The sequence below is a fragment of the Anomalospiza imberbis genome, unplaced genomic scaffold (assembly GCF_031753505.1).
Source record: "Anomalospiza imberbis isolate Cuckoo-Finch-1a 21T00152 unplaced genomic scaffold, ASM3175350v1 scaffold_65, whole genome shotgun sequence".
NCBI classification, from domain to species: Eukaryota; Metazoa; Chordata; class Aves; order Passeriformes; family Viduidae; genus Anomalospiza; species Anomalospiza imberbis.
This window is the reverse complement of record NW_027100262.1, coordinates 525,502-647,893: the sequence shown is the minus strand read 5'-3', so window position 1 is coordinate 647,893 and position 122,392 is coordinate 525,502. Positions and strand designations below refer to the sequence as shown.

At 51.2% G+C, this 122,392-nt stretch overlaps 1 protein-coding gene and 2 long non-coding RNA genes across 3 annotated transcripts; 1 reads left to right on the top strand and 2 right to left on the bottom strand.

The window, feature by feature from the left end:
• Positions 1–846: 846 nt before the first annotated feature.
• PFAS (phosphoribosylformylglycinamidine synthase) lies at positions 847–54,184 on the top strand. The gene is made up of 23 exons (XM_068178964.1): positions 847–1,010; positions 3,699–3,823; positions 6,530–6,658; positions 11,853–11,984; positions 14,942–15,070; positions 16,059–16,132; positions 17,228–17,382; positions 18,170–18,233; positions 19,855–20,016; positions 22,586–22,699; positions 25,207–25,338; positions 27,300–27,530; positions 28,935–29,115; positions 29,571–29,654; positions 32,314–32,469; positions 34,364–34,489; positions 35,298–35,443; positions 36,631–36,841; positions 38,913–39,004; positions 44,202–44,316; positions 46,780–46,920; positions 51,851–52,012; positions 53,824–54,184. Exons 1-23 carry the CDS (start codon positions 847–849, stop codon positions 54,156–54,158), a joined length of 3,360 nt encoding a protein of 1,119 aa, XP_068035065.1. The 3' UTR covers positions 54,159–54,184.
• On the bottom strand, positions 4,128–5,004 carry LOC137467474 (uncharacterized). The gene is made up of 3 exons (XR_010995517.1): positions 4,942–5,004; positions 4,742–4,847; positions 4,128–4,473 (listed from the first exon to the last, which is right to left on the bottom strand). It is a non-coding gene; the product is annotated as an uncharacterized lncRNA (long non-coding RNA).
• Positions 54,185–66,908: 12,724 nt separating the features above from the next.
• On the bottom strand, positions 66,909–69,369 carry LOC137467466 (uncharacterized). The gene is made up of 3 exons (XR_010995514.1): positions 68,124–69,369; positions 67,539–67,574; positions 66,909–67,414 (listed from the first exon to the last, which is right to left on the bottom strand). It is a non-coding gene; the product is annotated as an uncharacterized lncRNA (long non-coding RNA).
• Positions 69,370–122,392: the final 53,023 nt, after the last annotated feature.

Sequence of the window (122,392 nt, the reverse complement as noted above, 5' to 3'; positions counted from 1 at the left end):
CCCAAAATTTCCTAAATATTCCCAAAAATTCCCAGAAAATCCCAAATAAACCACAAAAATCCCAAACAAGCCCCAAAATTCCCAAAAAATTCCCCAAAATTCCACAAAATTCAATAAAAATTCCCAAAAATTCCCAAAAATTCCCCAAAAAAATCCCAAATAAAAGCAAAATTTTCCCAAAATTCCCAAAAAATCCCAAATAAAACCAAAAATTCCCAAAATTACCCAAAAAATCCCAAATAAAACCCAAAAATTTCCAAAAAATTCCCAAAATTCTCAAAAATTCTCAAAAAATTCCCAAAATTTCCCCAAAAATTCCCAAAAATTCCCCAAAATTCGCCGAAAATCTGAAAAAATTCCCCCAATTCCCCAACAGAATTCCCAAAAAACCCAAAAAAATCCAAAAAAAGCCGCAAAAATCTGGAAAAATTCTTCAAAATTCCCCAAAATTCCCCAAAACTCCAAGCCCGTCACTGCCGCGATGACGTCACGGCCGTGATGATGTCACGGACATGATGATGTCACCGTCGTGCTGACGTCGCGACCGCGATGACGTCACGGATGCGGTGACATCACGGCAGCAATGACGTCACGGCCACGATGACGTCATTGTCATGATGACGTCACAATCGTGGTGACGTCACGGCTACGGTAATGTCACCGTCGTGATGATGTCACCGCTGCGATGACGTCGCGGCCACAATGACGTCACGGCCACAATGACGTCACGGCCGCAATGACGTCACGGTCGTGATGATGTCACGACCACGATGACGTCACGGCTACGGTGACGTCACAGCCGCGATGACATCATGAGCGCGATGTTGTCACGGCCCCGGTGAGGTCATGGCCGTGATGATGTCACCCAGTGAGCACAGCCGCCATTGGTTCTTCCGGGGTCACGTGACCGTGGAGGGCCGGCCCGTGGCCCGGTCCCTGCTGAGCTCCCTCATGGACACCCAGAGCTGCTCCCACCCCAACAACGTCATCAAGTTCTGTGACAACAGCAGGTGGGGACCCCTGGGGACACCGGGGACATCGGGGACACCGGGGACACTGGGGACATTGGGGACAGCTGGGGACATTGGGGACAGCTGGGACAGCTGGGACAGCTGGGGACATTGGGGACATTGGGGACACTGGGGACATTGGGGACACCGGGGACACCGGGACACCGGGGACACTGGGGACACTGGGGACATTGGGGACACTGGGGACATTGGGGACATCGGGGACAGCTGGGACAGCTGAGGACATTGGGGACACTGGGGACATCGGGGACATCGGGGACATTGGGGACACCGGGGACAGCTGGGACATTGGGGACACTGGGGACGGGACACCGGGGACACCGGGGACATTGGGGACATTGGGGACACCAGGGACACCGAGGACACCGGGGACAGCTGGGACATTGGGGACATTGGGGACATCGGGGACACCGGGGGCACAGGGGATACCTGAGGACACTGGGGGCACCAGGGACATCGGGGACAGCAGGGACAGCTGAGGACATTGGGGACACTGGGGACAGCTGGGACACCTGGGGACATTGGGGACACCTGGGACACTGGGGACATTGGGGACATTGGGGACAGCTGGGACACTGGGGACACTGGGGACATTGGGGACATTGGGGACAGTGGGGACACCAGGGACAGCTGGGACAGCTGGAGACATTGGGGACACCGGGGACATTGGGGACACTGGGGACAGCAGGGACAGCTGGGACAGCTGGGGACATTGGGGACACTGGGGACATCCGGGACAGCTGGGACAGCTGGGACAGCTAGGGAAACTGGGAACATTGGGGACACCGGGGACGCTGGGGACGTTGGGGACATTGGGGACGTTGGGGACTTTGGCGACGTTGGGGACATTGGGGACACTGGGGACGTTGGGGACGTTGGGGACATTGGGGATGTTGGGGACATTGGGACACTGGGGACGTTGGGGACGTTGGCGACATTGGGGATGTTGGGGACATTGGGGACGTTGGCGACATTGGGGATGTTGGGGACATTGGGGACGTTGGGGACATTGGGGACGTTTGGGACGTTGGGGACGTTGGGGACATTGGGGACGTTGGGGATGTTGGGGACGTTGGGGACGTTGGGGACATTGAGGACGTTGAGGATGTTGGGGACATTGAGGACATCGGGGACGTTGAGGACGTTGGGGACGTTGGGGACATCGGGGACATCGGGGACATCGGGGACGTTGGGGACAGCTGGACTCTCCCTCCCCAGCACCATCCAGGGGCTCCCGGGCCGGGGTTTTGGGGGAATTCTGGGGGGAATTCTGGGGTTTTTGGGGTTTTTGGGGTGATTTTTGGGGTGGATTTTTGGATTTTGGGGTGGATTTGGGGGTGAATTTTTGCATTTTGAGGTTTTTGGGGTGGATTTGGGGTTTTTTTGGGGTTTTTTGGGGATTTTGGGATGAATTTTTGAATTTTGGGCTGAATTTTTGCATTTTGGGGTGAATTTTTGGATTTTGGGGTGGATTTTGGGGTGAAAGTTGGGGTGGATTATTGGATTTTGGGGTGAATTTTTGGATTTTGGGGTGAATTTTTGGATTTTGGGGTGGATTTTGGATATTTTGGATTTGGGGTGAGTTTTGGGGTGGATGTTGGGCTGGATTTTGGGGAGAATTTTGGGGTTTTTTGGGTGAATTTTGGGTGAATTTTTGCATTTTGAGGTTTTTGGGGTGGATTTTGGGTTTTTTGGTTTTTTTTTTAGGATTTTGGGATGAATTTTTGGATTTTTGGGTGGATTTTTGCATTTTGAGGTTTTTGGTCTGGATTTTGGGGTGAATTTTGGATGAATTTTTGGATTTTTGGGTGGATTTTTGCATTTTGAGGTTTTTGGTCTGGATTTTGGGGTGAATTTTGGGGTGAATTTTTGGATTTTGGGGTGGATTTTTGCATTTTGAGGTTTTTGGTCTGGATTTTGGGGTGAATTCTGGGGTTTTTGGGGTGAATTTTAGGGTGAGTTTTTGGATTTTGGGGTGGATTTTGGGGTGGATTTTGGGGTTTTTAGGTTTTTTTTGGGATTTTCAGATGAATTTTTGAATTTTTGGGGTGGATTTTTGGATTTTGGGGTGGATTTTGGGGTGGATTTTTGGATTTTGGGGTGGATTTTGGGGTGGATTTTGGGGTGGATTTTTGGATTTTGAGGTTTTTGGGGTGAATTTTAGGGTGAGTTTTTGGATTTTGGGGTGGATTTTGGGGTTTTTAGGTTTTTTTTGGGATTTTCAGATGAATTTTTGAATTTTTGGGGTGGATTTTTGGATTTTGGGGTGGATTTTGGGGTGGAGTTTGGGCTGGATTTTGGGGTGGATTTTTGGATATTGGGGTGGATTTGGGGTGGATTTTGGGGTTTTTAGGTTTTTTTGGGGATTTTCAGATGAATTTTTGAATTTTTGGGGTGGATTTTTGGATTTTGGGGTGGATTTTTGGATTTTGGGTGAATTTTGGGGTGGATTTTTGGATTTTGGGCTGAATTTTCGGGATTTCGGGGTGAATTTTGGGGTGGATTTTTGGATTTTGGGCTGAATTTTGGGATTTTGGGGTGAATTTTGGGGTGGATTTTTGGATTTTGGGCTGAATTTTCAGGATTTCGGGGTGAATTTTGGGGTGGATTTTGGATTTTGGGCTGAATTTTCGGGATTTCGGTGCCGCTGACCGCTCGGTCGCCCAGCGCCATCCGGGGGCTCCCGGTGGCCGCGCTGTGGCCGCAGGACCCGGCCGGACCCAGCCCCTACGAGAAGAGGACGAGCGTCCGGCACGTGACCTTCACCGCCGAGACCCACAACTTCCCCACCGGTCAGTGGTCACTCGGGGTCACTCAGGGGTCACTCGGGGTCACTCAGGGGTCAGGGGTCACTCAGGGGTCAGTGGTCACTCAGGGTCACTCAGGGGTCACTCGGGGTCACTCAGGTCAGTCAGGTCAGTCAGGGGTCCCTCAGGGGTCAGTGGTCACTCAGGTGGTCAGTGGTCACTCAGGGTCACTCAGGGGACACTCAGGGGTCAGTGGTCACTCAGGAGTCACTCAGGGGTCACTCGGGGTCACTCAGGCCAATCAGGTCAGTCAGGGGTCACTCAGCGGTCAGTGGTCACTCAGGTGGTCAGTGGTCACTCAGGGGTCACTCAGGGGTCAGTGGTCACTCAGGGTCACTCAGGGGTCAGGGGTCACTCAGTGGTCACTCAAGGGTCACTCAGGGGTCAGTGGTCACTCAGTGGTCACTCAGGGGTCACTCAGGGGTCAGTGGTCACTCAGTGGTCACTCAGTGGTCACTCAGTGGTCACTCAGGGGTCACTCAGGGGTCAGTGGTCACTCAGGGTCACTCAGGGGTCACTCAGGGGTCACTCAGGGGTCAGTGGTCACTCAGGGTCACTCAGGGGTCACTCAGGGGTCACTCAGGGGTCAGTGGTCACTCAGGGTCACTCAGGGGTCACTCAGGGGTCCGTGGTCACTCAGGGTCACTCAAGGGTCACTCATGTGGTCAGTGGTCACTCAGGGTCGCTCAGGGGTCACTCAGGCGGTCAGTGGTCACTCATTGGCCACTCAAGGGTCACTCATGTGGTCAGTGGTCACTCAGGGGTCAGTGGTCATTCGGGGTCACTCAGTGGTCACTCAGGGGTCACTCAGGGGTCACTCAGACCCACAACTTCCCCACTGGTCAGTGGTTACTCAGGGGTCACTCAGGGGTCACTCAGGGGTCAGTGGTCACTCGGGGTCACTCAGGGGTCACTCAGGGGTCAGTGGTCACTCAGGGTCACTCAGGGGTCACTCAGGGGTCAGTGGTCACTCGGGGTCACTCAGGGGTCAGGGGTCACTCAGGGGTCACTCAGGGGTCAGTGGTCACTCAGGGTCACTCAGTGGTCACTCGGGTCACTCAGACCCACAACTTCCCCACTGGTCAGTGGTCACTCGGGGTCACTCAGAGGTCACTCAGGGGTCAGGGGTCACTCGGGGTCACTCAGGGGTCAGGGGTCACTCAGGGGTCACTCAGGGGTCATTCAGGTGGTCAGGGGTCACGCAGTGGTCACTCAGGGGTCACTCAGACCCACAATTTCCCCACTGGTCAGTGGTCACTCGGGGTCACTCAGTGGTCACTCGGGGTCACTCAGGGTCACTCAGGGGTCAGGGGTCACTCAGGGGTCAGTGGTCACTCAGGGTCACTCAGGGGTCACTCGGGGTCACTCAGGGGTCAGGGGTCACTCAGGGGTCACTCAGGGGTCACTCAGAGGTCAGTGGTCACTCAGGGGTCACTCAGAGGTCAGTGGTCACTCAGGGTCACTCAGGGGTCACTCAGGTGGTCAGTGGTCACTCAGTGGTCACTCTGGGGTCACTCAGACCCACAATTTCCCACCAGTCAGTGGTCACTTGGGGTCACTCAGGGGTCACTCAGGGTCACTCAGGGGTCAGTGGTCACTCGGGGTCACTCAGTGGTCGCTCAGGGGTCACTCAGGGGTCACTCAGGTGGTCAGGGGTCACTCAGGGTCACTCAAGGTCAGTGGGAGGGGTCAGTGCCCAGCTGGGAGTGTCCATGTGGGCGTGTCCATGTGGGTGTGTCCAGAGGGGGTGGGCGTGGCCAGTGGAATGGGTGTGGCCACACAGGGTGGGTGTGGCCATGGAGGTGGGTACAGCCAGGTTAAACGGGCATGGCAATACGGGGTGGGCGTGGCCGGCGAACTGGGCGTGTCCACATGAGGTGGGCGAGTCCAGGGAGGTGGGCGTGGCCAGGTAGGGTATGCATGCTCAGGGAGGTGGGCGTGGCTATGGTGATGGGCGTGTCCAGGTGGGTGGGCGTGGTCATGGCCATGGGCGTGGTCATGTGGGACATGCAAGACCAGGGTAGTGGGCGTGGCCATGCAGGATGGGCGTGGCCGGCTAGAGTGGGTGTGGCAGTTTGGTGCGGGCGTGGTCAGGACAATGGGCGTGTCCAGGCGTGGTGTGCATAGCTATGGAGGTGGGCGTGGCCAAGCAGTGTGGGCGTGGTCATGCAGGATGGGCCAATGAGCTGGGTGTGGCCGTGCGGGGTGGGCGTGGCCTATAAGGCAGGATTGACAGGAGAGTCCACAGCAGTGGGCGTGGCCAGGCAGACGGGCGGGTCCATGGCGATGGGCGTGGCCACACTGATGGGGGTGCTATAGCGGTGGGCGTGGCCAGGCGATGGGTGTGTCCATGTTCGTGGGCGTGGCTGGGCCAATGGGCGTGTCTATAGTGATGGGTGTTGCCCGGCCAGTGGGCGTGGCCAAGCAGGTGGGCACGTCCATGGAGGTGGGCGTGGCCAGCTTGGTGGGCGTGTCTAAGGCGGTGGGCGTGGCCAGGGCGATGGGCATGTCTATGGTGTTGGGCGTGTCTATAAAGGTGGGCGTGTCTACGGCAGTGGGCGTGGCCAGGGCGATGGGCATGTCTATGGCGGTGGGCGTGTCTATGGCGGTGGGCGTGTCTATAGAGGTGGGCGTGTCTATGGCGGTGGGCGTGGCCTGGCAGGTGGGCGTGTCTGACCCCGCCCACCGCAGCCGTGGCCCCGTTCAGCGGCGCCACCACCGGCACCGGGGGCCGGATCCGGGACGTGCAGTGCACGGGCAGAGGGGCCCACGTCATCGCGGGCACGGCCGGCTACTGCTTCGGCAACCTGCTCATCCCCGGTGAGATTTCCTGAAATCCCAAAAATTCCCCAAAAAAACCCCCAAAATTCGGATCGGCACCCCCAAAAACACCAAAATCCCACCCAGAATCGCCTAAATTGCCCCAAATCCCCTCAAAATACCGGCACTGCTTCGGCAACCTGCTCATCCCCGGTGAGAATTCCCGAAATCCCAAAAATTCCCCAAAATTTGGGATCGGCATCCCCAAAACCCCAAAATCCCACCCTGAAACTCCAAAAACCCCAAAAAATCAGCCCAGAAAACACCAGAAACCCAGCCAGAATCCCCAAAAACCACCAAAAAACCCCCAAATTTTGGGATCAGCACCCCAAAAACCCCAAAATCCCACCCTGAAGCCCCAAAACCCCCACTGAGAACGCCCAAAAAAACCCCAAAATCCCACCCTGAAACCCCAAAATCCCAGCCTAAAACCCCTAAAAACCCGAAAAATCAGCCCAGAAAAGCCCAAAACCCAGCCAGAATCCCCCAAAACCCCCAAAAAACCCCAAAATTTGGGATCAGCACCCCTAAAACCCCAAAATCCCACCCTGAAACCCCAAAATCCCACCCTGAAATCCCAAAAAACTTAAAAAATCAGCCCAGAAAACCCCAAAAACCCAGCCTGGATCCCCAAAACCCCGGCACTGCTCCGGGAACCTGCTCATCCCTGGTGAGAATGAGCTGAAATATCCAAAATCCCAAAAATTCCCCCAAAATTCCCTGAAAAACCCCAAAATCCGGGATCAGCACCCCCAAAAACCCCAAAATCCGCGCTAAGAAAGCCCACAAAACCCCAAAAATCCACCCCAAAACACGAAAATTCCGCACAGAAACCACTAAAAATGCCCCAAATCCCCTCAAAAACCCCGGCAGTGCTTTGGCAACCTGCTCATCCCTGTGAGAATGAGCTGAAATATCCCAAAATCCCAAAAATTCCCAAAATTTGGGATCAGCACCCCCCAAAATCCCCACTAAGAAGGCCCAAAAAACCCCAAAAATCCACCCCAAAACCCCAAAATCCCACCCTGAAACCCCAAAATCCCAGCCTAAAACCCCTAAAAACCCGAAAAATCAGCCCAGAAAAGCCCCAAAACCCAGCCAGAATCCTCAAAACCCCCAAAAAACCCAAAATTTGCGATCAGCACCCCAAAAATCCCAAAATCCCACCCTGAAACCCCAAAAACCCCAAAAAATCAGCCCAGAAAACCCCAAAAACCCAGCCTGGAACCCCACTCATCCCTGTGAGAATGAGCTGAACTATCCCCAAATCCCAAAAATTCCACAAAAATTCCCTGAAAAACCCCAAAATTCGGGATCAGCACCTCCAAAAAACCCCAAAATCCCTGCTAAGAAAGCCCAAAAAACCACAAAAATCCACCCCAAAACCCCAAAATCCTACCCAGAAACCCCTAAAAATGCCCCAAATCCCTTCAAAAACCCCGGCAGTGCTTTGGCAACCTGCTCATCCCTGGTGAGAGGCACAAAAATACCCCAAAATTCCAAAAATTCCCCAAAATTCGGGATCAGCACCTCCAAAAAACCCCAAAATCCCTGCTAAGAAAGCCCAAAAAACCCCAAAATCCACCCCAAAACCCCAAAACCCCACCCTGAAACCCCAAAATCCCAGCCTAAAACCCCAAAAAATTCGAAAAATCAGCCCAGAAAACCCCAAAAACCCAGCCAGAATCCCCCAAAACCCCAAAAAAACCCCAAAATTTGGGATCAGCACCCCAAAAATCCCAAAATCCCACCCTGAAACCCCAAAATCCCACCCTGAACCCCAAAAAACCCAAAAAATCAGCCCAGAAAACCCCAAAAACCCAGCCCGGAACCCCAAAACCCCGGCACTGCTCCGGGGAACCTGCTCATCCCCGGTGAGAATGAGCTGAAATATCCCAAAATCCCAAAAATTCCCCAAAAATTCCCTGAAAAATCCCAAAGTCCGGGATCAGCACCCCTAAAACCCCAAAATCCCTGCTAAGAAAGCCCAAAAAACCCCAAAAATCCACCCCAAAACCCCAAAATTCCACCCAGAAACCCCTAAAAATGCCCCAAATCCCCTCAAAAACCCTGGCAGTGCTTTGGCAACCTGCTCATCCCTGGTGAGAGGAACAAAAACACCCCAAAATTCCAAAAATTCCCGAAAATTTGGGATCAGCACCCCCAAAAATGCCAAAAACCCCACTGAGAACGCCCAAAAAACCCCAAAATTCCACCCTGAAACCCCAAAAATCCACAAAATCCAAAAAAAATCTCCCAAAAATTCCCCAAAATCCTCCAAAAATTCCCCAAATCCCAAAACAAAAAAAAACAAATTTGGGATTTCTGCCAAAAAAGCCCCCTAAATCCCCCCAAAAAATCCCCCAAAATCCCCAAAAATCTCCAGGAATCTCAAAAAAAATTCCCCCAAAAATCCCAAAAAATCCCACAAAAATCCCCAAAAAATTTCTGAAAAACCCCAAAAATCCTCCAAAAATCCCCAAATTTGGGTTTATTTCCCCCATTTTTTGGTGTTTTTTCCTCATTTTTTCCGTTTTTTCCCCTTTTATTTTTGATTTTTCCCCATTTTTTGGTTTTTTCCCCCCATATTTGCTCGTTCCAGGCTTCGAGCAGCCCTGGGAGGATCCGCTGGCCCCAAAAATCCCCAAAAAATCCCAAAAAAATCCCCAAAAAATCCCAAAAATCCCCCAAAAATCCCCCAAAAATCGGAAAAAAACCCTCAAAAAATCCTCCAAAAATCCCCAAAAAATCCCCAAAAAATCCTCCAAAAATCCCCAAAAATCCCAAAAAATCCCAAAAAATCAAAAAAAATCCCCCAAAAAATCCCCAAAATCCCTAAAATCTCCCAAAAATTCCCCAAAAATCCCAAAAAAATCCCCAAAAATCCCCAAAGATCCCCAAAAATCCCACAGAATTCTACAAAAATCCCCAAAAATCCCCAAAAATCCACATTTTTTTCCTTTTTTCCCCCTTTTTTGGGTTTTTTTTATCATTTTTTTTTTTTTTTCCCTTTTTTTTTTCTGTTTTTTCCCATTTTTTGGTTTTTTCCCCCTTTTTTTCTCGTTCCAGGCTTCGAGCAGCCCTGGGAGGATCCGCTGGCCCCAAAAATCCCCAAAAAATCCCCAAAAAACCCCAAAAAAACCCAAAAATCCCACAGAATTCTACAAAAATCCTCAAAAATCCCCCAAAATCCCATAAAAATCCCCCAAAAATCCTCAAGAATCCCCCCAAAAAATCCCCAAAAGTCCCAAAAAATCCCCCAAAAATCCCAAAAAAATCTCCAAAAATCCCCCAAAAATCCTCAAAAATTCCCAAAAATTCCCAAAAATCCCCAAAAATCCCCCCAAAAATCCCCCATAAATCCCAAAAACCCCCAAAAAATCCCCAAAAAATCCTCCAAAAATCCCAACAATCCTCAAAAGTCCCCAAAAAATCCTCCAAAAATCCCCAAAAATTCCCCAAAATCCCCCCAAAATTCCCCATTTTTTCCTGTTTTTCCCCATTTTTTCCTGTTTTTTCCCCATTTTTTTTCTGTTTTTTTTCCCATTTTTTGATTTTTCCCCCATTTTTTGCCCGTTCCAGGCTTCGAGCAGCCCTGGGAGGATCTGCTGGCCCCAAAAATCCCCAAAAAATCCCCAAAAACCCCCAAAAATTCCCAAAAATCCCCAAAAAATTCCCAAAAATCCCCCCAAAATTCCACATTTTTTTCCTTTTTTCCCCGATTTTTTTCTGTTCATTTCCCCTTTTTTTTCCCATTCTTTTCCTTTTTTCCCCATTTTTTGGGTATTTTTTTTCCCATTTTTTGGTTTTTTTCCCCCATTTCTGCTCGTTCCAGGCTTCGAGCAGCCCTGGGAGGATCCGCTGGCCCCAAAAATCCCAAAAAAATCCCCCAAAAATCCCAAAAATACCCAAAGATCCCCAAAAATCCCACAGAATTCTACAAAAATCCTCAAAAATCCCCAAAAATACAAAAAAAAAAATCCCCCAAAAATCCCCAAATATCCCCAAAAATCCCCCAAAAATCCCAAAAGTCCCAAATATCCCCAAAAAAATCCCCAAAAAATCCCAAAAAAACCCAAAAATCCCCCCAAAATTCCACTTTTTTTTTCCTTTTTTTCCCCATTTTTTTTTGTTTTTGGTTTTTTTTTTTCCCATTTTTTGTTTTTTTTTCCCATTTTTTTTCTGTTTTTTTCCCATTTTTGATTTTTCCCCAATTTTTGCTCGTTCCAGGCTTCGAGCAGCCCTGGGAGGATCCGCTGGCCCCAAAAATCCCCAAAAATCCCCAAAAAATCCCCCCAAAATCCCCCATAAATCCCAAAAACCCCAAAAATCCCCAAAAATCCCTCAAAAAATCCTCCAAAAATCCCAAAAAATCCCCAAAAAATCCCCAAAAAATCCCCAAAAATCCTCAAAAATCCCCAAAAAATCCCAAAAAAATCCCCAAAAATCCCCAAAGATCCCCAAAAATCCCACAGAATTCTACAAAAATCCCCAAAAATCCCCCCAAAATTCCACATTTTTTCCTTTTTTCCCCCTTTTTTTGGTTTTTTTTATCATTTTTGGTTTTTTTCCCCATTTTTTTCTGTTTTTTTCCCATTTTTTTTTGGTTTTTTTCCCCCATTTTTTCTCGTTCCAGGCTTCGAGCAGCCCTGGGAGGATCCGCTGGCCCCAAAAATCCCCAAAAAAACCAAAAAACCCCAAAAATCCCACAGAATTCTACAAAAATCCCCAAAAATCCCCAAAAAAAACCCAAAAAATCCCCAAAATCCCAAAATTCCCCCAAAAATCCCCAAAAATTCCCAAAAAATCCCCCAAAACCCCCCCAAAAATCCCCCGAAAATCCCAAAAATCCCCCCAAAATTCCACATTTTTTCCCTTTTTTTTTACCTTTTTTTTGGTTTTTTTTTTGTTTTTTTTTTTTTTTCACATTTTTTTGTTTTTTTCCCCTTTTTTTTGGTTTTTTTTTCCCATTTTTTGGTTTTTTCCCCCATTTTTGCTCGTTCCAGGCTTCGAGCAGCCCTGGGAGGATCCGCTGGCCCCAAAAATCCCCAAAAATCCCCCCAAAATTCCACTTTTTTTTTCCTTTTTTTCCCATTTTTTTTCCTTTTTTCCCCATTTTTTTGGTTTTTTCCCCATTTTTATTGTTTTTTTTTTCCCATTTTTTGTTTTTTTCCCCCATTTTTGCTCGTTCCAGGCTTCGAGCAGCCCTGGGAGGATCCGCTGGCCCCGTACCCCACGGCGTTTGCCCGGCCCCTCGAGGTGGCCGTCGGCGCCAGCGACGGCGCCAGCGACTACGGCAACAAATTCGGGGAGCCCCTGGTGGCAGGTGGGGAAACGGGGGCAAACCGGGGACACCTGGGGACAAATTCGGGACATTTGGGGACAAATTCGGGAGATTTGGGAACTATTTTGGGACATCTGGGGACAAATTTGGGACATTTGGGGACATCTGGGGACAAATTCGGGACATTTGGGGACATCTGGGGACAAATTTGGGACATTTGGGGACAATTTTGGGGACATTTGGGGACATTTGGGGACAAATTTGGGAGATTTGGGGACATTTGGGGACATTCTGGGACATTTGGGGACAATTTTGGGGACAAATTTGGGACATTTGGGGACATCTGGGGACAAATTTGGGACATTTGGGGACATTTTGGGGACATTTGGGGACATTTGGGGACAAATTTGGGACATTTGGGGACATCTGGGGACAAATTCAGGACATTTGGGGACAATTTTGGGACATCTGGGGACAAATTTGGGGTCAAATTCGGGAGATTTGGGGACATTTTGGGGACATTCGGGGACATTTTGGGGACATTCAGGGACATTTGCGGACAATTTCGGGACATCTGGGGACAAATTTGGGACATTTGGGGACATTTGGGACATTTGGGGACATTTGGGGACAAATTTGGGACATTTGGGGACAATTTTGGGACATTGGGGGACAATTTCAGGAGATTTGGGGACAATTTGGGGACAATTTGGGGACATTTGGGGACAATTTTGGGACATTTGGGGACATTTGGGGACAAATTTGGGACATTTGGGGACATTTGGGGACAATTTTGGGACTTTTTGGGGACAAATTCGGGAGATTTGGGGACATTTTGGGGACTTTTGGGGACAAGTTTGGGACAATGGGGAGATTTGGGGACAATTTTGGGCCATCTGGGGACAATTTTGGGGATAAATTTGGGACAAATTTGGGACATTTGGGGACATTTCTGGGAGAATTTTGGGAGGTTTGGGGACAATTTTGGGACATTTGGAGACAATTTTGTGACAAATTTTGGACACTTTGGGGACAATTTTGGGGACAAATTCGGGAGATTTGGGGACATTTGGGGACATTTGGGGACGTTTTGGGACAATTTTGGGACAATTTTGGGACAAATTTGGGCCATCTGGGGACATTTGGGGATAAATTTGGGACAAATTTGGGAGATTTTGGGACATTTCTGGGACATTTGGGGACAATTCTGGGAGAATTTTGGGAGGTTTGGGGACAATTTTGGGACATTTGGGGACAGTTTTGGGACATTTGGGGACAAATTCTGGAGATTCGGGGACATTTTGGGGACATTTTGGGGAAATTTTGGGGACAAGTTTGGGACATTTGAGGACAAGTTTGGGACATTTGGGGACAATACAATTTTGGGACATTTGGAGACAATTTTGGGACATTTGGGGAGATTTGGGGATAAATGTGGGACAAATTTGGGGGGTTTGGGGACAATTTGGGGACATTTGGGGTCATTTGGGGACAAATTTGGGACATTTTGGGACAATTTTGGGGACAAATTTGGGAGATTTGGGGACATTTGAGGACAATTTTGGGACATTTTGGGGACATTTTTGGGGTGTTCTGGGGAGGTTTTGGGGACATTTGGGGACAATTCTGGGAGGTTTGGGGACAATTTTGGGATTTTTTAAGACGTGGGGACATGTGGGGACATTTTGGGGACAGTTTTGGACGATTTGGGGACAAATTTGGGAGAAATCTGGGGACATTTTGGGAGGATCTGGGGACATTTGGGGACAATTTCGGGAGGTTTGGGGACAATTTGGGGACAATTTTGGGGACATTTGTGGCATTTTGGGACCTTTTGGGGACAATTTGGGGACACTTTGGGGACACTTTGAGGACGTTTGGGGACAATTTTTGGAATTTTGGGGACATTTGGGGACTTCTGGGGACGATTTGGGGACATTTTGGGGACATTTGGGCTGAATTTGGGGGATTTTGGGGTGATTTTGGGGCTGATTTTGGGGCAATTTTGGGGCTGATTCTGGGGTGATTTTGGGGCGAATTTGGGGGATTTTGGGGCGTATTTGGGGATTTTGGGTTTCTCTGATTTGAGTTATTTGGGGGGATTTTGGGAGATTTTGGGCTGATTTTGGCGTGATTTTGGGGTGATTTTGGGAGGATTTTGGGGGATTTTGGGGCAAATTTGGGGGATTTTGTGTTTCTGTGATTTGGGTTATTTGAGGGGATTTAGGGCTGATTTTGGGGCTGATTTTGGGGCTGATTTTGGGGGAGATTTTAGGGCAAATTTGGGGGATTTTGGGTTTCTCAGATTTGGGTATTTCTGGGTGATTTTGCCTGGGATTTTGGGGTGAGTTTGGGTTACTTTGGGCTGATTTTGGGACGATTTTCAGGAATTTTGGGTTTCTCCAATTTGGGTAATTTTGGGGCAGATTTTGGAGGATTTTGGGGCTGATTTTGGGGTGTTTTGGGGTGCGTTTGGGGAATTTTGGGTTTCTGTGATTTGGGTGTTTCTGGGTGATTTTGGGGCTGATTTTGGGGTGATTTTGGGGGATTTGGGGGGATTTTGGGGTAAATTTGGGGGATTTTGGGTTTCTGTGATTTGGGTTATTTGAGGGGATTTAGGGCTGATTTTGGGGCTGATTTTGGGCTGATTTTGGCTGATTCTGGGGCTGATTTTGGGCTGATTTTGGGCTGATTCTGGGCTGATTTTGGGCTGATTTTGGGCTGATTTTGGGCTGCTTTTGGGGGATTTTGGGTTTCTCCAATTTGGGTAATTTTGGGGCAGATTTTGGAGGATTTTGGGGCTGATTTTGGGGTGTTTTGGGGTGCGTTTGGGGAATTTTGGGTTTCTGTGATTTGGGTATTTCTGGGTGATTTTGGGGCTGATTTTGGGGTGATTTTGGGGGATTTTGGCTTTTTCCATATATGGGTATTTCTGGGTGATTTTGGCCGGGATTTTTGGGTGATTTTGGGTAAATCAGAGCGGATTTTGGGGTTGCCAGGCTTCGCCCGCTCCTTCGGGCAGGTGCTGCCTGGGGGGCAGCGCCGGGAGTGGATCAAGCCCGTGATGTTCAGCGGCGGAATCGGAGCCCTGGAGGACGAGCACGTCCGCAAAGAGAGCCCGGAGCCAGGTGAGTGCCCAGGAACGACCCGAAAAACGGCCTCAAATTGAGCCCAAAAATGGCAAAAAAAGCGTCCTGGAGATGCCTCCAAAATAACCGAAAATGGACCCAAAAATACTCCGAAAATCGCCGAAAAAATGAGCCAAAAGTGACACAAAAATGTCCAAAAAATACCCAAAAATGTCAAAAAAATACCCCCAAAATAAGCGGAAGCGTAAACCGAAATTGCCCCAAAAATACCCCAAAATGACCGAAAAATGTCCGAAAAGTGCCCCAAAAATACCCCAAATTCTCCAGAAATCCCCAAAATTTCCCCCAAAATCCCCCAAATTCTACCCCAAATCCCCCAAAATCCCCAAATTCCACCCCAAGTCCTCCCCAAAATCCTCCAAAATTTCACCAAAAATGCCCCAAGTTTAACCCCAAAATCCACCCAAATCCCCACAATTCCCCCCAAAATCCAATATTTCCCCCAAAATCCAAAATTTCCCCCCAAATCCCCTAAATCCTGCCCCAAAATCCCCCAAATTTCCCCAAAGTCTCTCAAAAATCCACCAAATTTCCCCCAGAAATCCCCCCCAAATCCCCCAAATCCTCTTTAAAATTCCGCAAATTTCCCCAAAATCCCCCAAATTTCTCCCAAAACCCCCTAAATTTCCCCCAAATTTCCCCAAATCCTCTCAAAAATCCCCCATATTTCCCCAAAATCGCCCCAAAATCCCCTAAATTTTCCGGAAAATCCCTGAAATCCCCCCAAAATTGCCCAAATTCCACCCAAAATTCCCCCCAAATCCCAATTTTTCCCCAAAAATATCCCCAAATCCCCCAAGAATCCCCACAATTCCCTCCCAAAATCCCCTAAATTTTCCCCAAAATCTCCCAAATTTCCCCCCAAATCCCCCAAATTCCACCCAAAATCTCCCAAATTTCCCCCAAAATCCCCCAAATTCCCCCCAAATCTCCCAAATTTCCCCAAAATCCCGAATTTCGTCTCCAGGGATGCTGGTGGTGAAGCTGGGGGGTCCCGTGTACAGGATCGGCGTGGGGGGAGGGGCCGCCTCCTCCATCCAGGTCTGGATTTGGGGAAATTTTGGGATTTTGGGTGGAATTTGGGGGATTTTGGGAGGAATTTCGGGGATTTTGGGTGGAATTTCAGGGATTTTGGGGGAATTTGGGTGATTTTAGAGGATTTATGGGGAGATTTGGGGGATTTTGGGTGGAATTTGGGGGATTTGGGGGAAATTTGGGGGATTTTGGGTGGAAATTGGGGGATTTTTAGGGGATTTATGGGGGAATTTTGGGGGACTTTTGATGGAATTTGGGGGATTTTGGGCGGAATTTGGGGGATTTTGGGTGGATTTTGGGGGACTTTTAGAGGATTTATGCGGGGATTTGGGGGCATTTTGGGGGAAATTTGGGGGATTTGGAGAAATTTTTGGGTTTTGGGGGGAAATTTGAGGGATTTTGGGTGGAATTTGGGGGATTTTTATAGGGTTTTTTGGAGAATTTTGGGGGACTTCGGGTGGAATTTGGGGAATTTTGGGGGGAAATTTTGGGGATTTTGGGAGGAATTTGGGGGATTTTGGGGAGGATTTGGGGGATTTTTGGTTGAAATTGGGGTTTTGGGGGGAAATTTGGGGGATTTTAGGGGAAATTTGGGGGATTTTAGAGGATTTATGGGGAGATTTGGGGGGATTTTGGGTGGAATTCGGGGGATTTTGGGTGGAATTTGGAGGATTTTGGGGGAAATTTTGGGGTTTTTGGGGAAATTTGGGGGATTTTGGGTGGAATTTGGGGGATTTTGGGGGGGGAATTTGTGGGGATTTTGGGGTGGAATTTGGGTGGAATCCGGGGGGAATTTGGGGGGATTTTGGGGAGGAATTTGGGTGGAATTTGGGGGGATTTTGGGGAGGAATTTGGGTGGAATTTGGGGGGAATTTGGGGGGATTTTGGGGTGGAATTTGGGTGGAATCTGGGGGTAATTTGGGAGGAATTTGGGGGGATTTTGGGTGGCATTTGGGGGAAATCTGGGGGGTTTTGGGGGGGATTTTTGGCGATTTCGGGTGGAATTCGGAGGATTCGGGGTGGAATCTCGGGTTTCTTGGATCCCCTTGGGATCTGGTGGATCTGGGGTGCCACCCCTCCGTGTCCCCCGCGTGTCCCCAGGTGCAGGGGGACAACGAGGCCGAGCGGGATTTGGGGGCCGTGCAGCGCGGGGACCCCGAGATGGAGCAGAAGCTGAACCGCGTCCTGCGGGGCTGCGTGGAGAGCGGCGCCCGGAACCCCGTGAGCTCCATCCACGACCAGGGGGCCGGGGGGGGAACGGTGAGACAGAGCACATTTGGGGACATTTGGGGACATCGGGGACACTGGGGACATTTGGGGACATTGGGGACATTTGGGGGATCGGGGACATTGGGGACGTTGGGGACATCAGGAACCCCCTGAGCTCCATCCACGACCAGGGTGCCAGGGGGAACGGTGAGAGAGGGGACATTTGGGGACATTTGGGGACATCGGGGACATTGGGGACATTTGGGGACATTTGGGGACATTGGGGGACATTTGGGGGATTGGGGACATTGGGGGCGTTGGGGACATCAGGAACCCCCTGAGCTCCATCTACGACCAGGGTGCCAGGAGGAACGGTGAGATGGGGGACACTGGGGACACTGGGGACATCTGGGACATTGGAGACATTTGGGGACCATTTGAGGACATTTGGGGACAGTGGGGACATTGGGGACATCGGGGACATTGGTTACATTGGGGTTACATTGGGGACGTTGGGGACATCGGGGACATCAGGAACTCCCTGAGCTCCATCCACGACCAGGGTGCCAGGGGGAATGGTGAGATGGGGGACACTGGGGACATTTGGGGACACTGGGGACATTTGGGGACATTGGGGACACTGCGGGGATTGGGGACACTGGGGACTTTGGGACATTGGGGGGATTGGGGATATTGGGGGGACACAAAGGGACAAGTATGAAGTGCCAGGTTGTCCCCTCTGCTGTCCCCAATGTCTCCTTTGCTGTCCCCAATGTCCCCACTGCTGTCCCCGATGTCCCTGCTGATGTCCCCGCTGCTGTCCCCGATGTCCCCAGGCAATGTCCTGAAGGAGATCTCAGAGCCGGCCGGGGCCGTCATCTACGCCAGCCGCTTCCAGGTCAGTGTCCCCGACGTCCCCAATGTCCCCGATGCCCCGAATGTCCCCAGTGTCCCCGATGTCCCCAATGTCCCCGACGCCCCGAACGTCCCCAGGGTCCCCAACGTCCCCAATGTCCCCAACGTCCCCAACATCCCCAACATCCCCAATGTCCCCAACGTCCCCAATGTCCCCAACGCCCCCAACGTCCCCAGTGTCCCCGACGTCCCCAATGTCCCCAACGTCCCCAACATCCCCAATGTCCCCAACGTCCCCAATGTCCCCAACATCCCCAACATCCCCAACATCCCCAACATCCCCAACGTCCCCAATGACCCCAATGCCCCCAACGTCCCCAGTGTCCCCGATGTCCCCAATGTCCCCAGTGTCCCCAATCCCCCAAATGTCCCCCAACGTCCACAACATCCCCAACATTCCCAACGTCCCCAATGTCCCCAATGTCCCCAACATCCCCAATGTCCCCAATGTCCCCAGTGTCCCCAATCCCCCAAATGTCCCCAACGTCCCCAACGTCCCCAATGTCCCCAAACGTCCCAACATCCCCAATGTCCCCAATGTCCCCAGTGTCCCCAATCCCCCAAACGTCCCCAACGTCCCCAATGTCTCCAACGTCCCCAATGTCCCCAGTGTCCCCAACGTCCCCAATATACCCAATGTCCCCAATGTCCCCTACGTCCCCAACATCCCCAGTGTCCCCTACGTCCCCAACATCCCCAATGTCCCCAACGTCCCCAACGTCCCCAATGTCCCCAATGTCCCCAACGTTCCCAATGTCCCCAATGTCCCCAATATACCCAATGTCCCCAACGTCCCCGACGTCCCCAATGTCCCCAATGTCCCCAACATTCCCAATGTCCCCAATGTCCCCAATGTCCCCGATGTCCCCAATGTCCCTGATGTCCCCAGTGTCTCCTCTGTGTCCCTTTGGTGTCCCCTCAGTGTCCCTTGTCCCCAAATCACCCCGGTCCCTTCCATCCCCTGATATCCACAATGGCCTTGGTGGCCCCAGTGACACCTTGGTGGCCTCAATGACACTTTGGTGGCCTCGGTGGTAGCTGAGTGACCCCACCCTGAGCATCCTGGAGCTGTGGAGGGCTCTGAGTGTCCCTTGTCCCCAGTGTCCCCAGTGTCCCCAAATCCCCAAACCCTTTAACCCCTTCAATCACATGCTGCCCCCAATGGCCTTGGTGGCACCTTGGTGGCCCTGGTGACACTTTGGTGGCCTCGGTGGCAGCTGGGGGACCCCACGCTGAGCATCCTGGAGATCTGGGGGTCCAAGTACCAGGAGTGTCCCCAATGTCCCCAGTGTCCCCAAATCCCCAAACCCTTTAACCCTTTCAATCCCGTGATGTCCCCAATGGCCTTGGTGGCACCATGGTGGCCTTGGTGTCACCTTGGTGGCACTGGTGACACTTTGGTGGCCTCAGTGGCAGCTGGGGGACCCCACCCTGAGCATCCTGGAGCTGTGGAGGGCTCTGAGTGTCCCTTGTCCCCAACGTCCCCAGTGTCCCCAAATGTCCAAACCCTTTAACCCCTTCAATCCCATGCTGCCCCCAATGGCCTTGGTGGCCTTGGTGGCAACTTGGTGGCCCTGGTGACACCTTGGTGGCCTCGGTGGCAGCTGGGGGACCCCACGCTGAGCATCCTGGAGATCTGGGGGGCCGAGTACCAGGAGTCCAACGCGCTGCTGGTGCGGCCAGAGGCACTGGCGCTGCTGCGGCGCCTGGCGGAGCGTGAGCGGTGTCCCCTGAGCGTGGTGGGGACAATCACCGGGGACGGGCGGGTGAGCACAGGGGACACTGGGGACGCTGGGGGCGTTGGTGACAGTGGGGACATTGGGGGCATTGGGGACAGTGGGGACAGCGGTGACATTGGGGGCATTGGAGACATTGGGGACAATGGGGACATCGAGGGAGTTTGGGACATTGGGGACATCGGGGACATTGGAGACGTTCAGGGATTGGGGACACTGGGGACATTGGGGGTTTGGGACATTGGGGACATTGGGGGATTGGGGACATTGGGGGATTGGGGACATTGGGGACATAGGGGACATTGGGGGCGTTGGGGAAATTGGGGGATTGGGGACACTGGGGAAATTGGGGACATTGGGGATGTTGGGACAATGGGGGACAGTGGGGACAATGGGGGACAGTGGGGACATTGGGGGATTGGGGACATTGGGGACACTGGGGACACTGGGGACATTGGGGACGTTGGGGGATTGGGGGATTGGGCACACTGGGGACATTGGGGATGTTGGGGACATTGGGGACATTGGAGACATTGGGGACAGTGGGGGCATTGGGGACAATGGGGACATCGAGGGAGTTTGGGACATCGGGGACATTGGGGACATTCAGGGATTGGGGACATTGGGGACATTGGGGCGTTGGGGACATTTGGGGATTGGGGACATTGGGGACATTGGGGACATTGGGGGATTGGGGACATAGGGGACATTGGGGCATTGGGGACATTGGGGACATTGGGGACATTGGGGGATTTGGGACATTGGGGATGTTGGGGGCGTTGGGGACATTGGGTACATTGGGGACATTGGGGACACTGGGGACATTGGGGACGTTGGGGGATTGGGGGATTGGGCACACTGGGGACATTGGGGATGTTGGGGACATTGGGGACATTGGAGACATTGGGGACATTGGGGGCATTGGGGACAGTGGGGACAGCGGTGACATTGGGGACAGTGGGGGCATGGGGGACAATGGGGACATCGAGGGAGTTTGGGACATCGGGGACATTGGGGACATTCAGGGATTAGGGACATTGGGGACATTGGGGCGTTGGGGACATTGGGGCGTTGGGGACATTGGGGGATTGGGGACATTGGGGACATTGGGGACATTGGGGGATTGGGGACATAGGGGACATTGGGGACATTGAGGGATTGGGGACATTGGGGACATTGGGGACATTGGGGGATTGGGGACATAGGGGGCATTGGGGACATTGGGGACATTGGGGACATTGGGGGATTTGGGACATTGGGGACATTGGGGACATTGGGGGATTGGGGACATTGGGGACATTGGGGACATTGGGGGATTGGGGACATAGGGGACATTGGGCATTGGGGACATTGGGGACATTGGGGGATTTGGGACATTGGGGATGTTGGGGGCGTTGGGGACATTGGGGGATTGGGGACATTGGGGACACTGGGGACATTGGGGACGTTGGGGGATTGGGGGATTGGGCACACTGGGGACATTCAGGGATTAGGGACATTGGGGACATTGGGGCGTTGGGGACATTGGGGGATTGGGGACATTGGGGACATTGGGGACATTGGGGGATTGGGGACATTGGGGACATTGGGGACATTGGGGGATTGGGGGCGTTGGGGATGTTGGGGGCGTTGGGGACATTGGGGGATTGGGGACATTGGGGGGACATTGGGGACATTGGGGTTTTCGAGGAAATTCTGGCATGGATTTTTGGGGTAATTCTTGGGGTGATTTTGGGGTGTTTGCGGCAGCTTTTGGCGTGGTTTTTAGGGTAATTTTTTGGGGTGTTGGGGATTTCTGGGGCTGCTTTTAGGGTGGTTTTTGGGTGATTTTTGGGGTGGTTTTGGGGATTTCTGGGGGTTTTTTTGGGGTGGTTAGGTGCTGGTTTTGGGGTGGTTTTTGGGGTGATTTTAGGGTGTTTTTGGGAGTTTCTAGTGGCTCCTCTGCATGTTTTTGTGGTGTTTTGGGGTCGATTTTTGGGGTGATTTTTGGGGTGTTTGGGGTTGATTTTCAGAGTATTTTTTGGGGTGATTTTGGGGTGTTTGGGATTGATTTTCAGGGTAATTTTTGGGTAATTTTCTGGGGTTTTTTTGGGATTTCTGGGTGCGCCTGGGGCTGGTTTTGGGGTGATTTTGTGGTGTTTTTGGGGTGATTTTTGGGGTTTTCGAGGAAATTCTGGATGGATTTTTGGGGTAATTTTTGGGGTGTTCTTGGGGATTTCTGGGGGTGTTTTTGGGGTGGTTTTTGGAGTGATTTAGGGCAGTTTTAGGGTTGATTTTTGGGGTAATTTTTGTGGCTGTTTATGGATTCTGAGGCTCGTTTTGGGGTGTTTGGGGCCGATTTTGGGGCTCTTTTTTGTGGGTGGCTCTGGGTTTTTTTTGGGGGGGGTGCTGAGGGTGTTTTTGGTGTGGATTTTGTGGTGTTTTTGGGGTGATTTTTGACGTTTTTGGGATAATTTTTGGGGTGTTGTTGGGGGTTTCTGGGGGTGTATTTGAGGCGATTTGGGGCTGCTTTTGGGGTAGTTTTTGGGGTGATTTTTGGGGTGGTTTTGGGGATTTATGGGGGTGTTTTGGGGGATGATTTTTGGGGTGTCCCTCCCAGATCGTGCTGGTCGATGACCTGGCTTCGCCAGTGCCTGAGGGGGGGTCCCACGAGGGGCTCCCCACCCCCGTCAACCTCGAGCTGGAGTGGGTGCTGGGAAAGATGCCCCAAAAGGTGAGCAGGGACCCCAAGACCTGACCTGAAATTTGGGGGTGATGCCCCAAAATGGGACCCCAAAAATGGCCCCAAAACTGGGGGGGGAAGACCCCAAACAGGGACCCCAAAAGGTCAGTGGGGACCCCAAGAACTGGTCCGAAATTTTGGGGGGATGCCCTGAAATGGGACCCCAAAAATGTGATCAGGGACCCCAAGATCTGCCCCAAAATTTGGGGGGACACTCCGAAATGGGACCCCAAAAATGGCTCCAAAATATGGTGGGAAGAGCCCAAAAAGGGACCCCAAAAGGTGAGCGGTGACCCCAAGAAACGGCACGAAATTTGGGGGGATGCCCCGAAATGGGACCCCAAAAATGGCCCTGAAATTGGGGGGGACACCCTGAAATGGGACCCCAAAAATGGCCCATAGATTGGGGGAGACACCCTGAAATGGGACCCCAAAATTTGGGGGGGATGCTCCAAAATGGGACCCCAAAAATGGCCCCAAAATTGGGGGGGATGCCCCGAAATGGGACCCCAAAAATGGCCGTGAAATTGGGGGGGACACCCTGAAATGGGACCCCAAAATTTGGGGGGGACGCCCCGAAATGGGACTCCAAAAAGGGCCCCAAAATTTGGGGTGGAAGACCCTAAAAAAGGGACTACAAAAGTTGAGCGGGGACCCCAAAATCTGCCCCAAAATTTGGGGAGACACCCCGAAATGGGACCCCAAAAATGGCCCTGAAGTTGGGGGGGATGCCCTGAAAAGGGACCCCAAAAATGGCCCCAAAATATGGGGGGAAGACCCCAAAAGGTGAACAGTGACCCCAAGAAACGGCCCGAAATTTGGGGGGATGCCCCGAAATGGGACCCCAAAAATGGCCCCAAAATTTGGGGGGAAGACCCCAAAAAAGGATCTCAAAACTGGGGAGGACACCCAAAAAAGGACCTCAAAAAGTGACCTCAAAAGGAGAGTGGGGACCCCAAAAATGGGCTGAGATTTGGGGGATATACCCTGAAATGAGACCCAAAAAACCGACCCGAAATTTGGGGGGACGCCCCAAAAATGGGGAGCCCAAAATTTGAGCTTCTCCTCCCCAGTTTTTGGGGTTCCCCCAGTTTTTGGGGTTCCCCTAGTTTTTGGGGGTCTCAAAACTTGGAATCCCTAGAATTTTTGATCCCAAATTTGAACTTTTTCCCCCAAAATTGATATTTTCGCCCCAGTTTTAGCATCCCCCCGATAACAATTTTGGGGTCCCCATAAAAAATTTTGGGGCGCCCCAATTTTGAGGTTTCCCAACCCCAAAAATTCAAATCCCCCAAATTTTTGAGCCCAAATTTGAGCTTTTTCCCCTAAATTTGATATTTCCCCCCAATTAGTTGGGATCCCCTCGATAATTTTGGGGTCCCCCGTGACAATTTTGGGGTCTCCCCTGTGACAATTTTGGGGTCCCCCGATAATTTTTGTGGTCCCCCAATTTTTGAGGTTCTCCAAACCCCAAAATTTGGACTCTCCCAAATTTTTGACCCCAAATTTAAGCTTTTCCCCCCAATTTTTTTGGGATTCCCCTGATAATTTCGGGGTCCCCCGTGACAATTTTGGGGTCCCCCCGGTGACAATTTTGGGGTCCCCTAATTTTGAGGTTCTCCAAACCCCAAAATTTGGACTCTCCCAAATTTTTGACCCCAAATTTAAGCTTTTCCCCCCAATTTTTTTGGGATTCCCCTGATAATTTCGGGATCCCCCGATAATTTTGGGGTCCCTCCATGACAATTTTGGGGTCCCCTCTGTGACAATTTTGGCGTCCCCCCATTTTTTTGTGGTCTTCCAATTTTGGGGTTCCCCAAACCCAAAAATTGGAATCCCTCAAAATTTTTACCCCAAATTTGACCTTTCCCCCCCAGTTTTTTGGGATCCCCCGATAATTTTGGGGTCCGCCGTGATTTTTTTGGGGTCCCCCTGTGACAATTTTGGGGTCCCCCTGATAATTCTTGGGGTCCTCTAATTTTTGGGGTTCCCCAAAACGCCAAAATTTGGACTCTCCCAAATTTTTGACCCCAAATTTGAGCTTTTCCCCCCAAATTTGATCTTTCCCCCCCAATTTTTTGGGATCCCTCCAATAATTTTGGGGTCCCCCTTTGACAATTTTGGGGTCCTCCTGATAATTCTTGGAGTCCTCCAATTTTTGGGGTTCACCAAACACCAAAATTTGGACTCTCCCAAATATTTGATCCCAAATTTAAGCTTTCCCCCCCCCAATTTTTTGGGATCCTCCCCGATAATTTTAGGGTTCCCTGTGACAATTTTGGGGTTCCCCTGGTGACAATTTCGGGGTGCCTGCATTTTTGGGGGGTTCCCCCAACTTTGGGGTTTCCCAACCCCAAAACTTGGACTGTCCCAAATTTTTGACCCCAAATTTGAGCATTTCCGCCCCAATTTTCTGGGATCCCCCGGATAATTTCGGGGTCCCCCGGTGACAATTTTGGGGTTCCCCTGGTGACAATTTCGGGATCCCCCATCCTCAGGAGTTCGCGCTGTCGCTGACGCCCCTGCCCCGGCGCCCCCTGAGCTTCCCCCCGGGGCTCTCGGTGCGGGCGGCGCTCGAGCGGGTGCTGAGGCTGCCGGCCGTGGGCAGCAAGAGGTACCTGACCAACAAGGTGAGCTGGCACCTGTGTCACCTGTGTCACCTGTGTCACCCATCTGTGTCACCTCTCTGTGTCACCTGTGTCACCTGTGTCACCTGTGTCACCCATCTGTGTCACCTGTGTCACCTGTCTGTGTCACCTGTGTCACCTGTGTCACCCGTCTGTGTCACCTCTCTGTGTCACCTGTGTCACCTGTGCCACCCCAATGTCACCCCTGTGTCACCTGTGTTACCCCAACCCCACCCCAAACCCTGGCCGTGGGCAGCAAGAGGTACCTGACCAACAAGGTGAGCTGGCACCTGTGTCACCTGTGTCACCTGTGTCACCTGTCTGTGTCACCTGTCTGTGTCACCTGGGTCACCTGTGTCACCCCAATGTCACCCCATTGTCACCTGTGTTACCCCAACCCCGCCCCAAACCCTGGCTGTGGGCAGCAAGAGGTACCTGACCAACAAGGTGAGCTGGCACCTGTGTCACCTGTGTCACCTGTGTCACCTGTCTGTGTCACCTGTCTGTGTCACCTGTCTGTGTCACCTGTGTTACCCCAACCCCACCCCAAACCACGGCCGTGGGCAGCAAGAGGTACCTGACCAACAAGGTGAGCTGGCACCTGTGTCACCTGTGTCACCTGTGTCACCCATCTGTGTCACCTGTGTCACCTGTCTGTGTCACCTGTGTCACCTGTGTCAGCCGTCTGTGTCACCTCTCTGTGTCACCTGTGTCACTTGTCTGTGTCACCCCAATGTCACCCCTGTGTCACCTGTGTTACCCCAACCCCACCCCAAACCACGGCCGTGGGCAGCAAGAGGTACCTGACCAACAAGGTGAGCTGGCACCTGTGTCACCTGTGTCACCTGTGTCACCCGTCTGTGTCATCTGTGTCACCTGTCTGTGTCACCCGTCTGTGTCACCTGTGTCACCTGTGCCACCCCAATGTCACCCCTGTGTCACCTGTGTTACCCCAACCCCACCCCAAACCCTGGCCGTGGGCAGCAAGAGGTACCTGACCAACAAGGTGAGCTGGCACCTGTGTCACCTGTGTCACCTGTGTCACCTGTCTGTGTCACCTGTCTGTGTCACCTGTCTGTGTCACCTGTGTTACCCCAACCCCACCCCAAACCACGGCCGTGGGCAGCAAGAGGTACCTGACCAACAAGGTGAGCTGGCACCTGTGTCACCTGTGTCACCTGTGTCACCCATCTGTGTCACCTGTGTCACCTGTCTGTGTCACCTGTGTCACCTGTGTCAGCCGTCTGTGTCACCTCTCTGTGTCACCTGTGTCACTTGTCTGTGTCACCCCAATGTCACCCCTGTGTCACCTGTGTTACCCCAACCCCACCCCAAACCACGGCCGTGGGCAGCAAGAGGTACCTGACCAACAAGGTGAGCTGGCACCTGTGTCACCTGTGTCACCTGTGTCACCTGTGTCACCTGTCTGTGTCACCTGTGTCACCTGTCTGTGTCACCTGTGTCACCTTTGCCACCCCAATGTCACCCCTGTGTCACCTGTGTTACCCCAACCCCACCCCAAACCACGGCCGTGGGCAGCAAGAGGTACCTGACCAACAAGGTGAGCTGGCACCTGTGTCACCTGTGTCACCTGTGTCACCTGTCTGTGTCATCTGTGTCACCTGTGCTGTCTGTGTCACCTGTGTCACCTGTGTGTTTCACCTGTGTCATCCTCACCCATGGCCCCTTTTATGTTCCCCCAGTATCCCCAATGTCCCCAATGTCCCCCAATGTCCCCAATCCTCCCAATGTCCCCAAATCCACTCCCTGTCCCCAATGTCCCCAATCCCCCAACTTCCCCAATGTCCCCAGTCCCCCCGATGTCCCCAACCCCCCAATGTCCCCAATACCCCCAGTGTCCCCAATGTCCCCAACCCCCCCCAATGTCCCCAGTGTCTCCAGTCCCCCAAATGTCCCCAATGTCCCCAACCCCCTGAACGTCCCCGCTGTCCCCTGTGTCCCAGGTGGATCGCTCGGTGACGGGGCTGGTGGCCCAGCAGCAGTGCGTGGGTCCCCTGCACACGCCGCTGGCCGACGTGGCCGTGGTGGCCCTGTCCCCGTTTGGGGACACCGGCGCCGCCACCGCCATCGGCGAGCAGCCGCTCAAGGGGCTGCTGGACCCCGCGGCCGGCGCGCGGCTGGCGCTGGCCGAGGCCATCACCAACCTGGTGTTCGCCAGGGTGACGCACCTCAAGGTGGCACTTGGGGACATCGGGGACATATGGGGACATTGGGGGGTTGGGGACATTTGGGGATTTTTGGCATGTTTGGGATGTTGGGTACACTGGGGACATTGGGGACATGGGGCGCTGGCCGAGGCCATCACCAACCTGGTGTTCCTCAGGGTCATGCACATTAAGGTGGCACTTGGGGACATCTGGGGAGATCAGGGACATCGGGGACATCTGGGGGCTTGGGGACATCGGGGGGTTGGGGACATTTGGGGATTTTTGGCATGTTTGGGATGTTGGGGACACTGGGGACATTGGGGACATGGGGCGCTGGCCGAGGCCATCACCAACTTGGTGTTCCTCAGGGTCATGCACATTAAGGTGGCACTTGGGGACATCTGGGGAGATCAGGGACATCGGGGACATCTGGGGGCTTGGGGACATTTGGGGGTTTTGGGGATTTTCGGGATGTTTGGGATGTTGGGGACATTTGGGACATTGGGGACATGGGGCGCTGGCCGAGGCCATCGCCAACCTGTTGTTCCTCAGGGTCACACACATCAGGGTGGCACTTGGGGACATCTGGGGACATCAGGGACATCGGGGACATCTGGGGGCTTGGGGACATTTGGGGGTTTTGGGGATTTTCGGGATGTTTGGGATGTTGGGGACACTGGGGACATTGGGGACATGGGGCGCTGGCCGAGGCCATCGCCAACCTGGTGTTCGCCAGGGTGATGCACCTCAGGGTGGCACTTGGGGACATCGGGGACATTGGGGACATCGGGGGTTGGGGACACTGGGGACACTGGGGGGTTGGGGACATTGGCGGGTCAGGAACATTGGGGACATTGGGGACTTTGGGGTGTTGGGGACACTGTGGGGGGTGGTGGCAGCAGGGGGAGGTGACAGGCAGTGGCACTGACCTGTCCCCTCCCCCGTCTCTCTCTCTCTGTGTCCCCTTTGGCTGTGGCACCTGCGCCTCCCTCTGTGTGTCCCCAATGTCCCCAACGTCCCCAATGTCCCCAATCCCCCAAAACCCCAATGTCCCCAACGTCCCTGATGTCCCTGCTGTCCCCAATGTCCCTCAATGTCCCCACTGTCTCCAATGTCCCCAATCCCCCAATGGCCCTGATGTCCCCACTGTCACCTCAATGTCCCCGCTGTCCCCAATGTCCCCAATGTCCTCAATGACACCAATCCCCCTGCTCTCCCCAATGTCCCCAACGCCCGCAATGTCCCCAAATGTCCTCAATGTCCCTGCTGTCCCAAATGTCCCCACTGTCCCCAATCCCCTCAATGTCCCCTCGATGTACGCTGTCCCCGCTGTCCTCTCGCTGTCCCCGCTGTCCCCAATCCCCTCGCTGTCCCCGCTGTCCCCAATCCCGTCGATGTCCCTGCTGTCCTCGCTGTCCCCGCTGTCCCCAGGACGTGAAGTGCTCGGGCAATTGGATGTGGGGCTCCAAGGCCGGCTCGGAGGGCGGGGCGCTGGTGGCCGCGTGTGACGCGCTGGTGGTGGCCCTGCGCCGCCTCGGCGTGGCCATTGACGGCGGCAAGGACTCACTCAGCATGGCCGCCCGCGTGGGCACGGACACCGTGATGGCACCTGGTGACAGCGGGGACATTGAGGGGACATTGAGGGGACAGCAGGGATTGGGGACATTTGGGGACATTGGGGACATTAGGGACCTTGGGGACAGTGAGGACATGGGGGACATTGAGGGGACATTGAGGACATTGTGGGGTTGGGGTCATCAGGGACATTGGGGGGATTGGGGGACTTGGTGACACTGAGGTGACACAGATGACACTGAGGTGGGCACAGGTGACACAGGGGACACCGAGGTGGCACAGGTGACATTGGTGACACTGAGGTGACACTGAGGTGACACCGAGGTGGCACAGGTGCCACAGGTGACACTGAGGTGGCACAGATGACACTGAGGTGGCACAGGTGGCACAGGTGACACCGAGGTGGCACAGGTGACAGAGGTGACATTGGTGACACCCAGGTGACACCCAGGTGGCACAGGTGACAGTGGTGACGCGGCGCTGTCCCCGCAGGTGCCCTGGTGATCTCGGCCTACGCTGTGTGCCCCGACGTCACGGCCACCGTCACCCCCGACCTCAAGTGTCCCAACGAGCGCGGTGAGGGGACACCTGGGGACACCTGGGGACAGCTGTGACACCTGGGGACAGCTGGGGACACACCTGGGGACACCTGGGGACATTGGGGACACACCTGGGGACACATGGGGACACATGGGGACACATCTGGGACACCTGGGGACACATGGGGACACACCTGGGGACACACCTGGGACACCTGGGGACAGCTGGGGACACCTGTGAAACCTGGGGACACATGGGGACACACGTGGGGACACAGCTGGGGACACCTGGGAAACCTGGGGACACACCTGGGGACACACCTGGGACATTGGGGACACCTGGGGACACACCTGGCGACACCCGGGGACAGCTGGGGACACCTGGGGAGACCTGGGGACACACCTGGGGACACACCTGGGACATTGGGGACACCTGGGGACACACCTGGGGACACACCTGGGACAGCTGGGGACACCTGGGAAACCTTGGGACACACCTGGGGACACACCTGGGACATTGGGGACACCTGGGGACACATGGGGACACACCTGAGGACACACCTGGGACATTGGGGACACCTGGGGACACACCTGGGACAGCTGGGGACACACCTGGGACACCTGGGGACGACACTGGGGACACTTTTGGGGCCATTTTGGGCCATTTTTGTCCCTTTTGGTACCAGTGTTTCCCGGCTCTTTTGGGGCCATTTTTGGGTCAATTCCCCCCATTTTGGGTCCATTTCGGGGTGGATTTTCCCCATTTTTGGGTCAATTCCCCCCATTTTGGGTCCATTTCAGGGTGGATTTTAGGTCAATTCCCCCCATTTTTGGGTCAATTCCTCCCATTTTGGGTCCATTTTGGGGTGGATTTTAGGTCAATTCCCCCAATTTTGGGTCCATTTTTGGGTCAATTCCCCCCATTTTGGGTCCATTTTGGGGTCCATTTTTGGGTCAATTTTCCCCAATTTTGGGTCCATTTTTGGGTGGATTTCCCCCATTTTCGGGTCCATTTTTGGGTCCATTTTTAGGTCAATTCCCACAAATTTGGGTCAATTTTTGGGTAGATTTTGCCCATTTTTGGGTCAATTTTTGGGTGAATTTACTCCATTTTTTGGTCAATTTCCCCCACTTTTGGGTTCATTTTTTGGTCCATTTTAAAGTCAATTTCTTCCATATTTGGGTCCATTTTTAGGCCAATTCCCCCCATTTTTGGTCCATTTTTGTGTGGATTTCCCCCATTTTTGGGTCAATTTTTTGGTCAATTTCCCCCCATTTTTGGGTCTATTTTTGGGTCCATTTTTGAGTCCATTTCCCTGATTTTTGGGTCCATTTTTAGGTCAATTTCCCCCATTTTGGGTCCATTTTTGGGTCAATTTCCCCCCATTTTTGTGTTCATTTCCCGATTTTTGAATCTATTTTTAGGTCAATTCCCCCATTTTTGGGTCCATTTTGGAGTGGATTTCGCCCATTTTTGGGTCGATTTTTTGGTCAATTCCCCCCATTTTTGGGTCAATTTTTGAGTGAATTCTCCCCATTTTCAGGTCCCTTTTTGGGTCCATTTCCCCCATTTTTGGGTCTATTTTTAGGTCAATTTCCCCCATTTTGGTTCCATTTTTGGGTAGATTATCTTAAATTTTTAGGTCAATTTTCCCCATTTTTGGGTCCATTTTTGGGTCCTTTTTTAGGTGGATTTTCCCCCATTTTTGGGTCCACTTTTGGGTTCATTTTTGGGTCCACTTTTGGGTCCATTTCCCCCATTTTTGGGTCAACTCCCCCCATTTTGGGTCCACTTTTGGGTGGATTCTCTCCAAATTTTTGGTGGATTTCCCCCATTTTTGGGTCCATTCTTGGGTCCATTTCCCCCATTTTTGGGTCTGTTTTTGGGTGGATTAACCCAATTTTCAGGACAGTTTTTGGGCCCATTTGTGGGTCAATTCCCCCTGTTTTGGGTCCATTTTTACATCAATTCCCCCCATTTTTGGGTCAATTTTTGGGTCAATTTCCCCCATTTTTAGGTCCATTTTTGGGTGGATTTTCCCAATTTTTGGGTCCATATTCTCAATTTTTGGGTCCTTTTTTGGTTCAATTTCCCCCATTTTTGGGTCAAATTCTTCCCATTTTTAAGGAAAAAATGGATTTGGATTTCCCCCATTTTTGGGCCCATTTCTGGGTGGATTTCCCCCATTTTTGGGTCCATTTTTGGGTCAACCCCCCCTGTTTTCGGGTTTATTTTTGGGTGGATTTCCCCCATTATTGGCTCCCTTTTTGGGTCAATTCCCACCATTTTTGGGTGGATTCTCTCCAGTTTTTGGGTCAATTCCCCCCATTTTAGGCTCCGGTTTTGGGTGGATTTCCCCCATTTTAAGGTCATTTTTTAGGTCCATTTTTAGGTCAATTCCACCCATTTTTGGGTGAATTTCCCCCATTTTTGGGTCCATTTTTGGGTGCCTTTCCCCCATTTTTAGGTCAATTCCCCCCATTTTTGGGTCCATTTTTGGGTGCCTTTCCCCCATTTTTAGGTCAATTCCCCCCATTTTCTGGCCCATTTTTGGGTGGATTTCTCCCATTTTTGGGCCCATTTCCCCCATTTTTTGGGTGAATTCCCCCCATTTTCGGGTCCCTTTTCTGGTGGACCCACCTGATTCGGGCTCAGGTTTCGGGGCTGATTTTTGGGGCGTTTCCGGGGTTTTTAGGGAGCCTCCTGTGGGTGCAGCTGAACCCCGGCCGGCACCGCCTGGGGGGCTCGGCCCTGGCCCAGGTGTTTGCCCAGGTGGGCGACGCCTGCCCCGACCTGGACGAGCCCGGGAGCCTCGAGAGCGCCTTCAATGTCACCCAGGAGCTGCTGCGAGGTTTGGGCCGAAAAACGGCGATTTTGGGGCTTCTTGGGTGAAAAAATGGAACTTCTGGGGCAAAAAATGGGGATTTTTGGGCAAAAAAATGGCGATTTTAGGGGAAAAAATGGAGATTTTTGGGTGAAAAAATGTGGATTTTGGGACGAAAACCAGAGATTTTTGTGTGACAAATGGGGATTTTGGGGCTTCTTGGGTGAAAAAATGGAACTTTTGGGGCAAAAACTGGCAAATTTTGGGCAAAAAAAAGACGATTTTAGGGGAAAAAAATGGAGATTTTTGGGTGGAAAATGGAGATTTAGGGGCAAAAAATGGCAAATTTTATGGTGACAAATGGGGATTTTGGAGCAAAAAATGGGGATTTTGGGTGAAATAATGGTAATTCTAGGGCAAAAAATGGAGATTTTTGTGTGGCAAATGGAGATTTTGGGGTGAAAAATGGAAATTTTAGGATGAAAAATGGGGATTTTGGGGTGAATAGTGGGGATTTTAGGATGAAAAATGGGGATTTTGGGGTGAATAATGGGGATTTTGAGTGAAAAAATTGTGATTTTAGGGCAAGAAATGGAGATGTTTGGGTGGAAAATGGAGATTTAGGGGCAAAAAATGGCAAATTTTGGGGTGACAAATGGGGATTTTGGGGTGAAAATGGTGATTTTGGGAGTTTTTGGGTGAAAAATATGGATTTTAGCATGAAAAAACGCGATTTTTGGGCAATAGAAGGCGATTTTGGGTCAAAAAGCGGAGATTTTGGGGTGAAAGATGGGGATTTCATGTGAAAAATGGGGATTTTGGGGATTTTGAGGTGAAAATGGAGATTTTGGGTCAAAAAGCAGAGATTTTGGGGTGAAAAATGGGGATTTGGGGTGACAAATGGGGATTTTGGGGTGAAAAATGGAGAGTTTCGGGTGAAAAATGTGGATTTTGGGACAAAAAGCGGAGATTTTGGGGTGACAAATGGGGATTTGGGGGTTTTTGGGTGAAAAAATGGAAATTTTAGGATGAAAAATGGGGATTGACCCTGAGGTGGCCCTGGGTGACTTTGGGTGACATTTGGTGACCCTACGTGATCCTGAGGTGACATTGGTGACCTGGAGATGACATTTGGTGACCCTGGGGTGACCCTGAGGTGGCCCTGGTGACACTTGGTGACCCTGAAGTGGCCCTGAGGCGACATTTGGTGACCCTGAGGTGACATTTGGAGCCCCTGGGTGACATTTGGTCACCCTGAGTGACCCCAAGGTGGCCCTGAGGTGGCCCTGAGGTGACATTTGGTGGCCCTGAGGTGACATTTGATGATCCAAGGTGACCCTTGGTGACATTAGGTGGCCTTGGGGTGACCCTTGGTGATTCCGTGTGACATTTGGTGGCCCTGAAGTGACATTTGATGACCTGGAGATGACACTTGGTGACCCAAGGTGACACTTGGTGACTCCAAGGTGACACTTGGTGACATTAGGTGGCCCTGGGGTCACACTTGGTCACCCTGAGGTGACCCCAAGGTGACATTTGCTGACCCTGAGGTGACACTTGGTGACCCTGAGGAGATACTTGATGACCTGGAGATGACATTTGGTGACCCTGATGTGACACTTGGTGACATTAGGTGGCCCTGAGGTGACATTTGATGACCTGGAGATGACATTTGTTGACACAAGGTGGCACTTGGTGACATTTGGTGGCCTTGGGGTGACACCTGGTGACATTTGGTGACCCCGAGGTGGCACTTGGTGACCCCTGAGGTGACACTTAGTGACATTTGATGACCTGGAGATGACATTTTGTGACCGAAGATGACACTCGGTGACTCTGGGTGACACTTGGTGACACTTGGTGACCTGAAGTGACCCCCGGTGGCCCCGGGTGACCCTCGGTGCCACCGGCGTGTCCCCAGAGCGTGTCCTGACGGCGGGCCACGACGTCAGCGACGGTGGCCTGCTGGGCTGTGTCCTGGAGATGGCCTTCGCCGGCAACTGCGGCGTCACCATCAGCGTCCCCGCGCCGCCGCCCGGCGTCACCCGTCAGTGCCACTGCTGTCCCCAAACCCCCGTGTCCCTCATATCCCCAATGTCCCCGATGTCCCCAACCCCCCAATGTCCCCAATGTCCCCGATGTCCCCAACCCCCCAATGTCCCCAATGTCCCCGATGTCCCCAACATCCCCAATGTCCCCAACGTCCCCAATGTCCCCAAATCCCCCAATGTCCCCGATGTCCCCAGCATCCCCAATGTCCCCAACGTTCCCAAATCCCCCAATGTCCCCAAATCCCCCAATGTCCCCAAATCCCCAATGTCCCCAATGTCCCCAAATCCCCAACGTCCCCAATGTCCCCAAATCCCCCAATGTCCCCAATCCCCCAATGTCCCCAGTCCCCCCAATCCCCCCAATGTCCCCAACCCCCCTGATGTCCCCAATGTCCCAAAGCCTCCCAATGTCCCAATGTCCCCAAAGTCCCCAAATCCCCCAATGTCCCCAACCCCCCAATGTCCCCAATATCCCCAATGTCCCCCAATGTCCCCACTGTCCCCACTGATGTCCCCATTCATGTCCCCACTGATGTCCCCTCTGTCCCCACAGATGTCCCCACTCATGTCCCCACTCATCCCCGCTGTCCCCCCAATGTCCTTGCTGGGCCTGCTGATGTCCCCCCGATGTCCCCAATGTCCCCGCTGTCCCCGTCAATGTCCCCACTCATGTCCCTGTTGATGTCCCCGCTGATGTCCCCATTCATGTCCCCACTCATGTCCCCACTCGTCCCCGCTGATGTCCCCGCTGATGTCCCCGCTGATGTCCCCGCTGATGTCCCCGCTCGTCCCCGCTGTCCCCAGCGCTGGCGCTGCTCTTTGCCGAGGAGCCGGCCTTGCTGCTCGAGGTGCCGGCGGCGGCCGCTGTCCCCGTGTGCCGCCGCTACCAGGACGCCGGTGTCACCTGTGTCCCCATCGGCCACAGCGGCCCCTACGGACCCCGCGCCATGGTGAGGGGACAGCGGGGACAGCGGGGGGACATTGTGGGGATTGGGGACGTTGGGGACGTTGGGGATGTTGGGGACACTGGGGACGTTGGGGATGTTGGGGGGATTGAGGGGATTGGGGACATTTGGGGACATTGGGGGTTTGGGGACATTGGGGGGATTGGGGACACTGGGCACATTGGGGACATGGCAGACACTGGGGACATTGGGGACATTGAGGGGGTTGGGGACAGGACGTGGCTCTGTCCCCCAGGGTGGGCAGTGGTGGCTTTGTGGCGTTGCTGTCCCCATGGTCCCTCGTTGTCCTCGTTGACCCCATGTCCTTGTGTCCCTCATGTCCCTCATTGTCCCCTCATGTCCCCGTGTCCCCATTCCTCAGTGTCCCCTCAATGTCCCCTCATTGTCCCCTCATGTCCCTGTGTCCCCAACCCTCAATGTCCCCAGTGTCCTCCATGTCCCCAATGTCCCCATTTCCCAGTGCCACCAAAACCCAGTGTCACCATTGCAATGTCCCATACCTCAATGTCCCCAATGTCCCCTCCATGTCCTCCATGTCCTCAATGTCCCTGATGTCTCCAATGTTCTCCATGTCCCTCAATGTCCCCAATGTCCCCAATGTCCCCAATGTCCCCATTTCCCAGTGCCACCATTCCAGTGTCTCACACCTCGATGTCCCCAATGTCCTCAATGTCCTTGATGTTCCCAATGTTCTCCATGTCCTCAATGTCCCCAGTGCCCCCAATGTCCCCAATGTTCTCCATGTCCCTCAATGTCCTCAATGTCCCCAATGTTCTCCATGTCCCTTAATGTCCCCAATGTTCTCCAAGTCCCTCAATGTCCCCAGTGTCCCCAATGTCCCCATTTTCCAGTGCCACCATTCTGATGTCCCACACCTCAATGTCCCCAGTGTTCCCAATATCTCTAATGTTCTCACTGTCCCCAGTGTCCTCCATGTCCTCAATGTCCCTGATGTTCTCCATGTCCTTCAATGTCCTCAGTGTTCTCCATGTCCTCAATGTCCCTGATGTTCTCCATGTCCTTCAATGTCCTCAATGTCCCCAGTGTTCTCCGTGTCCTCAATGTTGTCAATGTCCCCAATGTCTCCAATGTCCCCAGTGTTCTCTATGTCCTCCATGTCCCCAATGTCTGCAACATCCCCAGCGTCCCCGTTGTCCCCGCTGTCTCTGCAGGTGACGGTGGCCGTGGGTGGCCAGGAGGTGCTGTCCGAGCCCGTTGGGGACCTCAGGGCGCTCTGGGAGCAGACGAGTTTCCAGCTGGAGCGGCTGCAGGCGGCACCGGCCTGCGTGGAGCAGGAGGAGCTGGACCTGGCCACGCGCTGGGGACCTGAGTACCGTGTCACCTTCGACCCCGACTACGTGTCCCCAATGGCGCGCTCCATGGGTGGGGACACTGGGACGTCGGGGACGCTGGGGACGTCGGGGACATGATGGGGATTGGGGACACTGGGGGATTTGGGGACATTGAGGGTGTTGGGGACATTGGGGATGTTGGGGATATGGAGGGATTTGGGAACATTGGGGACATTGGGGGATTTGGGGACATTGGGGACATGGGGGACAGGGTGGGGACATTGGGGGATTTGGGGACATTGGGGATGTTGGGGACATTGGGGACATTGGGGGGATTTGGGACATTGGGGGATTTGGGGACATTGGGGGGATTTGGGACATTGGGGGATTTGGGGACATTGGGGACATGGGGGACAGGGTGGGGACATTGGGGGATTTGGGGACATTGGGGGGATTGGGGACATTGGGGACATTGGGGGATTTGGGGACATTGGGGGACTGGGGACATTGGGGACATTGGGGGGATTGGGGACATTGGGGACATTGGGGACATTGGGGGTGTTGAGGACATTAGGGGATTTGGGGACGTTGGGGATGTTGGGGACATTTGGGGACATTGGGGACATTGGGGGATTTGGGGACATTGGGGACATTGGGGGATTTGGGGACGTTGGGGACATTGAGGATGTTGGGGACATTAGGGGATTTGGGGACATTGGGGGATTTGGGGACATTGGGGACTTTAGGGGATTTGGGGATGTTGGGGACATTTGGGGACATTGGGGACATTGGGGATTTGGGGACATTGGGGACATTGGGGGATTTGGGGACGTTGGGGACATTGAGGGTGTTGGGGACATTAGGGGATTTGGGGACGTTGGGGGATTTAGGGACGTTGGGGACATTTGGGGACATTTGGGGACATTGGGGGATTTGGGGGATTTGGGGATGTTGGGGACGTTGAGGGAATTTGGGCACATTGGGGACATCGGGGGGTGCTGGTGTCGATTTTTGGGGTCCCTTGGAGCTGCCAGAGGCGTCTGTGGAGTTTTTTCCTGGGATTTTTCTGCGATTTTGGGGATTTTTTCTGGGATTTTTGGGATTTTTCTGGGATATTTTGGGATTTTTATGGGATTTTAAGGGTTTATTATGGGGTTTTTTGGTTTTTTCTGGGATTTTCTGGCATTTTAATGGGATTTTTTGGGATTTTTCTGGGATTTTGGGTTTTTCTTCTGGGATTTTCTGGGATTTTTATGGGATTTTTGGGGGGTTTATGGGATTTTGGGATTTTTCTGGGATTTTGGGGATTTGTATGGGATATTTTGGGGTTTTTATGGGATTTTTGGGGTTTTTATAGGATTTTCTGGCATTTTTTGATTTTTCTGGGATTATTGGGATTTTTCTGTGATTTTTGGGATTTTTATGGGATTTGGGGGGTTTTTCTGGGATTTTAGGGTTTTCATAGGATTTTCTGGCATTTTTTGGGATTTTTCTGGGATTTTTGGGGTTTTTATGGGATTTTCTGGGATTTTTATAGGATTTTCTGCCATTTTTTTGATTTTTCTGGGATTTTTGGGATTTTTCTGGGATTCTGGGGATTTTTCTGGGATTTTTGGGGTTTTTATGGGATTTTCTGGGATTTTTCTGCGATCTTGGGTGGTTTTTTTGGCATTAATTCCAAGGTTTTGGGGTTTTTTGGGGTCGATGGGTATTGGGGCGGTTTTTGGGGTTTCGGGGGGTGCAGTTGCCGATTTCTGGGTTCCCCCAGAGCTGCCAGTGGTGTCTGCGGGATTTTTCTGGGCTTTTATGGGTTTTTTATGGGATTTTCAGGGATTTTTATGAAATTTTGGGGGTTTTTATGGGATTTTTTTATTTTTGTGTGATTTTTATGGTCTTTTCTGGGATTTTTATGGGATTTTTAAATTTTTCTGGGATTTTGGGGATTTTTGGGATTTTTATGGCATTTTTTTATTTTTATGGGATTTTCTGACATTTTTAAGGGATTTTTTTGGATTTTAATGGGATTTTCTTGGATTTTTATGGGACTTTGGGTGTTTTTTTGGCATTAATTGCAGGGTTTTGGGGTTTTTTGGGATCGATGGGATTTGGGGCGGTTTTTGGGGTTTCGGGGGGTGCCGGTGCCGATTTTTGGGGTCCCCCAGAGCTGCCGGGGCCGCGCGTGGCTGTGCTCAGGGAGGAGGGCAGCAACGGAGACCGGGAGATGGCAGCCGCCTTCGCCATGGCCGGCTTCCAGGTGAGACCCCAAAACGGCCCCGGGACCCCAAAACCCCCCCAGAAACACCTGGGGACCCCAAAATGACCCCAAAACACCCCAAAACAGCCCAAAGCACCCCAAAACCACCCCAGAAACACCTGGGGACCCCAAAATGACCCCAAAACACCCCAAAACAGCCCCGGGACCCCAAAACCACCCCAGAAACACCTGGGAACCCCAAAATGACCCCAAAGCACCCCAAAACAGCCCAAAGCATCCCAAAACCACCCCAGAAACACCTGGGGACCCCAAAATGACCCTAAAGCACCCCAAAACACCCGGAGACCCCAAAATGACCCCAAAGCATTCCAAAACACCCCCAAAGCACCCCAAAACCACCCCCAAAACACCCGGGGACCCCAAAATGACCCTAAAACACCCCAAAAACGCCTGGGGACCCCCAAACCACCTAGGGGACTCCAAAATACCCCAAAACAACCCAAAAAAGACCCCAAAAACATCTGGGGGACCCCAAAATAACCTCAAAAACTATCCCAGGACACCAAAACCAACCCCAGGACCCCAAAACTGCCAGAAACGACCCCAAAAACACCCTGGGACCCCAAAATGACCCCCAAACCACCTTGGTGACCCCAAAATAACCCCAAAACCACCTGGGGGACCACAAAAACATTCCCAGGACCCCAAAATTACCCCAAAACCAGCCAAGGACCCCAAAACCAACCCCAGGACCCCAATCTACCCCAAAAAGTCCCCAAAAACGACCCCAAAACCGACCCTGGGACCCCAAAAAATCCTAAAAACATCTGGGGGACCTCAAAGTGACCCCAAAAATGACCCCAAAAACACATGGGGATCCCAAAATGATCCCCAAAACACCTGGGGACCCCAAAAAAACCCCATAACCACCCCAAAACCACCCGGGGACCCCAAAACCGACCCCAAAACCATGCAGGACCCCAAAATGACCCCAAAATGACCCCGGGACCTCAAAATGAACCCAAAACCAGACGGGAACCCCAAAACCATCCAGGACCCCAAAAACACCCAGGAACCCCAAAAGCAACCCTGGGACCCCAAACAATCCTAAAAACATCTGGGGGACCCCAAAACGACCCCAAAAATGATCCCAGGACCCCAAAACCACTCCCAGGACCTCAAAATGACCCCAAAACCGACCCCGGGATCCCAAAACCAATCCCAGGACCCCAAAAGCGCCAGAAGCGACCCCAAAACCACCTGGGGACCCCAAAAACATTCCCAGGACCCCAAAATTACCCCCAAACCAGCCAAGGACCCCAAAACCAACCCCAGGACCCCAATCTACCCCAAAAAGTCCCCAAAAACGACCCCAAAACCGACCCTGGGACCCCAAAAAATCCTAAAAACATCTGGGGGACCTCAAAATGACCCCAAAAATGACCCCAAAAACACATGGGGATCCCAAAATGATCCCCAAAACACCTGGGGACCCCAAAAAACCCCATAACCACCCCAAAACCACCCGGGGACCCCAAAACCGACCCCAAAACCATGCAGGACCCCAAAATGACCCCAAAATGACCCCAGGACCTCAAAATGAACCCAAAACCAGACGGGAACCCCAAAACCATCCAGGACCCCAAAAACACCCAGGAACCCCAAAAGCAACCCTGGGACCCCAAACAATCCTAAAAATATCTGGGGGACCCCAAAATGACCTCAAAAATGACCCCAGGACCCCAAAACCACTCCCAGGACCTCAAAATGACCCCAAAACCGACCCCGGGATCCCAAAACCAATCCCAGGACCCCAAAAGCGCCAGAAGCGACCCCAAAACCACCTGGGGACCCCAAAAACATTCCCAGGACCCCAAAATTACCCCAAAACCAGCCAAGGACCCCAAAACCAACCCCAGGACCCCAATCTACCCCAAAAAGTCCCCAAAAACGACCCCAAAACCGACCCTGGGACCCCAAAAAATCCTAAAAACATCTGGGGGACCTCAAAATGACCCCAAAAATGACCCCAAAAACACATGGGGATCCCAAAATGATCCCCAAAACACCTGGGGACCCCAAAAAACCCCATAACCACCCCAAAACCACCCGGGGACCCCAAAACCGACCCCAAAACCATGCAGGACCCCAAAATGACCCCAAAATGACCCCAGGACCTCAAAATGAACCCAAAACCAGACGGGAACCCCAAAACCATCCAGGACCCCAAAAACACCCAGGAACCCCAAAAGCAACCCTGGGACCCCAAACAATCCTAAAAATATCTGGGGGACCCCAAAATGACCTCAAAAATGACCCCAGGAGCCCAAAACCACTTCCAGGACCTCAAAATGACCCCAAAACCAACCCCGGGACCCCAAAACCAATCCCAGGACCCCAAAAGTGCCAGAAGCAACCCCAAAACCACCTGGGGACCCCAAAATGACCCCAAAACTGACCCCAAAACCAGGCGGGGACCCCAAAACCATCCGGGGCGCCAAAATGACCCCAACATGACCCCAGGACCACAAAACCACCCCCGGGGACCCCAAAACCCTCTGGGGACCCCAAAATGACCCCAGAAACGACCCCAGGACCCCAAAACCACCCTGGGACCCCAAAATGACCCCAAAAACGCCCCCAAAACCACCCTGGGACCCCAAAATGACCCCAAAAACAGCCTGGAGACCCCAAAAAATCCCAAAAACATCTGGGGGACCCCAAAAATGACCCCAAAAACGACCCCAAAATGACCCTGGGACCCCAAAATGACCCCAAAAACGACCCCAAAACGACCCTGGGACCCCAAAATAGCCCCAAACCATTCGAGACCCCAAAACGACCCCAAAACCGACCCCAAAATGACCCTGGCACCCCAAAATAACTCCAAACCATCCGAGACCCCAAAATGACCCCAAAATGACCCCAAAAATGACCCCGGGACCCCAAAAAACCCCAAACCATCCGAGACCCCAAAATGACCCCAAAAACGACCCCAAAAACAGCCGGGTATCCCAAAAAACCCAAAACCATCCGGGGACCCCAAAATGATCCCTAAAACGACCCCAAAAACGACCCCTGGACCCCAAAAAACCCCAAACCATCCGAGACCCCCAAAATGACCCCAAAAATGACCCCAAAACCACCCCTGGGACCCCAAAATGACCCCAAAAACGACCCCAGGACCCCAAAAAACCCAAAATCATCTGGGGACCCCCCAAAATAACCCCAGAAACGAACCCCAGAAACAGCCGGGGACCCCAAAAAACCCCAAACCATCCGAGACCCCAAAATGACGCCCAAAACGACCCTGGGACCCCAAAAAACCCAAAACGACCCTGGGACCCCAAAACAACCCCAAAAATGACCCCAAAAGCACCTGGGGACCCCAAAAACCCAAAACACCCCTGGGACCCCAAAATGAACCCAAAAACGACCCCAAAAACAGCCGGGAACCCCAAAAAACCCAAAACGACCCTGGGACCCCCAAAATAACCCCAAAAATGACCCCAAAAGCACCTGGGGACCCCAAAAACCCAAAACGACCCTGGGACCCCAAAACGACCCCAAAATGGCCCCGGGACCCCAAAACCATCCGGGACCCCAAAAGGGTTTGGGATTTTTTGGGGCTGGCTCCGGGGTTTGGGGTTTTTGTGGGGTCACCCCCGGTTGGGCTTTGAGGGTTTGGGGTTTTTTGGGTTTTTTGGGGGGGTTTTGGGTTTTTTTTTTTTGTTTTTTGGGAGGATTTTCTGGGGATTTTTGGGGTTTTTGGGGTTTTGGGGTTTTTTTTTGGGTTTTTTTGGGGGTTTTGGGGTTTTTTGGGGGGTTTTGGGGGGGGTTTTGGGGTTTTTCTTGGGGTTTTTCTTGGGGTTTTTGGGGTTTTTTGGTTTTTTTTGGGGGGTATTTTGCGGGTTTTTTTGGGTATTTTTGAGTTTTTTGGGGGGATTTTCTGGGGTTTTTTGGGTTTTTTTAGGGGGTATTTTGCGGGTTTTTTTGGGTATTTTTGAGTTTTTTGGGGGGGGTTTCTGGGGATTTTTGGGGTTTTTTGGGGTTTTGGGGTTTTTTGGGGTTTTGGGGGGGGATTTTCTGGGGTTTTTTTTGGGGGGTTTTGGGGTTTTTTTGGGAATTTTCTGGGGATGTTTTGGGGATTTTTAGGATTTTTTTTGGTTTGTTTTGGGTTTTTTAGGGATTTTTGGGATTTTTTGGGGTTTTTGGGGGTTTTGGGGTTTTTTAGGATATCTGAAGGATTTTTTGGGGTTTTTGGGGGGATTTTCTGGGGATTTTTTTTTGGGTTTTTGAGGTTATTTGGGGTTTTTGGGATTTTTGGGCGCTTCTTTCGATTTTTTGGGTTTTTTCTAGGATTTTTGAGGGATTTTTTTGGGTTTTTTTTTGGGTTTTGGGGGATTTTGGGGAGATTTTCAGGGGATTTTTTGGGAATTTTTGGGGTTTTTGGGGATTTTTTGGGGGTTTTTTTTGCGGTTTTTGGGGGTTTTTGGGGTTTTTTGTTGTTATTTGGGGGTTTTTGGGGTTATTTGGGTTATTTTCTGGGGATTTTTTTGCGGATTTTTGGGGTCTTTTGGGGTTTTTGGGTTTTTTGGGGGGATTTTCTGGGGATTTTTTGGGGTTTTTTGGGGATTTTTTTGAGATTTTTGGGATTATTTGGTGGTTTTGGGGGTTTTGGGGTTTTTTGGGGTTTGTTTGGGGGGGTTTGGGTTTTTTGGGGGGTTTTTGGGGGGGATTTTTTGGGGATTTTTGTGGGAGATTTTTTGTGGTTTTTTGGATTATTAGGGACTGAGGGATTTTTTTGGGAGATTTTTGTGGGTGTTTTGGGGGATCTTTTTGGGTTTTTTTGGGATTTTTTGGGGTTTTGGGGATTTTTTGGGGTTTTTTTTTTTGGGATCATTCCCATTTGGGGTTTTTTAATTGGGATTTTTTTGAGGTTTTTTTTTGTTTTTTTAGGATCTCTCCCGTTTTGGGGTTTTTTTGAGGGGATTTTTTGGGGTTTTTAGGGGGTTTTAGGCATTTTTTGTGTTTTTTTTGGGATATTTTGGGGTTTTTTGGGTGTTTTTGGGTTTATTTTGGGATTAATTTGAGATTTTTTTGGGGGTTTTTTGGGTATTTTTGGGATATTTTTGGAATTATTTTGGGTTTTTTTGAATCTCTCCCATGTGGGGGATTTTTGGGATTTTTTTGGCGTCGGTTTTGGGCGCTGATCCGGGGTTTTCGGGGTTCCCAGGTGTGGGACGTGACCACCCAGGACCTTTGCTCCGGCTCCGCCTCCCTGGACGGGTTCCGGGGTCTCGTCTTCGTGGGCGGCTTCAGCTACGCCGACGTCCTGGGCTCGGCTAAAGGTGAGTCTGGGACCCCAAAACTCCCCCCAGAAGCCCCCAAAACCCTCAAATCACAAATTCTGCAAAAATGGGGAGAAAATCCAAAAGAATTCCAGGAAAATCCCAAAAAACTCCACCAAAAAATCCCAAAAAATTCCACCAAAAAAATCCCAAAAAATTCCACCAAAAAAAACCCCAAAAATGAGCCCCCCAAAAAACCCCCGCAACCCTAAAATCCCAAATTCCAAAGAAATGTGGAAACAATCGCTAAAAATCCCACAAAAATACCCAAAAAAATCCCCCAAAATATCCCAAAAAAACTTAAAAAAAAAAATCCTCAAAAATTCCACAAAAAAAAACCCCTCAAAAATCACCCCCAAAAAATCCCAAAATCCTAAAATCCCAAATTCCACAAAAATGGGAGGGAAATCCCAAAGTATCCCACAAAAAAAAACCTAACAAATTACTCCCAAAACCCCAAAATCCTAAAATCCCATATTCTGCAAAAATGGGGGGAAAAATCCCTAAAAATTCCACAAAAATCCCCCCAAAATCCCACAAAAATTCCAAAACCCCCACAAAAATCCCCAAAATTCCACAAAACACCCCAAAAATGACCCCCCAAAACCCCCCGAAATCCTAAAATCCCAAATTCACCAAAATGGGGAAAAAATAGCTAAAAATCACACGAAAATTAAAAAAAAAAATTTCCCCATTTCCCCCCAAATTTCTCCATTATTCCCCAAATTCCCCCATTATTTCCCATTTTCTGCCCATTATTTCCCCATTTCCCCCCAAATTTCCCAATATTTCCCCCATTTTTATCCCAATGTCCCCCCTATTCTCCATTTTCCCCAAATCCCCCATTATTTCCCATTTTTACCCCATTATTTCCCATTTTACCCCATTATTTTCCCCATTTTCCTCCATGATTCCTCCATTATCCCCCCAAATTTCTGATTATTTCCCCATTTTTACCCCAATTTCCCTCCAAATTCCCCCATTATTCCCCCAATTTCCCCAAATTTCCCATTCCCCCATTATTCCCCATTTTCCCTCCTTTATTTTCCCAATTCTCCCATTATTCCCCCATTATTCCCCCATTATTCCCCCATTATTCCCCCATTATTTCCCCATTTTCCCCCAAATTTCCCAATATTTTTCCCAATTTCCCCCCAAATTCCCCCATTATTTTCCATTTTTACCCCATTATTCCTCATTATTTTCCCATTATTCCCCATTATTTCCCAATTTCTCCACATTATTTCCCATTTCCCCCCAATTCCCCCATTATTCCCCATTATTTCCCCATTTCCCCCCAAATCTCCCATTATTTTCCCCAATTTCCCCCCAAATTCCCCCATTATTTCCCCCATCTTTTACCCCAATTTCCCCATTTCCCCCCCAAAATTTCCCATTATTTTTCTCTTTTCCCCCATCTTTTACCCCAGTTTCCCCCAAATTTCCCCATTTCCCCCCAATTTCCCAACGTTTTACCCCCAAATTTCCCCATTCCCCCCCAAATTTCCCCATTTCCCCCCATATTCCCCAATTTCCTGATATTTTCTCCCCAATTTTCCCAATTTCCTGAAGTTTTCCCCCAAATTTCTCCATTTTCCCACAATTTCCCAATATTTCCCCCCCAAATTTCCCCCTTTTCCCCCGATTTCCCCAATATCCCGATGTTTTTCCCCAAATTTCCCCATTTTTCCACAATTTCCCCAATTTCCCCATTTCCCCCGATTTTCCCAATTTCCTGATGTTTTCCCCCAAATTTCCCCATTTTTCCCCATTTTCCCGATATTTTCCCCCCAAATTTCTCCACCTTCCCCCCATTTTTCCAATTTCCCGATGTTTCCCCCCTAAATTTCCCCATTTCCCCCATTTTCCCCCAAATTCCCTAAATTTCCCCATTTTCCCCCTGATTTCCCCAATTTCCCCATTTTCCCCCAAATTCCCCAATTTCCCGATGTTTTCCCCCCTGATTTTACCAATTTCCCAATGTTTTCCACCAAATTTCTCCATTTTCCCCCCGATTTCCCCAATTTCCTGATGTTTCCCCCCCAAATTTTCATATCTTCCCCCAAATTCCCTAATTTCCTGATGTTTCCCCCCATTTTTCCCAATTTCCCCATTTCCCCCAAATTTCCCCATTTTTTCCCCAATTTCCCAAAGTTTTCAGCCAAATTTCCCCATTTTTCCCCATTTTCTGGATATTTTCCCCCCAAATTTCCCCACCTTCCCCCCGTTTTTCCCAATTTCCCGATGTTTCCCCCCCAGATTTCCCCATTTCCCCCCAAATTTCCCCATTTTCCACCAAATCCCCCAATTTCCTGATGTTTCCCCCCGATTTTCCTAATTTCCCGATGTTTTCCCCCCAAATTTCCCCATTTTCCCCCCGATTTCCCCAATTTCCCCATGTTTTCCCCCCGATTTTCCCAATTTCCCGATGTTTTCCCCCAAATTTCCCGTGTTTCCCCCCAGGCTGGGCGGCCGCCGTGCGCTTCAACGCGACGGCGCGGGCGCAGCTGGAGCGCTTCCGGCACCGGCCCGACACCTTCAGCCTGGGCGTGTGCAACGGCTGCCAGCTGATGGCGCTGCTGGGCTGGGTGGGGACAGCGCCAGGTGAGTGGCACCTGGGTCACCTCAGTGTCACCTGGGTGTCACCTGTGTCACCTGGGGGACCTCAGTGTCACCTGTGTCACCTGGGTCACGTGTGTGACCTCAATGTCACTGGGGTGTCACCTGTGTCACACCTGTGTCACACCTGTGTGACCTCAGTGTCACCTGTGTCACACCTGTGTCACACCTGGCCCTTGGGGACACCTTCAGCCTGGGCGTGTGCAACGGCTGCCAGCTGATGGCGCTGCTGGGCTGGGTGGGGACAGCGCCAGGTGAGTGGCACCTGTGTGACCTCAGTGTCACCTGTGTCACCTGGGTGACCTCTGTGTCACATGGGTCACCTGTGCAACCTCAATGTCACTGGGGTGTCACCTGTGTCACACCTGGGTCACCTGTGTGACCTCAATGTCACTGGGGTGTCACCTGTGTCACACCTGGGTCACCTGTGTGACCTCAATGTCACTGGGGTGTCACCTGTGTCACACCTGGGTCACCTGTGTCACACCTGTGTCACACCTGGCCCTTGGGGACACCTTCAGCCTGGGCGTGTGCAATGGCTGCCAGCTGATGGCGCTGCTGGGCTGGGTGGGGACAACGCCAGGTGAGTGGCACCTGGGTCACCTGTGTGACCTCAGTGTCACCTGTGTCACCTGGGTGACCTCAGTGGCACCTGGGTCACCTGGGTCACCTGTGTGACCTCAATGTCACTGGGGTGTCACCTGTGTGACCTCAGTGTCACCTGTGTCACACCTGTGTCACACCTGGCCCTTGGGGACACCTTCAGCCGGGGCGTGTGCAACGGCTGCCAGCTGATGGCGCTGCTGGGCTGGGTGGGGACAGCGCCAGGTGAGTGGCACCTGTGTGACCTCAGTGTCACCTGTGTCACATGGGTCACCTGTGCAACCTCAATGTCACTGGGGTGTCACCTGTGTCACACCTGGGTCACCTGTGTGACCTCAATGTCACTGGGGTGTCACCTGTGTCACACCTGGGTCACCTGTGTGACCGGTGTCACTGGGGTGTCACCTGTGTCACACCTGTGTCACACCTGTGTCACACCTGGCCCTTGGGGACACCTTCAGCCTGGGCGTGTGCAACATCTGCCAGCTGATGGCGCTGCTGGGCTGGGTGGGGACAGCGCCAGGTGAGTGGCACCTGGGTCACCTCAGTGTCACCTGTGTGACCTGGGTGACCTCAGTGTCACCTGTGTCACACGGGTGACCTCAGTGTCACCTGTGTCACATGGGTCACCTGTGCGACCTCAATGTCACTGGGGTGTCACCTGTGTCACACCTGGGTCACCTGTGTGACCTCAATGTCACTGGGGTGTCACCTGTGTCACACCTGGGTCACCTGTGTCACACCTGTGTCACACCTGGCCCTTGGGGACACCTTCAGCCTGGGCGTGTGCAACAGCTGCCAGCTGATGGCGCTGCTGGGCTGGGTGGGGACAGCACCAGGTGAGTGGCACCTGTGTCACCTGGGTCACCTCAGTGTCACCTGGGTGTCACCTGTGTCACCTGGGTGACCTCAGTGTCACCAGGGTCACCTGTGTGACCTGTGCGACCTCAATGTCACTGGGGTGTCACCTGTGTCACACCTGGGTCACCTGTGTGACCTCAATGTCACTGGGGTGTCACCTGTGTCACACCTGGGTCATCTGTGTCACACCTGTGTCACACCTGGCCCATGGGGACACCTTCAGCCTGGGCATGTGCAACGGCTGCCAGCTGATGGCGCTGCTGGGCTGGGTGGGGACAACGCCAGGTGAGTGGCACCTGGGTCACCTGGGTCACCTCAGTGTCACCTGTGTCACCTGGGTCACCGGGGCGTCACCTGTGTCACACCTGGGTCACCTGTGTGACCTCAATGTCACTGGGGTGTCACCTGTGTCCCACCTGGGTCACCTGTGCGACCTCAATGTCACTGGGGTGTCACCTGTGTCACACCTGGGTCACCTGTGTGACCGGTGTCACCGGGGTGTCACCTGTGTCACACCTGGGTCACCTGTGTCACACCTGTGTCACACCTGGCCCTTGGGGACACCTTCAGCCTGGGCGTGTCCAATGGCTGCCAGCTGATGGCGCTGCTGGGCTGGGTGGGGACAACGCCAGGTGAGTGGCACCTGTGTGACCTCAGTGTCACCTGTGTGACCTGTGTCACCTGTGTCACCTGGGTCACCGGGGCGTCACCTGTGTCACACCTGGGTCACCTGTGTCACCTCAATGTTATCTGTGCCACCTGTGTCACCTTGGTGTCACCTGTGTGACCTAAGTGTCACCAGTGTCACCTGTGTCACACCTGTGTCACCAGTGCCACCTGTGTCACCTCAATGTCACCTGGGTCACCTGTGTGTCACCAGTGCCACCTGTGTCACCTGTGTCACCTGTGTCACCTGTGTCACCTCAATGTCACCTGTGTCACCTGTGTCACACCTCTGTCACCTGTGTCACCTGTGTCACCTCAATGTCACCTGTGTCACCTGGGTGTCACCTGTGTCACCCCTAGGTCACCTGAGGTGTCCCCAGGAGTGTCCCAAACTTTGTCCCTTTGGGGTTTCCTGTTGGGGGTTGTCCCGGGGCTGTCCCCAAGGTGTCCCCTCCATGTCCCCTGGCTGTCCCCAACCCCTGGTTTCACTGAGGTGACACTTGGTGGCACTCTGGTGACATTCCCGTGACAGGTGACAGCCCCACGGGCCCGGTGGGTGTGGTGGCATCTCCACAATGTCCCCAGGAGTGTCCCCAACTTTATCCCTGTGGGGTTTCTGTTTCGGGGTTGTCCCCTCGCTGTCCCCTCACTGTCCCCTCGATGTCCCCAAACCCTGGTGACACTCTGGTGACATTCCCTCTGGTCCTGGTGGGGGTGGCAGTGTCCCCAAAAGTGTCCCCAGAAGTGTCCCCAACTTTGTCCCTGTGGGGTTTCCCTTTGGCGGCTGTCCCAGGGCTGTCCCCTCCCTGTCCCCAAGCCCTGGTGACCCTGAGGTGACACTGAGGTGACCCTTGGTGACATTCCCATGACAAGTGACAGCCCCTCAGGCCTGGTGGGGGTGGTGGCATCTCCAGAAGTGTCCCCAGGAGTGTCCCCAACTTTGTGCCTGTGGGGTTTCCCTTCGGGGTTTCTGTCCTGGGGCTGTCCCCAAGGTGTCCCCTCAATGTCCCCAAGCCTTGGTGATACTTGGTGACACTCTGGTGACATTCCCTGGCAGATGACAGCCCCATGGGTCCAGTGGGGGTGGCAGTGTCCCCAAAAGTGTCCCCAGAAGTGTCCCCAACTTTGGGCGTTTCCCTTTTGGGGCTGTCCCCTCGATGTCCCCTGGCTGTCCCCAACCCCTGGTGACCCTGAGGTGACACTGAGGTGACCCTTGGTGACATTCCCTGGCAGGTGACAGCGCCACACGCCCGATGGGGGTGGCAGTGTCCCCAGAAGTGTCCCCAACTTTGTCCCTTTGGGGTTTCCCTTTGGGGGCTGTCCCGGGGCTGTCCCCAAGGTGTCCCCTCGATGTCCCCAAGCCCTGGTGACACTCTGGTGACATTCCCATGACAGGTGACAGCCCCACGGGCCCGGTGGGGGTAGCAGTGTCCCCAAAAGTGTCCCCAGGAGTGTCCCCAGAAGTGTCCCCAACTTTGTCCCTTTGGGGTTTCCCTTTCGGGGTTTCTGTCCCGGGGCTGTCCCCAGGGTGTCCCCAACCCCTGGTGACACTTGGTGACACCTGGTGACGCCCCAGTGACATTCCCCGGCAGGTGACAGCCCCATGGTCCTGGTGGGGGTGGCAGTGTCCCCAGGAGTGTTCCCAGATGTGTCCCCAACCCCTGGTGACACTTGGTGACACCTGGTGACACTCTGGTGACATTCCCATGACAGGTGACAGCCCCACGGGCCCGGTGGGGGTGGCAGTGTCCCCAAAAGTGTCCCCAGGAGTGTCCCCAGAAGTGTCCCCAACTTTGTCCCTTTGGGGTTTCCCTTTCGGGGTTTCTGTCCCGGGGCTGTCCCCAGGGTGTCCCCAACCCCTGGTGACACTTGGTGACACCTGGTGACGCCCCAGTGACATTCCCCGGCAGGTGACAGCCCCATGGTCCTGGTGGGGGTGGCAGTGTCCCCAGGAGTGTTCCCAGATGTGTCCCCAACCCCTGGTGACACTTGGTGACACCTGGTGACACTCTGGTGACATTCCCATGACAGGTGACAGCCCCACGGGCCCGGTGGGGGTGGCAGTGTCCCCAAAAGTGTCCCCAGGAGTGTCCCCAGAAGTGTCCCCAACTTTGTCCCTTTGGGGTTTCCCTTTCGGGGTTTCTGTCCCAGGGCTGTCCCCAGGGTGTCCCCAACCCCTGGTGACACTTGGTGACACCTGGTGACACTCTGGTGACATTCCCATGACAGGTGACAGCCCCACGGGCCCGGTGGGGGTGGCAGTGTCCCCAAAAGTGTCCCCAGGAGTGTCCCCAAATGTGTCCCAAACTTTGTCCCTTTGGGGTTTCCCTTTCGGGGTTTCTGTCCCAGGGCTGTCCCCAGGGTGTCCCCAACCCCTGGTGACACTTGGTGACACCTGGTGATGCCCCGGTGACATTCCCCAGCAGGTGACAGCCCCACAGGCCCGGTGGGGGTGGCAGTGTCCCCAGAAGTGTCCCCAACTTTGTCCCTATGGGGTTTCCCTTTTGAGGTTTCTGTCCCAGGGCTGTCCCCAGGGTGTCCCCAACCCCTGGTGACACTTGGTGACACCTGGTGACACTCTGGTGACATTCCCATGACAGGTGACAGCCCCACGGGCCCGGTGGGGGTGGCAGTATCCCCAAAAGTGTCCCCAAATGTGTCCCCAACTTTGTCCCTTTGGGGTTTCCCTTTCGGGGTTTCTGTCCCAGGGCTGTCCCCAGGGTGTCCCCAACCCCTGGTGACACTTGGTGACACCTTGTGACCCCCCGGTGACATTCCCCGGCAGATGACAGCGCCGAGGATGCGGCGCCGGCGGTGGCCCTGGAGCGGAACCTCTCGGGGCGCTTCGAGTCGCGCTTCGCCACCGTGCGCGTGGAGCCGGGCCCCGCGGTGCTGCTGCGCGGCATGGCCGGGGCAACGCTGGGCGTCTGGGTGGCACACGGAGAGGGTAAACTGGGAGCACTGGTTATACTGGGAGGGACTGGGAGAGCTGATAGGGCTGAGTTATTGGTGATACTGGGAGCACTGGTTATACTGGGAGGGACTGGGAGAGCTGATAGGGCTGAGTTATTGGTGATACTGGGTATACTGGTTATATGGGGAGGGCACTGGGGCATGGCCGGGGTGTGGCTGGGGTTGTGGGTGGCTCACGGGGAAGGTAAACTGGGCATACTGGTTATACTGGGAGGGACTGGGTATACTGGGAGAGCTGGGGGATTAGGGGTATGGGGGATACTGGGAGTACTGGTTATACTGGGAAGGCACTGGGGCATGGCCGGGGCGCAGCTGGGCGTCTGGGTGGCACACGGACTGGGAGCACTGGTTATACTGGGAGGGACTGGGAGGGACTGGGAGAGCTGATAGGGCTGAGTTATTGGTGATACTGGGAGTACTGGTTATACTGGGAGGGCACTGGGGCATGGCCGGGGCGTGGCTGGGGTTGTGGGTGGCTCACAGGGAAGGTAAACTGGGCATACTGGGTATACTGGGAGCACTGGTTATACTGGGAGGGACTGGGTATACTGGGAGAGCTGGGGGATGAGGGGTACTGGTGATACTGGGAGCACTAGTTATACTGGGAGCACTGGTTATACTGGGAGGGACTGGGAGGGACTGGGAGAGCTGATAGGGCTGAGCTATTGGTGATACTGGGAGCACTGGGTATACTGGGAGGGACTGAGTATACTGGGAGAGCTGGGGGATAAGGGGTACTGGCAATACTGGGAGCACTGGTTATACTGGGAGCACTGGTTATACTGGGAGGGACTGGGTATACTAGGAGAGCTGGGGGATGAGGGGTACTGGTGATACTGGGAGCACTGGTTATACTGGGAGGGACTGGGAGGGAACTGGGAGAGCTTATAGGGCTAAGTTATTGGTGATACTGGGAGCACTGGTTATACTGGGAGCACTGGGAGTGCTGGGGATGGGGGATATGGGGGATACTGGGAGCACTGGTTATACTGGGGGGTTACTGGTTTAACTGGTGGAACTGGGCTGGAACTGGGCTGGAACTGGTCTCTAACTGGTTTCTAACTGGTCCCTAACTGGTCTCTAACTGCTCTCAAATTGGTTTAACTGGTCTCTAACTGGTCTAACTGGTATCTAACTGGTCCCTAACTGGTTTCATTGGTATCTAACTGGTCCCTAACTGGTTTCACTGGTCTCTAACTGGTCCCTAACTGGTTTCTAACTGGTTTCATTGGTATCTAACTGGTCCCTAACTGGTTTCACTGGTCTCTAACTGGTCCCTAACTGGTTTCTAACTGGTTTAACTGGTCTCTAATTGGTTTAACTAATTTCTAACCAGTCTTTAACTGGTTTCTAACTGGTCTCTAACCGGTTTCTAACTGGTCTCTAATTGGTTTAACTGGTTTTTCCCAGGCTGTTTCCATTTCTGGCCATCCTCAGCCCTTGACCGCTGTGTCCGGTCTGGCCTGGCCACTCTCCATCAATGACCATGGAGTGACCACTGTCCCTTACTGGTCTCTAACTGGTCTAACTGGTCTCTAACCGGTTTCTAACTGGTTTAACTGGTTTCTAACTGGTTTTTAACTGTTTCTTCCCAGGCCATTTCCAGTTCTGGCCATCCTCAGCCCTTGACCGCTGTGTCCGGTCCGGCCTGGCCACTCTCCACTCCATCAATGACCATGGAGTGACCACTGACCATTACTGATCCCTAAGTGGTTTAACCAGTTTCTAACTGGTCTCTAACTGGTCTCTAACTGGTCTCTAACTGGTTTAACTGGTTTTCCCCAGGCCGTTTCCAGTTCCGGTCGCCCTCGGCGCTTGACCGCTGTGTCCAGTCTGGCCTGGCCGTGCTGCGCTACGTCGATGACCGCGGTGACCCCACCGAGCGCTACCCCATGAACCCCAACGGCTCCGGCCAGGGCGTGGCCGCGCTGGTGTCCCCCTGCGGCCGGCACCTGGCGGCCATGCCGCACCCCGAGCGGTCAGTGCGGGCCTGGCAGTGCCCCTGGGCCGGCCGGACGGCGGCTGCGGACGGCCGGAGCAAGACCGGCAACGGGCCCTGGCTGAGAATGTTCCGGAACGCGCTGGAGTGGTGCCTGCAGTGGCCGGATGGGGAGAAGTGACCGCTGAGTGACCGCTGAGTGACTGCCTGGCTGACCACCCCTGGACACCCCCTCTGTGACACTGACCACCCACTGACCACTGAGTGACCACACAATGCCTTGCAGTGGCCAGATGGGGAGAAGTGACGACTGAGTGACCGCTGAGTGACCACCTGGCTGACCACCCCCTGGACACCCCCTCTGTGACACTGACCAACCCCCAGGGGAGACTGACCACTCACTGACCACTGAGTGACCCCTCACTTACCACTCACTGACCACACAATGCCCTGCAGTGGCCAGATGGGGAGAAGTGACCGCTGAGTGACCGCTGAGTGACCGCCTGGCTGACCACCCCCTGGACATCTCCTCTGTGACAGTGACCATCACTGACCACTCACTGACCACTGAGTGACCACCCCTGGGGACAGTGACCATCACTGACCACTGAGTGACTGCTGAGTGACCACCCCTGGGGACAGTGACCATCATTGACTGCTGAGTGACCACCCCTGGGGACACTGGCCACTGAGTGACCACCCCTGGGGACACTGACCACTGAGTGACCACCCCTGGGGACAGTGACCATCACTGACCGCTGAGTGATCATCCCTGCGGACACTGGCCACTGGGTGACCACTGAGTGACCACCTCTGGGGACACTGGCCATCACTGACCATCACTGACCCCCAAGTGACCACTGAGTGACCCCTTGACCCCCCAGTGACCAACTGACCACCGAGTGACTACTGAGTGACCAACTGCCCCCTTGACCCCGTGGAGGGGGCGGGGCCAGCAATGATGAATAAAGAGCCCCTAATGAATAATTAATTAGCGACCACGGCGTGATTGGTGCGTGACTTCATTGGGGGAGGAGCCCGACATGGGGGAGAGGCGGGACTGCCCCACCCCCAGCCCTCCCAGTGCTCCCAGTAAGAGATCCCAGTGCTCCCAGTAACGGCCCCCAGTGCTCCCAGTAATGGCTCCCAGTGCTCCCAGTGACAGCTCCCAGTGTTCCCAGTGCTCCCAGTGCGAGATCCCAGTGCTCCCAGTGACAGCTCCCAGTGCTCCCAGTAAGAAATCCCAGTGCTCCCAGTAATGGCTCCCAGTAACAGCTCCCAGTGCTCCCAGTAACGGCTCCCAGTGCTCCCAGTGCTCCCAGTAATGGCTCCCAGTGAAAGCTCCCAGTGTTCCCAGTGCTCCCAGTGACAGCTCCCAGTGCTCCCAGTAAGAGATCCCAGTAACAGCTCCCAGTGCTCCTAGTAACAGCTCCCAGTGCTCCCAGTGCTCCCACTAAGAGATCCCAGTACTCCCAGTAACAGCTCCCAGGGCTCCCAGTGCTCCCAGTAAGAGATCCCAGTGCTCCCAGTAAGAGATCCCAGTGCTCCAAATGCTCCCAGTAACAGCTCCCAGTGCTCCCAGTGACAGCTCCCAGTGCTCCCAGTGACAGCTCCCAGTGCTCCCAGTAAGAGATCCCAGTAACAGCTCCCAGTGCTCCTAGTAACAGCTCCCAGTGCTCCCAGTAAGAGATCCCAGTGCTCCCAGTAAGAGATCCCAGTGCTCCCAGTGACAGCTCCCAGTGCTCCCAGTGACAGCTCCCAGTGCTCCCAGTAAGAAATCCCAGTGCTCCCAGTAATGGCTCCCAGTAACAGCTCCCAGTGCTCCCAGTAACGGCTCCCAGTGCTCCCAGTGCTCCCAGTAATGGCTCCCAGTGAAAGCTCCCAGTGTTCCCAGTGCTCCCAGTAAGAGATCCCAGTACTCCCAGTAAGAGATCCCAGTGCTCCCAGTAAGACATCCCAGTGCTCCCAGTAAGAGATCCCAGTGCTCCAAATGCTCCCAAGTAACAGCTCCCAGTGCTCCCAGTGACAGCTCCCAGTGCTCCCAGTGACAGCTCCCAGTGCTCCCAGTAAGAAATCCCAGTGCTCCCAGTAATGGCTCCCAGTAACAGCTCCCAGTGCTCCCAGTAACGGCTCCCAGTGCTCCCAGTGCTCCCAGTGACAGCTCCCAGTGAAAGCTCCCAGTGTTCCCAGTGCTCCCAGTGACAGCTCCCAGTGAAAGCTCCCAGTGTTCCCAGTGCTCCCAGTAAGAGATCCCAGTACTCCCAGTAAGAGATCCCAGTGCTCCCAGTGCTCCCAGTGCTCCCAGTGCTCCCAGTGCAAGGTCCCAGTGCTCCAAATGCTCCCAGTAACAACTCCCAGTGCTCCCAGTAAGAGATCCCAGTGCTCCCAGTAAGAGATCCCAGTAACAGCTCCCAGTGCTCCTAGTAACAGCTCCCAGTGCTCCCAGTGACAGCTCCCAGTGCTCCCAGTGACCGATCCCAGTGCTCCCAGTAAGAGATCCCAGTAACAGCTCCCAGTGCTCCTAGTAACAGCTCCCAGTGCTCCCAGTGACAGCTCCCAGTGCTCCCAGTAAGAGATCCCAGTAACAGCTCCCAGTGCTCCCAGTAAGAGATCCCAGTAACAGCTCCCAGTGCTCCCAGTACTCCCAGTAACAGCTCCCAGTGCTCCCAATGATCCCAGTAAGAGATCCCAGTGCTCCCAGTGCTCCCAGTACTCCCAGTAACAGATCCCAGTATGACACCTGTGACACCTGAGTGACACCTGAGTGACACCTGAGTGACTTCTGTGTCCCCATTTCCTCCGGCTCTAATTATCTCTAACAGCAAATGGTTTCCTAATTGATTACGTATCAATTAATTTAATTAATCTGACAATCACTCCCTTAATTAATTCCATATTAATTAAGTTAAATTAGTCTGTCAATCAATCCCTTAATTTATTACATATTAATATAGTTCATCTGTCAATCAATCCCTTAATTAATTACATATCAATTCAGTTAAATTATTAATCAATCCCTAAATTAATTATATATTAATTAAGGTAAATCAATCTGTCAATCAATCGCCTAATTAATTCCATATTAATAAATTAATTAATCTGTCAATCAATGCGTTAAATAAGTACGTATCAATTCAGTTAAATTATTCTGTCAATCACTTAATTAATTCCATATCAATTCAGTTAAATTAATCTGTCAATCAATCGCTTAATTAACTGCACATCAATGAATCTGTCAATCAATCAGTTAATTAATTATATATTAAGATATTTAAATTAATCTGTCAATCAATCCCTTAATTAATTATATATTTATGTAGTTAAATAATCTGTCAATCAATTGCCTAATTAATTACATATTAATAAGTAAATTAATCTGTCAATCATTCCCTTAATTAATTCCATATAAATTTAGTGAATCTGTCAATCAATCCTTTAATTAATTATATATTAATATAGTCAAATAATCTGTCAATCAATAGCTTAATTAATTCCATATTAAGTAAATTAATCTGTCAATCAATCCCTTAATTAGTTCATATCAATATAGTTAAATTAATCTGTCAATCAATCCCTTAATTAATTCAATATCACTAGAGTTAAAATAATCAGTAATCAATCCCTTAATTAATTACACGTTAATTAACATTTGATTGACAGATCCCCCCTGTTTGAGCCGTGCAATTCCCCCGTGGCCGCGTTCCCGTCCCCTCAGCTCTGCCGGCTTTGCCGGTGCCGCGGCCGCCTTTGGTGGCCCCGGGGCCGCCACAGAAGCCACGTCCCAGGCTCCGGGCGTGCCAGGGGCGCCAGATCCTCGCTGCCAGCGTGGGGAGCAGCAGGAGCGCGCCGGCGCCGCTTGTCCAGGTGTTTATTTTCCCTGATCTAGAACATTCTCTGCCCTGCCGAGCTCTGCCCAACTGCATGGCCGTGGTGTTCTGACCACGCTTGGGGCGGTGTATGCATTTTACACCAAATCCACGCCGGCTCCACTTCTCCAGGTGTCTATTGTCCCTGATCTAGAACATTCTCTGCCGTCGGCCGTGGCGTTCCGGCTGCGCTCGGGGCAGCGTTTGAATTTTATACCAGATCCACGCCAGCTCACCTTCTCCAGGTGTTCATTTTCCCTGATCTAGAACATTCTCTGCCCTGCCGAGCTCTGTCCTGCAGCACGGCCGTGGTGTTCTGGCTGCGCTTGGGGCGGTGTTTGAATTTTATACCAAATCCACGCCGGCTCCACTTCTCTGGGTGTTTATTTTCCCTGATCTAGAACATTCTCTGCCGTCGGCCGTGGCGTTCTGGCCGTGCTCGGGGTGGTGTTTGAATTTTATACCAAATCCACGCCAGCTCACCTTCTCCAGGTGTTCATTTTGCCTGATCTAGAACATTCTCTGCCCTGCCGAGCTCTGTCCTGCAGCACGGCCGTGGTGTTCTGGCTGCGCTTGGGGCGGTGTTTGAATTTTATACCAAATCCACGCCGGCTCCACTTCTCCAGGTGTTTATTTTGCCTGATCTAGAACATTCTCTGCCGTCGGCCGTGGCATTCTGGCCGTGCTCGGGGTGGTGTTTGAATTTTATACCAAATCCACGCTGGCTCCGCTTCTCCAGGTGTTTATTTTGCCTGATCTAGAACATTCTCTGCCCTGCCAAGCTCTGTCCCGCAGGTTGGCCGCGGCGTTCCGGCTGCATTTGACACCAAATCTACGCGTGTCACATTTGCAAAAACGCACCGAAATCCGTCATTGCGTCTCTGCCAGGATCCGTGATATCGAAATGCTCCCAAGATTGTAAAATCCGTGACCACTTGCTGGTCTTTGCCCAGTACAAACCCGTGGGCCAGGTTTTGGGTCAAAAGCTCGGCAGCTCTTACCTTAAATTTGTTTCATTTTATCTGGATGTCCGTTGTCGGGATCCATGATATCAAAATGATGCCGAGGTTTTGAAGTCTTTGTCTTGCCCCGCTGCCAAAGGAGGAGTCGCTTGGATGAGGTGTGAGATGTTTGTACACCTTTGGCAGCCTGCTCCAGTTCTCCTGCAACATAAACTCAAAGGGATTTAGAGATTTTAGAGGAGCTAAGGTTTTAGTTAGAGATAAGCCTTACTAGAGTTAATTAAAATAAATGAGTAGGCCTCGATGAAGTTAAGAGTTAGTAGTTAACTAACAATTGATTGCTTGTCAGCACAATGTTTAGTTAGCTGGGTTTGTAATGAAGAACATAGAAACTGACAAATAGCTTTTAGGAGCATCACAGTTGTGGGTCTCCTCTGTTCTGACACCAATTGAAGACAGGGAATGGGAGTTCTACCAAGGTTCATTTGTCATATTTGCACTGAAAAGGTAGAAAGGTCAGAATGAGGAAGACTTCATTTCCTTCCTCATTTTGGGACCCCTCCCCATGAAAGGGACCACCGACCCATTTCAAGGAACAAACTACGCATGCTTAACAGCTTTTGAAATGATTAGCATACGAAGCAAAGAATGGGATGTACCAAAATTATGAATATGCATTTGTATTTTGGGTATTCAATGCTTGTATGGATAAAAGGACTCTCTAATAATTTAAAAGGTGCGGTGTGTATTTGGGAGCTGTCCCGCACGCCGCCCGGCGCCGCAATAAGCATACACTTTCTAACTTTAAACTGTTAAGAGAGTTTTTGTCCGTTGCAGTTGGATATCGGTACTAGACCAATATCCACATTTCTTTAATAAATCACTCCCAGTGTGTGGGCAAATGAACACATTCATCCGTTTCAAACACTCCCTGGTTATAAAACTCCAGTGTCACCAGTTTGATTTCGTTTCCCACCAGATCTAAGGGGGCGGATGGTAAATTTGCAGACAACAGGTGTACTTCATTGTTGGACAAGGGGGTCCGGTTTGAAATTTCCAGATCTCAGGTCTACCCAGTCAGAAGGGCTGGTCTGGGTGCAGGTTGACACCTGGAACAAGTGTATCGACAGCACCATTTTACAGATCCCAAATTTCAGTTTGTCACCAATTAAGGAGAGGAAGTATCAGATTGCTAGAGGACCTCCAACCACTTGCTGGTCTTTGCCCAGTACAAACCCGTGGGCCAGGTTTTGGGTCCAAAGCTACACAGCTCTTACCTTGTTTCACTTTTATCTGGATATCACTTGTCGGGATCTGTGATATTGAAATGATCCCGAGATTGTAAAGTCTCTGTCTTGCCCTGCTGCCAAAGAAGGAGTCGTAATTCGTCTGTGCTGGTTTTCAAGGTTGTTTATTCTTTCTTATCTACAATATTTTCTCTCTGACCTGCAGCAGGTCTGTCCTGCAGGACAGCGTGCGGGGCTCTGCCCCTCAGTGGGATGTTACAAACATTATATACCAAAAACTACGTGTGCTATATTTACAATAATGCGCCAATACCTATCACCCATGTTGAACAGTGTGTCCCCAGCCTAAACCAAGAGAAAAATGCCAACACCACAGTGAAACATGGAGGGCACGAAGAAGAAGAAAAAGGACAAGGCACGCCCAGTTTCCTCCATCTTGCCCCCTTTGAACCCCTTATCTAGAATCCTAAAATTCTACTTTTGCACCCGTGCCACACTAATTACTACTTATATCAAACACTCAGAGCTTGTAATTCATCTTGTAAGATTGAAAACTCTTTTCCATGGACAGAGATCAGAGACAGTGTCTCTCGGGGTTCTGTACAGGGGGGTTCCTGACCCCCTGCCAGGGTCCCAGACCTTCCAGGGCAGCCAGAGGGATGCTCTGGATTCCCACCTTAAACCAACAGAAAAGTGTCACCATCACAGCAAGACATGGAGGGCAAGGAGAAGGAGAAAAAGTCAAGACACGCCCAAATCCCTCCATCTTGTCCCCTTCTTTGAAAACCCTAAAATTCTGCTTTTCCACCCTGTGTAAATTCAACTACCACACTACTCAAACCCTTGTGGCTTGTAATTCCTCATGCAACGCTGGCAGCTTTTTCCACAGGCTGAAATCGAAGCCACAGGTGTTTTTGACTTTGTGCCAAGGTCTCCCAGCCCCCTGCCAGGGTCTCGAGACAGCCAGGGCAGCCAGAGGGATGTCCTGGACTCCGGCCGGGGATTACCTTCCGCCGGCCTTGCCGCCGTTTTCCAGCTGCTCAGCAACCAAGGCTTGGTAACCCAAAGCTTGCTTTTATTTCAATCTCGCCCATCATTCCATATTCTCAAAATCTTTCGCCAGGCAATAGTATTTACAGGGCTTTCCTGTTTCACCTTCCCCAACAGCTCAAACTCCAGCTCTGTCCCTTCCTGGGACTTGCCCACAGCTCCCCAAGGCCCTTGTCCATATGCAGGGTGCCTGCAATGCCCTGGCCCCGGGCGCAGGCCAGCGCTGGCCCAGGGCAGGATGGGCCCACCCTGAGGGTGACGGGCCAGCGGGCACTCGTCCCAGGCAGCCACTCGGAACTAACTGGGCAAACAGAGGTGCCCTGTGAGGAGGAGGGCTGTTGGTCCCCTGCCAGCATCTCTGACAAGCCCTGTTCAGCCAGGCCCTGGGGCACCAGGAGGACATCCTCAATCTTGGCCTTTCAGGAAGGAAAATCCATGGTTCAGTGCTTCCTGAGAGCTGTCCATGGCTGTGATTCCTGTTGGACATTCCAGGACATTAGTGAAGGTTTCTGCACCTCTCTTGGCCCAGGGACAATGTAGATCCTTCAGAGAAGTGTGGGCCAGCTGGGAAAACATTCCAGGCCACTGCCTTGACTGTTTGCTCTGGAGCTCACCCAAGGGCCCATGGGGGAAGATTTTCCTGGGGAGTTTTGCTGCCTTGTGCCCATGGAGGAGAGAGCAGAGTGTCCCTGTGGGGGATTCCTGAGCAGACGGACAAGAGCTGTGAGGTCATTGCTGTGCTGAGGTCACCTTGGAGGGGAATTGAGGACGTGTCTGCAGGGTCCGAATTGGGGAACTTTGGCCAAGGAGAGCTCCAGGCTTCCTGGAGATCAGTGCCAGTCATGGGGTGGCATTGGACAGCCACTGGTCACGTGCCAACAGCCCGGGGAGAATGAGCTGGACACGCACGGAGGCTCCCAGTGCAGCTGGATTGGCGCCCAGCTCTGGGGGTCCCATGGGAATGTCCCTGCTTCCCCCAGGGCTCTGTCTCATTTTGGCAGAATCTGTTCCTGTGGTCGTGCAGCCTTTCAGGAAGGATGAGTTTTCCCTCTGCTCTCAACCACAGTCTCACAGGGAAGAGCCGGACTTTTCCTGCTCCAGGGAAAGGCGCTGGTGGCACAGCCCTTGTGTCACCACCCAGTTCTGTCTGTAGCACTGGGGCTTGGACATGGGGAACAGAGAACTTCCCAGGGGTGGGGAAGCTCTGCTGCAGAACCTGGAAGGAAACCCAAAGGCCCCCAAGCATTTCTGCAGGAGAACTCCTGCTCCAGTGTCGGTGGGGCAGAGCAGAAGGGCTGCTCAGTCTGGGCACCCTGCTCCGGGCTCTTGTGCTTGGCTGGAACAAACCCCACCAATCCCTTCCCTGAGCAGCAACAGAGGGGCCCTGTGTCCATGCTGGCATCCAAAAGGCACAGCCAGGGCTCCTGGCGTGGCTGGGTCAGTGGCCGTGTGAATCGCGGATGAAAAATTAAAAGTTGGCAATTCCTATAAAGAGTTGTAGGCACGGTATGTTTATTACAGCACTGGACACATGTGGGGATCACTCCCCTTCAAAGGACGTGCGTGGCCTTGAGAACTCCTGATCTCTTTCTATGTTTCTTTACTAGTTTACATCTGTATAGAATTTCACAATAGGTTCACGCATATTCACTCTGCTGATTTCGCCTTACACTTGTAGCCAGTTTTAAAATCAGAAATTACAGAAAGAACTCCTGGGTCACTCTGCCCTTTTTGTTTCAAGGTTTGAGGAGCTTCTCTTATCTCTTCTCTCTTCAGCTTGGGAATTTGCATTCTTTCTCTTTAGTTGGGGCAGTTTTACTAGTGCTGCAAAGTCACTACATTAAACAGCATATTTTACTTTGAGGTAGCACACTTCATTAAATTTAAATAGATTTCCACCTTGTTAAATTTTTGCTCTGTTTCACATGGGACACAGCAGCCCCAAGGCAGCACCAAGGATGTGTCTCTGGCGGGCACTGGTGCAGAGTGTGCTGGGAAAGCCCCATTGCAAAGAGGCAGAACCCATCCCTGTTTCTGGAGGGACAGCAGGATGCCACCGGCTGTGTGTGCTGGAGGCCCAGGAAGGTCTCACTGGGAAGGAGTGGCCAAAGCCCCCTGGTGGGACTGGCCCGGGGGCTCCGTTCACCCTTGGCTGGGACATCCCGGACCCATCCAGGAGCCTGTGGGCTTTTGGCAGTGCAGAAGGTGAAAGAGCTGTTTGTCTTGCCGGGGACCCCCCAAGGATCCTGCCCTTGTGGGGCTGCTGCGGGGTCCAAGAACAGCAGGTGGCCACCGGGGCCGTGACGGGGCAGCAACGACAACATCACATCCCCTGCGACTGCCCGGTTCCCTTCTGCAGGAAATGGAAAGAGAGGAACTCCCACAGTCACACAAGGGTTTGGTTTGCAGCCTGGGAAGAAGCTTGGACTGATGGAATAAATGTTAAAAACATAAATAAATAATATATACATAATAATAAAAAATAAATAATAAAAAGATGTAATAAAATATGCAGACGTTAAGCTGAAAAATCATAAACTTATGTTTCTGTAGTTGTGAGTAAGACTATGCCTGAAGTAAGTGAGGAACTGTAAGAAGATGAAGGGTTTATAACGTAGGGTGTAAATGTACAGAGTAAGCGGAGAGTTTCAGTGTTATAGTAGAAGCACCTGTGGGTACGTGTAGTAGTAGCCCCTTGGTTAAAAGGATCTGCATTGCTGTCGAAGTAAGTAAAGGTGACAGGTTAGAAAAGCAAAATAAACTCGGTGGCAACTTTTATTTCTTGGGAATAGAATGATGCTTTCTGTGGTCGTGGAACAGCAGGCCAAAGGCCGACAAACTGAATCCTCACTGGAGCCGACAGAAGCCGTGAGAAAGCTGACAGCTCTTTGTGAGAACAGCGCTCTGGAGCAGTGAAAATCAACTTGTTTTTCCTGAGAAAGAGCTCTAGGGTTCTGGAAACCAACCTGCTTTCCCTGAGAAAGAGCTCTGGGACTGTGATAAACACTAGCCACCTGTATAACCTGGTTTTACACCGTTAGATCAAAAAATGAAATTATCTCTCACAAACAACTTTTCCTGCACGTACACATCAGGGGTTTGAGTCAGCAATCAATGCAGGGTAACAACTTGTTACTGACCAACTGGGGATAGACGGGGCATGTTCTTAAAAAACCCTATAAAAGGGTTAGAAATTGGATTAGAAAGTTCTACATTGCCTTGTAACGAGGAACTTGTGACTGCTTTGAGTTGTGGCTGACTGCTCGCTCCTTTAAAATCTCACGGCCTCTGAGACTGAGTTTTGTCTGAGCAATAAAAGGTTCTCAGCCCAGCTGTGGTCCCGTCCCTTCAATGAAGCGATGATAATAATAGCCTTCCAAGAGCTGGTCAGCGCCCGGAGAGCAAAGGACTGCTCAGCAAGCCTCACTCCCCCTTGAACAGTCCCATCTGACCAGGGCAGAAACCTAATGGCGAGTGGAACCTGATCCTGGCCCTTGAAAAGCATCGGCTGGGGGCTCAGCGGCGCTGCAAGAGCTGAGTCACGGAATGGCACCCAGGAGAGCAGAGTGGGGAAGAGAAATGGGTGTCCAGAGCAGCAGAGCAACAGGCACGGGGCAGGGGCCGTGGGGGACAGCCCGTGGTGGGCGATGCCACGGGCCCTGGCGAGGCTGGGAGGCAACCAGAGCACCTTGGGCTGCCAATCCTTGGCTCTGGGCGAGCTTCAAACCGGCAGCCTGCTGGTCAAAAAGAAAGCCCTTCAGAGCTTTGATTTTCAAAGCTCTCTCTTCAAAGACACAAGGAAGAAACATTCCTTCCTTTTTACTTGGGACAGACAACTGCTCACTTTGAAAATGTAAGAGGTTTGTTAAACCTTAACCAAAATACAACAAAAGGACGACATGAGGAAAAACTCGCAGCGCTGGGAACTGCCCTCGTGGGTACCGCGTGGCGGCTTCGTCTTCAAGATGGATGCTCAGTCTTGTGTAGCCCTGGGGATTGCATCAGCCAGCCCTGGCCACTCCCAAAGCCTGCCAGGCAGCTCTTCCTGGCCGTTTATCGTTGGAGATTGCTTCCTTGTGACTTGCTTGGAGGTCAGGTGTTGCCAGGCTGCACCCCCTGAGCACCAAGCTTTTCCATTGCCAGCTGCCCTGTGGAAGGGGCACATGTGCCTGGACACCTGTCCTGGACACCCCAGGCTGTCTGATGGCAACAGTACAGAGGTGGGGAAAGGGAACAGTGGGGAGAACAGAGGACATCTAAACTACAATAACATAACTGTGCACCACTAAAGCTTTTCCTGATGTTCACACCACAGTCATCCCCTAATGGCAAGAGCCAATCGCCTCACGATCCACCTATGACATTCCTCGTCCAGTAGAGCACCCCACATGGCCCTGCCACGAGAGAGAGCCCTGAGCCACAGGGAAGGAAGCGGATCCACCTTCCCAGGCCCTGCAGCCAGGGCTTGGCCTTTGTGCCTCAGCAGCCCAAGCCAGGCTGCGGGCGCTGCGGGGCTGCGGGGCTGGAACTGAGCACAGCATCCTGTCTTTGGGACATTCGTCCTTTGCCCAGGGCTCCTGCTGGGCTGAGTGTGCCCTCAGGCAGGGCTCAGCTCCCCCACAGCATCTCGGTGCTGCCTGGGAGCCCCGTGGAGAAGACCCCTGTGTGCCCCGTGCTCAGAATTTCACTGCCAGCACAGCAGGGATGTGACCCGAATCTGCCTCAAACTTGCTGGGGAGGGGAACTCCTGTGCCAGGGGGTTTCTCGCCGTTCTGCTGCTCGTGGCCAGGACATTTTCCCTGCCCCTCTGCCCGGGCAATGCCCTGTGCCAGCTCTGCTGTGAGCCTTCCCCGGGCTGGTGCCAGCACCAGCAGTTCCTTCAGTGCTGGAGCTGGAGTCAGCGAACACGACCGAGCCCCTGGTGAGCTCCCAGGACAACCAGGGACAACTGATCCACCCGGCCCAGCCCAAAATTCCCCCACATCCTGCTGGAGCCGATGGATCTGGCAGCCAGGAATGAATGACCCCAGAGCCAGGGAGAACCACTGACCATTTTCCTGGACGCCGCCATGGCTCTACCCCACCGTGGCCAGGCACTACAGGTGACCGTGTAGGGCCCCTCAGAGAGGAGACCCCACAGCCCTGCAGAGCCCTGGAGACAGACCCAACAGCCCCATCCCGCCAGGGAGCCACATTTCAGGACCAATTAATAATTACAACATGCTTTTGACATATTAAGATGTTTTGAACCATGAAATCCTTTGGAGTGAATAAAGAATTCTCGGGGAAAAAAGGTTTAAAAGAGACCTTGGTATGAATTTAATTGTTTCCTTTTCATCGGTGCCAGGCCATTCCTACCGCACTCGTGGCGAAGTGCAGCCTTTCTCACCACCTGCACACCCACCCACCGACTCAACCCACTCCCCCTGGAGCCTGCACAACCCCCAGCACACAATTTGTCTGGGAGAGAGCACGGGCTGTGCCAAGGCAGCAGAGCCCGGACCCGGCCTGACTTCCCTGGAGCACTGGAAAGGAGGAAATCCAGAGCCATGGACACACACGGACACAGAGCAAAGCTTTGCTGAAAGGGTTTATTGATTACTGATGACTGATGATTGAGGGGAAATGGCCCAGGGTTCAGAGGGGTCAGGGGGTTCCTCCAGGGATGATCATCTCCTCATGGCACTGGAGAGGAAAAGGACACTGCTCCTTCTCACCCTGAAAGACAAAGCCCAGAAGGTGACCACCTCTGGTGCCCACTGGGCCACGGATGGGCTTTGTCCCCACCCTGTCCCTGCAGGCACGGCTCACCTAGGCCTTCAGAGCGGCAGCCAGGCGCTTCACCCGCAGAAGAGTCTCCAGCCTTTCATCCAGATTGGGCTGGGGACAGAGGCAGCGTTAGAGACACACTGGGGGCACTGGGCTGGGCTGGGAGGCAGGGGAGAGCAGGGGGGGCCTTGGGGAGGGGGCTGCGGCAGCAGTGGGGCACAGGAGCTGCTGTGCTCCTGCCCAGAAGCACTGGGCTCCTGGCCAAGGGGCACAGCCGGGGCAGGGGCTGCGTCCTGGCTCATCCAGGGGGTCCTGGGCTGACAGGGATGGGAATGCAGCAGGGGCCCTGGGCAAAGGGCTCCCTGGGGAGGAGCCGTGGGGCAGGCTGGTGTCTGGGGGGACACTAGGGGTGCGCTGGGCTGCGCTGGGACAAACTGGGATGGCCTGGGCTCTGGTGGCCATGAAAGGGGAGGGATTGACTGCAGCAGAACTCGTGGTACCCACCAGAGGCGTCTCCAGGTCCACGACATCACCTAAATCCACCTGCAGAGAGACCAGGAGACCTCGCTGGCCACTGGGATGTCCCCGGTGCCAGCAAGGGATAGGGGCACTGAACTGCCCCCCAGTTCCCTGAGGGGATGCCCTCCAATGCCAGCACCCCACTCACCTCCCGGAGATCATCTTGGGTTCCTTCCAGGAGTGCCTGGAAAGGAGAACAAAGGCTGGCTCTGGGCTGGACCTGGTGGGGCTGTGGGGGCACATGGGTGCAGGGAGCAGGGCGCAGGCAGAGGGATGGGAATTCACAGCCTCCAAGGAGATCTGTTTGAGCCGGGGGAGACCCAAAGACACTGATCTGGGCTCAGCTGAGGACCCAGGGGACAGGGCTGGGGGGTGGAAGGAGCAGGGTGTAAGGCACAGGGGAGGAGAAAGGAATTGCGGTGCAGGGCCACGGGAGTGCAGGGGAGGGGCTCGGTGGGGACAGAAGAACGAGGACAGGAGGGGAAAAAACCCACGGGACTGGGAGATGCTGTGGGAGTGGAGGGTGAGTCAGGGAATTGTCCAGGGGGACCCCACTGCCATGGCCAGGAAGAAAGGCAAAGGATTGAGGGGGGACACGGAAGGAAAGGCCTTGGGAATGGTCAGAGGGAGGGCGACTGGGGACCCTGGATGGGACACAGAGGAGGCAGCAAAAGGGTGGGGTGGGAGGCCAGAAAGGGCAGGATGGGGGGACGGCGTTTGGCGGGTGCCTCACCCTGGCCTGAGCGGGGGGGCACAGCAGGATGGAGAAGAGCAGGGCCACGCCGAGCACAGCCACCTTCATCTTCCTCTCGCTCTGGGCAGCGCTGGGTGAGGCTGCAGCAGGTGACGAGCACCTTTATCCCTGCCGGGGCTCCTCCCTGCACCCTCCCTGCCAGCCCCCAGGCCAAAGCCCGGCTTGGCACAGCCCCCAGACCTGGCCACCAGCCCAGCCCTGGCCCAGTGTCCACCCCACCCCACCTGTGGAACGGGTCCAGCCCCCTTGCCCGGCATCCCTCCAGCTTCCTGCATGGGGCAGTTGTCCCTGGAGGGGCACAGGCACCTGGGGGGCCAGGGGGGGCAGGCAGGGAGCCAAAGGCATCTGGGGACCCTGTGGGGACAGCCCCCAGTCCAACCCAATCCATCCTCCAACAGCCCCCAGAGCCAGATCCCCCATCTCCGGCTGCCCCTTCCCTCCCAGAGCTTTCCCTCTGGGACAGCCCAGAGCTGAGCTCGGCCCCAAACCCAACATGTGGGGGAACAAGGGGAACGAGGGACATGGGATCAGGGGGGTGATTGGCATCTCCAGTCCCTGGAGACACTGGGGAGCACTGGGCCATGCTGATCACCTGCAGACAAGGCTGGGGCCGGGCAATGGCTCAGCAGGGACAATTCCCACATCCACACAACCCGAGATCCCTTTCCCTGCAGGTGCCAAACCCATCCCAGCTCCATCCCCAGAGCAGTGTCCAGAGGGGAATGTGCCCTGCCCTGCCCCTCATCCTGTCACCCCTGCAGCCACGGAGCCCTCCCAGAGCAGCTGGGTCATGGCCCTGGCCCTGAACCAAGGCCAGCGCTGGCCCTGAGCAGGATGGGCCCAACCCAGGGGCCATGGGGAAGTGGGCACCTGTCCCCAGGCAGCCGCTTGGAGCTGACTGGGGTAACAGAGGTGCCCTGTGAGGAGGAGGGCTGTTGGTCCCCTGCCAGCATCTCTGGCAAGCCCTGTTCAGCCAGGCCCTGGGGCACCAGGAGGACATCCTCAATCTTGGCCTTCCAGGAAGGAAAATCCACGGTGCAGTGCTTCCCGAGAGCTGTCCATGGCTGTGATTCCTGTTGGACATTCCAGGACATTAGTGAAGGCTTCTGCACCTCTCTTGGCCCAGGGACAATGTGGATCCTGCAGACAAGTGTGGGCCAGCTGGGAAAACATTCCAGGCCACTGCCTTGACTGTTTGCTCTGGAGCTCACCCAAGGAGCCGCAGGGCCCACGGGGGAAGATTTTCCTGGGATGTTTTGCTGCTTTGTGTCCATGGAGGAGAGAGCAGAGTGTCCCTGTGGGGGATTCCTGAGCAGACGGACAAGAGCTGTGAGGTCACTGCTGTGCTGAGGTCACCTTGGAGGGGAACTGGGGACGTGTCTGCAGGGTCCTGAACTGTCAGTGAACGGATGAATGAGATTCTCGCTGTCCCTACCTACTGCAGTAAAACGTGGTGAACCCCGGATCTGGGAAGGAATGACAATGTCTGGTTCTAGATCAGAAGGCTGAAAGAAAGCTTTATTAAAACTATGTTACATTAATTTTTTCTTTAAAGAGATGCTGTACTATTCTACCTACTTTCTTCTTACTTACTTATCTAACTAATTAATAAACTCCTGACTCTCTGCTGAGAGTCCGAGACACGGCTGGATCTGATTGGTTTTTGGACTTAAACAACTTTCACTAGACTCTTATTAAATAATTACTTTACGTAAACAATCTCCACACTACATTCCATATGGGGAAAACAAAGGAGCAGAGATAAAGATTGTTTTCTCTTCTTCTCTTTGTGCTTTTCTGAGAAATTTGGAGAGACAGAATTATGTCTCTCTGTCTAGAGAGTGTGAATGTCAGATCCTGCTATCCAGCAGAACCACAGCCAAGGGAAGAGGCTTGGTGGAATCAGGGGGAAAAAGACCCTGTTGAGCCTGGTGCACGCTCAGCAATGTGGGATGACCCCGTGCTGGCGTCCCAGCTGCCGCTGGAACACCACTGCTCTGATCGACTGGGGCCTCGAGGAACAAAAGAAGCGAGCGAGCTGAGGAGAGGAGGGGATCTGATCGCATTTCTCTTCTCTGGGAGTTTCTCTGCGAGGGGGGAGATGCCATGTGAGTTGGGATGAGGTAAAGGACAGGGCTCAGGGCAGCTGCTCCCTCTCTCTCTGGCCTCTGGAGGAGGACGGTCGGGGCTGCTGCTTGGGGAGAGGAATTCTCTGCCACCGCCATAACCCAACCTGGAGCTGCTACTTCTGCTGTGGGGTGAGCCTCTGCTCACCAGAGCAGCACCGAACTGGGACCTTGTTAACTCCTACCTCACTAAAAGAGGGAGCTGTCACCATTTCCCTGGGTGTCCAGGATCCTGAGCCCGCCTCTCTTGAAGCAAAGCATGGAATAAACAGACTCCACAACCTGGGGTAGTTGTGAAGTGGGTAAGTATTGTCGGCGGCCGGCACAAGCGAAATAGCTCCCGTGAAAACTTGTGCCCCGAGCTCTGGTCTGGGCCACGCCTTTATTCCCAAAGGTGTTCCATGTGCAATACATTGCACAACCTTCTCATGCATGATCAACCCCTGGCCCCGCCTGTCCTCGCCTCGTGTGGGAGTTAGGTCCACGCCCTTCTGAGCATGCATTGTTCATGGTGGTGGTCGCACGGGGGTCTCTCAGTTGTCTCTGAGGCTGAAGGCCGTGATCTTCCTCATGACTGAACTTTTGAACTTTTCTCCTTTGCGCGTGCGCTTTGGTGCTTATCTGAGTTCGTTTGTCGATTTTGATCAGCTTGGATTCAGAGGAGTTCCTTTATCTAGGTTTCAGAGGAGTTCCTTTATCTTGGTCTCTTGCACTCCTTGGTCTTCTCCCGGTGTTGTTCTTTATCGCAAGAAGCTTCAGAAATTTGCATTTTCCTTTGCCCTTTGTACCACGGCAGAGGTTTCTTAAGTAAAAGCTTAAAATTCAACACACAATTCTACAAGCTAAAATTTAAATGCTTAATTCATATTGCTAACTCAAGCGAACCCCCAAAACCTCCATTTCACTCCCTGCCCTGCTGGGAGCCAGGTCACCAATGCCTCACCCCCTGCCCCTTCTTTGGGATGAAAAATGCATATTATGGGATTGGCTCTTTGCAAATGTTAAAATGAATACTGTATGTGTCACACTGGAAAGTGCTGTATTAATCTCTTTTGAGCAGTGCTGTATTAATCTATTTTAAGCAGTGCTGAATTAATCTATTTTAAGCAGTGCTGTATTAATCTCTTTTGAGCACTGCTGTATTAATCTCTTTGAAGTACTGCTGTATTGATCTCTTTTAAGAAGCGCTGTATTAATCTCTTGTAAGCAGTGCTCTAGTAATCTCTTTTAAGCACTGTTGTATTAATCTCTTTTTATTAGCGTGCCCAGAACTGCACCAAAGGGGAAAGTGCCTGTGGCTGAGCAGCTCCTGGGACTGGGCTCCCGCTTCTCTTTATTACTACTGCTGTGGCTGTTGTTATTTGCTTTATTATACTTACTAGTAAAGAACTATTATCCCTTTTCTCATGTCTTTTGCCTGAGAGCCCCTTAATTTCCAAATCAGAATAATTTGGAGGGAAGGGCATTTCCCCTTCCACGGGAGGCTCCCGCCTCCCTAAGCAGACACCTGACCTTCAAACCGAGACACAAACGAGATAGAAGCCCTTGCAGGGAGCACACAGTTTTTCTGATAAGCTCCAGAGCAGCTCAGCCAAGCTGCAGCTCCTCAAGGCTGAGGTCTAACCAGCGTTTCTCAGATGGTGGTGGGGCAGAAAAAGGGGAGGCAAGGGCACGGCAGGAGATCCCAGCTGGTCACAGGCCTTCTGTGCTGACATCCCAGGGCATCCCAGGGCTCTCCATCCTCCAAAGGCTTCTGAGCCCGCGGGCACTCCTGGGCACAGCAGAGGAGTCTCCACGTGCCACGCAGCCCATTCGTCTCAGGCACACCATGGCCCCTCAGAAAGACCTCCCAGAGCTCTCTGTGCTCCTAAATCATAGTGAAATGCGGTGAACCCTGGATCCAGGGAAGAAATGACAATGTCTGGTTCTTGATCACAAGGTTGAAGGATCACTATATTAAAACTATACTATATTACATTAATATACTATTTAAAGAGATCCTGTACTGTTCTACGTACTTCTTACTTACTTATAAAAGTAACTAACAAAACTCGTGACACTCTGCTGAGAGCCTGAGACACAGTTGGATTTGATTGATCATTGAACTTAAACAAATTTTACTAGAAGGCACAGGCAGGAAAAGCAACAATCAAAAATGCAGAGCCAGTCAATGCAAAATGGAACAAAATTAACATTGTGTGTCTGTGTGTGTGTCTGTGTGTTTGTGAAGATGAGAGCAAGAGTAAGGATCAAAAGAACCCAGCCTAAAGGCTCCAGAGCACTTCACTGAACAGCACTTCAGCTTAGCAGCAACGAAACTCAGAACTTCACCATTTAGCAGTGAAATAACACTTCAAGGCCTTCCAACGTAACCATACACTTCCCTCAGAACTGAACTCAAAGCCAACAGCTCAGGAAAGGACTCCCTAAGGACTGACCAGATCTCTAGAGGAACTTCACTCACAGGCAGAACTCACTTTCAACTCTAAAGTGCTCCAGAATGCAGGAGAGCAGCCCCTCACCCACGTTCCAGGCAGGACATGCACACCTGCACCCATTCAGGCAAAAACAAAGTTCCCAAGGCTGTGAAAATAAAATAAAACCTAGGAACACATTAGACAGCAGCCCTTGCAGAGAGCACACAGTTTTTCTGATAAGCTCCAGAGCAGCTCAGCCAAGCTGCAGCTCCTCAAGGCCGAGGTCTAACCAGTGTTTCTCAGATGGTGGTGGGGCAGAAAAAGGGGAGGCAAGGGCACGGCAGGAGATCCCAGCTGGTCACAGGCCTTCTGTGCTGACATCCCAGGGCATCCCAGGGCTCTCCATCCTCCAAAGGCTTCTGAGCCCACGGGCACTCCCGGGCACAGCGGAGGGATGTCACACCACAGCTCTCTGTGCTGCAGAGGAAACGATTCCGTGTCAGCAGAACTCAGCAGCGAAACAACTCATGGTGCCCCTTATCAATCCACACCGAGAGCTTTGTAAGCAGCACGTGTCTGAGCACCTGGGTCACGTTCCAAGGCAGAGCAGCCAGCCCAAAGCATCCTGCTCCAACCTCCCAGGGCTCTCAGGTAAAGAGCAGGGGGGGCAAAGGGCCTCCATCCTCACATCCTCAGGGGTTACAGGTTTCCAGAGAGTCCTAATGTGAAAAACGCCAAGTGGTTGTTTTAAAACTTTAGAAGTTTGATAGTAATAAAATAGTTATTTAAAAACAGTAATAAAAATTGGAGCGGTAAGAATTTGGACAGTCAGAGTTACGACAATAAAAAGCAAAGAATTGTGGACGTCTGGGTGCTCTTGGGCACTAAGCCACAAAAGCACACCTTCCTAACAAAGGAAAAGCCCTTAAAAGCAACAGCTGTTGCATATTCATATATCTCATACATGATGCAAATATTCCTTTCAAACTAGGAATTTTTCTGTTTTCTATCAATTCTCCCCCTCATCCTGTAAACCAATCCTTTTGGCTGCAGGATGTCCAGAAGTAGTTGGCACAATAAAGAGGCCATAAAATCCCATCTTGGAATTTTTGGTTGTCTTGTTGCTGTTATCTCCAGGTGAAGAATTTCTTGGTTATCGTCTCCATTCCCTGTGCAGGTCACAAAAAGGTATCTTAAACCACACAGCTTCTATTTTAATATTACGCTGTAGCCTAAAACCATATTTACCACACTGCTTAAAAAAGATGAATACAACATTACTAACAAGGATTAATACATTACTTTGAAACATAACACATACAGTATTCATTTTAATATTTTCAAAGAGCCAATCATATAAAACTGATTTTTCACAACTGAGCTCAGCTGCACTCACAGGGAACACCCCAGAGCTCCCAGGGCTCTGCAGAGTGCTGAAGAGCAGGCAGGGCAAAGGGCTTCTGTGGCAGGCACATCCTGCTCTCTCTCAGGACTTTTTCACGGAGGAGCACACAGGAAAGAAAGAGAAAACAATTCCTATTCATGCTCCTTGTTTTTCCCATGGGGAATGTGCTTGGAGAATTGTTTACCTGGGGTGATTGCTTGAGTGGATTCTGGTGAGGATGGTTTGAGCTTGATGGCAAATCAAATCCACCTGTGTCTGCACTCTGGTGAGAGGGTCACGAGTTGTGAGTTATATATGGCAATTAGAACAAGTAGGTCTGTAGTTTTAGTATCTGCATTAAATTGTATATTCATGTATTATAGCATAGTTATAATAAAGAAATCATTCAGCCTTCTGAACTGAATCAGACATCAGCATTTCTTCCCACCGGGTTCGCCTGCATTTACCATGGGCTTCCACCCTCATGTCTCAGTGGGAGCAGGTTTCCAGAGGCTCCTGGGCTCAGCTGCACTCCCAGGGCTTCCACGGGAACACCCCAGAGCTCCCAGGGCTCTGCAGAGTGCTGAAGAGCAGGCAGGGCCAAGGGCTTCCACCCTCATGTCCTCAGTGGGAACAGGTTTCCAGAGGGTCCTTATTGTAAATGCAGGTGAACCCGGTGGGAGGAAATGCTGATGTCCGACTCCAGTTCAGAAGGCTGAATGATTTCTCTATTATAACTAAGCTACAATACGTTAATATACTATTTAAAGAAGATACTAAAACTACAGACCTACTTTCTCTAACTACCAAATCTAACTCACAGCTTGTGACCCTCTCTCAAGAGTGCAGCCACGGGTGGATTGATTGACCATGAGCTCAAACAATCCTCACCAGAATCCACTCAAGCAATCACCCCAGGTAAACAATTCTCCAAGCACATTCCACATGGGAAAAAAAGGAGCAGAAATAGAAATTGTTTTCTCTTTCTTTCCTCTGTGCTACTCCATGAAAAAGTCCTGAGAGAGAGCAGGATGTGCCTGCCACAGAAGCCCTTTGCCCTGCCTGCTCTTCAGCACTCTGCAGAGCCCTGGGAGCTCTGGGGTGTTCCCGTGGAAGCCCTGGAAGTGCAGCTGAGCCCAGGAGCCTCTGGAAACCTGCTCCCACTGAGACATGAGGGTGGAAGCCCATGGTAAATGCAGGCGAACCCAGTGGGAAGAAATGCTGATGTGTGACTCCAGTTCAGAAGGCTGAATGATTTCTTTATTATAACTATGCTATAATACATGAATATACAATTTAATGCAGATACTAAAACTACAAACCTACTTGTTCTAACTACCAAATCTAACTCACTCATAACTCGTGACCCTCTCACCAGAGTGCAGACACAGATGGATTTGATTTGCCATCAGGCTCAAACCATCCTCACCAGAATCCACTCAAGCAATCACCCCAGGTAAACAATTCTCCAAGCACATTCCCCATGGGAAAAACAAGGAGCATGAATAGGAATTGTTTTCTCTTTCTTTCCTCTCTTTCTGCTCCTCCGTGAAAAAGTCCTGAGAGAGAGCAGGATGTGCCTGCCACAGGTCCTGAGCTCAGCTGCACTCCCAGGGCTTCCACGGGAACACCCCAGAGCTCTCTGGGGATGAGGAAGACCCGCTGTGCTCAGAGGCACTCACAGCCCTTCAGGGGGTACATCCGAGGTGGCTTCAGTGAGCTCTGGCACTGCAGTGTCACAGCCACTCACTGGGGTCCCCTGAGAATGCCCCAGCGCTCTCTGTGCTCCTAAGGAACGCCGAGAACACAAACAGCCCCAGGGGCTCCATGGGGACATCCCAGGAGCGTCCCTTGGCAAAGCACAGCCTCTAACAGGGTCTCTGTGGTGACACCCCGTGTGCATCCAGGCCGTGAAGGAGCCAGGAGGTCACAGGCCCTCCCAGGGGCTCCACGGGGACATCCCAGGAGTGTCCCTTGGCAAATCACAGCTTCTTACACGTGACACCCCACGTGCATCCAGGCCATGAAGGAGCCAGGAGGTCACAGGGGCTCCGTGGGGACATCCCAGGAGCGTCCCTTGGAAAACCACAGCCTCTAACAGAGTCTCTGTGGTGACACCCCGTGTGCCTCCAATCCATGAAGGAGCCAGGAGGTCACAGGGGCTCCGTCAGGACATCCCAGGAGCGTCCCTTGGCAAAGCACAGCCTCTAACATGGAGCCTCCCTCCCAGGGGCTCCATGGGGACATCCCAGGAGCGTCCCTTGGCAAAGCACAGCCTCTAACAGGGTCTCTGTGGTGACACCCCATGTGCCTTCAGTCCGTGAAGGAGCCAGGAGGCCACAGGGGCTCCGTGGGGACATCCCAGGAGTGTCCCTTGGCAAAGCACAGCCTCTAACAGGGTCTCTGTGGTGACACCCCGTGTGCATCCAGGCCGTGAAGGAGCCAGGAGGTCACAGGGTGTCCCAGGGGCTCCATCAGGACATCCCAGGAGTGTCCCTTGGCAAAGCACAGCCTGTAACGGGGTCTCTGTGGTGAAACCCCTTGTGCCTCCAGGCTGTGAAGGAGCCAGGTGGTCACAGTGGCTCCATCAGGACATCCCAGGAGCGTCCCTTGGCAAAGCACACAGCCGAGCTGACAGCCTCTAACAGGGTCTCTGTGGTGACAGCCCACGTGCCTCCAGTCTGTGAAGGAGCCAGGAGGTCACAGGGGCTCCGTCAGGACATCCCAGGAGCGTCCCTTGGCAAAGCACAGCCTCTAACAGGGTCTCTGTGGTGACACCCCGTGTGCATCCAGGTCGTGAAGGAGCCAGGAGGTCACAGGCTGTCCGAGGGGCTCCGTGGGGACATCCCAGGGTCTCCACACTGCTGAAGAGCTGTGACGGCAGGAGGCGGCTGGGGCTGGACACCTGAGGGCTCCTCTGCCCAGGAGATGTACCAGCCCTGTGAAAAACACCTCCACTCTGCTGCGAAAATGTAAAACGTTTGATAAAGGACAGTGGGAGATAAGGACCATAGAGCAAAGGGTATTAAAGGCACTGAACCAAGAGCAGCCTGTTACCCTCGGGGTACCTCTTAAATACCTTTTTCCTTGCATATTCATAAACAATTATGCATAGTAAACTTTCCCCAAATCTAGTTTACATATTCCAAGAACTGTTTAGCATAGCTCCTCCTCGGGTCCGCCTTGTTAGGGCATGCGGATCCCTTGGTTGTACTTTTAGTCCATTTTTATCACAACCTTCAGTTTTGGGCCTTGGTCCGCATTCTCTTCAGAGGGTGAGCACTGATATTTGGCATATCTGTAGCAGGTGTGCTCATCCTGTGTTCCTTGGATGTGATCCCATAAAAGTATGCTTTTAACACAAGGATATTTATATCAGCTATTTCACTAAGCTTAATTAACAACAGAAATAAAAACCGTTTATTTATAACAAAGCTACTTCACGCATATAAAATCCATTTTAATATTGCTGAAAAGCCAGTATTATAATATGTACCTGTAGCAAGCCCCCTAAATGGCACTCCTTTATTTTCACCATCACGCCCTTCTGGGAAATACAAAGTTGTGTTTCGTGTCAGGTAAATAAAGGCAACCTGTGTGGTTGTGGTTTTGAAATGTGTGGAACACGGCCATGGGACAGCTATAAAGGTGGGTTCTAATAAACAGCCAAGGAAAGCATGGAAAAAGGCTTTTGAACCAATCTTCTGTGTGCAAATAACAATTATAAGTTTTAAGTTGTTCTGTAATAAGAGCTTTCGAATTATAACTTTAGAATGTTGCTTAGTATTAAGGATATTAAACTATAGTTCTAGAATGTATAAGTCTTAGGCTGGTTTGTAATAAGGACTTTTGAATTATAACCTTAGAATGTTGCTTAGTACTAAAGATTTTAAACTGTAGCTTTAGAATGAACAAAGGATTGAAACAGAAAGGGAAGGGACCTTATCTCAAGCTCCTGGAGAAGGAAGATGCACAGCAAGATTGATGATTAGTGACTTCGAAAGGGGAAGCTGGACATCACTACCATAGATTAATGATCCCAGAAAATAGAAGTTGGAGTCCACCATCTGGACACACATCCTGGGATATACACAATAGGGTATAGAAATTGGAAAGGAACCAAACATCACCATCATAGATTTATGATCCTGGAGTATAGAATTGTGATGTTAAAGGTAGAAATGGAAACTGCTGAAAGCTCACGTAGAAACTGGGAAAAGATTATGAATAGGCATGAATATGATCCATAAACACCAGCAAGCCCAACAGCCGGCGTGCAGTCGGAGGGGAAAACCCCCACCACTGTACCCAGCGCTGTCTTTGCTCATATGTCACCATATTAATTAATAAATTTAATTGCTGCTTGATATATTGGCTGAGTCAAGCGTCTCATTCCTAACACTATCGGAATATATTTTTAAAGATTTTTTTCCCCTGTTGCTCCGGGCGAGCCGCCTCCCTTCGCTCCGCCTTTACTTTCACCATCACGCCCTACAGGAATATTTTTTTTAAATTTTTTTTCCCCCCTGTTGCTCCGGGCGAGCCGCCTCCCTTCGCTCCGCCTTTACTTTCACCATCACGCCCTACAGGAATACTTTTTTTAAATTTTTTTTTCCCGTTGCTCCGGGCGAGCCGCCTCCCTTCGCTCCGCCTTTACTTTCACCATCACGCCCTACAGGAATATTTTTTTTAAATTTTTTTTCCTGTTGATCCCGCCGAGCCGCCTCCCTTCGCTCCGCCTTTACTTTCACCATCACGCCCTACAGGAATACTTTTTTTAAATTTTTTTTTTCCCCCCTGTCGCTCCCAGCGAGCCGCCTTCGCTCCGCCTTTACTTTCACCATCACGCCCTACAGGAATATTTTTTTTTAATTTTTTTTTTTTTTTCCCGTTGCTCCGGGCGAGCCGCCTCCCTTCGCTCCGCCTTTACTTTCACCATCACGCCCTACAGGAATACTTTTTTTAAATTTTTTTTTCCCGTTGCTCCGGGCGAGCCGCCTCCCTTCGCTCCGCCCTTACTTTCACCATCACGCCCTACAGGAATACTTTTTTTTAATTTTTTTTTTTTTTCCGTTGCTCCGGGCGAGCCGCCTCCCTTCGCTCCGCCTTTACTTTCACCATCACGCCCTACAGGAATACTTTTTTTTAATTTTTTTTTCCCATTTCTCCGGACGAGCCGCCTCCCTTCGCTCCGCCTTTATTTTCACCATCACGCCCTACAGGAATATTTTTTTTTTAATTTTTTTTTCCTGTTGATCCCGCCGAGCCGCCTCCCTTCGCTCCGCCTTTACTTTCACCATCACGCCCTACAGGAATACTTTTTTTAAATTTTTTTTTCCCGTTGCTCCGGACGAGCCGCCTCCCTTCGCTCCGCCCTTACTTTCACCATCACGCCCTACCGGAATACTTTTTTTTAATTTTTTTTTTTCCCATTGCTCCGGGCGAGCCGCCTCCCTTCGCTCCGCCTTTACTTTCACCATCACGCCCTACAGGAATATTTTTTTTTAATTTTTTTTTTTTTTTCCCGTTGCTCCGGGCGAGCCGCCTCCCTTCGCTCCGCCTTTACTTTCACCATCACGCCCTACAGGAATACTTTTTTTTAATTTTTTTTTCCCGTTGCTCCGGGCGAGCCGCCTCCCTTCGCTCCGCCCTTACTTTCACCATCACGCCCTACCGGAATATTTTTTTTTAATTTTTTTTTTTTCCCGTTGCTCCGGGCGAGCCGCCTCCCTTCGCTCCGCCCTTACTTTCACCATCACGCCCTACCGGAATATTTTTTTTTTAAGTTTTTTTTTTTCCTGTTGCTCCCTTCGCTCCGCCGGCGCCGCCCCGGCCCCGCTGCTCCGCAGAGCCCCGCACACAGCCCGGCCGAGGGCAGCGTGGCGAGGCGGCACAGCCCGGCCCGCAGCCACCGGGCCCGGCCCGCAGAGCCCCCGCCCGCCGCTTTCGGCTTCGCTGCTGCGCTCTGAGGGGAGCTCGTTCGGCGCTCCCGGGGCGGGCTGTTCCTTCTTCGGCGCGGCAGGCGGAGCTGCGGGCACGGGCAGGAGCGTGCAGGGCAGCGCGGTAATCGTTCGCTTCCCTCTCCCACCGCCCCCGCGCCGCGCTTCCTTCCCGATTTCCTTTCTCCCTCCCGCTCCCCCCTCGCTGCCCGCGCCGCCCCTCAGGGCCCTCCCGGCTCGGGCCGGGCGGAGGCGCGGGCAGCCCGGGAAAGGCTTTTCTCGCCGCCGCCCCTCAGGGCCCTCAGGCGCGGAGAGGAGGAGGCCGCGCGGGGCAGCGAGCGTGTGGGGCGGGAGGGGAGCCGGGCACGGGCCGGGCACGGGCCGCGGCTGCTGCCGGGGGCTGCGCGGTGTCTCTTGGCCACGGAGGTTTCTGGGTGGCTCGCTTGGAGTCTTTGTTTTATGGCGTGTTTCCCACGGCCGCGCCGCTTCTCCTTCAGCCCGCGGCGGGGCGAGGGAGGGATGCAGAAATGAAGGCGGGAGACGGGGCAGGGGCACGGCGGCGTTAGAGAGCCAAGCCCCGGGCTTAAGAGAGCTCACGCTGCTGCCTGTCCGGGGACGGGGCAGGCTCGGAAGCCCGGCGGCTCCTAAAGACTCCCTCCTTCCCTCCCCGGGAGCGGGGGGCGTGGGGAGGCGCACGGGAGAGGCAGTGGCCGTGGTGAGGGCGACTGAGAGAGGAGGAGGATGAAAGAGCCTTGCCATGTCACCATGGAGCACCTGTGACTGCTCCTGCCCTCTCTTTAGCAGCCCAGAGTCTTCTAGGATGTGAGCACGGAGCGGCTGTCACTGCCGGTGACCTCCTGGCTCCCTAGAAGCCCCGGAGAGCCCTGCGATGTCACCATGGAAGCCCTGGGAGTGCAGGTGAGCTCAGGGCTCTTGAGAAACCTGGATCCCTGTGGGGTGTGAGGATGGAAGCCTTGGGAGGGCCTGTGAGCTGAGCGCTCTTTAGCAGTTTAGAGAAACCGGGGGTGTCACCTTGGAGCCACTGTCAGTGCTGGTGACATCTGAGTTCTTTAGCAGCGGGGAAGCGCGTGGGATGTCAGCACGGAGCTGCTGCCGTTGCCTGTGACCTCGCTGCTCTTTGGGAGCACAGTGGCCACTGGCATGTCACCATGAAGCCCCTCTGAGTGGCTGTGACAGCACTTCTTTAGCAGCCCAGAGCCCAGAGCCCCCTGGGATGTCCCTGTGGAGTTCCTCTAACAGCGAGTGGCCTCATGGCTCTTTTGCGGCCTTGAACACCCTCGGAATGTCACTGCAGAGCCTGTGAGTGCTTGTGACATTACAGCTTTTTAGCAGCACGGAGACTTCTAGAATGGATGACATCGTGGAAGCCCTGTGAGTGCTGTGACATCACGGCTGCTTAGCAGCCTGGAGACACTTGTGATGCTGCCATTGAGACCCTGTGGCAGCCTGAGAGGTCAGTGCAGTTTGGCAAGCGGGAAACTCCTGGGATGTCCCCATGGAGCCCCTGGGACTGCCATGACCTCAGTGTTCTTTAGGAGCTTGGAGACCTCTGGGATGTCACCACAGAACCTCAGTGAGTGCCTGTGCCAAACGGGCTCCTTAGCATGTCGAGACAGCTCTGTTGTCCTCAAGGGTCCAGTGACTGCCTGCGACCTCGCAAGTCTTTGGAAGATGAAGGAGCTCTGGTGCGTCACCGTGGATGCCCTGTGCCTGTTTGTGATCTCTCTCCTTCTGAGCAGGCTGGAGACAGCTCTGGTGCCACTGGGGACTGGAGTGGGGTGGTGGTGGTGGTTCGGGGAGGTGAGGCTGGGGGCAGGAACGTGTGGCAGGGCTGGCTGGGAGCCGCTCAGGCACTGAGTCAGCAGGGACGCCACCGGAGCCCAGGCCCGGGAAGCACTCGTGTCCCCACTGGCCAGATCCTGTCACAGGAAGCAGGTCTGCCCTCCACTGGGATGGGAGGCCACATCACCCCACTGGAACAGGGGACCAGGTGTACCCTGTGTCCCCAGCATGCCAAGTGTGGTCACTGGAAGGCCAGGTCTGCCCACAGGGCTCTCAGACATGGTCTGCCTGCCGCCAGCATGGGAGGCCTTCCCTCCTCTACCTGTTCTGCTCACCAAAACGATCAGAGTTGTGGCATTTCACTGGCAGCTGTGACGCCAGCAGGGGTCATCCCACACTGTTGAGAGTGCACCAGGCTCAGCAGGGTCTTCTTCCCTTGCTGATTCTGCCAAGCCTGTTCCTTTGGCTGTGGTTTCACTGGATAGGAGGTAGGGACTGTGGGAATGTTCTTCATTCATTTATTCATTCACGTCAGTAATTAGATGATGAGGCATTTGGCTATTTATTGAGCATTTATTTTTATTTATTTTAGTTTTCTGGGTTAAGTATCGGTGGCCCATCCACCTTGGTCCAAATCAGTAGAATTTTGTCTCCAGTGTGGGTGAAATGCAGTGCTGCATCCTTGGAAGAATTGTGTCCTTCCCACTGTCCTTATGTACCATCCAGCTTTTAACTTTTTTTTTTTTTTTTTAAATTTGCATAAACGATAACAGCTCCATGCAACCGAACCAGCCTTGCATCCAAACATCTGAACAACACCAGCTGAGGTAAAGAGCACTCTGGAGGCCAGGGCCAGGGCACTCTTCCCCTGCCTTGTTTTGGAGAGGCCTAGGGCCTGTAGTATCTCGTTGTTTCCATAGAACCGCTTGGGAAAGTCCAGAAACCCGACACATCCTGCACTGGGGAGGTCCTGAATTTGTCTATGAAGATGTTGGTGTTTCCTCAGTGGAGTGGGTTGACCCTGGCACCCACTCAGTCGCTCTCACTCCCTTCCCCGGTGGGACAGGGCACAGAATGAGATGGAGCACGACCAGCAGGGTGAGCTAAGGCAGTTTTATTGCAGTAAAAGAAAGAAAGAAGCAGGGATTTGCACACACAGCAGCTGAAGAGAGTAAAAAGTTAGTCTCTCCTTCCCATCAGCAGCGGTGTTCGGGCACTTCTGGGAAGCGGGCATTCAGCATACATGAGAGTTCCTGTGGACAGCAAGCATTGAAAACTCACGAGTACCCCCCTTCCTTCTCTCTGCCTTAGCTTAGGGGGGCCTTTTGCATAGGGTAGAAGAGGGTTTATTAATGTGGGGAATCTTGAGAGCAAAAAACAGGAATGCAGCACCTTTAAAAATGGGGGAGGTTCAAAGGGAAGGCACAACTTTTTTACCAATAGGGGTATCTTGGGGAGGAGTAAAAGGCAGGGTTTACAAAGGAATTATCCAGTGAGGGAAGTAGGAGGGGGAATTGGGTCACATGGACAAATGGGGCCTCAGCTTTAAGGGATTTCCGAAGGGGAATTCTGAGCAGGAGGTTGGCTCAAGGGAAGATTGACAGTTTGGCAGGGGAAGTGTAAAGAACATTCCGCCACAAGAGGCAGGTCTTTGGGTATGACAGGCAACTGGGTAGGAGGGTACAGCTTAGGCTAAGCCAACAACACAGGGGGAAAACAGGAGCAAACGATTAAAAAGAAATTGTTTAAAAAGAAAACTCTGCAACACACTCCTCCCTTTGGCGGGGGAAAGAATGTCAGAGGGACAGTGCTGCTCGGCAGTAGCCAAAACACTGGTCTGTTATCAACGCCTGTCCAGCTAGCAATGCAAAGCACAGCACCATGAGGGCTGTGAACTTTGCCTGGGTCAGACCCAATACAATCCCCACCCCAATTCCGCACCATTTGCGTTGTGCTTGGATCCCATATAGTCTATATACTCTCATTACTAGAATCCTTAAGCCTTCTCTGTGCCAAACATACATTTTATTAACTACTGTCGCCTGTCCTTTCACATCCCTCCAGGTGGGCTCCATCCCAGCAGGATGTGGGGTCAGGGCAGGAGAAATTGTACACTTGATGGTTGGGCACTGGCATCGTCCCTGTTCATCGTTGCCTTTTTCTTGCTCCTTGCCAAAGTTCATTCTTTGTCAGTTCATGTCCCTCCTGCTACTTTACCTCCTTTAAACACTTGAATTTTGCTATAGGTTATTCTTACCCCAAGGTGAAATCTCCTTGAGGCATACACCAGCTCTCCCCATCCTCCCGAATCACCCACCAAGCACACCCAGGTCCTTGGGCAAAGACGATCGCACAAATGGGTTTTTGCCTTTTCCCCTGGGGGAAGAAATCCACACTGACTTCCCCAGCCACTTCGCTGTGTGTAATGCAGGAGCCTTGTCTCCTTCCACAGTGTCTAAGGGCTCAGTTTAGGCAGGACCAGGGCAGTAAGCAGCTCCCCTAGCATTGACTAGCCAAGTGGCTTCTGTCAAGGTTGCATCCCAGTGCTTCCATGTCGGATTACCTAATGCCCTGAACATAGTTTTTAGCAGCCCATTTTACCCTTTAATCTTCCCTGTGGCCTGTGGATGATAGGGAATGTGACATATCCACTTACAGCCGTGCCTCTTTGCCCAGGAGTTTGTAAGATTATTTCAAAAATGAATCTCGCTGTCTGACTCAATTCTAGCTGGGGTTCCATGCCGCCACAAAATGTGTCTTTCCAGACCCGAAATTGTTCTGGGCAGTGGCATGGTTTACTGGGTGTGTTTCCAGCCAGCCAGCTGTGGCCTCTGTCGTGGTGAGGCTGTAACTCTTGCCTTGGCGTGTCGGTGGCAGTGGCCCAGTGTGATCAGTTTGCTAGGCTTCCCCATACTGGAAACCCAGCCACTACCCTCCACTCCAAAGGTGCTTCACTGGTGTGGCTCGTTTGATGGCAGCGCGTTGTTTCACACCGATGGACTCCATGGTCAGGTCCAGCCCTTGATCCCAGACCCCATCTTTGTGTTGCATCCCTTCCAAGATGCCCTGATGTTTCGTGGGCCCGTCGGGCTATCAGTAGCTCACCCTGTCTTTCCAATTGAGGTCCACCTGAGCTGTTCCAATTTTGGTGGTCTTATCTGCCCCTCCATTGTTTTGATCCTCCTCAGTGGAGGATCACAGCTCAGCCAGGGACTTGTTTATGGAGCCGAGCTGGGTTTCTTATTTATAGCCAAATTAATTGCCCAGTACAAGGCAGCTTGTACTGTAACACCGCACTGGCCATCATGGGGCTGTTGAATGTTGCTATTGGACATGAAATCAGTACACAGAAGCTTGTTAAGTTCAAAAGAGAAAAAAGAGAAAGTTTTATTCGAACATCTGGTATTTATGGAATTCTAAAGGTGACCATGGATTGGAGGATGGAATTACCACTTCTCCAACCACACTGGTCAAACTAACAGTCTATTAATTTTTTTTCTTCTCACAAAGAACATAAAACAATTACTGTTTACATGAACAGTGCGTGAGAACCCTAATAGAAATATGTAAACATTACTAGAAGGCTAAAGAAGTTTTATGAGAATTTTAGAACTTTCAAAAGAACTATAAAAGAAAACTTAACACTTTTAAAAATCAGGGCAACAGTTGAAGGGTGAGCGGGTTCTGCCGGTTGCTCCTTGGCTCTCCAGTTGTCAAGTTAGTTCTTGGATAGGAGTTCCAGAGTTGTGGTTTGTGTGAGACTGCCACCAGTGCACTCTCCTGGTAGCAATTGGTACTTAGGGCCTTCCACCTGCAGCAATCCTACAATGAAGGAATCCTCTGAGAGGCCAGGCAGGGTGGATAACTGATCTTTTCTGTGTTCACTGTAGCTACACCAAAAGCCCATCGATACCCTTTTGAATCTTTGAAGTACCTTCTCCCGAGGCAGTCATGCCAAGGATTCTAGGGGCCTGTGGGCCAGTCACAATGGGGTGCTTTTGCCATCTGTCCCCTGTTCAGCTCACCTCAGTCTCTATTACAGACAGCTCCTGGCACCCCCCCGTCACTCCAGAGATCCAGCAGGTTCTGCACTCTTGGTGGCATCAGTGTACACTGTGCACTGGTATCTACTAAAGCTTTACACTCCTGTGGATCCAGTGTGCCAGGCCACGGAATCCACACAGACAGTGTTTCTGGTGGGCCTACAGAGGAATCTCTGCTCTGGCGCCTGTGCCACCACCTTCCCCTCCTTCTCCACTGACCTTGTTTTCCCTCACAGGTTCTTAGCTCCTTCTCTTCTTTAGCTAGAAGCAAAAACCCGTGGCTTTGTTTTGATTTCCCTCTTAAATATGTAATCACAGAGGTGTTACCAGCCTCTCTCATTGGCCCAGTTTTGGCCAGCAGCATGTCCATCCTCAGAGCCGTCAGGGATTATCTCTTCTGGACATGGTGGAGGCTTTCAGCAGCTTCCTACAAGAGTCCTCTTTGTGGCCCCCTCTACCAAAAACCAGGCCATGCAAAACTCGCCTTTTCGGTTACAGCTTTTTGTGAAGATGTGTCAGTGTGTTCATATCCAATTGTCGCATCCACCACAATGCCTGTTTTTCTCTTACAAAGATCAGATCTGGTATGTGCAGTTGGCTGTTGCCATCCCTCACATGTGGCTCTTGAAGCACTGTCCTTTTTAGCTTTGTCGATTAACATGTCACAGATGCAGTTGTGTCTTTTAATGCTGGCATTTTGTGTTATTGGGCAGTTTCTGATGATGTGGGAGCATGTTTCATTTCCAGCCTTGCAGTGTCTGCAGCTTTTGACGCATTGATCTTGTCAGGAATTCCCTTGTGGTGTAGACTTTGGCCCTCAGCTGCAATGCTGGTACTAGTTTTATGTGAGGTGTGCCTCTGTATCTCGAGATCCAGAAATTGCTGATGTTATCCTTCTCCAAGTTTGTGATAGCACGGCCTTGGGATAACAGCTGTTTCCTTTTATTAAATTCCTGTTTCCTCCAGCTACATGGTCCTGGATACTGAGTTTTTGGAATGGGAATGCTTCCCATTTTGACATTGTGTCATCACCTGCACCATCCAGCAGTTCTATCTTTGGTTTAGGCTTCCATATTGACAGGATCTTTTCTTCATCTCCTCCAGCTCTCATCTGTAATTTCCTTAATACTTGACCTAAGCATTCTTCTTTCAGGAACGATCTTCAGGCATCATCCGAACACCGGGCAAGTCTACGTAATCTTCAGGCCTGTGTACTTGGATTGAGTCCATCAGCTTTGTGATACCCAGACCTCCATCCTTCATGCTGGAGTGCAGGGTGACATCACACGTGCATGGTGTTAAGCGCAGCCATTCCTTGACAGTTGATGGAATCTGTAGGTCAGGGGACTCAAGGAGCCCTGCTTTTGCCTCCACGTGGTCTGCCAAGTACATCAGTCTAGTGATGGTGTGTATTTTTTTGGCTTGTCAGTTTTCTGAAGAGGTTTTAATGTGATGATACATGTTCTCATCCGCATTAGTCACCAAGCTGATGACATGGGAGTCCACTTCCAAGTCCACTTCCATGGTCCACTTTGCTGCAGACCATGTAGAACGTTCTGGTGGCTCACGGTGTCAAAAGCCTTAGCAACGTCCATGAGTACAACGTCCAATGGTCTGTGTTCTCTTTTGGCTGGTCAAATTATTGCTTGCAGGAGTATCAAATTTTCAGAGCATCCCGCTGCTCTTATAAAGCCTCTTTGCCTTGGGTTAATGCCTTAGTCAGCCTTGCTGTCATTATTCTGGAGAACAGTCTTAACAAGATGGAACCGATGGTGATGGGTCTCCAGTTATTAATATCCTTTAAATGTTCTGTTTTGTTCTGACTTTGGGATGAACAGTCCTGCATCCCCTCACCATACCTGGGATTTTACCTGATTTTAACCAAAGGATGAATATCTCCATGATCCAGGAGAATTCAGGGTCCATCTTCTTGATGTCCCTTAGGGTAATCCCATCTGGACCAGGAGCTGAGTTTCTGCTCATTTCTTGCACATTCTTGTCAATTTCTTCAGCTGTAATTAAATCCCTGAAAGTGCAGTTGTTGGCTTTCCCTTTAATTTGGAAGTTCCGAAGGCTCTTGATGTTTCCCATCAGGCTTTAACTTCTAAATAAATTTTGCTGTGTGGAATGTCACGGGACAAACATTCAACATCATCCAGAATAATCTTGGCTAATTTCTCCCTATCTAGATGGAATAGGTGCTTGATTGCTCTCTTCATCATCCACTTCTGGCGACCTCTTCTTGAGTTTCTTTCTTGGGGTCCCTATTTTGTTCTTATCTGTGGTTGATGTTCTTATCTGGCTTACCATGTCCTGGCATCTGAAGTAGTCCTGCACTGACTCATTGACCAGTGATGTCATCTCCTGGCCATTAAGTAACTGCTCCAATGCCCACGGGAAGGTGTGGAGTGTCACAGCTGCAAGCCATTGACCAGGAGTTCTCTGATAATGGGCCTGCAGCTACCCCTCCCTCTGCTGGTTGACGTTCCCTAGCTGTTCCTCCTCATTTTCTGGCTGGTGACTCATGCCAGGTTCTGTTCTCACGCCCACTGCTGGTTCTCTGGGCAGCAGTCTCCTTTTGTCAAGGATTTCCTTTGCTGTCGTGGATGGAATGTGCTCAGCTACGAGTTTTTGTTTCCCTGAAACTGAGCTTCTAACCTTATCAGCAGACGTTCTTCCTCCTTGGTCCAGCACCTTTTGTGAGCTCCTCGGGCGGGTGGAGGTCTCCTTTGGGCGGGAAGCAACAGTTCTTTCCTGATTTCTGACAATTGGAGGAGCCAATCTTTTTTGTTGTTCCAGACTGGTTTTTGTTTTGAAGTCACATCCCCATGCCTCACAGATGCACTCCCCAGCTGGAGCTGTTTCAGCTGTTGTCCTGCATTTAGGAAGGTGACAAGCAATACTGTGATAATTACTGTTTTTTCTCCTGTACTTAGCACATCGAAAACAAATCCTCCTTTTCCCGTGGGCTCTTTTCAGGTGTTCAGTTAAGCCCAACGCACAGTCCATACAGGTTCTGCAGCATGGGCATGGTGGATTTCAGTCGTGAGTCATCACTGTTGGAATGTCCTCGGGTGTCCGATTCACGCGGTTCCCCGGCGTGGGTGGGGATGTTGCCAGCATGTTGTTCTCTGCCTCAGGAGGTGATGTTTCCATTGTGCTTTCCCTCTTGTCCTCACTCACCACTTTTCTTCCCTGTTGCTAATGTTATAAGTAAAAATTAATTGAGCCAAATTTAATATTTAATAAAAATAGATTTTTATTGCGCAACCGAAGTTCGGTCTGAGATAGCCACAATCCAATCAAAAAGGTCAGTGCCGAGCCCGGGTATCGGCGCTGGTCTGACCTCTACAACATAGAGTCTCCTATGTTTCACACTGACAAGCAGTTTTTATACAGTTTATTCTGCCTGAGGCAGAGTTCTCGGCGATCAGGCTTTTCTTTCCATTCAGAATCCCACATATTCATAGAATTTCTTTTCTCTACGTTGAGTTGAACAAAACCGTGTCTGGAGAGCCATGTAAGTCCCTGACGGAGTCACTGGAACTTGGCACTGAGATGTATCTTTCTGGTGGCTCCAGCTATCTCAGTTTTGGATAGTTATCGAGACGATCATCACTTTTGGAGTTCCTCGGATCACCCTGGGGAACGACCCATCTCCGAGCCATATTTATTTGTTTGTAAATGAGGTTCTCCTCCCTCTTGTCAGCGGTGGTTTCGACGTATGTGAGGCAATCCCCTGTTTCTGATTTGCATGCTTAAACTTTATACAAATATTTTGTGGCGATATCACATATTATATCTATACATATATCCCTTTATAGGCGCGAATTATCCATATTACACATAATATTAAGTATGAACAGCTCATTGGTCCTCTGGAGACAGCCGTCCTTTCCTGCGCTTGGATGAGGTGTGAGATGTTCGTACACCTCTGGCAGCCTGGTCCAGTTCTCCCAACTTGTGGGCAAATGAACACATTCATTCGTTTCAAACACTCCCTGGTTATAAAACTCCAGTGCCACCAGTTTGATTTCATTTTCCACCAGATCTAAGGGGGCAGATGGTAAATTTGCAGACAACAGGTGTATTTAATTGTTGGAAAAGGGGGTGTAGTGTTAAATTTCCAGATTCCAGGTCTACCCAGTCAGAAGGGCTGGTCTGGGTGCAGGTTAAAAGAGATTTTTATGATCATGGAGTCCAACCCATGCCCTAACACCACCTCAACTAAACCACGACACTGAGTGCTACATCCAGTCTTTTTTTCAACGCATCCAGGGATGGTGACTCCACCACCTCCACAGGAAGACAATTCCAGTACTTTATCACTCTTTCAGTGAAAACCTTTTTGTAACATCCAACCTAAATTTCCCTTGGTGCAGCTTGAGATTGTGTCCTCTCATTCTGTCAGTTGCTGCCTGGAAAAGAGACCAACCCCACCTGAGCACAGCCACCTTTCAGGGAGCTGTAGAAAGTGATGAGGTCACCTCTGAGTCTCCTTTTCTCCAGGCTGAACACCCCCAGCTCCCTCAGTCGTTCCTCACAGGACTTGTGTTCCCAGCCCCTCACCAGCCTTGTTGCCCTCCTCTGGATGCGCTCAAGCATCTCAACGTCCTTCCCAAACTGAGGGGCCAGAACTGGACCCAGCACTCGAGGTGTGCCCTCACCAGTGCCGAGTACAGGGGCAGAATGACCTCCCTGCTCCTGCTGGCCACACAATTCCTAATGCAGGCCAGGATGCCATTGGCCTTCTTGGCCACCAGGGCACACACCTGGCTCATGTTCAGCTGACTGTCGACCAGCACCCCCAGGTCCCTTTCAGCCTGGGCACTGTCCAGCCACGCCATCCCCAGCCTAAAGCATTGCAGGGGGTTATTGTGGCCAAAATGCAGGACTGGGCACTTGCACTGGTCAAACTTCATCCTGTTGGACTCTGCCCATCCATCCGACCGTTCCAGGTCTCTTTGCAGAGCCCTCCTACCTTCCAATCCATTGACACACACTCCTGGTAGGTTTCTCCTCGAGCCAGGTCTTCTGAGCTCTCAGAGAACCTATCACACCTGAGATAGCCCAGCTACCCCGAACGGCATAAAATTAACAGAATGGCTTCCGAGGCAGTGTTGGAAACAGAAAAAGGTTAAATAAAAGGCAAAATAACAAAGCTCTTACAGAGAAAACCCGAGCTGGGGCAAGAGGTTCTTGCTCCTGGTAAAACACACCACAAAAGCAATCATTTCCTTTGTTCTCTTCTTTTTCTGGTGAATTACCTAGGTGGAACCTCTTGGGCTCTGTCCAATTGGACAGCCCCAGGTCTGAGGTGAAGTCCCAAAGGTCCTGTGAGGTGTCTTTGTACCAAACTGGGAGAGAAACTTCTGGGCTTTTTGCCTTTTTAAGCAGACCAAGAATAATTTAGTCATCCCTCTGTCAACAGGGGGCACATTCCTACATCTCACCCTTCCTATATATATAAAAAGGAAAGAGGAGAAAGGAACAAGATAGCTATTCTGCAGAAATCTCACCCCTGCTGACAATTTGTAGTTTTGCTTGTAAACTATTCTTCTACCTTAATTGAGGTGAGGTGTTTTTTCAGGCAAGCCTTAAGTTTCTTGCTATATACGATTTGAACATATAGAACTTCAAAGCATTTTTAACATATGATTTGAAGGTAGGTGAATAACACAACAGCAATAACTTACAGAACCTTTTCAGTGCAAAAGTATTTTTTTTAAACAATTTTAAGTCGTGCAAACTTAGAAAACAGAGTCTCTGCTTCCAGCTGTCGTTCAATTGTTTGTGTGTTCTTCTGGCGTCTCCTGCTGCTCTTGGATTGGCTGTACCTGTGGTTTAACATGTTTTGGCAGGGACCCATCGAAGACCTGCATTTGTAGAAACGCAAGCAAACCCCCTCCCCCAAGTCACAAGAGGATGGGGCCCTGAAATTTGTCCTGTCTCTGGATCCTTGATGAAGACTGGTGGCCTTTCCTTGAGTTTTGCTTGACTGGTATTGCTGAAATGTCTGAAAATCAGTGGTACCTGCTCCATAAAAGAATTATTTAAGAAATTAAAGACATACATAGCTTTGTTCAGCCTCTCTATAGTAGATAGCACTTCTGTCCCTCCCTTTTGCCTTTCAAGGATCATTTTCAGAGATCTGTGTGCTCTTTCTACAATAGATTGGCCTGTGGAAGAATGTGGAATACCTGTGGTGTGTTTGATAGCCCAGATCTTGAAAAACTCTTGCAGTTTGTTAGAAACATAGGCTGCCCGTTTTAACTTCTTGAGGATGCAAATGCTTGTAAGAAATGTTTAATTACATCTCTACTCTTTTCTCCTTGATGTGCGGAAGCAAAACTTGCTCCTGAGAATGTATCTATTGATACGTGTAAAAATTTGAACGGTGCAAATGACTGATATTGTCACTTTGCCATATCTGCAGGCTGATTAAGCCTCGAGGGTTAACCCCTGTTGCTATTGCTGGCTTTGGCAAACTGGACATGACTGGACAACTGCTTTTGCCTGATTCTGAGCAATGTTAAACATTCTTACTAAGGCAGGTGCATTTTGATGATGGAAAGCATGGCTCATCTGGCTTGGTGGATAACATTGGGAAGGGTATTCTGCATTGGCATGGCTAACAGATCAGCCATGGCATTTCCTTCTGCTAGGAAACCTGGGAGCGCAGAATGTGAACGGATGTGCATTATGAAATAAGGTTCCTGTTGAATAGAAAGGAGGAACATTAGTTTTTTGAGCAAACCGTATAGCTGGTCATTGGAAACCTCTTCTAGCAGAGACCCTTCTGCCCTTTCCACTACACCTAGAATGAATCTGTTACTAAATTAAAAGGAAACATGAATTTTGAAAAAATTCTGAAAAAAATTTTCAAAACGTGAATTTTGAAAAAATCCACACAAGTGCTGTTAACTCCATAAATTGTGAAGAATCGTCTACTGTTTCAATATCTGATTCTTGTTTTTTGGTCTCTGGATTTTGCCAAGCAATCACAGATTTTTTGGACTTCCTTGAACCGTCTGTAAAAAATGTGATTGCAACTAGGGGTGCATGACTTCTTAAGGGTTTGTGAATTAATTTTAGAGATGGATTTAGTAGCTGATGTTTGGGAAAATTGACCAAAATTTTCCCTGTAAAATTTTCTAGGGCAAATTGCATAACCTCTGAATTTTGCATTAACCATTCCAAATAGATGGATATGACAGGCAGAAAGATTTCTGCAAAATCCTTTCCTGAAAGGGGAAAACATTTGGGATTTGGCCTTTATAATCAATTGTGATAGAATTTCAGGGCAAGTTGTTACAGTTTTACCCATCTGATGAGACAGGAAAACCCATTCTAAGATTATCAGCTGGTCCTTCTTCTCTAGACCCCACTGGAGTATTAGACCGTGAAGCTGTGGACTCTCCCCTAAAACTGCAAACACAAAAGACAAGTTAGGATTATACCGATGAGCCTGGCGTGACTGGATGGCTTGCATCACTTTTTCTAAAGCATTTTGGGCTTTTTTGAATTCTCGAGGTGAGTTTAATGCTATGACTTCCATCAGTAGATCAGACAGAGGGGTGAGGCGTCCCGGACCTAGGTCCCGTGGGGAAGCCTGCCGGTCGCTGGTCTGCAGGAGCCCCAGATGACTAAAGCTCGAATCCACCAATAGACGGGTCGGCACACGGAGCGCTGCAGTTCTCAGAGGTTTATTCAAGGCAGGAAAGGGCAGGAAAAGGTAAAAGGAGCAAAGGGAGACAACCTCTTGAGAGGGGAGCTACTCTGAGTGCCTGAACTCCAAGGTCTGGGTGACCAGAGCCCTCGGAGCCCCCCCGAAGGAGGGGATAGGGGTTATATCCGAGAGAGAGGAGGTGGGGTCGGGGTACATACCTCCAATGGGGTAAGATCTTGTGGGAGGGATAGGGATAGTACGAACCAATGGGAGATAAGGGAAGGAATGGTTACAAGGAGGGAACCAGTAACAGAACTTAGAACAAAGAACTTTCCAGAACCTGGGATGGTACCATTGCTTAACTGACATTAACTGTGGAGGGTACACCAAATGATGGGCATAGGGAACAGCGGGAATCTTATTACCATGCCCCTACACCACAGTAGTTTCCCATGATAATCCTGGTAGATCTCTTCCGAGACCTCCTCCCACAGAGGGGCTAAGTCCTGGTTTGAGATGCCTAGCAGCGGACGAAGCCAGTTCAGAGTCCCTACCAGCTGCTGCATTTCATTCAGTGTTTTTTGATTTCTCTTTAATCGGAGTGGTTGTGGAGTTATAGTTTGTTCTGTGATCCTGTATCCTAAATATTTCCAGGGAGGAAGTGTCTGTATTTTTTTCCTTGGCTATTGCAGAATCCTGCTTTCTGCACTGCTGAGATGACCTGATCTATTGTCTCCGGCATTGATGCTTGGTCCTTTGTCCAAAATATTGGTCTTGCTTCCAAAATATTGTCCATATCATGCAAGGTGAGGGAGTTTGGGTATTGTACACAAACTGAGGAGAATACTTTTGCTACGTACCACTGGCATATAGCTGGAGAATTCCTTGGGGAAGCACGAGCCAATGGTATCTTTTTAAAGGAGCCTGCTGATTTATTGATGGGATCGAAAAGGCAAATCATGGTGTGTCGTCTGGATGCAAACGAATATTGAAAAAACAGTATTTTAAATCAATAACAGTTAGCTTCCAATCCTTTGGAATCATAACAGGAGAAGATAAACCTGGTTGTAAAGAACCCATTTCTTGAAACACTTTGTTAAATTTTCTGAGATCCTGCAAAAACCTCCATTTCCCACTGTTTGGCTTTTTGATTATGTAAACTGGAGTGTTCCAAGGGCTGGTAGTTGGAGTTGGGTGACTTTTATTTAACTGTTCCTGTACCAATTGCTCTAATACAGCACGTTTCTCTTCTGTTAAGGGCCATTGGCTGACCCAGGCAGGTGTATTGGATGTCCACGTGAGTTTTAGAGTATTGTGTCCATCAGCAGTCCTTGTTAGAAATCTGTTTTTAGTCTCAGACCCCATTGAGAGAGAACGTCTCTTCCCCAAAGAACTATATCAGCTCCTACTATGAATGGTTTTGTGGTGGCAACATGACCTTCAGGTCCCTCAAATGTGACCGAGTGCAAGCTACGAAAGCTTTCACAGTCACCACCAATACCTGCCAGTTGTTCCAGCGCGGGTATGACAGTCCAGCCCTGTGGCCATTTCGATTTTGATATCAGAGCGACGTTGGCTCCGGTATCTATCAGGCCAGCGAGGGTGATGGTTTCCCCGAGATGCTTCAGGACACAGGTGAGTTGTGGCCGCCCGTGGCTGATGTGCCTGGTCCAAGCGATGAGGGATGTGTTGCTCTGTGACTCTGGTAGGAGAAAAGCTTGAGCTATGGTCAGTCCTTCTGGGGTAAAACATGGAGGGTCTGGACACAAAGCTAAAACGGTGATTTCCTGTGAACAGGTGACAGATAACACAGTTGGAATGCTACAGAAACATCTCAGCAGTTCTTTGACTGCTTCCTTGAGGTTAACAGGGGGACCATTCTGCTCCTTGACACCATCTACCAGCCCAGGAGGACAGTTGTCCTGAGAGCAAGCTGTCTTTCACTAAAGACTGAGGCAAAGAAGGTGTTAAACACCTTCGCCTTTGCTCCACCTGCAGTCAATAAATTCCTTCCTGCATGCAGTAGAGAACCAAGGTTATTTCTCCCATTCAGTTTGCCATTTATATGCTCGTTAAACCATTTTTTATTATCCTTCTCAAAAGTTTTCAAAATAAGTTCTAACTGAGATTTGGCCTCACTATTTTTTTTCCCTACATGCCCTAGCAACCCCCTTAAATATTTCCTGAGACACCTTATCCTCCTTCCAAAGACACACATGCTCTATTTATTTGTTAGTTCCCTCAAAAGCTCCTTGCCCATCCATGCTGGACGTTTGCCTTGTCGAGTCATGTTTCAGCACACATTGACAGTCTGTTCCTCTGCCCTCAAGATCTCTGTTCTGAAGCATGCCCACCCTTCCTGGACTCCTTTGTTTTTAAGGGCTGCATCCCAAGGGACTCTGGGAATAAGTCTTGTGAATATTGGCCAAAGTCTTCTGCCCTCTGTAAGCCCAGTGTGGAAAGTTTTATTGATAGCCCTCCTTGTAGGTGCAGAAGAAGGGATTACGTGTGACCTCACCCCTGCTAAATCACAGATGTACTAATTACCAACGAAGAAGAACTTGCCCTTAATGGGTCGCAGCTGTGACTAATTAAGTGTGATAAAAGGGGTGGGCTTTGTCGATGTTTCAGGGTTCTGAAGGTCAGGGTGACCCCGGGATCGTAAAGAGTCCTGATTCCCTTAGCCCACCGCAGCCAAAGAAGGAGCCTGGAATGTGTCTGATTGCACTTTCAAAGTTGTTTATTTCTTCTTATCAATAACATTCTTTCTCTGATCCGCCAAACTCTGCCCAGCAAGTCCACCATAGCATTCTGCCCTCGAGCCTCGGGCGGCTCCTTCCTTATATACGCAAAACTACGTGTGTATGTTTACAATTTATTACCAATTCCTATCGTCTATGTTAGACTGTGTGTCTCTACCTTAAACCAATAGAAAAGTGTCACCATCACACCAAGACATGGAGGACAAGACAAAGGAGAAGGAGGCTAGGACATGCCCAAATTCCTCCATCTTGACCCCCTGAATTATATTCTAAAACCCCCAAAATTCTACTTTTCCATCTTGTGTTAATTCAAATATCACCCTACTCAAACCCTTGTGGCTTGTAATTCCTCATACAAAATTGGCAGTTTTTTCCACAGGCTAAAATTGAAGCCACAGGTGTTTTTGACTTCTTGCCAAGGTCCCCGTGCCCCCTTCCCGGGGGGCCAGGGCAGCCAGAGGGATGTCCTGGACTCCAACAGGTTGTCCAGTCAGGGAGAACCTGGAGGAAGAGGACCTAGAGGAGGTAGACCTTGAGAAGGTAGAGGAGCCCTGAGGAAAAAGGAAAGATCCAGAGAGACACAGAGAATGAAACAAGGAAGAGAGTTCCTGCTGCAGAAGTTCTGCTGTGAGGTCAGTCTGCGTCTGATGGAGTTAGAGCCTGCTGTTGGAGCCTGCAGTCATAGTCGAGCTAGGTAAAAGCCTGCAGTCAGAGGCAGCAAGGAAATACTTGCAGTCATATTCCAGCGGGAATAGCCAGCAGTCAGAGTCTGTCAGAGAAGCCAACAGCAGGAGCTTGCTGGAGTCAGAGTCAGGGTGGCTAAGCTGTAAAGATTGAACCAGGACTCTTTTCACGTTGTTACATGAGTGTCTGTGTCGTGGCTCATTTCTACCCCTAATGAGATGTCTGCTGCTGTAGGAATATAAAAAGGTAAAAGACACTTTCTAAAGCTAAGACAGGCTGGGAAATTTCTAAACCTTCTCATTGGAAGCTAGGAAGTTAAGAACCAAGTGAATACATTTATATTTATCATAAGGAGCAAGAAAGAACAAGAACTTATTGATAGCTCAAGATGAGAAAAGTCCTAGATATATGCTTTGCAAAGACAGAAAAAGCTTCCATCCTAAATAATGAATTATTGTGTATTGTTTGAGGTTCATAGAAGTCCTTTTGTTAATGTTAAACCCACATGGGTCCTTTTCTTCTTGGTTAGAGAATAATGGCTTTACACCTTTTCTTTTATGCTATTGGTTCAAAGAATATGTAGAAAGAGGCTTTGCATGGGCTGCCATCTTGTTTCTGATCTGTGTTTGCATGGATGTTGTTGTTTCTCTGTGTCTCTTGCTTTTTGCTTGTATGATACAGACAGATAATAAATCCTAAGTCTGCAACCGATCAGGGTCCCGTCCCGTTTGTGAGACACGGACCGATCCGGCAGATGCTGCAACACCTGAGACTAACAGGATATCTGAAGGCAGCCACTAAAGACAGAATAATCTACCTATTATCTGCAGCACAAGGGTGAAGGAGAGCAAATTGGAGAGGTAATGAACACTCCCTTACCTAGATCTAGTGGTTTACAGGCATAAGAGTAACTTGTGATTTAGTCCACCTTGAACTGGGAGTTGATGGGTTAATGATGTGCTCGCTTGATCATCTTCTTGAAAGCATCATAAATGAAGATGAAGCTGATCAGGGAGAAAAATCCTTCTTTGGTGAAGCTAGTGAAGTACTTGACCAGGAAGCTGGCGTCGGTGCCGTAGTGATTTTGGTTCGCCAATTCAAGATTTCCCCGATTTTGAGATTTTTCTGGTCAATGCACCAAAGAATGTGGTGGGTTCAGTGCTGGACAATCACCAGTACACTCACTTCCTGCTGTGGGATAGGATTAGGAGAAAGGCAAAGCAGGCTCAAAACTTTAAAAGGGTATAAAGAAAATTTTATTAAAAGTAACTAGAAGGAAAAAAAAGTAAGAATCAAAACAAACCCTTCAGAACACTTCTCTCCCTGCCCCAAACCTTTTCTTTCTCACTGACAATGTAAAGAAACCAAACCTAAGATCTTCAGTCAGTTTACCACCCCTAAAATAGTCTTTCTTCAGTTCACTGAGGGAGAGAAGTTGCTCTTGTTAAGGCTATGGAGACTTCTGCACAAGAGGAAAAAAAGAGATCTCTCGTGGCTCTCAATTTCATCACGAATAGCAGCTGCCCGGGGAGCCCTGCCATCCTGAAATCCTTCCCATTTCTACAAGCCTTCCCACAGCTTGTTGATGGGCCATGTCGACTTAAAGATGAGCTGTTCAAAGGCAAAAGTTCTCATTGTCTATTTCTAAAATCGTCTTCATCCCTGGGAACAGAGATCTTCTCCTGGAAGCACAGGACTACTCTCTTCCTCTGTTCAAACTTCTCATGGGATCACAGCTATTTTACCATCTGCTTGTCTTAGCATGGAGGCTTTTGCTCGATATCAGTTTGAACACTTTAATCTCCCCATAGTTTCATGCATTATAAGGAGAAAAAGAGTCCTTTCTCCATAGCTTACAAGAGGATTTCAGCTCCAAAAAACAAGGCATCTCCTCACCCCTCCCATCTGGGACTTAACTTCTTCACTGACCTTGGTATCTTCATACTGTTCCTTTACATGCTTGCATCTTGTTCTTTTCTCTCACTCGAAGGAGGATTGAAGCACTAAAAGGGGTAACATCACGCCTGGGGTGGGGAGCTGCAGCTGGGCTGGGTCAGGATTGGCCTCATGGTTGGTCTTTGGTTCTCTGCACGGGCTGCAGGGTCTCTGGTCTCAGCCACGCTGAGGGGAGCTGCTTCTGTTCCTTTCATCATTCGTCTCTGCCACCAAAGGGACTGAGCAAAACATGATCTGTGCTCCTGCCCTGTCAGCCACTCGACCCAGAGCCCTGTAGTCCCTTTTAATTGCCTTGGTGCTCTTCTTTTCAGTCTCATTGCTTCCAGCCTGGAGTATCAACAATGGATAATAACCAGAGGGCTGAATCAGCCCCCAGAGTCTCAGTAATTTCCCATATGTGGACCCCAAGGAGGCAACAGACCTTCTTATGGCCTGGGGTTCCAAGGGTCCGTCCGACCCCGGCTGCCGTAGGTGTCCCAGATAGCACCGGGCTGATAAGCACAACCTGTCCAGGTCCCTCAGGCTAGCTCCCAGCCACCGGCAATCTTAGCAAGCAGCTCAGCTCTTAAGTGAGACCAGCTCTTTGGAGAATTCAGCTCTTCAGTGATTTCAGCTCTTTGCTTGCTAAGTGCCACGGGCAGACGCGTGGGGAGAGAGAGGAGAAGGCTGTATGAGGTTCCTCAGTGGTGTCTTTATTGGCAGCTCCTGCCAAGGGTTTCAGTGACAGCTCTTCTGCCAAACTGGGCAGAAATGGGGGTTTATATAGGGTACAGGGGTTTTGGGAAATGGCCCAATAGCCAGGGTCCAGGCGAATATGACCTATGGCCTTACAGAGAGATAACAAGGGTCCAAATGCACAAGAGGGTCCACTCATGACTAGGCATTTCTTATCTTAGGCATGTGACTGCCAGGGAGGCCTTGCAGGGCCTTTGGCTGCTACAACTCCACTTTCTGTATTTAGTAAAAAGGCGTTCCCTATAGTTCTTTTAAAACAATGGACAAGGCATGAGAACATAGCTAATACAATGACAATTACAATGAAAATCCACAAAATTCCCTTAACCAAAGATGCAACCCATCCCGTTAATCCCCACTGACCGAAAAGGTCATTGACCCAGTCTGGATTGCTTTCTACTTTTAAGTCCTTCACAAGTTCCTTCAGTTTCTGGATGTTTGCATGGATGGATTCCAAGCGTGAAGAGAGACTGAAGCAACACATCCCTTCAAAGTCTTCGCAGCCATGTCCGTGGGCTAGCAGTAGGAAGTCGATCGCTGCTCAGTTTTGAAGTGACGAATGTCTCGTGGTTTCTTCCTTTAAAAGATCGCTTAGGGCGGCAGAGGTAGCGTTGCCTTGCTTGCTGAGCCAGCATCCTAAGTGATTTTTTCACCAAGGACTTTAGCTGCAGCTACCCAGGGTAGGAACAGGGAGACCTCAATATTTTTTGGTTTGTTCCAATCGTATAATTTTGGATCGCAATTTTCATCAAATTCTGTGTAGGAACATTTGTTTTAATTTGCTTTCTTTTTTCCAATTATGTAACAAGGTGATATATGGAGAGAGGGTGGAAAGTTTTCCAAGGCTACAGGGACCTCCCTGGAGCTGCGAGGGGATCCCAGCCCATACTCTGTCACCACAGATGAGAAACATTCATTTGGGTAATACTTTGGGGTGGAGAGAGGCTAAAGAGATCACCCGAGCGGGGTAATTCACCAATCCGGATAGTTACAGACTTTGTTAATGGGTGATATGTCTTCTCTCTATGTGTTTTTTGTCGGGTCAATTTCTGGCAATTTTTTCTTTGGATGTCTAAAGTAAAATTTGACACAGTATGTTGCCTTGGAGGACTCCACCAGGTCCAATTCCTGAGGTTCCTCTTGAGCATTGGGCAACATTTTTGTCCACTCATCCCAAGTATCTACCATGTTGGGTCTCTTACCTGTGGGGCGGAGGAGTTCTGAATTATATTTATTACCTCCCCAAGTAGGAACCACTTTCCACTTCGCTTCATTCACCAGGTGTCCTATTGCCTGATAGTAGGAGGCATGGGAGTCCTGTGACTCCTGGTGGGCTTCTCTCGGGGATGGAAGGGTGGAAACTCCACCAACCAATTTCCCTTTCGCTTTCTCTAATGTTTCTTAGTCGTTCTACTTCCTCTTCAAGCTTGGCCGCCAGAGAAAGGAGTTCATTCACCTGTCCACGCAGCAGGCAGGCATCTTTTGCAACGTCCTCTGGTACTACTGACTGTCGCTGTTGAGGCAGGACGGGAATGAAAATGACTGCAAGTTCAGAAGGCAAAGAATGATCCGATCATTAACAGGTACATCACTCTTTTATGGAGAACATCGTGAGGACCAATTTCATTGGTCCCAGAGTAAAAACATTCCACACCATTGGTGCACTATGAATAGCACACAGTGGTAGAACATATCTGTGAACAATATGAGCAGAAAGAGAGATAATAATTGTTTACATTCCTCTCAGACTTTTTCCCAGGCTTAGCCTGGTAGAAATCTCTCCTTTTCCCTCTGACTGTACTGAGAATATCCATAACTGACAAGCTCAAACACTCCTCATAGGAAGGGGTCTGGACAGACGTGCCCTACTTTGGGGGCTCTAAGGAGCGCGGTGACCAGGAGAGTGGCAAACAGGAGTGGGCAAACAGGGGCGTGGCACGTCTCTGAGGGTGTGGCACAGCAGTTTGCGCAGCAGTTCACGCAGACAGTTGCGGGTATCCTCCGGCTAGTGGAGTTTTTAGTTTGTTTTGTGTTGAGATTTGGCTGGTTGGTTGGTTTTGGGTGTTTTTCAGCAATGGTCTTTACATGATGAAACCTTGCACACAGTTCTCACTAAGGACTAGGTTTCCCTGTGGTACACAACGGCTTTCTCCCTCTTTGTGCATTTCCCACCAAAAAGATCAGAGTAGTGGTATTTCACCGACGGCCGGGATGCTGGTGGGTGGGTCGACCCGCACCGCACAGCGCGCGCCTGGCCTCCCACTTATTCTACGCCTCTCATGTCTCCTCACAGGGCCAGACTAGAGTCAAGCTCAACAGGGTCTTCTTTCCCCGCTGATTCCGCCAAACCGCTTCCCTTGGCTCTGGTTTCGCTGGATAGTAGGCAGGGACAGCAGGAATCTCGTTCATCCATTCATGCGGGTCACTAATTAGATGACGAGGCATTTGGCTACTTAATAAACATATACAAATATATATGTCTCTTTTCCAGGTTAAGTAAAGGTGGCCCATCCACCAGGTCCAGATTGGAATTTAATGCCCAAAATATGGGCTAGAAAGGTCACGGTTTGAAATATGAACCCCTCCCACCCTTAGACCGATTCCACTGTCCAGCTGACCATCACTGGGAAGGGACCTAATTTCTTCAATTGATTCAATCTAAGGAGCTTTGCTGGCAAATATATGTACAATATCTACAGAGGCAACAAGCACTCTGGATGCCAGGGCCCGGGCGATCTTCCCAAGCCTCATTTTAGAGAGAACAAGGGCCAACAGCAATTCAGAGATCTTGTTGTACCATTTCCCTCTAGCTCCCATGGGGAAGCCTACAAATTCAATTTCTACTGCGTTTGTCAGTTCTTGTATTTGTGAATGGAGGCGCTGATATTTCTTGGCCTTCTCAGTGGCAGCCTCCCTCAGTGAAGGGCTACTGTGCTTGTATCTCACTCTGACATCAACCACAAACGCCTTAGTCCCTCTCACAACGATCAAATCCGGTTTGAACAGTTCATTCGCATCATCTCTCAAGTGTGGCTCTTGAAATAGCGTCCGATCCTCCTGCTTAGCTTTGCAGCGGAGAGTTTCACAGATGGCATCGTGTCCCTTAATCCTGGCATCCTGGGTGATTGGACAGTTCCCAACTATATGGGCTGTAGTTTCAAAATCAGCACCACAGTGTCTACAGGAGCTAACACAGTCCTCATGCCTCCCCCTAGCCAGGAACACTCTTGTCGGGCAGACATTGGCTCTCAATTGCAAGGCCGTTAGAAGATTTCTGTGAGGTATACCTTTATATTGCCTTATCCAGGCATTACTGCTGTCGTCATTCTCAAAATTATCAACCCCATGGCCCTGGGCAACCGGCTGTTCCCGGTTTTCAAACTCTGATTTCCGCCAGTTGCTGGGTCTTGGATAGCAGATTTTAGAAGCGGGGGCCTCCCGTTCCAAGAGGCCTTCATCACCACCACCGACAGCACCTTCTATCATTGGTATAGGCTCCTAAGTCACACCAAGTGTAGCGAGGTCCTGGAGCCAAAACAATCCAGCAGATGGGTTTGCCTTTGCCTGAGGTTGAACTCATCCAAATAGTCTTTCCTAAGAGTCGTTCCATGTGTCCCACAAAGACTTTATCTCCATCCACTGCGTGCAAGAGTTCAGACTGGGCGGGGCCATCTCGATTGATGGACCCTTGTGTGCTGACCATCCAGGTGGCTTTTGCCAAGTTCATTTCCCAATTCCTGAAGGTTGCCCCGCCAAGTGCCTTCAGGGTAGTCTTAAGTAGTCCATTGCATCGTTCAACTTTCCCGGCAGCTGGTGCATGATAGGGGATATGATCTATCCATTCAATGCCATGTTCCCTGGCCCAGGTGTTGATAAGACTGTTCTTGACACAGGTCCCGTTGTCCAACTCAGTTCTCTCAGGGGTGCCATGTCTCCACAGGACTTGCTTTTCCAGGCCCGGGATGGTGTTCCGGGCAGTAGTATGAGGCACAGGGTAGGTTTCCAAGCATTCCAGCACGGTCAGCACGTAGCGCTTGGCCTTGGCGTGTCTGGGGCAGAGTGGTGCAGTCAATCTGCCAGACCTCCCCATACCTGTACTGGGACCACCACCCACCATACCATACCCATACTCCCTGGCCTATTTGATGGCAGCACATGTCTCACAGTCATGGATAACCTGAGAAATACTGTCCATGGTTAAATCCGCCCCTCGGTCTCGTGCCCACTTGTAGGTGGCATCTCTGCCCTGATGACCTGAGGCATCATGGGCCCGTCGAGCTAGGAACAACTCCACCTTTTGTTGCCAATCCAAGTCTATCTTCGACACCTCTGTCTTTGCAGTCTGATCTACCTGCTCGTTCTTTCAGTGCTCCTCACTAGCCCAACTCTTGGGCACGTGGGTGCATACATCACAGACTTTCACAGGTAGCTTCTCCACCCGAGTGGCAATGTCTTCTCACTCATCAGCATTCCAGACTGGTTTTCCTCTAAGCTGCCACTTGGCCTTTTTCTACCTTTCCAGCCAACCACACAGAGCATTGGCTACCATCCATGAATCGGTATAAAGTAGCGCTTTGGCCACTTCTGTCTTTCAACAATGTCCAGAGCCAGCTGAACGGCCTTGAGTTCAGCAAGTTGACTTGATCTACTTTGTCGTTTGGTAGCTTGTGAACCCTGACATGTGTGGCTCCATACAGCTGCTTTGCATTTTGGTTTTATCCCTATGTTGCAACAGGAACTGTCAGTGAAAGGAGCGTATTGTGCTGCTTCTGCTGGTAATTGGTTGTACAGTGGAGCTTCTTCAGCCCATGTCATCTATTCCTCTTTGTCAGTGAGACCAAAGTTTTCACCTTCCGGCCAGTTTGTAATTATTTCCAAAATCCTAGGGCGTTTCAGGTTTCCAATACGGGTGCATTGTGTGCAATCAATTTGCTGCATGTGGCGTTGGTGGCGTGGTGGGTAGTGGGAACCTTTCCTTTAAACATTGACCCCAGCACCTGTAGTCAGGGTGCCAGGAGGAGCTGTGTGTCTGTACCAGTCATCTCTGAGGCAGCGTGCACTCCTTCATAGGTGGCCAGGATCCCCTTCTCTGTAGGAGTGTATTTGGCTTTGGACCCTCTGTAACTTTGGCTCCAGAATCCCAGTGGTCAGCCTCGAGTCTTCCCAGGCACCTTCTGCCAAAGGCTCCAGGACAAGCCATTGTTCTCGGCTGCAGAGTAGAGCACATTCCTCACCTCTGGTCCCATCCTGACTGGGCCAAGGGCTACTGCATGAGCGATCTCCTGCTTGATCTGGGCAAAGGCTTGTTGCTGGTTTGGGCTCTACTACGGACCATTCTTTTTGCAGGTGACCAGGTAGAGAGGGCTCGCAATCTGGCTGTATTCGGGGATGTGCATTCTCCAAAAACCAGTGGCGCCTAGGAAAGCTTGTGTTTCCTTCTTGCTGGTGGGTGGAGGCGTTGCTGTGATCGTATTGATGACCTCAGAGGGGCTCTGATGCCGTCCGTCTTGCCACTTCACTCCCAGGAACTGGATCTCTCGGGCAGGTCCCTTGACTTTGCTCTTCTTGATGGCGAAGCCAGCTTCTAGCAGAATCTGGATGATCCTCTCTCCTCTCTCAAATATTTCCATTGCCATGTTCCCCCACACAATGAAGCCATCGATGTACTGCAGGTGTTTTGGAGCTTCACCATTTCCAGTGCAGCCTGGATCAGTCCATGGCAGATGCTGGGGCTGGGCTTCCACCCCTGGGGCAGTCGGTTCCAGGTGCACTCTCCAGGTGGAAGCAAACTGAGGCCTGCATTCCGCTGCCGGAGGAATGGAGAAAAACGCGTTGGCAATGTCAGCAGTGGCGTGCCACTTTGCTGCCTTGGACCCCAGCTCGTACTGGAGTTCCAGCATGTCCGGCACAGCAGCGCTCAGCGGTGGAGTCACTTCATTCATGGCACGATAGTCCACAGTCAATCTCCAATCTCTCCAGTCAGAGTTGTGCACAGGCCCGATGGGGCTGTTGAAGGGTGAGTGGGTTTTGCTGACCACCCCTTGGCTCTCCAGCTCCCGGATCATTCTGTGGATGGGGATCACGGCATCCTGATTAGTTTGATACTGCCAGCGTTGCACCGTCGAGGTGGCAATTGGCACTCGTTGCTCTTCCACCTTCAGGAGTCCTGCTGCAGATGGGTTTTCTGATAGTCCAGTCTATTTCCCTTTCACTTTCTCTAATGTTTCTTAGTCGTTCCACTTCCTCTTCAAGCTTGGCTGCCAGAGAAAGGAGTTCATTCACCTGTTCACACAGCAGGCAGGTGTCTTTTGCAACGTCCTCTGGTACTACTGACTGTCGCTGTTGAGGCAGGACGGGAATGAAAATGACTGCAAGTTCAGAAGGCAAAGAATGATCCGATTATTAACAAATGCATCGCTCCTTTATGGAGAACATCTTGAGGACCAATTTCATTGGTCCCAGAGTAAAAACATTCCACACCATTGGTGCACTATGAATAGCACACGGTGGTAGAACATATCAATGAACAATATGATCAGAAAGAGAGATAATAATTGTTTACATTCCTCTCAGACTTTTTCCCAGGCTTAGCCTGGTAGAAATCTCTCTTTTTCCCTCTGACTGAACTGAGAATATCCATAACTGACAAGCTCAAACACTCCTCTCAGGAAGGGGTCTGGACAGACGCGCCCTACTTTGGGGGCTCTAAGGAGCGCGGTGACCAGGAGGGTGGCAAACAGGAGTGGGCAAACAGGGGCATGGCACGTCTCTGAGGGTGTGGCACAGCAGTTTGCGCAGCAGTTCACGCAGACAGTTGCGGGTATCCTCCGGCTAGTGGAGTTTTTAGTTTGTTTTGTGTTGAGATTTGGCTGGTTGGTTGGTTTTGGGTGTTTTTCAGCAATTGTCTTTACACGATGAAACCTTGCACACAGTTATCACTTAGGACTAGGTTTCCCTGTGGTACACAACGGCTTTCTCCCTCTTTGTGCATTTCCCACCAAAAAGATCAGAGTAGTGGTATTTCACCGACGGCCGGGATGCTGGCAGGTGTGTCGCCCCGCACCGCCGAGCGCGCGCCCGGCCTCCCACTTATTCTACGGCTCTCATGTCTCCTCACAGGGCCAGACTAGAGTCAAGCTCAACAGGGTCTTCTTTCCCCGCTGATTCCGCCAAACCGCTTCCCTTGGCTCTGGTTTCGCTGGATAGTAGGCAGGGACAGCGGGAATCTCGTTCATCCATTCATGCGGGTCACTAATTAGATGACGAGGCATTTGGCTACTTAATAAACATATACAAATATATATGTCTCTTTTTCCAGGTTAAGTAAAGGTGGCCCATCCACCAGGTCCAGATTGGAATTTAATGCCCAAAATATGGGCTAGAAAGGTCAAGGTTTGAAATATGAACCCCTCCCACCCTTAGACCGATTCCACTGTCCAGCTGACCATCACCGGGAAGGGACCTAATTTCTTCAATTGATTCAATCTAAGGAGCTTTGCTGGCAAATATATGTACAATATCAACAGAGGCAACAAGCACTCTGGATGTCAGGGCCCGGGCGATCTTCCCTAGCCTCGTTTTAGAGAGAACAAGGGCCAACAGCAATTCAGAGGTCTTGTTGTACCATTTCCCTCTAGCTCCCATGGGGAAGCCTACAAATTCAATTTCTACTGCGTTTGTCAGTTCTTGTATTTGTGATTGAAGGCGCTGATATTTCTTGGCCTTCTCAGTGGCAACCTCCCTCAGTGAAGGGATACTGTGCTCGTATCTCACTCTGACATCAACCACAAACGCCTTAGTCCCTCTCACAACGATCAAATGCGGGTTGAACAGTTCATTCGCATCATCTCTTTAGTGTGGCTCTTGAAATACCATCCAATCCTCCCGCTTAGCTTTGCAGCGGAGAGTTTCACAGATGGCATCGTGTCCCTTAATCCTGGCATCCTGGGTGATTGGACAGTTCCCAACTATATGGGCTGTAGTTTCAAAATCAGCACCACAGTGTCTACAAGATCTAACACAGTCCTCATGCCTCCCCCTAGCCAGGAACACTCTTGTCGGGCAGACATTGGCTCTCAATTGCAAGGCCGTTAGAAGATTTCTGTGAGGTATACCTTTATATTGCCTTATCCAGGCATTACTGATGTCGTCATTCTCAAAATTATCAACCCCATGGCCCTGGGCAACCGGCTGTTCCCGTTTTTCAAACTCTGATTTCCGCCAGTTACTAGGTCTTGGATAGCAGATTTTAGGAGCGGGGTCCTCCCGTTCCAAGAGGCCTTCATCACCACCACCGACAGCACCTTCTATCATTGGTATAGGCTCCTAAGTCACACCAAGTGTAACGAGGTCCTGGAGCCAAAACAATCCAGCAGATGGGTTTGTCCTTGCCTGAGGTTGAACTAATCCAAATAGTCTTTCCTAAGATTCGTTCCATGTGTCCCAAAGGGACTTTATCTCCATCCACTGCGTGCAAGAGTTCAGACTGGGCGGGGCCATCTCGATTGATGGTCCCTTGTGTGCTGACCATCCAGGTGTCTTTTGCCAAGTTCATTTCCCAATTCCTGAAGGTTGCCCTGCCAAGTGCCTTCAGGGTAGTCTTAAGTAGTCCATTGCATCGTTCAACTTTCCCGGCAGCTGGTGCATGATAGGGGATATGATCTATCCATTCAATGCCATGTTCCCTGGCCCAGGTGTTGATAAGGCTGTTCTTGACACAGGTCCCGTTGTCCAACTCAGTTCTCTCAGGGGTGCCATGTCTCCACAGGACTTGCTTTTCCAGGCCCGGGATGGTGTTCCGGGCAATAGTATGAGGCACAGGGTAGGTTTCCAAGCATTCCACCACGGTCAGCACGTAGCGCTTGGCCTTGGCGTGTCTGGGGCAGTGTGGTGCAGTCAATCTGCCAGACCTCCCCATACCTGTACTGGGACCACCACCCACCATACCATACCCATACTCCCTGGTCTGTTTGATGGCAGCACACGTCTCACAGTCATGGATAACCTGAGAAATACTGTTCATGGTTAAATCCGCCCCTCGGTCTCGTGCCCACTTGTAGGTGGCATCTCTGCCCTGATGACCTGAGGCATCATGGGCCCGTCGAGCTAGGAACAACTCCACCTTTTGTTGCCAATCCAAGTCTATCTTCGACACCTCTGTCTTTGCAGTCTGATCTACCTGCTTGTTCTTTCAGTGCTCCTCACTAGCCCAACTCTTGGGCACGCGGGTGCATACATCACAGACTTTCACAGGTAGCTTCTCCACCCGAGTGGCAATGTCTTCCCACTCATCAGCATTCCAGACTGGTTTTCCTCTAAGCTGCCACTTGGCCTTTTTCTACCTTTCCAGCCAACCACACAGAGCATTGGCTACCATCCATGAATCGGTATAAAGTAGCGCTTTGGCCACTTGTCTCTTTCAGCAATGTCCAGAGCCAGCTGAACGGCCTTGAGTTCAGCAAGTTGACTCGATCTACTTTGTCGTTTGGTAGCTTGTGAACCCTGACATGTGTGGCTCCATACAGCTGCTTTGCATTTTGGTTTTATCCCTATGTTGCAACAGGAACTGTCAGTGAAAGGAGCGTATTGTGCTGCTTCTGCTGGTAATTGGTTGTACAGTGGAGCTTCTTCAGCCCATGTCATCTGTTCCTCTTTGTCAGTGAGACCAAAGTTTTCACCTTCCGGCCAGTTTGTAATTATTTCCAAAATCCCAGGGCGTTTCAGGTTTCCAATACGGGTGCATTGTGTGCAATCAATTTGCTGCATGTGGCGTTGGTGGCGTGGTGGGTAGTGGGAACCTTTCCTTTAAACATTGACCCCAGCACCTGTAGTCAGGGTGCCAGGAGGAGCTGTGTGTCTGTACCAAGCACCTCTGAGGCGGCTTGAACTCCTTCATAGGTGGCCAGGATCCCCTTCTCTGTAGGAGTGTATTTGGCTTTGGACCCTCTGTAACTTTGGCTCCAGAATCCCAGTGGTCGGCCTCGAGTCTCCCCAGGCACCTTCTGCCAAAGGCTCCAGGACAAGCCATTGTTCCCGGCTGCAGAGTAGAGCACATTCCTCACCTCTGGTCCCATCCTGACTGGGCCAAGGGCTACTGCATGAGTGATCTCCTGCTTGATCTGGGCAAAGGCTTGTTGCTCGTTTGGGCTCTACTACGGACCATTCTTTTTGCAGGTGACCAGGTAGAGAGGGCTCGCAATCTGGCTGTATTCGGGGATGTGCATTCTCCAAAAACCAGTGGCGCCTAGGAAAGCTTGTGTTTCCTTCTTGCTGGTGGGTGGAGGCGTTGCTGTGATCGTATTGATGACCTCAGAGGGGCTCTGATGCCGTCCGTCTTGCCACTTCACTCCCAGGAACTGGATCTCTCGGGCAGGTCCCTTGACTTTGCTCTTCTTGATGGCGAAGCCAGCTTCTAGCAGAATCTGGATGATCCTCTCTCCTTTCTCAAATATTTCCATTGCCATGTTCCCCCACACAATGAAGCCATCGATGTACTGCAGGTGTTTTGGAGCTTCACCATTTCCAGTGCAGCCTGGATCAGTCCATGGCAGATGCTGGGGCTGGGCTTCCACCCCTGGGGCAGTCGGTTCCAGGTGCACTGCACACCTCTCCAGGTGGAAGCAAACAGAGGCCTGCATTCCGCTGCCAGAGGAATGGAGAAAAACGCGTTGGCAATGTCAGCAGTGGCGTGCCACTTTGCTGCCTTGGACTCCAGCTCGTACTGGAGTTCCAGCATGTCCGGCACAGCAGCGCTCAGCGGTGGAGTCACTTCATTCACGGCACGATAGTCCACAGTCAATCTCCAATCTCTGTCAGAGTTGTGCACAGGCCCGATGGGGCTGTTGAAGGGTGAGCGGGTTTTGCTGACCACCCCTTGGCTCTCCAGCTCCCGGATCATTCTGTGGATGGGGATCACGGCATCCTGATTAGTTTGATACTGCCAGCGTTGCACCGTCGAGGTGGCAATTGGCACTCGTTGCTCTTCCACCTTCAGGAGTCCTGCTGCAGATGGGTTTTCTGATAGTCCAGTCTATTTCCCTTTCACTTTCTCTAATGCTTCTTAGTTGTTCCACTTCCTCTTCAAGCTTGGCTGCCAGAGAAAGGAGTTCATTCACCTGTCCACACAGCAGGCAGGCGTCTTTTGCAACATCCTCTGGTAGTACTGACTGTCGCTGTTGAGGCAGGACGGGAATGAAAATGACTGCAAGTTCAGAAGGCAAAGAATGATCCGATTATTAACAAATGCATCGCTCTTTTATGGAGAACATCTTGAGGACCAATTTCATTGGTCCCAGAGTAAAAACATTCCACACCATTGGTGCACTATGAATAGCACACGGTGGTAGAACATATCAATGAACAATATGATCAGAAAGAGAGATAATAATTGTTTACATTCCTCTCGGACTTTTTCCCAGGCTTAGCCTGGTAGAAATCTCTCCTTTTCTCTCTGACTGTACTGAGAGTATCCGTAAGTGACAAGCTCAAACACTCCTCATAGGAAGGGGTCTGGACAGACGTGCCCTACTTTGTGGGCTCTAAGGAGCGCGGTGACCAGGAGAGTGGCAAACAGGAGTGGGCAAACAGGGGCGTGGCACGTCTCTGAGGGTGTGGCACAGCAGTTGGCCAGCAGTTCACGCAGACAGTTGCGGGTATCCTCCGGCTAGTGGAGTTTTTCGTTTGTTTTGTGTTGAGATTTGGCTGGTTGGTTGGTTTTGGGTGATTTTCAGCAATGGTCTTTACATGATGAAACCTTGCACACAGTTCTCACTAAGGACTAGGTTTCCCTGTGGTACACAACGGCTTTCTCCCTCTTTGTGCATTTCCCACCAAAAAGATCAGAGTAGTGGTATTTCACCGACGGCCGGGATGCTGGCAGGTGTGTCGCCCCGCACCGCCGAGCGCGCGCCTGGCCTCCCACTTATTCTACGGCTCTCATGTCTCCTCACAGGGCCAGGCTAGAGTCAAGCTCAACAGGGTCTTCTTTCCCCGCTGATTCCGCCAAACCCCTTCCCTTAGCTGTGGTTTTGCTGGATAGTAGGCAGGGACAGCGGGAATCTCGTTCATCCATTCATGTGGGTCACTAATTAGATGATGAGGCATTTGGCTACTTAATAAACATATACAAATATATATGCCTCTTTTCCAGGTTAAGTAAAGGTGGCCCATCCACCAGGTCCAGATTGGAATTTAATGCCCAAAATATGGGCTAGAATCGACACGGTATGAAAGATGAACCGCTCCCACCCTTAGGCCGATTCCGCTGTCCAGCTGACCATCACCGGGAAGGGACCTAATTTCTTCAATTGATTCAATCTAACGAGCTTTGCTGGCAAATATATGTACAATATCTACACAGGCAACAAGCCCTCTGGATGCCAGGGCCCGGGCGATCTTCCCGAGCCTCGTTTTAGAGAGAACAAGGGCCAACAGCAATTCAGAGGTCTTGTTGTACCATTTCCCTCTAGCTCCCATGGGGAAGCCTACAAATTCAATTTCTACTGCGTTTGTCAGTTCTTGTATTTGTGATTGAAGGCGCTGATATTTCTTGGCCTTCTCAGTGGCAGCCTCCCTCAGTGAAGGGCTACTGTGCTCGTATCTCACTCTGACATCAACCACAAACGCCTTAGTCCCTCTCACAACGATCAAATGCGGTTTGAACAGTTCATTCGCATCATTTCTCAAGTGTGGCTCTTGAAATACCATCCAATCCTCCCGCTTAGCTTTGCAGTGGAGGAGTTTCACAGATGGCATCGTGTCCCTTAATCCTGGCATCCTGGGTGATTGGACAGTTCCCAACTATATGGGCTGTAGTTTCAAAATCAGCACCACAGTGTCTACAAGATCTAACACAGTCCTCATGCCTCCCCCTAGCCAGGAACGCTCTTGTCGGGTAGACATTGGCTCTCAATTGCAAGGCCGTTAGAAGATTTCTGTGAGGTATACCTTTATATTGCCTTATCCAGGCATTACTGATGTCGTCATTCTCAAAATTATCAACCCCATGGCCCTGGGCAACCGGCTGTTCCCGTTTTTCAAACTCTGATTTCCGCCAGTTACTGGGTCTTTGATAGCAGATTTTAGGAGCGGGGGCCTCCCGTTCCAAGAGGCCTTCATCACCACCACCGACAGCACCTTCTATCATTGGTATAGGCTCCTAAGTCACACCAAGTGTAACGAGGTCCTGGAGCCAAAACAATCCAGCAGATGGGTTTGCCCTTGCCTGAGGTTGAACTAATCCAAATAGTCTTTCCTAAGATTCGTTCCATGTGTCCCACAGGGACTTTATCTCCATCCACTGCGTGCAAGAGTTCAGACTGGGCGGGGCCATCTCGATTGATGGTCCCTTGTGTGCTGACCATCCAGGTGTCTTTTGCCAAGTTCATTTCCCAATTCCTGAAGGTTGCCCTGCCAAGTGCCTTCAGGGTAGTCTTAAGTAGTCCATTGCATCGTTCAACTTTCCCGGCAGCTGGTGCATGATAGGGGATATGATCTATCCATTCAATGCCATGTTCCCTGGCCCAGGTGTTGATAAGGCTGTTCTTGACACAGGTCCCGTTGTCCAACTCAGTTCTCTCAGGGGTGCCATGTCTCCACAGGACTTGCTTTTCCAGGCCCGGGATGGTGTTCCGGGCAATAGTATGAGGCACAGGGTAGGTTTCCAAGCATTCCACCACGGTCAGCACGTAGCGCTTGGCCTTGGCGTGTCTGGGGCAGTGTGGTGCAGTCAATCTGCCAGACCTCCCCATACCTGTACTGGGACCACCACCCACCATACCATACCCATACTCCCTGGTCTGTTTGATGGCAGCACACGTCTCACAGTCATGGATAACCTGAGAAATACTGACCATGGTTAAATCAGCCCCTCGGTCTCGTGCCCACTTGTAGGTGGCATCTCTGCCCTGATGACCTGAGGCATCGTGGGCCCATCGAGCTAGGAACAACTCCACCTTTTGTTGCCAATCCAAGTCTATCTTCGACAACTCTGTCTTTGCAGTCTGATCTACCTGCTCGTTCTTTCAGTGCTCCTCACTAGCCCAACTCTTGGGCACGTGGGTGTATGCATCACAGACTTTCACAGGTAGCTTCTCCACCCGAGTGGCAATGTCTTCTCACTCATCAGCATTCCAGATTGGTTTTCCTCTAAGCTGCCACTTGGCCTTTTTCTACCTTTCCAGCCAACCACACAGAGCATTGGCTACCATCCATGAATCGGTATAAAGTAGCGCTTTGGCCACTTGTCTCTTTCAGCAATGTCCAGAGCCAGCTGAACGGCCTTGAGTTCAGCAAGTTGACTCGATCTACTTTGTCGTTTGGTAGCTTGTGAACCCTGACATGTGTGGCTCCATACAGCTGCTTTGCATTTTGGTTTTATCCCTATGTTGCAACAGGAACTGTCAGTGAAAGGAGCGTATTGTGCTGCTTCTGCTGGTAATTGGTTGTACAGTGGAGCTTCTTCAGCCCATGTCATCTGTTCCTCTTTGTCAGTGAGACCAAAGTTTTCACCTTCCGGCCAGTTTGTAATTATTTCCAAAATCCCAGGGCGTTTCAGGTTTCCAATACGGGTGCATTGTGTGCAATCAATTTGCTGCATGTGGTGTTGGTGGCGTGGTGGGTAGTGGGAACCTTTCCTTTAAACATTGACCCCAGCACCTGTAGTCAGGGTGCCAGGAGGAGCTGTGTGTCTGTACCAGTCATCTCTGAGGCAGCTTGAACTCCTTCATAGGTGGCCAGGATCCCCTTCTCTGTAGGAGTGTATTTGGCTTTGGACCCTCTGTAACTTTGGCTCCAGAATCCCAGTGGTCAGCCTCGAGTCTCCCCAGGCACCTTCTGCCAAAGGCTCCAGGACAAGCCATTGTTCCCGGCTGCAGAGTAGAGCACATTCCTCACCTCTGGTCCCATCCTGACTGGGCCAAGGGCTACTGCATGAGCGATCTCCTGCTTGATCTGGGCAAAGGCTTGTTGCTCGTTTGGGCTCTACTATGGACCATTCTTTTTGCAGGTAACCAGGTAGAGAGGGCTCGCAATCTGGCTGTATTCGGGGATGTGCATTCTCCAAAAACCAGTGGCGCCTAGGAAAGCTTGTGTTTCCTTCTTGCTGGTGGGTGGAGGCGTTGCTGTGATCGTATTGATGACCTCAGAGGGGCTCTGATGCCGTCCGTCTTGCCACTTCACTCCCAGGAACTGGATCTCTCGGGCAGGTCCCTTGACTTTGCTCTTCTTGATGGCGAAGCCAGCTTCTAGCAGAATCTGGATGATCCTCTCTCCTTTCTCAAATATTTCCATTGCCATGTTCCCCCACACAATGAAGCCATCGATGTACTGCAGGTGTTTTGGAGCTTCACCATTTCCAGTGCAGCCTGGATCAGTCCATGGCAGATGCTGGGGCTGGGCTTCCACCCCTGGGGCAGTCGGTTCCAGGTGCACTCTCCAGGTGGAAGCAAACTGAGGCCTGCATTCCGCTGCCGGAGGAATGGAGAAAAACGCGTTGGCAATGTCAGCAGTGGCGTGCCACTTTGCTGCCTTGGACCCCAGCTCGTACTGGAGTTCCAGCATGTCCGGCACAGCAGCGCTCAGCGGTGGAGTCACTTCATTCATGGCACGACAGTCCACAGTCAATCTCCAATCTCTCCAGTCAGAGTTGTGCACAGGCCCGATGGGGCTGTTGAAGGGTGAGTGGGTTTTGCTGACCACCCCTTGGCTCTCCAGCTCCCGGATCATTCTGTGGATGGGGATCACGGCATCCTGATTAGTTTGATACTGCCAGCGTTGCACCGTCGAGGTGGCAATTGGCACTCGTTGCTCTTCCACCTTCAGGAGTCCTGCTGCAGATGGGTTTTCTGATAGTCCAGTCTATTTCCCTTTCACTTTCTCTAATGTTTCTTAGTTGTTCCACTTCCTCTTCAAGCTTGGCTGCCAGAGAAAGGAGTTCATTCACCTGTTCACACAGCAGGCAGGCGTCTTTTGCAACGTCCTCTGGTACTACTGACTGTCGCTGTTGAGGCAGGACGGGAATGAAAATGACTGCAAGTTCAGAAGGCAAAGAGTGATCCGATTATTAACAAATGCATCACTCTTTTATGGAGAACATCTTGAGGACCAATTTCATTGGTCCCAGAGTAAAAACATTCCACACCATTTGTGCACTATGAATAGCACACGGTGGTAGAACATATCAATGAACAATATGAGCAGAAAGAGAGATAATAATTGTTTACATTCCTCTCGGACTTTTCCCAGGCTTAGCCTGGTAGAAATCTCTCCTTTTCCCTCTGACTTTACTGAGAATATCCATAACTGACAAGCTCAAACACTCCTCTCAGGAAGGGGTCTGGACAGATGCGCCCTACTTTGGGGGCTCTAAGGAGCGCGGTGACCAGGAGGGTGGCAAACAGGAGTGGGCAAACAGGGGCGTGGCACGTCTCTGAGGGTGTGGCACAGCAGTTTGCGCAGCAGTTCACGCAGACAGTTGCGGGTATCCTCTGGCTAGTTGGGTTTTTAATTTGTTTTGTGTTGAGATTTGGCTGGTTGGTTGGTTTTGGGTGTTTTTCAGCAATGGTCTTTACACGATGAAACCTTGCACACAGTTCTCACTAAGGACTAGGTTTCCCTGTGGTACACAATGGCTTTCTCCCTCTTTGTGCATTTCCCACCAAAAAGATCAGAGTAGTGGTATTTCACTGACGGCCGGGATGCTGGTGGGTGGGTTGCCCCGCACTGCCGAGCGCGCACCCGGCCTCCCACTTATTCTATGCCTCTCATGTGTCCTCACAGGGCCAGGCTAGAGTCAAGCTCAACAGGGTCTTCTTTCCCCGCTGATTCCGCCAAACCCCTTCCCTTGGCTGTGGTTTCGCTGGATAGTAGGCAGGGACAGCGGGAATCTCGTTCATCCATTCATGCGGGTCACTAATTAGATGACAAGGCATTTGGCTTCTTAATAAACATATACAAATACATATGTCTCTTTTCCAGGTTAAGTAAAGGTGGCCCATCCACCAGGTCCAGATTGGAATTTAATGCCCAAAATATCGGCTAGAAAGGTCAGAGTATGAAAGATGAACCCCTCCCACCCTTTGACTGATTCCACTGTCCAGCTGACTATCACCGGGAAGGGACCTAATTTCTTCAATTGATTCAATCTAACGAGCTTTGCTGGCAAATATATGTACAATATCTACAGAGGCAACAAGCGCTCTGGATGCCAGGGCCCGGGCGATCTTCCCTAGCCTCGTTTTAGAGAGAATAAGGGCCAACAGCAATTCAGAGGTCTTGTTGTACCATTTCCCTCTAGCTCCCATGGGGAAGCCTACAAGTTCAATTTCTACTGCGTTTGTCAGTTTTTGTATTTGTGAGTGAAGGCACTGATATTTCTTGGCCTTCTCAGTGGCAGCCTCCCTCAGTGAAGGGCTACTGTGCTCGTATCTCACTGTGATGTCAACCACAAACACCTTAGTCCCTCTCACAACGATCAAATGCGGTTTGAACAGTTCATTCGCATCATCTCTCAAGTGTGGCTCTTGAAATACCGTCCAACCCTCCTGCTTATCTTTGCAGCGGAGAGTTTCGCAGATGGCATCGTGTCCCTTAATCCTGGCATCCTGGGTGATTGGACAGTTCCCAACTATATGGGCTGTAGTTTCAAAATCAGCACCACAGTGTCTACAGGAGCTAACACAGTCCTCATGCCTCCCCCTAGCCAGGAACACTCTTGTCGGGTAGACATTGGCTCTCAATTGCAAGGCCGTTAGAAGATTTCTGTGAGGTATACCTTTATATTGCCTTATCCAGGCATTACTGATGTCGTCATTCTCAAAATTATCAACCCCATGGCCCTGGGCAACCGGCTGTTCCCGTTTTTCAAACTCTGATTTCCGCCAGTTACTAGGTCTTGGATAGCAGATTTTAGGAGCGGGGTCCTCCCGTTCCAAGAGGCCTTCATCACCACCACCAACAGCACCTTCTATCATTGGTATAGGCTCCTAAGTCACACCAAGTGTAACCAGGTCCTGGAGCCAAAACAATCCAGCAGATGGGTTTGTCCTTGCCTGAGGTTGAACTAATCCAAATAGTCTTTCCTAAGATTCGTTCCATGTGTCCCACAGGGACTTTATCTCCATCCACTGCGTGCAAGAGTTCAGACTGGGCGGGGTCATCTCGATTGATGGTCCCTTGTATGCTGACCATCCAGGTGTCTTTTGCCAAGTTCATTTCCCAATTCCTGAAGGTTGCCCTGCCAAGTGCCTTCAGGGTAGTCTTAAGTAGTCCATTACATCGTTCAACTTTCCCGGCAGCTGGTGCATGATAGGGGATATGATCTATCCATTCAATGCCATGTTCCCTGGCCCAGGTGTTGATAAGGCTGTTCTTGACACAGGTCCCGTTGTCCAACTCAGTTCTCTCAGGGGTGCCATGTCTCCACAGGACTTGCTTTTCCAGGCCCGGGATGGTGTTCCGGGCAATAGTATGAGGCACAGGGTAGGTTTCCAAGCATTCCACCACGGTCAGCACGTAGCGCTTGGCCTTGGCGTGTCTGGGGCAGAGTGGTGCAGTCAATCTGCCAGACCTCCCCATACCTGTACTGGGACCACCACCCACCATACCATACCCATACTCCCTGGTCTGTTTGATGGCAGCACACGTCTCACAGTCATGGATAACCTGAGAAATACTGTCCATGGTTAAATCCACCCCTCGGTCTCGTGCCCACTTGTAGGTGGCATCTCTGCCCTGATGACCTGAGGCATCATGGGCCCGTCGAGCTAGGAACAACTCCACCTTTTGTTGCCAATCCAAGTCTATCTTCGACACCTCTGTCTTTGCAGTCTGATCTACCTGCTTGTTCTTTCAGTGCTCCTCACTAGCCCAACTCTTGGGCACGCGGGTGCATACATCACAGACTTTCACAGGTAGCTTCTCCACCCGAGTGGCAATGTCTTCTCACTCATCAGCATTCCAGACTGGTTTTCCTCTAAGCTGCCACTTGGCCTTTTTCTACCTTTCCAGCCAACCACACAGAGCATTGGCTACCATCCATGAATCGGTATAAAGTAGCGCTTTGGCCACTTGTCTCTTTCAGCAATGTCCAGAGCCAGCTGAACGGCCTTGAGTTCAGCAAGTTGACTCGATCTACTTTGTCGTTTGGTAGCTTGTGAACCCTGACATGTGTGGCTCCATACAGCTGCTTTGCATTTTGGTTTTATCCCTATGTTGCAACAGGAACTGTCAGTGAAAGGAGCGTATTGTGCTGCTTCTGCTGGTAATTGGTTGTACAGTGGAGCTTCTTCAGCCCATGTCATCTATTCCTCTTTGTCAGTGAGACCAAAGTTTTCACCTTCCGGCCAGTTTGTAATTATTTCCAAAATCCCAGGGCGTTTCAGGTTTCCAATACGGGCGCATTGTGTGCAATCAATTTGCTGCATGTGGCGTTGGTGGCGTGGTGGGTAGTGGGAACCTTTCCTTTAAACATTGACCCCAGCACCTGTAGTCAGGGTGCCAGGAGGAGCTGTGTGTCTGTACCAATCACCTCTGAGGCAGCTTGAACTCCTTCATAGGTGGCCAGGATCCCCTTCTCTGTAGGAGTGTATTTGGCTTTGGACCCTCTGTAACTTTGGCTCCAGAATCCCAGTGGTCAGCCTCGAGTCTCCCCAGGCACCTTCTGCCAAAGGCTCCAGGACAAGCCATTGTTCCCCGCTGCAGAGTAGAGCACATTCCTCACCTCTGGTCCCGTCCTGACTGGGCCAAGGGCTACTGCATGAGCGATCTCCTGCTTGATCTGGGCAAAGGCTTGTTGCTCGTTTGGGCTCTACTACGGACCATTCTTTTTGCAGGTGACCAGGTAGAGAGGGCTCGCAATCTGGCTGTAGTCGGGGATGTGCATTCTCCAAAAACCAGTGGCGCCTAGGAAAGCTTGTGTTTCCTTCTTGCTGGTGGGTGGAGGCGTTGCTGTGATCGTATTGATGACCTCAGAGGGGCTCTGATGCCGTCCGTCTTGCCACTTCACTCCCAGGAACTGGATCTCTCGGGCAGGTCCCTTGACTTTGCTCTTCTTGATGGCGAAGCCAGCTTCTAGCAGAATCTGGATGATCCTCTCTCCTTTCTCAAATATTTCCATTGCCATGTTCCCCCACACAATGAAGCCATCGATGTACTGCAGGTGTTTTGGAGCTTCACCGTTTCCAGTGCAGCCTGGATCAGTCCATGGCAGATGCTGGGGCTGGGCTTCCACCCCTGGAGCAGTCGGTTCCAGGTGCACTGCACACCTCTCAAGGTGGAAGCAAACAGAGGCCTGCATTCTGCTGCCAGAGGAATGGAGAAAAACGCGTTGGCAATGTCAGCAGTGGCGTGCCACTTTGCTGCCTTGGACTCCAGCTCGTACTGGAGTTCCAGCATGTCCGGCACAGCAGCGCTCAGCGGTGGAGTCACTTCATTCACGGCACGATAGTCCACAGTCAATCTCCAATCTCTGTCAGACTTGTGCACAGGCCCGATGGAGCTGTTGAAGGGTGAGTGGGTTTTGCTGACCACCCCTTGGCTCTCCAACTCACGGATCATTCTGTGGATGGGGATCACGGCATCCTGATTAGTTTGATACTGCCAGCGTTGCACCATCGAGGTGGCAATTGGCACTCGTTGCTCTTCCACCTTCAGGAGTCCTGCTGCAGATGGGTTTTCTGATAGTCCAGTCTATTTCCCTTTCACTTTCTCTAATGTTTCTTAGTCGTTCTACTTCCTCTTCAAGCTTGGCTGCCAGAGAAAGGAGTTCATTCACCTGTTCACACAGCAGGCAGGCGTCTTTTGCAACGTCCTCTGGTACTACTGACTGTCGCTGTTGAGGCAGGACGGGAATGAAAATGACTGCAAGTTCAGAAGGCAAAGAATGATCCGATTATTAACAGGTACATCGCTCTTTTATGGAGAACATCGTGAGGACCAATTTCATTGGTCCCAGAGTAAAAACATTCCACACCATTGGTGCACTATGAATAGCACACAGTGGTAGAACATATCTGTGAACAATATGAGCAGAAAGAGAGATAATAATTGTTTACATTCCTCTCGGACTTTTTCCCAGGCTTAGCCTGGTAGAAATCTCTCCTTTTCTCTCTGACTGTACTGAGAGTATCCATAACTGACAAGCTCAAACACTCCTCTCAGGAAGGGGTCTGGACAGACGTGCCCTACTTTGGGGACCTTAAGGAGCGCGGTGACCAGGAGGGTGGCAAACAGGAGTGGGCAAACAGGGGCGTGGCACGTCTCTGAGGGTGTGGTACAGCAGTTTGGCAGCAGTTCACGCAGACAGTTGCGGGTATCCTCCGGCTAGTGGGGTTTTTAGTTTGTTTTGTGTTGAGATTTGGCTGGTTGGTTGGTTTTGGGTGTTTTTCAGCAATGGTCTTTACATGATGAAACCTTACACACAGTTCTCACTTAGGACTAGGTTTCCCTGTGGTACACAACGGCTTTCTCCCTCTTTGTGCATTTCCCACCAAAAAGATCAGAGTAGTGGTATTTCACCGACGGCCGGGATGCTGGCAGGTGTGTCGCCCCGCACCACCGAGCGCGCGCCCGGCCTCCCACTTATTCTACGGCTCTCATGTCTCCTCACAGGGCCAGGCTAGAGTCAAGCTCAACAGGGTCTTCTTTCCCCGCTGATTCCGCCAAACCCCTTCCCTTGGCTGTGGTTTCGCTGGATAGTAGGCAGGGACAGCGGGAATCGCGTTCATCCATTCATGCGGGTCACTAATTAGATGACGAGGCATTTGGCTACTTAATAAACATATACAAATGTATATGTCTCTTTTCCAGGTTAAGTAAAGGTGGCCCGTCCACCAGGTCCAGATTGGAATTTAATGCCCAAAATATGGGCTAGAAATGACAGAGTATGAAAGATGAACCGCTCCCACCCTTAGACCGATTCCACTGTCCAGCTGACCATCACCGGGAAGGGACCTAATTTCTTCAATTGATTCAATCTAAGGAGCTTTGCTGGCAAATATATGTACAATATCTACAGAGGCAACAAGCACTCTGGATGTCAGGGCCCGGGCGATCTTCCCTAGCCTCGTTTTAGAGAGAACAAGGGCCAACAGCAATTCAGAGGTCTTGTTGTACCATTTCCCTCTAGCTCCCATGGGGAAGCCTACAAATTCAATTTCTACTGCGTTTATCAGTTCTTGTATTTGTGATTGAAGGCGCTGATATTTCTTGGCCTTCTCAGTGGCAGCCTCCCTCAGTGAAGGGCTACTGTGCTCGTATCTCACTCTGACATCAACCACAAACGCCTTAGTCCCTCTCACAACGATCAAATCCGGTTTGAACAGTTCATTCGCATCATCTCTCAAGTGTGGCTCTTGAAATACCATCCAATCCTCCCGCTTAGCTTTGCAGCGGAGAGTTTCACAGATGGCATCGTGTCCCTTAATCCTGGCATCCTGGGTGATTGGACAGTTCCCAACTATATGGGCTGTAGTTTCAAAATCAGCACCACAGTGTCTACAAGATCTAACACAGTCCTCATGCCTCCCCCTAGCCAGGAACACTCTTGTCGGGTAGACATTGGCTCTCAATTGCAAGGCCGTTAGAAGATTTCTGTGAGGAATACCTTTATATTGCCTTATCCAGGCATTACTGATGTCGTCATTCTCAAAATTATCAACCCCATGGCCCTGGGCAACCGGCTGTTCCCGTTTTTCAAACTCTGATTTCCGCCAGTTACTAGGTCTTGGATAGCA

Bases quoted from the DNA above. Each gene is read 5' to 3' on its own strand.
- PFAS (XM_068178964.1), top strand. From the start codon at position 847: ATGGCCGTGATGATGTCACCCAGTGAGCACAGCCGCCATTGGTTCTTC. The intron at 1,011-3,698 runs GTGGGGACCCCT...TCGGTCGCCCAG, and splicing joins AAGTTCTGTGACAACAGCAG to CGCCATCCGGGGGCTCCCGG. The intron at 17,383-18,169 runs AACGGTGAGACA...CCCGATGTCCCC, and splicing joins GACCAGGGGGCCGGGGGGGG to AGGCAATGTCCTGAAGGAGA.